The 144179-nt window shown below is 34.6% G+C and overlaps 4 protein-coding genes, 4 long non-coding RNA genes and 6 pseudogenes across 10 annotated transcripts; 7 read left to right on the top strand and 7 right to left on the bottom strand.

The window, feature by feature from the left end:
- Window positions 1-3673: 3673 nt before the first annotated feature.
- LOC120170275 lies at window positions 3674-4880 on the top strand. 2 transcript variants are annotated; one of them, XR_005520755.1, is made up of 4 exons: window positions 3674-3808; window positions 3939-4013; window positions 4641-4704; window positions 4789-4880. It is a non-coding gene; the product is annotated as an uncharacterized LOC120170275 (long non-coding RNA). The 2 variants fall into 2 exon arrangements; XR_005520754.1 differs by lacking the exon at window positions 4789-4880 and having other exon boundaries at window positions 4641-4744.
- A 99-nt stretch (window positions 4881-4979) lies between these two features.
- LOC120170276 lies at window positions 4980-5887 on the top strand. The gene is made up of 3 exons (XR_005520756.1): window positions 4980-5214; window positions 5651-5725; window positions 5832-5887. It is a non-coding gene; the product is annotated as an uncharacterized LOC120170276 (long non-coding RNA).
- Window positions 5888-5939: 52 nt separating this feature from the next.
- On the top strand, window positions 5940-8171 carry LOC120170370 (dihydrolipoyllysine-residue succinyltransferase component of 2-oxoglutarate dehydrogenase complex 1, mitochondrial-like; the record flags this gene model as incomplete). The annotated part of the gene is made up of 6 exons (XM_039178322.1): window positions 5940-6005; window positions 6134-6399; window positions 6767-6862; window positions 7051-7141; window positions 7253-7363; window positions 7869-8171. Coding segments are annotated over 6 exons (918 nt in total), but the record flags the coding sequence as incomplete, so codon positions are not given.
- A 23023-nt stretch (window positions 8172-31194) lies between these two features.
- Window positions 31195-35352, top strand: LOC120170335 (annotated as a pseudogene).
- Window positions 35353-38910: 3558 nt separating this feature from the next.
- LOC120170336 lies at window positions 38911-41466 on the bottom strand. The gene is made up of 4 exons (XR_005520760.1): window positions 41384-41466; window positions 40910-41035; window positions 39435-40278; window positions 38911-39262 (listed from the first exon to the last, which is right to left on the bottom strand). It is a non-coding gene; the product is annotated as an uncharacterized LOC120170336 (long non-coding RNA).
- Window positions 41467-42815: 1349 nt separating this feature from the next.
- LOC120170368 lies at window positions 42816-50277 on the bottom strand (annotated as a pseudogene).
- Window positions 50278-66545: 16268 nt separating this feature from the next.
- Window positions 66546-68280, top strand: LOC120170367 (annotated as a pseudogene).
- A 423-nt stretch (window positions 68281-68703) lies between these two features.
- On the top strand, window positions 68704-79944 carry LOC120170427 (annotated as a pseudogene).
- Window positions 79945-81634: 1690 nt separating this feature from the next.
- LOC120170434 (ABC transporter G family member 26-like) lies at window positions 81635-84436 on the bottom strand. The gene is given in 10 exon segments (XM_039178361.1): window positions 81635-81833; window positions 81836-81944; window positions 82028-82135; window positions 82241-82525; window positions 82600-82884; window positions 82980-83258; window positions 83341-83524; window positions 83588-83743; window positions 83821-84110; window positions 84196-84436. Coding segments are annotated over 10 exon segments (2067 nt in total). The 5' UTR covers window positions 84409-84436; the 3' UTR covers window positions 81635-81675.
- A 1488-nt stretch (window positions 84437-85924) lies between these two features.
- LOC120170318 (protein NOI4-like) lies at window positions 85925-88482 on the bottom strand. The gene is made up of 3 exons (XM_039178282.1): window positions 88398-88482; window positions 86329-86514; window positions 85925-86194 (listed from the first exon to the last, which is right to left on the bottom strand). The coding sequence occupies exons 1-3, from the start codon at window positions 88401-88403 to the stop codon at window positions 86150-86152; spliced, it is 237 nt and encodes a 78-aa protein (XP_039034213.1). The 5' UTR covers window positions 88404-88482; the 3' UTR covers window positions 85925-86149.
- Window positions 88483-90677: 2195 nt separating this feature from the next.
- On the top strand, window positions 90678-107066 carry LOC120170292. Its single transcript, XR_005520757.1, has 3 exons — window positions 90678-90856; window positions 90902-90906; window positions 107055-107066. It is a non-coding gene; the product is annotated as an uncharacterized LOC120170292 (long non-coding RNA).
- Window positions 90713-92821, bottom strand: LOC120170291 (annotated as a pseudogene).
- A 20811-nt stretch (window positions 107067-127877) lies between the features above and the next one.
- LOC120170344 lies at window positions 127878-128989 on the bottom strand (annotated as a pseudogene).
- Window positions 128990-139198: 10209 nt separating this feature from the next.
- On the bottom strand, window positions 139199-141454 carry LOC120170343 (40S ribosomal protein S8-like). Of its 2 annotated transcripts, XM_039178302.1 has the most exons (6): window positions 141323-141454; window positions 141160-141232; window positions 140732-141062; window positions 139570-139739; window positions 139348-139454; window positions 139199-139305 (listed from the first exon to the last, which is right to left on the bottom strand). In XM_039178302.1, the coding sequence occupies exons 1-5, from the start codon at window positions 141324-141326 to the stop codon at window positions 139379-139381; spliced, it is 654 nt and encodes a 217-aa protein (XP_039034233.1). In that variant the 5' UTR covers window positions 141327-141454; the 3' UTR covers window positions 139199-139305; window positions 139348-139378. The 2 variants fall into 2 exon arrangements, with proteins under 2 accessions (XP_039034233.1, XP_039034234.1); XM_039178303.1 differs by lacking the exon at window positions 139199-139305 and having other exon boundaries at window positions 139346-139450; window positions 139567-139739; window positions 141323-141453.
- Between the last annotated feature and the right edge of the window lie 2725 nt (window positions 141455-144179).

The following is a 144179-nucleotide window of genomic DNA, read 5'->3' as shown; positions in this document are numbered from 1 at the left end:
GGATAGCTAAGGTAGTGGACGTAGACTTTGATTGAGAAAGTCGAACCATTCTAATCGCTGTGCAATTACTTTCAATTTTCTGCAAAAGCTTCCACAAAAATTTCAATTGCCAATTCACCCCCTCTTGGCCATTTCGTCGATTGATTAACTCAACAAAATGCATCGAGATATGATGTTCATATAAACATAGCAAACCACCTTCCATTTTATAACTACAAAAATAATAAATTTAATATAAAATTTAATAAAATATTAAATTATTAATTTATTATAATACAGTAAAATATTTATCTTAATAAAATTTGAGCTTTGAGAGAATTTCAGAGGGTTTAGATGTTTGTGTTTGGTTTGTGATTGAATAAAGTGGGGGAGGGGTTACCCAAATTTCCCATAAATGTGGGAGGTGTAAACAGTTGGGATATTAATGGAAGGTGCAGATGGCGATCCGCACCTGTCTTTACGTGACGTCAGCTCGGATAAGGCGCGGATGACCATCCACGCCTTTCATGATGTGGCGCCAGCTCGGACGAAACCCTACAAAGGCGTATATGACAATTTGTGCCTTGTTAGAAATGGTGCTAGATCGGTAAAATTTGGAGAAAGAGTGATAGATAATTATTACTTGTCATGAGAATATTTCCGTAATATGCTATCTGCGTATTTATTCTTAATTTTACGTTTTTTTTTCATAATCAGTTTCTTTAATTTTTTTTATTTTGGTTATTTAAAATTAAATTATAATTTAATAAAATAGTTATATTATATAATATATAATTATTTAAATTTATATATTTTATTAAATTTAGAGGTTATATCTTCATTGTTATTCTTTTGTTAATCATGTCATAAAATTTTTAGAGTTTCTCAAAATCTTCAATCTCTCTAATTCTATATAACTTTATAACAAACGATCATAACACCCTTACGTGATCATCAATACATTATCAATTAAACACATATAAAATATCACGTAAATAACGAGATTGTCTCAGGAAAGACGAATTAATACGACTAATATACGGTTTACCAGATATATTAAAGATATTTGATAAATTCGGTTTAGCGCTACTAGAAATATCGAGTAATATAATGTAATAGGTGGAAATCATGAAGAAATATTAAAAAATTTGGCAACCGACAACTTAGTTTGTCGGTTTGTGTCGATACTTTATAAAAATATTGATCCATAACAATATACGGTAAAAAAACGACAAAACCAGTCTATAAATGACAAAACAGGTAAAGCGCTACCGAATATATTGAAAGTGTCGATACTTTATAAAATGTATCGATCCATAACAATATAACAGGTAAAAAAAGACAAAACCGGTCTATAAATGACAAACATGTAAAACGCTACCGGATATTGAAAGTGTCGATACTTTAAAAATGTATCGATCCATAACAATATAACAGGTAAAAAATGACAAAACCGGTCTATAAATGACAAAACAGGTAAAGCGCTACGGATATATTGAAAGTTTCAATACTTTATAAAAATGTATCGATCCATCACAATATAACAGGTAAAAAAATGACAAATCGGTTTATAAATGACAAAACAGGTAAAGCTACCGGATATGTGATAGTGTCGATATTTTATTATAAGTATCGACACTTTTAGAATTTAAAAGAGAAGAAGTTATAGCGCTAATAAGTGTCGATACTTTATAAAAATGTATCGATCCATAACAATATAACAGGTAAAAATATGACAAAACCGGTCTCGAAATGACAAAACCGGTAAAGAGCTACCAGATATGTTGAAAGTGTCGATACTTTATTATAAGTATCGACACTTTTAAAATTTAAAGAAAAAAAAATTATAGCGCTAATAAAATGTCGATGTTTTATAAAAATGTATCGATCCATAACAATATAACAGGTAAAATGTGACAAATCGGTCTCGAAATAACAAAACCAGTAGTAAAAAAGTGTGTTTGTGTGGTTTTTTTCTAGAATTTTCATTTTTAATACAAAAAGTTGGATATTTTAAACAAAACTCAGTAAAAAAGATCAAAAACTTTGCAGTAACAAAGAATAACATTGGGAAACCCACCATGTTATCAGTTTCTCAAAGAAAAAATAGAAACAGTAAATTTACAATGTAACCGGTAAAATATACTGGTTAATTAGCAAATATGTTTACATTATGTATCGACACTCTTTAAATATGTATCGATATTTTTTTTTTCCCAAAATGAAAGCACACGAGGTGCACGCATAAAGTGTCGATACATTTAAAATTGTATCAATCTCAAAAACACAAAATCGATAATTATAATGTAATAGGTAAATTTGTAATGTTACCGGTTTAAATATACATGTTTAGTTAGAAAATATGCCAATATAACGCTTATTACATTATAATAAGCGCTACTTAATATATTATTATACTTAATAATATTTCCGGTTAAATGATATAACATAACCCGTCTAAATTTTAATCGATTACTTATTTAACAGGTCACGCCGTTTTTTAACCGTTTTTATGCGCCACACAGCAGAACCATAAATAACATTTGTTGACTGTTACTCAACAAATAACTTCTAACATGAAATATTTTAACCAAAAGTTAAAACATTAGAATTAAAATACTAAAAAAAGGAATAAAGTGACCACGCAAACGTTGATGATTAATTTTGTCATCGTGCCAAATATAAAGAAATGAATATTAAGTATATTAAAAAATAATTACTCTATTATTTTAAATGGAGAATATTATCTCTAATCCGAATCTAATATGACCCTAATCCAAATTTTCAAAACTTCCCATTTTTTTATACAATCAAGTCAAAACTCATCAAATCTCGACTTTTAGAGTTTTAAATAAGATGAAATAAATTGTGAGCTACTTAAATTTAATTTGGTTAAAATTTAAATCGAGGTCGAACTCAACTCAAGTTCTTAGCGAGTCGAAATGAGTTATTTAATATCCAACTCGGAAAGCTCTCGAGCAATTCAAAAAATAATATATTAAATTTTTTTTTTTTAAAAATAAATTATTATTAATATTAACATTTATATGTTATATTTTTAAAAATACAATATAAGACTTTAATGTAATTAAAGTTCAGGTTTGAACTCAAGTTTAATCTTGAATCGAGCTCGAGTTTCAATTGAGCTAAGTTTGAGAATGTCTCGAGTTCAAGTTTTTTCAAGCTCAAATCGAGCTTCAATTTTTTTATTTTGAGTCTAGTTTGAAAATTTTAAGTTTACAAGCTTTATAGTCAAGTTTTAATTTTTAATTTAGAGTTCAAGTCGAATTTAATAATTTTAAATTCGTAAATTTTTTAAATTAAATTAAATTTTAAACTTTTTAAATCAAATCGAACTCAATAATACTTAAACTCAATTAAATCGATTTATATCCCTAATAACCATCCCTAATCAAGAGTAAGAAAGAATATTCTCTTTCAATGCAATCAACCAATAAAGCGATGCCAAGTAACAAACTAACCTGAGTTCGCCACGTGAATAGGCATCTTCCCGGGTTCTCTAGTAAGATCAAAATCAAAAATCAAATCCCTACTTATTATTATAATACAAACACATTTCCCTATTCGCTTCGAGTCTCGTTTATTTTTATTTCATTTTTTAAATAAATTGAGTTAAATAACTATTATTAGCAGAAATCTGGTAATATTTTGATTTTTTGAAAAAGAAATTCACGCATTTGATTTTGAATTTAAATTATTGATTTCTATTTCTGTTTTTGATTTTTGATATTGGAAAGAGAAGGGATTGAACAGCCGTGATGTTGGGAGCTTTAAGGAGAAAAGTTCCGATTGGAGCTCATCGGCTTCGGTTAGAGCTCTTATATATATATATATAGAGAGAGAGAGAGAGAGAGAGAGAGAGCGAGAGAGAGAGTTTGTACTCTATTCAACTAAATCACTTGGATTTTATTGAATTTCTTTGTCTTTAATTCTTTCAGGTATTAGGGAAGTCATTGCAAGCAATTCGACCGGGTATTTCAGCATCTAGAGCATCTGCCAATGCTGGAAAAGAGGTAAATAATCAAGTGATAATGAATCGGATTTTGTAGTTCATACTTGTTGATTTTGAATTTTGACTGATCTTGATTCTATTTATTATGTAACTGATAGGAGATGCTGGATTTGTTTAGGCCTTTTTTTCTCAGTAAAACGTTGATATAAAGTAAAAAGATGGTAAAGAAGTGCAAGATCACTTTGCTTTTCAATTTTATTTTATTTTTTATGTTGAAGAACAAGTGGTGAAATTGGAAATGGAATTGCAATTCAAACTTAGTTTTGAATGTAAAAATCATGCATTTTGTGTTAATTTATTAATTATTGTTATGTGTTGCTATTTTCACTTCTGGAAGCAAAGACTAAGCAGTAAAATCCATGGTCCGGTGTTTTCATTTTCTCAAAAATATTTGGACTCCTATGCTCGACACATATTCAAACTTGGTAACAGGTGTATATGAAAAAGCTTTTAAAAATTGAGCTAACTTATTGTACACATATTAGTATCTGACTTTCATCCCCATGTCTGATAATGTAGAGTAAAAGCAGTAATCAAATTGAAACTTTTGTGTTTTTTGATCATTTTGGATTTTTATCATCCATTAGTAAATATTCTCATGAGATATGAATTTCATATGTTTGAATAGATTCTATTTCTTTAGCCTAGAGGAATTGACCATGTCCGTGACTTCTCTCATTTCATTCTCCCGGGTAAAATCTTTTGGGCGGTTTTGTTTTCATGTTGGCAATTTTTTCCCCCCTGATATTGAGTGAATCATTTCATGGTTATTACAGGTTGTTCTGTTGGTTTAACAAAGATCAGGTTAGTTTGTTCTAAACTTTCTAATGTACATAAATGGTAGAAACTCTACCTTTTGGCATTTATCTTTACTCGAAACTCTGGCCATATATGGTTACTACTGGAATAATGTGACGTTTCATGTCTAATTACTATATATATCTTCAATAGAAGGTCCATTTCCATGGAAATTAGTTCTCATTCTTGTTTATCACCTAATTAGAATAGTTAGGGCAATTAGAAAACGAAGTCCATGCTCAAATATGTTTCTGTGTGTGTATATTGAAATTCTTTAAATCAGTTTGCTTCTCCTCAGCACTTCTTTCTGCTAACAACTTTTCTCATATGCAGAGATGTCATTTCTAGCATATCGTCAGACAGTACCCTGCAAAAGTCATGCAGGGCTTTCTCCTCCGGAGATGGTAAGATATTGATTAATGTCCTTAATGATATGTCTTTTTCCAAATTAGCATTTTTCTCTTATTGTTTTCTTTTAAAACGTTATTAATACATGGGCGTGTCATTGTGGTTCAGAATTTGTTTCCTGTGCACTACTTGAGGCAACATTTGAAAAATAAGGAAATAGTTTTAGATCAGAAATTCTTATAAATTTTTCTCTGGAAAAATGTGAAGGCGATAGTATGAATTTTTTTTTTGTTGTAATTTATTTATATAATGGTTTGGAGTAGAAATTCTGCTCTACTGAACCTGCATCTCCTTTTTTCAGCACTTTCAGTGCCTTTCTTAAATTGCATATGTTGACGAACAGGTGTTTGCTTGAAAATAATGGCAAGTTCCTTTTATTTCATTATCATGCTAAATTATTGAAAATTTTGACTCCACAATTTATTTGTGAAGGGGATCTGGTTGTTGCTGCTGTCCCTTTTATGGGAGAATCAATTAGTGATGGCACTTTGGCAACATTCTTGAAAAGTATGTTTTCGATTACTTTAATTTCCATTGATCACTCTACGATACTTGTTTTCATTGTTGTAAGTGCTTCATTGTGGATACATGTGAATTGAATTTTTGGGAGCAGAACCTGGTGATTCGGTAGCAGCTGATGAACCAATTGCTCAAATAGAAACTGATAAGGTACTATTCTTGACCTGTTCTTCTATTGAAAAGATGTGGGTTAATACCCCTAATCAGTGTTTATTTTCATCAGGTAACAATTGATGTGGTCAGTCCTCAAGCTGGTGTGCTACAAGAGGTAATTTATTGACAAATTTGGATCTATGGGTTGAATATGTCTAGCTTGTTGGTCGTTCCTAGATTCCTACCTTCTCATTTCTGGAACTAGGGGAGCGATCTGGGTCCTGAACTATAATTTTTTTCCAGTACGTGGCAAAAGAAGGGGATACTGTGGAACCAGGTACCAAGATTGCTATCATTTCGAAGTCCGCTGAAGGTGTAGCACCTGCTGAAAAGAAATCAGAAAAACCTGCTTCCAAGCAATCTCTTCCAGCTGAAACTGTAAAGGAGGAGAAGCCAAAAGCTAAGGCTGAAGCTTCTCCTGCTGTGGAGAAGCCTAAATCCCCTTCTACACCACCTCCAAAACGAACTGCTACCGAACCTGTACTTCCACCCAAGGAAAGGAAAGAAGAGTAAGGGGTTGTTTGTTTACCTCTTAATGAAATCATTCAGCGCTGAATGCTGAACCGTTCAGCATTCAGCGTTTTTGTTTCGCACCTCTGAATGATTCAGTGCTGACTGATTCAGCAAAACAATGCTGAATGATTCAGCAAAACAGTACATTTTGAATCATTCCAGTTATTAAACAGCATGTCACATTCAGAACCAAATCATTCAGAGCCAACTCATTCAGAGTCTCTGAATCATTCAGCGCTTAATCATTTTGAAGTAAACAAACAACCTATAAGTCTTTCATTTTCTATTTGCATCCAAATTATACTTTCGATGAAATGTTAGACTCATAGAAAAGAATCCTGAATGTCTGACATCATGTAACAGGTTTCCTATGACAAGGCTTAGGAAATGGGTTGCTACACGATTGAAAGATTCCCAAAATACTTTTGCTATGTTAACAACGTTCAATGAAGTTGACATGTGAGTTCATTTCCCCCAAGTATTTTAGCTCTCTGTATCAGGTGTTAGGCATGCAATTTGATTCCCTTTTTCAATACAAATTATCTTTGAATTTGATGAGAGCATTTTATAGAGGCTATGGTGTATTCATGATAAATCTGGCCCCATGGATTTGTTTTCTTTTCTTATTGACTTGCTGCATATTGCAGGACCAACTTGATAAAGCTCCGATCTGATTACAAGGATGCTTTTGTTGAGAAACACGGTGTGAAGTTGGGATTTATGTCTGGATTTGTAAAAGTATGAAATGTTATTTTCTTTAAATGCTCACATACTCATTCATGTCCTGCCTTCACTATAACTTTACTTCCTCTTTTTTCCCTTACCGTTTCCTCTCTGTTATTGTTTCAGGCTGCCGTTGGTGCACTTCAGCATCAGCCTATTGTAAATGCTGTAATCGACAGGGATGATATTATTTATAGGGATTATATAGATATCAGCATTGGTGTTGGTACTCCAAAGGTAATCCTTTTTCTCAACTGTCTTGCTTTAACATTCTTTTCATTTACCAAATTGCAATTTAGCCCTTAAAATAACTTGCTGAAGCCTGGATCATTAGTAGTTCTCTCAACATTCTCTTTGCTAATATTTTAAAAAAAATTATAAAGCTGTGGGTTTACGCATGTAAAACTGTATTGAAACCAAAACTTTCCTTTGCCAAATAAAGGACACTATAGACTTATTCAAGGTTTTTCTTAGGTCGCGACTCTTCATTCTTCTTGAAGTACTCGTCTACAACACTTCTATTGGACCTATATAACGACAGAGACCTTCTAGGACCCTGAATATGTGGAAAAACTTAGAAAAAATGGATGTACCTGTGTGATTGTGTCCTACACATATCCATATCCAAGTACTTAAGATGCTTTATTTATTTCATGGCTAATGAGAAAATGAAATGTCTTAAAAGTATACTAGTCGTTTTTTCATTTTGTTTTGATCTTTGCTCCTTTATCTTCCATGCTAGGGGCTTGTCGTTTCGGTAGTCCGTGATGCTGACAAGATGAATTTTGCTGAAATAGAGAAAACAATCAACGGCCTTGCAAAGAAAGCAACTGAGGGGACCATCTCAATTGATGAAATGGCTGGAGGCTCGTTTACGATATCCAACGGTGGTGTTTATGGTAGTCTGTTGAGTACCCCTATTATCAACCCTCCTCAGGTTTGTGGTTTCAAACTAAACTGTATTCACTTACACATGACTTTTTCCGCATCGGTTGAGGTGTTTGATCACTTCCGAGTTTCTCATTTCTAGCTTTTGCTTGCGAGCAGAATGAAAATCTTACATATAACTAAAAGGTTTTTTTTTTCCGGCTATCTTGGGTATGCACTCAATCGTGTCCCGATCAATGGTTGTTGGAGGTAATGTAGAGCCGAGACCGATGATGTACATTGCACTCACTTATGACCATAGGCTGATTGATGGAAGAGAAACGTTTTCTTCTTGCGACGCATCAAGGACGTTGTCGAAGACCCTCGTAGGCTGTTGCTCAAATGTCTAAAAGAGGCCTAAATAGCATCTGTGTGATAATTCTCATGCACACAAACTATCCGAATAATTTGTCTTTAGTTTTGTAGGGTTTCGCCCCTTAAACGAGTTCTGAAATCGCGGCCGGGCATTGTCGAACTGTATTCGAGTTTTTTTATGTTTTGCAATATGCTCTGTTCTTTCTATTTTTATATCGAGTTGTTTTACAGTTTTGGTGCAGAAAGGGTGGGCGTGGTACCACAGCAGGTTGAATGTAATACCCATAAATCAAAATTTGTGACACTTTAAATGTGAAAATTTAGATTTGGACAGTTTAATTTCTTCTTAGATTAATATCTCTAACTGTTATTAGATTAACATCCCTTACTATTTAGGCTTGGGCATTGCATATGTAGGATATGTAATACCCCAAACATCGATCAGTGACTAAAGTGTAAAGATTTAAAATTTAGTGGTTTAATTTTGAAAATTAAAAATTTAAGGATTGATTTTGAAAATTTTTGTCTAGGACTTATTATCAAAGGTTAAAGAGTGGAAGGACATTATGGTTTTTTAGTGGGAATTAAATTTAAAATTCATTTTAAAGGATTTTTAAGCATGTGAGAAATAGAGGATAAAGGAAAAAGAAAAATCTAGAGAGTGTCTTCATCTTCTCTTTTCTTTTCTACCGTGAGCTTCCCCTTTGTTAAGGTAAGTGATCTAAGTTGGTTATTCTTTCATGTTTGAGTTGGTTCTTAGTGCTTGGGTGGTATAGAAGCTTAAGGAATCTTAAAGATGATTAAAAGCTAAGGGATTGAGGAATTAAGAGTGAATTAATAAAATGGTTTTTAAGGGATTGAATAAGATTGATTAGTATGTAGATTTTTAAAGGCACATTTGACTTGTCAAATGTTGAATAAGGAAATAGAAGTATTAGAAAGGATTGGAAACATGTTTGAAGGTTGGGTATGATTTTTAGTTTTAAGTATGTTATGGAGAAATTTGGATGTTAAAAGGGATTAATGAATATAAGTTGATTGAGATATGTGTTAATGAGTTTGAGGGATTGAATAGAGTTAATGATAAGAGATTTATGTGAAGTTTGAGTAAAATTCGAATTAAAATAGATGAATTCTGGGTAAGGGTATCGGTACTGGAAGAACAATACCGATATTATAAGGTTAAATTGAAAGAAATAGTATGAAAATCGGATGAACAATATCGATATTGATTGAAGTAGTATTGATACTGATGTGGAGGTATCGATACCAAGAGTGAGATATCGATACTATAATTGAAGATGAAATTCCATAATACCAAAATGTTATCGATACTTAAGTGGGTATCGATACCATAGAAGAGAAGTATTGGTACTATAGGAAGAGTTCCGATAATATTCAGTCTGAAATTTAAATTAGGAGTTTTCATTCTATTTCTGTAAGTGCCAATTGGTTATCCGTTAATGGAAATTCAGTATTGATCTTAGACATGTTGATGTGTAGATTTGGATCGAAAGTGTACTAGACAAATCGACGTAGTAAGAGATTGAACGAAAGTAAAAGGATTTCGTTTAGGACTTACATGAGGTAAAGGTGAGTGCAACATATTTATTTTATATTAGATATGAGGAAGGCTTGCGATAAGCCAACCTCGAAAGTTTTCGATCGAAAACAATTTTTTTTATTTTATGCAACATTTTGATGATGTTTTATATAAATTGTATTTATGAAGTACTGCTTTGATTTTTATTAGTATGTGAACTTGTTATATGTGAATGTGTTCTACGTGAAACTGCTCCATGCGAATGTGTTCTATGTGGATAAAAGATACTTGAAATAATGTCATGAAAATAATTATATGGTTAAAGCCCAAAGTATATGTATGAGAATTAGAGGTATAGTTGGCATGCCAAGAGTCGAGGGTTCTACGCGGTCCTTCGGAACAATTCTATGTGGTCATTCGGGATAAATTCTACGCGGTCCTTCAGGACAAGTCTATGTGGCACTTCGGTGTAAATTCTAAGCGGCAGTTTCGACTGCAATTATAGTGCACAATCTCAATGTACTCACATACTTTGAGTTCTCAGCGATATGAGTTGGGCTAAAAAACAAATTGAAATAAATTGAATAATGTGTAACAATATACATTATTTTCATGAAGGGTGTATTGGTTTTTATATGCAATATTTTCTCTGAAATGTTAAGCAAGTATTTTTAAATATTTTATTATGTTCATTATTGCCACACTAAGTCAACGACTTAGCGTGTAAGTGTTTTCACATGTAGGTTCCAAGAGATTCGAGGAGTAAAACTAGGAAAGGACAACATACACTTGAAAAATCATATCAGAACAATTTGAAGTGTAGGTGTTTCTTATTATTATGAAATTTTGTTGGCATGTATCATAAAGGTTTAAATCGTAATGCTCTGATCAGTTTTGTAATCATACTATTCCAAGTTTATGAAATTATATGAAGTATTTATTTCATTGTATTTTATATTTATTTATATTTACTTTTGTACGAGGGTTTCGCCACTAAGATTAAAATAAAAGTTTAAATTTTAAACGGATTTTCAAAGAGTAAAAGTTTTGAAAAGTCAACGTGACACCTTAAATTCGTATCTAGGTCGGATATGTGTTGGGGGTGTTATATGATATGTTTGTATTGTTATTAGATTAATTTCTTCTTTAAATTAATTATCAATTTTGTTAATGATATTCATTCTGAAATTTTGTTTATACTATGAAAAAATTCTATTATTACATGTGCATAATCAAAAAATATTTTTAGATCTATCGTTATTTCTATCATTGCATGTTGTAAAAGTTCCGCTCTTAAACGATCTACCATACATCTACAATGCTCCATTATTGTCACGATATCATATTAAGATAACACTAATTAGTATTCAATACTTGATTCTAATTTTATTCTAATATCGTATGTAGTTAATTATTTTTATAATAATTTTTTAATTCTTAAAAAATAACGATTTTGATAGAATCGTACCCATGAGAGGGCGATTTTATCAAAGAGTATACATTTTGAATTTATTTATTTTTAAATAGTTTTATGTATTTTTCAGAAATATTTCTCTAAGTCAACCGGTCAATAACATAACACAATTGAAGCCCACTTTTTTATAAATTTCTTTATTGCTTTATTAAATCTGTGACATAAACATGGGTTTTGCTTTGCTAATTAGGAAACCTCGGAAACTGCAAAATAGAATGTTAAAGACAGGCACAAAGTTAGTCGAACGCCATTTAATGTTTTGGGTAACTTACGCATTTTGTCATCCACCTATTCATAGTTTTGTTTTAGTCACTAATATTTTTTTAAATCATACCTAACATTACGTTTTGGTTCCGTTTTGGTCACATGCCATTAAAAATAATGGAGATATTGATGTTGTCGGAACCGTCTTTCAGTTGGACCTCAGAATTAGGTTTCGACTTGAATTAAATGGGTTAGAGTCGCCACCGATCACTTTAAAACCATTTAGGTGGATCGGACACCATCTTACCCGATCTACGTTTTATCAGAAATGTGTCGGGTTCGGGACGGTCAAGGAAGGATTAGCACCCTTGAACCTCCCTTTTGGTACCAATTAATTTACCGATTGTCTTTATGGCGAAAATTTAAATTAAATTTAAAAACTCGATTCAAATTACTTACCTTCGATCGATTAAAGTATCCCCTGATGGCCTCGAGGATTTGGTGAAGTCCAACTCATCCTCGTTCTTAACCGTTGTTAAGCATAAGACGGAAGCAATTTTCCTGTGAACAATCATCCCAAACATGATTTTCCATTGACAATGCAGTAGGGGACTCCATTTTTCTGCACAAGATCCTCTTTTTCCTTTTAATACGAACAACCTTAGCCACTTCACAAAACGATGCAAATCCTTCTTCGGTGGCAAGCCCCTCCAATACCAACTATTTTGGACACTTCTCAAACAATGGATTGACAACCTTATCTTGGTTTTTCCTGGCACAACTACCTTTCCACCCTTCGGGGCTATTTCGAACCTCCTGAAGATTTCTCGAGCTTTTTGTGGTTGAAGAAAACTGTTGTTTAGTTCAATGTAAGGATCAATGAAACCAAAATACAGCTCGAATGGATCCCAGTATTGTTGTTGATGATCAACTTGAACTATTTCATCGTTAGTGCACTGGAAATCAGTTTCCCAGTTCGAGTATGAACTTAAAACCATGGTAGCCGTTGGAAGAATAAGAAAGCTACGAAAATGTATAGAGAAACTCATAAAAGTATCGAAAGATTTAGTGGTGAATTGACTTCCCTCTCCATTTTTTCCCACGAAATGCTTCCCCCTAAATATTAAAAATTAAGAGCCTTTTATAACCAAAGAGAGAAGAAGTTAATATTCATGTGGCCCCCTATCTAGATTTCCACTTTCCTTTTGAGAGAAAAAAGGAAGAAAACGTGCACGGTGGGTGGTAATGGTGGGGTAATGGGTTGTTTGTTAGAATGGTGGTTGAACATGGGACCTATAAAAAAAATAAAATAATAAATAATAATAATAATAATATAATATAATATAATAAAATGTTTTTTAGACCCGGACAAAAATAAGTGTCTACAGTTGCCCTTCTTTGCACATTTTTGTGTTAACAAGGAATAGGGAAAAGATGAAAAAAAGACAAACAGTTTTTGTCTGGTCCTCTCAAATATGATTGGGCTTCCTGGAATTGGGACTTTGTCTTCTTCTCGGTTGAAATATTTCGCTTGAAAATTCTTCCAAAAGTAGTTCCTCGCTGTCATCGAGCTGAATGAAATCAAACTCTTCAGTTTTTTGGTGGCAGATAGCTCTTCTCGATTTAAGCTATGCTGCAAATGATGTGCCTTTGAGCTGAGTGTAATCGAACTCGAAGGGCTTTTGGTGGCAGATAACCCTTCTAGCCTTGAGCTATGCTGCAAATGATGTGCCTTGGCAGCTGAGCGTAGTCGAACTCGAATGTTTGGTGTTTCAAGAGAAATATTTTCAAAGGTTTTTTTTGTTTCAAGAGAAACTGTCTCAAGAGAGACAAAACTTTGTTTCAAGGGAAACTGTCTCAAGAGAGACAAAATTTGTTTCAAGAGAAACTGTCTCAAGAGAGACAAAATTTGTTTAAAGAGAAACTGTCTCAAGAGAGACAAAACTTAGTTCCAAAAGAAACTATCTCAAGGGAGACGGAATTTGTTTCAAGGAATACGTATTCAAAGATTTTGCTTCAAGGGAAACTGTCTCAAGAGAGACAAAATTTGTTTCAAGGGAAAATGTCTCAAGATAGACAAAATTTGTTTCAAGAGAAACTGTCTCAAGAGAGACAAAACTTTGTTTTGAGTAAATTAGTCTCAAGCGAGACGACCCCTTGTTTTGAGAGAAACAATCTCAAAGGTGATCGATAATTTTCTTGTTCTTGAAGATGAATGTTGCTGGTGGGTACGATTCCCTTCGTCATGAAGTTGAAACCGCGGATGACCCATTCGTTGTGAAGTTGAGCCTTGAATTGGATATCCTTCTTCGTGAAGTTAAAATCAAATCTAAAGATGAATGTTGCTGGTGAGCATAATTCCCTTCATCGTGAAGTTGAAACCGTGGATGACCCATTCGTTGTGAAGTTGAGCCTTGAATTATATATCCTTCGTTGTGAAGTTGAAATCCAATGTAAGTTACGCTGTTCCGAGGATATCCTTCGTTGTGAAGTTGAAATTGACTTTGAAACTGGAAAGTTTGTTGACAGACACTCCTTCTTTGAGTTGGATATCCTTCGTCGTGAAGTTGAAATCCAATATAGAGATGTATGCTGCTTGTGTGCACGATTCCCTTCGTCGTGAAGTTGAAACTGCGGGTGGCCCCTTCGTCGTGAAGTTGAGCCTGGAATTGGATATCCTTCATCGTGAAGTTGAAATACAAGTAAGTTGTATTGTTTCGAGTCCAATATCCTCCGCTGTGAAGTTGAAATTGGTTCTGAAACTGGGAATCCCCTTCGTCGTGAAGTTGAGCCTCAAATGACACGATATCCTCAATCGTGGAGTTGAAATCATGGACGTGTGGGTGGACATGATTCCCTTCGCCGTGAAGTTGAAACCGTGGATGACCCCTTTATTGTGAAGTTTGGCTGCGAGCTAGATATCATTCGTCGTGAAGTTGAAATATACTCTCAAGCAAATTGTGTCGTTTCGAGTCTAATATCATTCACTATGAAGTTGAAATTGACTCTGAATGAAACTGAAAAGTTGTTTGTTGACAGTCAGTCGCCCCTTCGCTGTGAAGTTGAGCTTGTGTTATCTCGAGTCTAATATCCTTCGCTATGAAGTTAAAATTGACTCTGAATGAAACTAAAAAGTTGTTTGTTGACAGTCAGTCGCCTCTTCGCTGTGAAGTTGATCTTGTATTGTCACGAGTCTAATGTCCTTTGCTATGAAGTTAAAATTGACTCTGAATGAAACTGAAAAGTTGTTTGTTGACAGTCGCCCCTTCGCTGTGAATTTGAGCAACTACCATCAACTTTTGAATGTGATTTTGGATCGAGTGCTTTCGTCTTGAAGTTGAAACTTGACTAAAAAAACTGTAAAAAATTATGTATGCTAAAAATGATGAATATAATACTCTTAGGTATGTCTAAGATGTATGCAACATGAATGAGTTATGTTTTATCTCTTGGATTTGAGTCCCGTGTTTTGTCTGCCAATCTGGTCCTTGGAATCGATCGTGCCCCATTTGCTTCTCGAGCTTTGGCTTTACAGACCTTTCATATTTGAGATTGTCTTGTTTGAAAATGTTTTTCTCATTTCTCGTTTTTGAAGGGAAAAGAATAAAAATGTTGTAAAATATTGCTTCTTTATTGAATCAAATTGTAAACATGAGTTCAAAGTATATCAAATGAATCAATAGCTCTTTTAATGCTTTCAGAGTTATAGCTCTTTGACAAATGTTCAAATGGATGAGTTGACTTTAGGTTGACCTAAAGTTTCATCCATGAAAAGGTCATTTTTTTGTTATTGCAAATTGCTTTTTTTGGCTTGGCATTTTAATTGGATGTGGACAAAATGACGCAACTAGCATAACTAATTACTAGACCTTTTATTTCGGTTTTATGAAATCTCCCATTTGTTCAAGTTTTGTAAGCTCCTCTAGTGAAGATAATGCATAAATATCGGTCTAAAAACTAAATTCTTGAGTGCTCGTGTGAATTTGACTATAACAGGTGTTCCTTAACTCCCTTAGTCCATCATTACCGAAAATTTCTTTCTTAGATAAATTTGATTTAACTTGTCGTTATATGGCTAGCTGAATCCATAAAGCCGAGGCATTTAACCAATTGGTTTAGAGGGAAAGCTTAATATTATAATCACTTTTATCAGGTTAACTGAAGGGTTTATCTCATCACAAAGTCTTCAGCCGAACAATAACAGTGGAGCAAACACCGAATTGTCAAGTGTTCGAGCAATGTCATGGTTCAAACGTAATCTACTCATAAGGCCAGGGCTTTCAAGTTTCCTCTATAACCAATTGCTTTAGTGGAATAGCTCAGTTTTACGGATTTAATTTCTTAAGATTGTCAAGAAGAACTTATTATAGTCTAGGTGTTTTTGAAAGTCAAGAAATCTCATCTTTAGAGTTCAACTTCCAAGCAACTGACCTAAACTAGATTTGCCTACTTGACTATTCCATCTGTGAAGATTATTATCATCACTGAACGTCTTAAATAAAAAAGTATAGTGATGTCATATGCAAAATGATGCCCCATGTTGTTCGCACCTTATGAAAGAAAAATGTTATATTGGTTAATTGCAAGAGCAGGGTACGATGTTTGAGGGTATATTCTGGGTAAGGTCAAAGTCCTTGTTTTAAATCATGTTACTTCGTTAAAGATCTGTAACTTTGAACCATTTAAAGAGTTTCTTAATTCAAATGATATTCAGAATTGCAAGTTTGCAAATGTGATTCGTTGCTTAACATCTTTAAAGTAACATAAATTTCTTTAAAAGTCCTTACAAAACTTGAGAAAAAAATGAAAACACAGATTCAAACAGAATGCCTCAAATGATGAAATGATCTTCCTCACTTGGATGCCCCCAAGTTGTTGAAGTCGATCCAGTTCTGGTTACGCATCTTCTGTACGACTCTCTTGAATGCGTAACAGTTCTCAATAGTATTCCCTGGGACACCGCCATGATATTCACAATGAGCACTCTCATCATACCACTTGGGGTATGGGGGCTTTATGGGTTCCACCGGATATGGTGACACTAGGTGGGTGTCAAGAAGTTGTTGATAGAGTTCCTTGTATGTCATCGGAATAGGGTCAAAATATTCTCTTTCCTTCCTGAGTTCTCTGGAATCTTGTTTAGAAGTACCTGACGGTACAACTGCATTTGATTTTGGGCTTGAGATTGTAACACCTTTATTGACATGTTTGATGTTGTTAATTTCTCCATCTCTCTCCCTCGTAAGAGGTTTCTTACTGGCTTCCCCATCCTTAATCTTGCCCTGCTTTATGGCCGACTCGACCATTTCTCCAACCATAACCAAGTCTGAAAAACTTCCTGATGTGATCGCAACCATGTGTCTGAAGTATGAAGTCTTCAGGGTCTGTACGAAAATTTTTTGGGTTTCCTTTTCATCAAACGGTGGATGAACTTTGTAATACCACAAAAATTTAGATAATGACCAAAATGTAAATTTTGGAAGTTTGATGGCCAAAGTATAAAATTTGGGAAAAAGTTTAGGGAATTAAGTGATAATTTCCTAAAAAGAAATTTATTCCATAAATAGATGGTTTACTCTTGAGAGTGGAGTTTTATAGAAATCATATTGTTTGATTTGGAATTTTAGTAAAGAAAAATTAGAAAGGGTTAAAGCCGATAAGGAATCGGAAATTCGAATCGAATTGGAATGTTACAAAAATTTGAAGGATGTTATAAAATGGTTGGAAATATTATTGTAATATTTTAGATCAGAGAAAGTTGGTTTGGAAATGTGCAATTTTTCAGATTTAACCGAAACAGTGGAATTTAGTGACTAAAACGCAAGTTTTGAAAATTTCAGGGCATTTTCGTTGGTCAAAGTCAAATTAAATTATATTTGACTTTGTAATATCAAATGGCTTGGTTTGATGGCGAATAAAAATATTCATTAAGGGTGTTTTGGTTTTATTCCAAATAAATGAATATTATATTCATTTATAGTGATTCATTTATAGTGGAATATAATTCAAACAAAGATGAAATGCATCCAACATTTCACTCAAATTTGCTATCTTCTTCTCCCGCCAACGTGGTCTTCTCCTAAGGTAAGAACAAAGCTTCAATTCTATTTTCAAGCAATTTCTTTAGGATTATGAGTATGATGAAAATAGAAAATGGTTATTTGCGAAAAACGATATCATTTGATATTAATATTGCATGATAATCTTGCTTGATTCAATTATCCCCAAATCTGGAAATTTGGGTTTATACTATGGTTGTTAACTTGATGATGATTATTGATGATTTTGAGGTTGTAAGAATTGATGAAGAATATAACGATGAGGTTAAAGAAAAACAGTGTAGATTTTGGGAATTACAGTAGGTTCAAAAATTCACCAGAAAATATATAAAAATAATTTGGAGGTTGTTTTTATATATTGTGTTCATATATAGATCTAGTTTTGTTTAAAACAAACGAGGATCAATTTCAAGTTGTATACAAATAGATATGAATTTTTAACTGAGGAAATGTCAGAAAAGTCGGACAGCAGAATTCTGTACAAAACAAATTCTGTTGGTGAACTTTGAAAATTCACCATAAATTGTACAGAATGAATTAGAATGAGTTATTTATATGGATAGATTCGTATTCGAGTCTAGTTTTCAATGGAAAAAACGGAATTAAATTAAAGTGTGTGTAACAATACAGTTTAATGATTCTTTAAAGGTAGTACGAGTTGTCTGAATTCTGGAAAATTAATGGGTTGTTGTGTAAGTGTTATATAATTGATGTACTGTGCTGGAATTGTTGTTTGAGAATTGAAATGAGTGTTAAATGTGAAATTTATTATTTTGGGAAGATTGAAATGATTGGTGATTTAAGTACAACAATTGCATAGTTGGGATACGTAAATGTATTTATGCTTTTGTAAAAGCATTTGAATGGAAATAATTTCAATGTTGGAATTATTGGTATTAAGAATTTAAGTGGTAAAATGGTGAAGACCATTTTGAGTAAATGGGAAAAGTTGGTTCCAATGTTATAAGGAATAATTAAGAGTTAAATATTTTGATAGATGATGAATTTCAAATATAGTATGGAGATATGGTGGAATGTATTTATGTTAGTAAAATACTAACATATGGATTATTATGAATTGATGATTTATACAGATTGTGATTGATTTGTAATCGAAGCAAATCAAATATAAAAGGGCTTATGGTGGACAATAGTGAGGCTTATATATTTTGAAAGACATAAAGTGTCAAGGTGAGTGCAATACATGCATGAAATTATACATGGATATTTTATCATCATAAGGAAGACTTGCGATAAGTCGACCTTGTTTATATCGGCATGATTTTATATCATTTTTATAAATTGACATTGATATGTCAGAGTATGAAACTAAAATGCATTGATCATGAAAAATGTGATATTTTACCATGAATGTTTTCGGGTATGAACTGCCCAATGTTAAATATTGATGATATACTTTGCCATGATGGATCGAATAAAATAGACCATATCCCAAAGTAAGTCATTGAGGGACAGGGTATAGTTGGCATGCCATAGAGTATAGCAGCTGCAGGTTTATATTAGCACTATAGTGTGTAAGGACACTAAGTGCAGGTTTATGTCTGGATTAGCACTATAGCGTAAGCTTAGTGTAGGTGGTGGGCACGACCTTATGTGTATTGTCCGGATTAGCACTATGGCGTAAGCTTAGTGCAGGTTTAGCACTACGGTGTAGGTATTTTACTCGTATACCTAGGGTCCTCAGGGTGTTATATTGGGCTATTGTCTACGGTTTATTGACTATGGATTATGTTTTATTGGTTAATAAATGGTAACCATGCAAATAAGCTTATGAGCTTACGGAATAATGGCAAGTATATTGAAAAAATAATAATAAGCTTATGAGCTTATGGAATTTAAATGGTAAGTATTTTGGTAAAAATAAGCTTATGAGCTTATGGATGAAAGGTAAGAAATTTTATATTATTTTGATCATGGTAAAATATTGAAGATGCTATTAGCATGGTTTTATGGCATTGGATTTGAAATCTAAATTCATGGATGAATTGTATTACACTATATATTGTTTTAATTGCCTCACTAAGTTTATACTTAGCGTGTGATGATTTTACGCGTAGGTAAAAAGCAAAGAATAAGAATAAAGAGTTCAGAACGACATCAAGCATCGAGAGGTATATTTCAATATCAGTAAGACATCCTATTGTGAAATTTGATTTTAGATAGTGGCATGTAATTTGAAAATGATCAATATATTTGTTGAATTAATTTTGGAAATTTTTATAGTGATGAAAGGTTAATTTTTATGAATTTATATGTAAATTTTCGGAAGTTACTGTAGCATGAACAGTAACCACATTTTAAGCAATTTTTTCCAGAATACATTTGGGGTACCGATTCCCCTGCTACAGGGAATCGATTCCCCCACTGTTCACTGTTCACTATTCGGGTACTATTCACTATTCATAATTAAAAATATTTTGAATTAAATTGGTTACAACGAAACGTAATTTTTATGATATGATAATTTTATAATATCATTTACTATTTTAAGAAAATAAATTTTAAATTGCTTTCGAATCGTAAAATGGTTTTAGAAAATACGTGTGACATCCGTAATCTGTATAGGTATAAATATACGGGTTATGGGTGTTACAAACTTGCACAACCAAGTCCCTCCATTTTTGTGCGTATTGCCTGAAAATCTCGTTATGTTTCTTTTCCATGCTTTGTAGCATAACTCGATCTGGCCTTATGTCATTGACATGCCTGTATTGTTCCAGAAATGACTTGGCCAGGTCCTTCCAGGTCTTGATATTTGATCGGCTTAACTGGTTGTACCACCGAATGACTGAGCCCGACAGACTCTCCTGGAAACAATGGATCAGGAGTTGGTCGTTTCCTCCATATCATGTCATCTTTCGGCAGAACATGGTGATGTGAGCAGATGGACAACTATTCCCGTCAAACTTCTCAAATTTCGGGGACTTAAATTTCGGAGAAAGAACCAAGTCCGGGACTAGACTGAGTTCTACGACATCGATCTCATGGTAGTCATGGTCTTCTTTGACTACCTTCATTTAGTCCTCCAATTGTTTGATTTTTTCCTCCATCTTCTTTGCTTTGTCATCTTTGTCCAAATCTGGTATATGGTAACAACCCGGATTGTTCTTAGAGTTAAAATATAGTAGTTTGTATCTCTGCAGTAGATGGGGTTTTTGCTTTTATAGTGAATAAGTTCTCTTGAAGTTCGGGTAAGATTCCAGGTGCGATAATCACATATGGGGTAGGTGACTTAGCTACCCCTTCCGATGAACCTGCCCCAGATGCACTCGCTTGATGTAGACCAGACAACTTGGCCATAATCTGATCGACCAAGGACTCTTGATTTTTCATAATTGTATTCAGAGTACTCAGACTACTCTGGTTTATCTTATCTTCAAGTTCTTTCCGCAATTTGGCCATGTTCTTCTCGATTTTCTCGATTCTTACTTCCATCTTCTTCTTTTTCAAGCGGGTGTTATGCGGATGGGGTGTGTCCAATGCTTGAGGTAGTGTATCCAGTATGTGTTCCTTTTGATGAGACATGCATATATTAGTTAATGCGAATGTAAAGAAAAATAACAAAATGCAAAATATGTCTAGATGCATAATGCATGCAATGTTCGAGGCATTAATCCAAAAATGTGTCTGTTATTAGAAATAATCCTTATTGGGGACAAAAGTGTTTTATCTTTTAAGAGGCAAAAATATTCTGACAGCTTCTGACATGTTGACTAGTCTTCCACCTTCATCAGTCACCGGTTGAATAACCTGTCGAACCGCTCTGGCTTCTCTGGATGAACCGTGCAAATGACGAGTTGTTTTCCCCAAAAAGTCTCGAAGCACTGCACCTCCGGCATTTATCTTTTGTTGAGCCTGTTCCCAACGAATACGTCATTGGAGCCCTTAATTGATAGGAACTATGTGAAGTCCATTTGTCTGATTCTTGAATTCGTCAGCAATGGTCTCCAATTTCAGCTATTGTTTTATCATTGTCATCTTTGAAGTGACTCCTAAGATTAGTGACCTTCATCTTGCCCCTGCAACTTCTGCCAGTCATTTATTCAAAGATAGACTTTCATTGTGCTTGATGTAGACCCGGTTCATTCTGAGTCTTTTATAATGCAGCATAGTGATATACTCTTCAATTGTGGGCACCATGTCTTCTGGATTGAATGTGACACATAGTCGCCTTGTAGATTGTCCTCTGTATTTTCATCTCTTGTATTACAACCCCTTTGTCCATTAATACAGATTATTCATGTTTAACAAACACGTTTTTTGGTGGATTAACACCTCTTTTAAATGATGTGAATGATGAGAACAAAATAAAAGAGAACAAAAAATAAAAAGAGTTAGTGAGGTAAATCAAAACAATAATAAAAATGAAAAATCCTACCCTACATGATATTTACCCCCACATGCTTTAATTCCTACCCGAACATGATCTCTATCTCGCATGCTAATTTCAAACAAATCCTAACCGCATATTTGTCTAGTTCGTATGCTTTGAACAGAAAACAAAGCGGCCTAGGGTTTGTAATGAGGCTTTGGGGTGAGCTGTAATTCCCTGTACTCTCCCGGTTTAGGTTCTAAAAGGGTACTCGAGTTCTCCTTGCTGGTGCCCCCTTGGGCTTGCCAAACCCTTAGTCCTAAGCTCATTACAAGCTTGTGTGGACTAAGTTAAACTTGAGATGATACATTCCCTTATGCCCGCACGGTGAATAAATTCACAAGAAGACATAAGGTATATGAATCTCGAAGGTTACTTGCTAGGCCCGAACAGATAATAAATTCTCACGAAGGCGTCGCTTTCACCCCCAATTAAATAGGGTTCAGAGCTCGGGTATAGAGCCTGAGATAAAACTTTTCAAAAAATCTCTGAAATCATTGAAAAAATGTCAGTACAACTATTTATTTGAAAAATAATCAAAGGTAAATAATTGGAATCAAATAAATAAATTTAAATTTAAATTTAAATTTAAATTTACTATTTTCACATAAAAGACAACCGGAAATTAATTCTGGCTTGACTCACTTACTTGTCCCCAGCAGAGTCGCCAAGCTGTCGCGGTCGTCTTTCGGTTGGGCCCCGAAATTGGGATTTAACTTGAATTAAATGGGTTAGAGTCACCACCGATCACTTTAAAAACATTTAGGTGGATCAGACATCATCTTACCTGATCTACGTTTTACCAGAAATATGTCGGGTTTGGGATTCGGTTACGGTCAAGGAAGGATTAGCACCCTTGAACCGCCCTTCCGGTACCAATTAATTTGTCGATTGTCTTTATGGCAAAAATTTAAATTTAAAAACTCGATTCAAATTACTTACCTTCGATCGATTAAAGTATCCCCTGATGGCCTCGAGGATTTGGTGAAGTCCAACTCATCCTCGTTCTTAACCGTTATTATGCATAAGACGGAAACAATTTTCCTGTGAACAATCATCCCAAACGTGATTTTCCATTGACAATGCAATAGGGAACCTCCATCTTTCTGCACAAGGATCCTCTTTTTCTTTTGAATACGAACAACCTTAGGCCACTTAACAAAACGATGCAAATCCTTCTTCGGTGGCAAAGCCCCTCCAATACCGAACTGTTTTGGACGTTTCTCAAACAACGGGATTGACAACCTTATCTTGGTTTTGGCTGGCACAACTACCTTTCCACCTCTCTTCGGGGCCATTTCGGAACCTCCTGAAGATTTCTCGAGCTTTTTATGGTTGAAGAAAACTGTCGTTTAGTTCAATGTAAGGATCAATGAAACCAAAATGCAGCTCGAATGGATCCCGGTATTGTTGTTGATGATTAGCTTGAATTGTTTCATCGTTAGTGCGCTGGAAATCAGTTTCCCAGTTTGAGTATGAACTTAAAACCATGGCAGCCGTTGGAAGAAGAAGAAAGCTACGGAAATGTATAGAGAAACTCAGAAAAGTATCGAAAGATTCAGTGGTGAATTGACTTCCCTCTCTATTTTTTCCCACGAAATGCTTCCCCCTAAATATTAAAAGCTAAGAGCATTTTATAACCAAAGAGAGAATGAGCTAATATTCACGTGGCCCCCTATCTAGATTTCCACTTTCCTTTTGAGAGAAAAAAAGGAAGAAAACGTGCAAGGTGGGTGGTAATGGTGGGGTAGTGGGTTGTTTGTTGGAATGGTGGGTTGAACATGAGACCTACAAAAAATAAAAATAAAAATATTAATAATAATAATAATAATAAATAAATAATATAATATAATAAAATATTTTTTAGACCCGAACAAAAACGAGTGTCTACAGATGTGTCATCATAAAATAATATCACATCATCATTGAAGAAAATAAAAAAATTGTCATGTAAGTGATTATGGCCTCGTTCATCGTTGGTTTCATTGTGTCTCGTTCTTTGATCCCACAATAATAGTTTGATCTTAAAATGATAACATTATGAAATATTAGATATCTGGTTTTGACAAAAATAAACTTTAGATACCTAAAATAGAAAATAGATATAATTTGAACATTTAATTAAAACTAGAAATAAATAATAAAATAATTACAGTCGCTAAATCCATTGTAACTTAAGTTAAATCATCATATTTTACTGGATTCAATTTTAGACTTCATTTACATATCAAATCTAATAATTCGAATCAAATTAAACCAATTCATTCAGAATAAAAAAGAAAATCACTGCACAAACCTTCAACAATATTTTTATCCATTCCATTTGTGTATTATTAGTGTAAAATAGTAATGGCAAGAGGCATGGAGGCAAGGCTTTGAAATTTGTATAGCTATATAATAATAATAATTAATAGATAATCAGATAGATTCATATATTCACAATTACATCCATAATAACCCATCCAAAACGGCATATTATTGCCGTATCCAAACAAAATTCTCATGCAGCCAGTTCGTGGGTACTCCTTTTTGTTTATTTCTTAGAAAACTTAAATATGATCTATCATTAAAAGTTAGGGTAAAGTACACAAATGGTCCCTTGAGTATAGAGTATTATTTTATTGAGTCTCCCGATTATTAAAAGTTATAAAATGATTATCTGACTATTCAAATGTTCCAAACTTGTCCTTTTTGTTAAAAAAATTGACGACAATCTAAGTTGGGCGTTAACCTACTGGCTGAGATATGTTAAAATCTGATTCCAAAATCTAAAATGATTATCATAACTCAGCAAGTTAATATGCAGCTCAGATGGTCCTCAGTTTTTTTATTGAAAAAGATGAGTTTAAAACATTTGAATAGTTAGGTGACTATTTTGTAACTTTTAATAGTTGAGGAACTCAACAAAACAATGTCATAGAGTCAGATAATCATTTTGTAACTTTTAATATTTAGGAGACTTAACAAACAACATCCTATAATCGGTGATCATTTGTGTACTTTACCTTAATATAGTAGGCTAATTCTTTATTCTTTCCCATGTTATTCTAAGTACATATATTTACTGAAAATTCTACAGTTCACATTGCATACCGCAATGTACCACTAATGTAATATCCCAAATTTAGGATTGGTGGATGAAAAGTAAATTTTGAAAGTCTAGGGACTAAAGTATAAATTTGTAAAAGTTTAAGAACTAAAAATATAAATTTTTAAAAGTTATATTTTGGGTATGTAATTGAGTAGTTCATCCCAAGAATATAATTTTAGTTTGTTTTAGATTTTAGATTTGAAGTTTGTATAAAAGTTTATTAAGTGATAAAGATCGATAAAATATTCGGATAACAGGATCGAATCGAAAGTTTGCAAAAAATTGAAGGAAGGTAGTTTGGGGCTAGAAATATTATATTCATATTTTTAATTAGTGGAATTTGATGTGAATTAATGAAACTTAGAGGAATTTCCATGTTAAAGTGGAATAATAAAATTTAGTAACTAAATTGAACTTTTGAAAAATTAGAAGGGCAAAGGTGGAAATTGATAAATGATATTTTTATATTTATTTAATGTTATGAAAATAGAGATAAAAAGATGGCATGGTGGTAATTACTAAGATTCATTAAGTGTAATTTTGACTTTTGGGCTAAAATGAATTTTAATTCATTTTAAATTGGGTTTTTAAAGAGAGATTTTGCAAGAAAAACTCAAGAAATATCTTCTCTTCTCCAGCAACCTGTCGTGACTCCATAGCCAAGATCGAGAACAAAGAAAGCTAGAATCGCTAAGTAAGGCATTTCTAGATGAGTGCTTTGTTATTATATTTTTATATAATATGACATGAGGAAGACTTGCGGTGAGTCAACCTCAAATGTTTTGAAATAAAAAGATTTTGAATTATGTATGATATACGTTTATAATGTTTTGTTAAATAATTTTTGAATGATTTGGCTTAGTATAAGCCAATCTTGAAAGTTTGATATTGAAATATGATTTGATTTATGTTATGATATTTTCTTAATATTTTCTTGAATGATTTGGAATGATGTCGGGTATGAACTGTCCAATGCATTTTATTTTATATTTTGATATATTCGTATTTAGGATTATTTCGAAGTTAAAATAATACATGAATATGATGGAAAATCCCATTGTATATGTATTGATATATTTTTTGTATGATACTTAATTTTGTTAATATGTAAAAGATTATAATGAGTGAATGATGATTAATATTTGATTATGATGATTTTAGAAAAGACAATTATAAGTGAAAGATAAATGGTTTAAAGAAAAAGCCCATTGTAAATGCATTGAGAATCATAGGTACAAAATTAGAGCATTATTTGTGCATTCAGGAAACTCATAATGTTAATCATTATGTATTCATGATCTATACAGTGATGTTGTTCTACAGTACTTGTATATTCTACGAGGCACTTTGTGTGCACTTCTATAAGGTACTTTGTGTGCATTTTCTATGGGGCACTTTGTGTGCAATTCTACTAGACACTTTGTGTGCAAATTCTACGAGGCACTTTGTGTGCATATTCTACATGGCACATTGATGTTGTGTTCTACAACACTTGTGCATTATAAGTGAATGCTCGTTTGACTCGTATACCTTGCATTCTCAGTAGTTTACATTGGGCTATAAAACGAAAAAAAAATAATATATGTTAAGAAATGAATCAACAAATATACAAGCTACGAAATAAATGGAGTGAGTGCAACATACCATAAAATAAATAAAGTGAGAAGTTTAGCTAAAGTAATATAAGAATGAAATAATTTGTTCAATCTGATATGAAAGTAAAGTTTTATGAAGAACTCTGACTTGACTTAAAACGTTTCATGAAGAATCTTCGAATCATAGATGTTCTTATATTTTATACTTAGGTGATACTTTGATAAATATGTTTTATTACTTCTATTAATTTTTTTTATATTTATATTTATATTATTATTATTATTACTATTATTATTTTATTTACGTTATTAATAATAGAACTTATAGCCTCACTAAGTGTATACTTAACGTTGATGATTTTCACACGTAGGAAAAGATGAGCATTCGGAGTAAGGAGCTAGGTCCAACATCAACCTTTGAAGATCAGATCCACTCTAGAATCAATGTGTCATATTTTTAAACATTGGTAGTACTAGTTGGCATGTATACTAAATGGTTATGATACCTAAAAGTAGTTGCGTTCCAATTTGGTTTATTTAGATGGTACATAATATTACTGATTATGAATAATGGTTTGCTGATTAGTATTTAGATAAGTGAATTTAATTATCATTGAATTGAAATATTTTAAGATCTTAGCCAATAATTGAATTAATTTAGAAAAAAATTTACTGATTATCAAATAAGAATTGTAATGAAAGAATTATGTAACATCCTGGACTCGTATGCGGTAATGTATAAGGGAAATGAGTGTTACAAATAAAGCGACGTACCAAAACGTACCACAAGTAAATATATCCTTATTATGTAAATATTAAAAAATATACAAATTTATTTAAAATTAATCATTTATTAAAATTAATTATAATTTAACTTATATAACTTAAAAATATTAATTCTAAACAAATTAAATTACTTAAATTAATTATTATTTAAAATATATATAATTTAATTATAATTCAATTAAAATTACAATTAAATTTTAATAAATGATTAATTTTAAATAAATCCTTATAATTATAGTTCTATTAAAATTATAATTTTAACATTTACATAAGGCTTAATACCCAAATTATACCCTTTTTTCCGAATAGTTGCCTATAGTATTTTTGGTCCATTCAGGTGCCAAACATTAAAAACGTTACCACTTTAGGTGTTTAGGCCATCAATGACGTTAATTTTATACGTTAAGTGACAGGTGTCACAATCAGATAATAAAAAATAAATAAAATTGTTTTTTTTTTCAAAAAGAAAACACAAATTTTTTTAAAATAACCCCAAAACTTTGAAAACATTCATTTCAACCCCTAAACCCACTCCACCTATCGCCCGCCTCCGTCGACGAAGCTCCACCCAACCTCATCTCTCCCGGCGACCAAAATCCCTATGAAATCTTGATTGATTGACGGCGAATTGACGTTTTATACCCTGCGAACCTTAGGATGAAAATCGCGATCCCAAGCGATTCCGACAACCAATCTACAACAAATACGACAACATATAACTAGGATGATGACATGAACTACGTCGGCGGTGTTGGTCGTAGCCGGAAAGGGCGATAACGATGAGTTAGTGTTAGGATTTGAGAATTTTAGGGATTTTGATACATTTTAATAATTTAAAAGAAACTAAGGTTTTTTATAAATATAATAATATTTTAATTTTTTAAAAAAAAAATTCAAAATTACCATATTGTGATATGTGTTGTTTAACGGAGAAAACTAACGGTCGTTACGTCCTGTACACCTAAAGTGGTCACGTTTGTAACGTTAGGCACTTGGATGGTCCAAAAAATATTATAGGCACCTATTCGGGTAAAAGATACAATTTGGGCACTTATTTGGGTATTAAGCCTTTACATAATAAGTTATTTAAAATTAATCATTTATTAAAATTTAATTATAATTTTAATATAATTAAATTATAATATTTTTAAAATAATAATTAATTTAAGTAATTTAATTTGTTTAGAATTAGAATTTTTAAGTTATATAAGTTAGAATCAGCTATCAGCATCAATCATTGTTGGCGACCACCTTAACTCGTTGGAAAACCAACTGCTACAACATCCAGCGCTTCCGTTTGTCGTTGCCCAGTATTCGATTGTCCCAAAGGAGAATCTTTGTCGTTTGTTTCATCCGTTTGTTTTTCCTTTTTTACGCACTGTGACCTTCGAAGAATTATCCCTTATTATCGTCCATCCCAGCCAAATGAACCATTTTAAATAAAACACAAATAATGGGGTTGGAATGTAATTTTACCATTAATGAAAAGATAACTAGAGAGTTAAGTGTGATGAACTTCCACGCGGCGACGGTTGCAAACAAACGAGAACCAACAATCGTGACTGATCTGGCTAAGATGGATGACATTCGGTGATGATTCTTTGAAGGTCACCGTACGTAACTGAAAAGGAAAAAATAGACGACGAGCAACGTAAAAGGCAGAGCTTCTCATTCGAAACAACCGACTGTTGGACGACGATGAACTGGGCGACGAAAAACGAAAGCGGTCGATGTTGTAGCGGTTAGTTTTTTGGCAAGTTAAGGTGATCGCCGACAGTGACTAATGCTGATGGCCGATTCTATCTTATATAACTTAACAATCCTAATTTAAACATTAAATTACTTAAATTAATTATTATTTTTAATAAAAAAAAATTTAATTATGATTCTATTAAAATTATAATTAAATTTAAATAAATGATTAATTTTAAATAAATCCTTATACTTTTTAATATTTGCATAATAAGGATAAATTTGCTTGTGATATATTTCTATATGTCGCTTTAGTGGTACATTTTGGTATGCGACGTGCGCTGTAGACTTATTTACAATTTAATTTTAATATATATTTTGTTATTATTTATTTTACATTATTTTATGTTTGTCCTCATTTATAAAGGGAAAAAATTAAGGAGCATGTGCCACGTGGCAACATTAAAGAAGCATTTATAACATCTTCATTCTTCTAAGGCTGCAGGTAAAAGTGTTAGTCACATAGTTAATTAAGAATTAAATCAAATAAAACAAAGGATAAAGTATAGTAATGGTCACTGAACTTTTCTAAAGCTTTCATTTAAGTCCTCCAACTTTTAAAACTTACAAACTGTCCTCTAACATTTAGTCCATTTACAATATGGTCCCCGACGTTACATTATCATTAGTATGTTTGCAATATGTTCACTAAACTTTTTAGGCACTTGCATTTAGGTCCCCTAACTTTTAAAACTTACAACACAGTCCTCAATTTCATTCTAAACCCTAAACTCCTTTTCAATCTCAAATTTCTTTTTTCGCTTCTCTCTTCTCATTTCCAGCGTAACTTTTCAGTCGGGGATATATGAGAAATTCTAATCTTAGTAATATTTGTCAACTCTACATTTTTAACCCCATTTTTTTCTCACATGCATTTCATCGAACATGTGTTTCACCTGAGATGACCTATATCTAACATTACACCTTGAATTATTGATGGTCTCGATAGTCCCTTGGTCGACTTCTCTCAATGAATCCTTATTCAAGTCAACACCTCCACATAATTCAAAGTTAGATTAGAATTTTCCATGCATACCCGATTGAAAAGTTATGTTGGAAATGAGAAGAGAGAAGTGAAAAAGAAAATTCGAGATCAAAAAGGAATTTGGGGTTTATAATGAAATTAAGGAATGTGTTATAAGTTTTAAAAGTTAGGAGACCTAAATGTAAGCGCCTGAAAAGTTAAGTGGCCATATTGCAAACGTACTAATGGCAATGTAACGTCGGGGATCATATTGCAAATAGACTAAATGTTGGAGGATTGTATTGCAAGTTTCTAAAGTTAGGGGGACCTAAATAAAAGATTTAGAAAAGTTCAGTGACCATTACTATACTTTACCCTATAACAAATTATTGTCTAATTAAGGCAAAATAATCTAATGTCCAGGCGGCTGAGCTGGCTCCTAGATCAACGAAGCCGAGAAAGAGAGAGGTGGGGCCCATTTTAGTCAATTTCTATTCTGTTCCAAAACTGAAAACAACTCAACCTTTATCCCTCTGGCTCCACTCCAAAAACAAGCATAATTACTAATTAATTAACTGCTAATTATAATTAATTAAATCAGGGGGGGGAACGTGCACAACTTGTTCTTTTTGAGCATTTCTTTTAATTAATTAAATTGATTAATTAATTTCTTCTTCTTTTTTTCATTTGTTCAAAGGAATCTTTCCATTCATTTATTGGTCCACCACCATTGCCAATATCATCTCCTTCTTCCTCTTCATTTTCTTACAAAAAAAAAACAATTCACATAATTAATAATTTTAATATTACAGTTTCTGCAAATTCATCTGTTTCTTTTTGTAGTTTTCTCCATGTAAGAAAATCATTAATCATTATATCATTTCAATTTAGACTAAACAAAACAAATTTCAACCCAGATTTTCTTTCTTCCTTTTCAACACCAAGAAAAGGTGAATAAATGTTTTTATTTCCTTGACCCTTTTGTTTCTTTTCAAAATCCCTTCAAGAAAGCTGGGTTTTCATTTGTATTGAAGAGAGAAGAATTGTTCTTCCTGCTGCTCATCATGGTTCTGTCTTCATTGGCTTTCACTCCTTAATCAATCAGGTAATCATTATGAAACTCAAATTTTGTGTTTGGTATTGTTTATGATCCATGTTTTTGCTTCAAATCTTACAAACATTTGATACTATTTTTGTTTTTGTTTTATCTTAACCCTGGTATGATTCAAATTCCTTTATCGTTAGATCTTAGTGGGGAACATCAATTCAAAGAACTGTGTTTGTTTTTGAATTTGGTTACTTTTTCAAATTCGGGATTTTTTTGTTTGTCTAATTTAGGGTTCTTATGTTAAAAAAAAGCAAAAAGGGGTAAAAACATGAACAAAATGGAATCATTTCCTTTTGGTTTTGTTTGTGAAATGGTAAAAGGCATAGACGCATGCATGTATGCATGTATGCATGTATGTATGTATGTTAAAAAAAAGCAAAAAGGGGTAAAAACATGAACAAAATGGAATCATTTCCTTTTGGTTTTGTTTGTGAAATGGTAAAAGGCATAGATGCATGCATAGCATGTATGCATGTATGCATGTATGCATGTATGCATGTATGCGTGCATGTATGTATGCGTGCATGTATGTATGCGTGCATGTATGTATGCGTGCATGTATGTATGCGTGCGTGCATGTATGTATGCGTGCATGTATGTATGCGTGCGTGCATGTATGCGTGCGTGCATGTATGTATGCGTGCATGTATGTATGCGTGCGTGCATGTATGCGTGCGTGCATGCATGCGTGCGTGCATGCATGCGTGCGTGCATGCATGCGTGCGTGCATGCGTGCGTGCGTGCATGCGTGCGTGCGTGCATGCGTGCGTGCATGCATGTATGCGTGCATGTATGTATGTATGTGTGCGTGCATGTATGCGTGCGTGCATGTATGCGTGCGTGCATGTATGCGTGCGTGCATGTATGCGTGCGTGCATGTATGCGTGCGTGCATGTATGCGTGCGTGCATGTATGCGTGCGTGCATGTATGCGTGCGTGCATGTATGCGTGCGTGCATGTATGCGTGTGTGCATGTATGCGTGTATGCATGTATGCGTGTATGCATGTATGCGTGTATGCATGTATGTATGTATGTATGTATGTAGTTATGTATGTATGTTGGGAAAGCTAAGGAGTGAATGTAAAGCTTTCACTTTCATTTTCTTTTTACTATTGCAGGCAAAAGAAGAAAAAAAACCCAGATATGTAGATGTTTGGTTGAATTGGAAGATTCTAATTTTTACTTAATTTTGCTTTTGGTTCAAGGGTTTCATCTCTGCTATTGATCTGGGACAAACTACTGCGATTTTGCTTACGAAAGATATTCCCTGTTGGTGTTCATCATCTATTGTCTTTGTTGTTGATCTTTCAGGAATTCATTCCTCTGCATTCCTAAACGAATCGACTTCGAGCCGAGGCTAGGAATTATCATGGCTGGTATTGATGATAATGTTTCTATTATCGGCGATTGGATACCTCCTGCTCTGAGTCCGAGGACGTATTTAACAGCTATGTTAGGTGATGATGTTGGCTCTAAACCAGCCTCTAAAGCTCCTGCGGAAAACAAAACCGAGGGACTCTTTATGGGATCTCGACAGACGATGACAGCCGAGACTAGTAACAAAAAGGATGTTAACAATGGTGGTGGACCATCGAATGAGTCGGATTCGATGTTTGAGCAAAAATCGAGCTCACGGGGAGGTCTGGTGGAAAGGATGGCAGCCAGAGCTGGATTTAATGCTCCGAGATTGAATACTGAAAGCATCCGGTCTGCCGATCCTTCACTTAACCCTGACATTCGTTCTCCTTACTTGACAATACCTCCTGGTATTAGCCCGACAACATTGTTAGAATCTCCGGTTTTTGTTTCGAATTCGTTGGTTAGTTTGCTTAACTTGAACATTTTAGTAACACGATATTTCTTGTTTTCCGGATGCAGAGTTACATTCCCGAACAATATTTTATATACTCTTTCTTTTGTTTGTTGAAGTTCTGTTTCATATGAATTTCTCGTTTTATCGCTGCAGGCACAGCCATCCCCGACTACCGGAAAATTCCCTTTCATTCCTAATGTTAATGATGGGAGCTGCAACCATGAGTCTCATGATAAAAGCGAAGATAACTATTTTGAAGACATCAATGCATCGTTCACATTCAAGCCTGTTGCGAAATCAAATTCTTCTTTTTTCCTTGGTGCAATGAGTAAAGTAAGTAAGCTGCTGGAATGCACGATGTTATTCACATTCCTTCCCACTTCTATAGTTACTCGTATTCTAAATGCTGGAAGTTACTCCAATGAATTAGAACTCGGAACGGAGTATTATTAAATTTTCCTTCTGAATGCAGGTTAATCCGGCCAGTCTTCCTCGGCAGTCCTTTCCTAACACTGAATCTTCGATTCAGTCTGAGCGTTCTCATGCATCTCAAAGTGTAGACCCGAGGAAACTCCACCCACAAAACGGCAACATGTTCAGCCTTCAGGCAGATTTCTCTCGATCATCAACTGAAAAGGATTCTGGGAGTAATAACTCTGCAGATCAAAGGGTCTTTGATCCTGTGGGAGTGTTGAACATTCACAGCCTCTTGATGAGCCACAGGATGAAGAAGGAGATCAAAGAGTTAGCGGAGAGGTCGGTGGTGTGCCTCTGAGGCTGGATATAATGGCGAAAATACGGACAAAAACAAGTAAAAGGAAGTGAGTATCCTCATAGTTATTATAAGTGCCGCATCCAACCTGTCAAGTTAAGAAGAAAGTGGAACCTTCTCATGAAGGTCACATAACGGAGATCATATACAAGGGAACTCATAACCATCTCAAGCCTCCACCCATCCACCGGTTGTCCATTGGATCGTCCAACCTACAAAGTGACATGCAACTCGAGCTCCCTGAACAAACTGGCCTTCAAAATGGTATGGATGGTGATCTGTTTGGGCAATGCAGAAAAGGGAACGGTTGCTCTCCTGAGGATTGGACGCATGACCGCTTGAGATGACCATCATCTGCAACGATATCTCCTGAGAATGGCAATGGACAGGCCCCAATACTATCACATTGAAGCCGTGATGCAGTGACGTATCATCTACCTTCTCTAATGATGAAGATGAAGATGATCGAGGCACTCATGGCAGTCTCATATTAGGTTACGATGGTGAAGGAGATGAATCCGAGTCAAAGAGAAGGTTCATCTTACCAGACAACCAGTGAGATTGATATCCTGGATGATGGATATCGGTGGCGCAGTATGGCCAGAAGGTTGTGAAAGGAAATCCAAATCCAAGGTTTTTTTTTCTCCTTTCAGTCATTGTTCGATATAGCAGTTTACTGTATCGACTGCAAATATAATGCAGAACATCATTCTCCATTGTTTTGATCCAGGAGTTACTACAAATGCACTATCGCTGGCTGCACAGTGAGAAGCACGTCGAGGGCGTCACGAGAGTCACACGACCTTAAATCAGTAATTATACCTATGAGGAAAGCATAATCATGATGTTCCGGCCGCTCGGAATAGCGGTCATGCCAATTCCGCTACTTCCAACCCAGCAACTGCCATGGCTTCTTCCATCCAACCATGCACAGGCCGGAGCCATCACAACTTCATAACAGCGTGGTTAGACCGACATCATCGGTCCATTCACCCTACCCGGAAGGCAACAACTAGGTCCTTCTCCCGGTTCTCATTGGAATGAATCAACCAGGTCAGCTAATTTTGCAATGGCCGGGTTGGGACCTGGCCAACCGAAGCTTCCGGTTCTGCCCGTCCATCCGTATGCCTCGCCAGAGTAACGAAATCGGTTTCAGGTTCCCGAAAGGAGAAACGAAGATGGAGCCGATGTCCGAAAACTGGTTTGGATCTATCCAACAACACATCAGTATACGGCAACTAATGAGTAGGCTGCCTCTTGGACCACAGATGTAAAATTCTCTTTTCAGTTCGAAGAAAAAAAAAGAAGAAGTTCATATATAAACGAGCATTTCACCTGTGCTCGTTCGTTCTTACATTATTATCTTAATTATTGGTGACTCGAAAACGCAAGTCAAATCATTATGAAATGCACTTGTATTTTTCCTCCTACTTGCACCCCAAACCTATCATAAACATAATCACGACTTACTTACACAAACAATTAATTATGCTTATTAAAACATGTACTCCCTGTACACGTGATGCATTTGCTCAATATAAAGAATCATACATCACTTCTTAATTAAGTGTCCCTAATTGAGTGATATCGATAATTAAAGGGAGTGTTCTTTCTTGAGGTTATGAGTTTGAGTAGTTGCATTATGCAAATTGTGTAGTTGTCAATGATTAAGAAAAATTATAAACAGATATTACCTTATAATCACTCCAAACTACTAAAAGAAAATCAAATATCCATCATGCATCATATATTAGTATTCTAACTACCATCAATCATGATCACATATATATTGTTTTACTTGAGGATATGTATGGTGAGTTTTGGTCTACTTGATTCAACCTGAATGTTATATACCCTTGTTTCATATGACATAAGCAATGTGAATAAGTCTCACCTTGACGTGGTACGACACATCTTGAGGTATGTTTAAGGCACCATTAATTTTGATATTTTATACAAGAAAACAAATGAATGTCAGGTAACTGGATATTGTGATGCTAACTACGCTGGAGACTATGATACGCGACGGTCGACAACAAGGTATGTTTTTAGTCTTGGATCATGAGCAATATCATGGAGTAGTAAGAGATAACTAACAATATCATTATCAAGCACCGAAGCAGTATATCGATCCACAACATCATTGGCACAAAAAAGTACTTGGTTGAAACAACTAATGGGAGATCTTCATCAATCAACAGATTATAGAAATAGAAGTGCAAGAATGATTACTTAGTTAATTTTTTCATGCAAGTACAAAACATATAGAAATAGAAGAGGATTCTATTTTTCATGCAAGGACAAAACATATAGAAATGCACTATCACTATGTTTGCTAGAACGTCCTTGAAGGGGAGATTAAAGTGGTGCCAACAAAGAGAGATGACATGACATAGTTGCAATATGTCATATAATAGCTATACCTGAAATTTATTAAGATTTAATGGGTAAAATTTAATTAATTTTTTAAGGGTTAATTAAGTGCAAGAATGATTCTTAGTTAATTTTCTCTCTCAAAAGATTGAAGGCTTCGGGCACCATAAATACTTTTCCCCTCCATAAAGAGAGTGCCAAATTGCTTAGACAAAATCGACTCCGAATTCGCAAGCATGGGTTTACACGTTGCGATGGTTGTGCACAAATCCGACTCGGTCTTTATTAAGCTAAGTTGGATCAGGGACAAACACAATACTATTAGAATTCAAAAATTTTAATTAATGAATTGAACATCCAACCTTTTGATTTGGAGTAATTTCGATCTCTGTTGTGTTAATTGTAATAAATCGATGTATAAATGAATGAAGCTTGAACTAATAAAACTGCATTCATATTTGTTTATTTACTTTTAAAGATATTCATGTTTAGCCTAGGAGTGTTCAAATAACCGAATTAATTCGGTTAACCGACCGAACCAAATTAGTTCAGTTAATTCGGTTCGGTTACCGAATTAGTTCGGTCGGTTAACGGTTAAGAAAATTTTTAGAATTTGATTAACGGTTAATTCGGTTCGAATTCGGTTAATTAACCGAAATTAAATTTTAAATATTAAATATATTATATATAACATATGGGCTCAGCCCAAACCATTTAAAACTCAATTAATAATTTAAGATCTAATAAATTTTAAACCTAAATCAATATTAATTAATTAAAAAATTATATAAAATTTTTATTTTATAATTATATATTATTTAAATTAATTGTAAACTGTTTTTTAATTAAAAAATATTAATATATTATATATAACATATGGGCTAAGCCCAAACATTTAAAACCCAATAATAATTTAAGATCCAATAACTTTTAAACCTAAATCAATATTAATTAATTAAAAAAATTATCTGAAATTTATTTATAATATATATTATTTAAATCAATTATAAACTTTTTTTAATTAAAAAACATTTAATTTTTATATAAATTAGAAAATTTAAAAAAAAATTCGGTTAATTCAAAAATTAACCGAATTTTATTCGGTTCGGTTAATATGTTTGAAAAAAATTCGGTTCGGTTAACGGTTAAAGAAAAAAAAGTTTGATTAATTCAGTTCGGTTCGGTTTTAACTGAATAAACAGCCCTAGTTTAGCCCGTATTTATTTAAATTTTTAATATTATATATGTATCCGTTCATTTAGTGTTTGCGAACATATTTATTTAATATTTACGAATATGTTCGTTTAACATTCACAAACATATTTGTTTAATATATATATATATATATATATATATATATACTCGCGGACATGTTTATTTAACATCCATAAACATATTTATTTATATATTTAAAAATTAAACAAACCCAATTAAATAAATCTTACATAACATCCACAACAAAAATAAAATACAATCTTTAAGATCCAAATTTTATCTATCGACAGAAACTCTGCCGTGGATCGCGACCCGTGGTCACGATAGTTATTATCTCGGCTTTAAAACGGAAAATATCGATGTCGACCTTGCCAGTACTATGAAAAAATTGTTCGGTGGTTAAAGAAAAAATTTTTTTCAGTTCGGTTCGGTTTTAACTGAATAAACAGTAGTTTAGCCCGTATTTATTTAAATTTTAATATTATATATGTATTTAGTGTTTGCGAACATATTTATTTAATATTTACGAATATGTTCGTTTAACATTCACAAACATATTTATTTATATATTATATATATATACTCGCGGACATGTTTATTTAACATCCATAAACATTTATTTATAATTTAAAAATTAACAAACCCAATTAAATAAATCTTACATAACATCCACAAAAAAATAAAATACAATCTTTAAGATCCAAATTTTATCTATCGACAGAAACTCTGCCGTGGATCGCGACCGTGGTCACGATAGTTATTTATCTCGGCTTTAAAACGGAAAATATCGATGTCGACCTTGCCAGTACGTCCTGGATTTTAACTGCATCAGACCGCCGTATACGGCCCGATACAAGCATGATAAGAACCATCTGTCTCCAGCGTATGATAATTAGTTTCGCTGTTGAAATGGATTTAGATAATAAGGGTATGAATGAAATATATTTGAAAAACTAGGATTTAAAATTCGATTTTATTTATTGTATTGTATACGTATAAATTAATTAATTTTATTTTAACAAAATATATCTAAAAATACACGAATCAACTTATCAAAGAATTGTCAGATGATTGAAAGTATTTGGAATATAAATTTTTTAAGAATTTTAAATTTATTTTTCATAAATTAGAATTAATCATCAATATTATTATGTTCTCTCTCAAATTATATTTATTTTAAATTTTCTCTTTTATGGAAGGGAATGTCTTAGAAAATGTAAATAATTCTAATTTTACAGATTATTATCCCTGATATTAAAACTAAATATTTCATAACCAGAGCTATAATGTTATGTATGTCCCATTTGGGGTTATATGATTTGGGTTAGAGTCGTCAAAATATGTCGAATGACATTCAAATAGACAAATACGAAGAGAAAATACATGAATAACACGGATATACGAAATATCGGATTTATATATCTATAACCCTAAACAATTTCAACTAGTAATTTTAAGTAAAACTTCATTTGGTGAAAAGGAAAATACCCTTACCAGACACCTTTTGAGCTATTAAAACACCACCACTTGATCAAACATATCCAGACACTAGTATTACTATTATTTAGTAATAGGATCAAAACCTGGCATCCTGGGACCGAGTCAAACCTTAATTCATGCAATTTCTGAGTCCATGAGCGAGCAGTGCTCTCGTATTTGGCTCTATCGGTCTTGTACATGTGAGCGATCTCGGGTACCAGCGGGTCATCGGGATTTGGATCTGTGAGAAGTGAGCAAATCGACAGAAGCACCTACAAATGTTTCCGAGAACAAAGCTCCTTAACAAATGCATCGAGATATATCATAAATTCATAAGTAGTAATAATATTCCTCGGCTTCATTCGGGGATGAATTGTATTTGATGATAAAAAGGCTATCAGTTTATGATTCAGGCAGAGTTCACAAACGGGGGATTGCATTTACCTTGGATATGGTAAGGGCAGGGCTCCACTGCCTTCAGAATGTCGAGACAGATACTTCCGTTGCTGTTGATGTTAGGAGGAAACCTTTGTTTGGAAAGAAACCTAAACTTGCAGACGTATTAACGGAACACCCTGTTTTTACTATGTAGTATATATGTATATATGCCAACTTCAGTAACAAAACAGAGGTACATGGATTAGATCACAGAAACGGATCATCAACATAAACAAAAAGCTTTTGCTGATACAGGCTCAAGGCATTCATATAAACTCCCTAGCGGACCAGAGTTTCGGACACAAAATCAAACGGGGTCAGAACATGGAAACCATTTAAAATGTCCATTTTCTAGCATACCAACAAAATTCTTATGCTTTCAAGCGTTACTCTTCTTTTCTTTCTACTTCCTGTTCAATAAAACTGTTAACTCAGAAAGGGTTTAAATCTCTCTGAATGTGATTATAACAATGTATTGACTTTTAGCACAAACAACCCACACAAAAATGATGTTGATGTTTCATACATACACACACACATACATCCATGTAATAAAACAAATCAGCAACTATTTTTAATACCTTGAGAGGTTTGAATGGATAGTCTGGGGGAAGTGAATTGCAATAAGAAAGAATCCTCCGTCCACACCAAAATGATGTTGATGTTTCATACATACATACACACACATGCATGTAATAAAACAGATCAACAACTATTTTTAATACCTTGGGAGGCTTGAATGGATAATCTGGGGGAAGTGAATTGCAATAAGAAAGAGTCCTCCAGCAAAGGACTGTCTGCTGGGCCCATGATTGTGCTTGCCAGTGGAACATATCATCACCAACAGGGCCTGTATACATGCAAGCATTATTTTAATGAAACAAACATTAAATTAAATATCATGAAAAGGTACAATCTGACCCTGTTCTCTATTCTACAAACTATTGATAGGGGTTTTATATATATTATTAAAAAAAAACCTTCTGTATCTGAGAACAACCAGTTGCCAACTTCACGGAGAAACAAACTAAAACTGAAAGCTTAAACCACTATATATATATTGAAGGTAAAGTCTTTGTACTCTTTTTATAATTGGAATTTAGTAGTTCTACTTTTATTTCAAGGAATTTAGTCATATACTTTTCAAAATTAAAAATTCAAGTTCAATTGTTAACACTGAGTCACTGCTAAGATTCTTCGGTTAAATTCAAGTCCATTAACGGCAGGATTTTAAAGGTATTAAAAATTGATCTTGAAGTATATTTTAACATACATTGAATTATCTACAGAATTGAAATCCGCAGCGGAATTTCTATTAAACAATCAAAGAACAGACAGGGTGAAGCACTACTAAGCATATAACTTGCAGGAACGTGAAGAGTAACCACTGGATTCCATTGATTCCAGAAAATCCAGTATTGATTGAAAAGTGAAAGAAAGAAAATCGAATCAGTCCAGAAAACAAAAGGAAAATAACAAACCAGCACTGCAAGATACAGGAGGATCCTTCTGGAGATCCTTCAATTCCTTGTTAATCCGCTTCGAAGCCATGCGATTCAATAAAACTCACTCAAGTCTCGATCAAACAATAACAACGGATGTTAAAACTGCAGCGAAAATCAAATCAAATTGAAATAATATAATCAAAATCTAAACCATCAACATAACAGTAAAAACAAGCGGTGATGCGGCGGCAAGTCAATCAAGTGTGGAGGCATTGAATTAAATGTAAAAAAAGTAAATTAAACAAAAGAGAAAGGAGAAAACACCGATCCAACGTAATCATATTAAAAACAACAACAAAACTTTTAAAATAACGAAGCAAATGATAGTAAATTAGTTGAAATTAATATCAGAACAAAATAAGAAAATCAGTTTTTATTAAAATTGTTGAAAATAAATGAAATAGATTACAGATAAGAAGTATGAATCTAATCAAATGGGGAGAGATGAACCTTGAGCTTGGCCTTTGGGTTTAGGCGTGTAGCAGCAGAAGAACAATGCTTTTTTTTTTTGGTGCTTTGGAATTTGGATTTGGTGGTTTTATTAATTAATTATTTAGAATAAAATTCAAATTAAGTGATAATACTGCAGAAAGGTTGTTGATGATTCTCTGCACGTGGCACGTTTTAGTCTCTAAATTATAAAAGATTTTATATAAAAGATTTTTTTATTAAACTAATATACGATTACAATGTATATATATTTTAATAATTTCGATGAATGCCTAATTATTTTTACAGTCATTGGTACTCTAATTATCTTTAGGACAACAATATTAAGACATAGTTTTTTTTTTACTTCAATTTTTTAATCCATATTAAGACATAATATTATTATTTGGATAAATTACACAATAGTCTCTCGATTATAGAATGTTATTTTATTGAATCTTCTAATTATCAAAAATTATAAAAGTTATCCGACTATAGCGTATTTTTTTATTGAGTCATTTAACTATTAAAATTTATAAAATAATCATTCGACTATTCATAAGTTCTAATCTCATCCTTTTTCGTTAAAAATTGACGATCTGAATTTGACGTTAACTTATTTAAGATATAAATATAAGAATTTGTTTGAATTATATTTTGTAGATCCGTTCTATGTTTACATGATATCGCTGAGCCAGTGTTTAAAACATTATGTCGTTGAGTCAGTGCTTGAAAGTACCGATGACATCAGTATATACATGGAAATATATTTTATCATATTCCAGTCAGCATGTTGACATTCAGCTTAGAAAACCATTAATTTTTAACAAAAATGATTAGTGGATTATAAATAATCAATTAATCATTTTGTAACTTTTAATAGTTAAGAGATTTAATAAAACAATGTTACATAGTTTGGGACTATTTGTATTCTTTACTCTATTATTTTTATATTAATTTTTGTTGTTATTAATATCATTAAAAGTAGTTAACACAACGTATATTAGAAGTGCTATGTTACTTTCAATTAAAAGTAAAAGAGATAAAATAATAATATTTCTATATAATTAATCAATTAATAAATCATATAGTGATAAAAAATGATATGATTTAATAACTAAATCATAATTTAAACTTTAGTATATATATATCAGAAAAAATAATTTTTTGAATTGTTGAATTTTAAAAATTTAAAGTTTATTTTTTTTTTTAAAAAAGAGTGAACTATTTTTCTAATAATATTTTTAAAGAATTTACATGAACATCTAAATTAATTAATTTTATATATAATATATATATATATATATATAATATATATAAATTAATAATCTATAATTGATTCCTTAAGTAGGATTGCTGAAACCCTAAATATCATATTGACATCATAATAAAAGTCAAGTATTGATAACAAAATATCTATGGAAAACAAAAACAACCCCCATCTGTCCTGTAAATCAAGAGGGTCCTATTCCTCCTTACATGAAAATCAACCAGAAACTTGTACAAAATTAAACCCAAAATCTTTTTTCATGTTTCCATCATTTACATGTCATTAAAACATAGTTGATGACATAGATGAGAGCGCGGATACTAGCGTGTCGGCACCCGTAAGCAATGGCGAGCTACTTATTTCGTGCACTCTCTTGCAGACTTCCTGAAAGATTGGTCGTACGTGCACCGCAATCATTTGGTCGCCCGGGTTGATAGCTGTGGCCACATCTACCATCCATGCAAGTTTTTCGGGGTGTGTCCTTGTTGATGTCGCATGCCAACTGCTGCAAGAGCGAGAGCAGCACTCCTTGGCTCAAAGGAAAAGGATTGGTTGACAGAATCGTCCGTAGATCGACCTAGTATGAAGAAAAAGAACGGTTTCTTATAATGCAAAGACTTCAACCAGAATTTCAAGTGAAAATTCGAGACACTTTAGATTTCATATAGGCTTACCTGTGAACAAACCCAAGCAACAATAGAGAGGTCACTTCTTTGCAGGGCAATTGTGAACGCTTCTTCATATTTGCCCTCCGATAATAATTTTGATAGCTCTTTCGTTGGATCCATGGGCACAACTACCTGAGGCACGGATAGAAATTCATTTAAGAAGTGATACTTAACAGCCAGATTTGACTCTGGCGATTCACGTTAAATGGAGCATTAGTTTCTAGTGGTGAAATCGAAGAAAATGGGCAAAACAAACATACCTTGTCATGCAGAGAACCTAAAGGTCCATTGCTGAGTTGGGAAGACAATGAAGTTGCAGCATTAGCGTTAGCTCCAGCAGCTGCAAGGGCTAAAATTTTCCTTTGTCCTTCAGCAAATTCCCCACTTAAGGTTTTAGCAATCGATGACGCAGAATTTATGGCATCCTGCAATCAGGAGAGATTACAAAGGAGAAAATGACACAATAATACTTTCAAAATAATGCACACATCGAACGAGAGTTCTATAGCAACAAATAGTATTGCATGCTCTAATGAATATTATTATACATCAAATTGCCAAAAAAAACCATCACACACCAACAATAATTCTTAGTTTCAGCATCTAACGCTCCAAATGTCATAAATCTTGGAAAAGAAACGAACTACCAGTCTTTGAGTGAAATAGTAAGTAAATAAGACACCGGAAATATACCCTTAACGTGGTTGCCAAAGAAGAATTTGCAGAGTCCAATTGCTGCTGAGCAGCATTCGTATGCTCAGCCATCCCTTTTTGAAATGCAGCATCTACTTGCTCAAACAAGGCTTTGCATGAAACCTCAAAGGCCGGGACCACTAAAGCTTCCACACTAGTCCTCAAAGCCTCCTACAACCAGAAATAGCCAGGAGCATGCAGAATGACAATAATTCGATCTTATAACAAGAGAATGAAAATATCCTTCTTGAGCTATCACCAAGTGTAGTGAACTTTTGCATACCTGGAGGGCTGCTTGCCAGAAGTTTTGAAACTGCGCTTGAATTTGTCTGGCAACTATAGCGTCGAGTTTGAATTAACAGATTTTTCTAGCTGATTCACTGCTTTATCTCCTACCCTCTCTGTTACACAAAGGACTAGTTAGATTCCACAAAGACAGCTTTCTAGGAAAAGAACTAGATTTTCAGAAGTCTAACCTGGAAAGACTCATTGATTGCTGAAGTTACAGTTTTCTCTATAGTTGGAGTAATGGTACGCACTACAGCTGGTCCAACTCCAGCCAACTCCTTCTTGATTACTTTGTCCAACATTACTGCCAAATCCTTGTTCATAAAATTGGTGATCAGGCCCGTCATCTGCTGTGTATGTTCTCGCAGCAGCTTCTCGTTTTTTGTGTTCTCTTCTTGGAAACGAGCCAATAGAGCATCGGTGTTGGCCTTAAGGGCTTTCTCAATGCTCTGTCCAAGAGCAGCCTCTAGCCTTTTGCCTTCTCTTGTAACGGGGATGTTCACAATATTTGACATTTGTTTCTGCATTTCCTTTGTGTAGTAATTAGCTGCGAAAATGATTGAAATCACAGTCAATAAACCATCTACAGTGCAGCAAAAATCTTTAAACCACATTTATTTAGAAAAGCAAGATAAAATAATGCTAAGCAAAATATATATAAGGAATAATATGTAAAAACGTGGTAATCATTTGGAGTTACCTAGGTGAACTTTTACATAAATGACTAAAGGAACGATTTATGGTACGATCAATGATTGTAACTATTAACACATAGAAGGGATGTGCATACAACACAGATGCATACATGTGTAACCAATTTATATATGGTTGTCCCTTGTTCCCATATGTAATGGGGTAAGAGGGAGGTAAGATAGTAGGCTGCCCCAACACTAGGTTGAGAGCAGCTTTCGTAGAAAACCTCCGAATTATGAAATGCCCTCCGTGGGACTCGATCCCACGACCTCAAGGATAAAAACCTTGTGCTCTACCAACTGAGCTGGATAGTCATCTCCTAACCAATTTATATATATATATATATATATATATATATATTTGTTTCTGTCCGTAGCAATCACCTGATTAAGCATATCTTGCATAGCCGCAATTTGAGGAAATGCAGCAGCCGCTGAGGGGATATCAGAATTTGCTCCTGGTTCAATGGAAGAATCTGCAGAATTGAAAGCACTTGAAGAAGGAGAAGAGTGAGCAGATGCCTGAGAACTTTTCCCTTTATTCTTTTTCCCTTTTCCACCTGGTGCCGGTGATTGTTGATATGTAGAAGGCATCGCTGATTCTGAGACCTTTCCAGACAGATCTTTCATGGAATCATTGTTTTCTTCCTCGCCAACATTAGGCTTCACATTCGACCCTGATGCACCAACACCATCTGCTTGCCTAGATTCGACAACGTAAGCATCCCTTGACATTGCAGAGCTCTCCCTCGACAACTGAATACCGAGATCTGAAGCCTGAGAGCAAAAGAATTTCTCTCTATTTTCAAAATTCCGATTTTCGGAGTTTCCGTAGGAACCAAATTCATTGTTCTGAGATGATCTCGTTTCACCCACCACTTTTACCTCCAACTCAGCATTGCGGTGCATCATTACTGACACCCACATCTTGAATATGTAACTCGCCTTCACCTTCCCCTCATTGACTTTAGTAGTTTCAGAAGATGTTGCGGCCATTAATATCTCGGGCGGGCTTGAGGATATCTCACTGCTCTTAAATTTTCAGAGTACTAACTCGTTTACTTGGTTTGGGAAACTGAAGTATAAAGCGGAACTCAGAAGGTTATTTCCAGATGGATCAAAAGAATCCATAGCCTTCAGTGTTGGCAGCATCATGTGAAATGCTTGAATCTGACTTCTCTAAGCCAATATTTTCCGGTGGTGGTGGGATGCACTGGCATAATTCCAAAGCATATGCTGGATAGCCTGTGTCTGAACACAATATATTTTAACAGTATGTTCATCAGGAGGATCACTGTCCCAGTAAACTTAATACAGGCATTGTGACAGTGAACTCGGCTATGTATCCATGCGTGATGCAGCTGGACAAGAACCATATTCTATGTGGACAGCATATATAGCATTTCTTTAGCATTGCAAGTAAGAAAAGGCCAGCTTGAGATAATGCAACAACTTGGTTGAAGAAAGCGTCTCCATTTGGGGTTCAGTAGAGCTCTTCAATTCAAATGTTTGGGTGCAAGTCCATTTTTCAGTATGCTTGGAAGTAGCAACCTCTTCACTGCTGAAGTCCAAACTTGATTTCTTGATTTAGGCCCCCCTGGGAAAAATTATCAAAAAAATAAGATATGACAAATCAGATATATGGATATTCGTCAGAATAACAAACACTCTCACATATAAAAGTAAATCATAAACACGGTCCTTAAATTAAAAATATAACAAAATAAATAAATAAAAAGTCCATTTAAAATAGACTAAAGTCAAAAGGTAAATGCACAGACTACTATGTCATATGAACCAGATCATACGGATTGAAAAACTATGAACTTTATATGAACAAGTCAATGACTAACAAATAGGCAGAAAATGATGCAGTGTTGCAAACACACAAACACACAGAGAGAACATGGAAATTACCCCTGTCATGAGTATAATATGATCAGGTCGGTGAGGTGCAGTTAAGAATGTAGCCGAATAACAGGTCGGCCATCATGTGGTCTCATCACTGTTAGTGGCACTGCCTTGCGGTCATCCCATATCTTTATCTGTTGCATAACATAACCTAGTAAGTACATAATCCTTGACATAACCACATTTATCCAGGTATTCAACAAAATTTCAGCACAAACAACAAGAAACCTAGATAGTTCCATGACTGCACCACAACAGAATACAGAGAAACCACATAGATTCCACACATCAATGTAACAAAATGATAACAGAAAATACAAACCGTGCCATCAGTAGAAGAAGAAACTAAACGGGTAATCATCCATTGACATAGAAACATCAGTAACTTCTCCATCATGTTTACCAACCAACTGAATCCCATCGATCAACTTGTTAATAGGACATTGGAGAGGTGAAGGTGCATTACTTGAGTAGACTTCATTCTTCCCAACTTTCATAGTATCAATTCTCAGAATGTGTTTTCCAATTGCAGCCACCAAAACTTCCTGAAAAATGAGATTGCAACACCGTTGGCAACAAAAAACAGTAATAATAACCCTCTAAATATGGATGAACATTAAAAAAAAGTCACATTACTTGTTTGTGACGGTGCCAACAAACTCGCGGATGTACATATTCATCATCGCCTAATATCTGAACAGCAATAACTATCTTCCCTGTAATCTGGGCTTATCCTCCTCATCTGGACTTCAGATATCTTCCAAACAAATACCCTTCCTCTAGACTCGCACTGCAGAAAAACGTATTAACATGAAGCAAAAAAGCGAAAACAAAAAAAGTGTGAAATTACCAATTAAAGAAAGATAAATACCTAGCCAAAGATGAACATCCTCAGCAAAGAAAGCCATGTCTGTGATCCTCTGAGATAAAAGAAAAATATCATTTCGGTTTGGGGAATTTAGCTCGGGGGTTGGTTTTGGAATGTTCAATTGAGAAGGAATTTGAATGACTGGGAATATGAGCAATGGACAAATTTAATGGTTGTCATTTCGGTCTTCTCTATTTCTGGTGATTCTGCTGATGGGCTGATTTGGAAGGGCTCTGGAGATGGGGTTTTCTCTGTTAAATCTTGTGCTAATTTATGTTATTCAGGGAGTTCAGATTCGAAAGAAGCTAATTTTTGGAAGACTGTTGTTTGGAGGGGCCTGCTACCTCCAAGAGTGGAGACTTTTCTATGGCAATTGATTTTGCAGAAACTGCCAGTGAAGACAGCTTTGGTTAAACGAGGAGTAAAGGGCATAGATGATATGTTATGTCCTTTATGTAAGTTAATGGAAGAGTCCCGCTCCCATTTATTCTTTTCTTGTTCGGTTGTTTGGTCAATATAGAACAAGTTCATGTGCTACTGGAATATCCAGTCTGTTTTTCAAGTGGATGCTAAAAGTTTTCTTCTAGCCTGGGCAGAATTGAGGTCTAACTCTCTCATATGGTCTTTTATTCCTGGAGTGGTTCTATGGACAATATGGAAAACTAGGAATTCTATTGTGTTTGAAGGAGGGAAGCTAGATCGAGCTGAGATTTTCTTTTTAGCAAGGTTCAGGCTTGCTTCATGGTTTTTAGCAAAAAATTCTCAGATTTCTATCTCTAAGGATTGTCTTATTACTGATCCTTCCTTAGGGGATTCTTGCTTACCATATTCTAATCGGATTTTATCAAAGTTTCCGTGGTCCCCTCCTCCCAAGGGCTTTATTAAACTTAATGTGGATGCTGCTACTACTAGTGATTGGAATAGGAGTGGTTTAGGTGGTGTTCTTAAAGACGTATCTGGTTCGATCCTAGTATCTTTCAATGAGCCTGCTGGTCCAGGGCCTCCTACATTGATGGAATTGAAAGCTATCCTAAAGGGTATGGTTTTCTATGAATCTATTCGACATAGATATAAGGAACGTTTGATTATCGAGAGTGATAGTAGGGTGGCTGTCTACTGGGTTAAGGACGCTGTTCTATGTCCTGATGTTTATGTTCATATTGTTAAAGATATTATTCAAAACTCAGAGATTGTGAAGGCGTTATTAGATGGGTTAATAGGACTGCCAACCTAGAGGCAGATGCCTTAGCTAAGGCTGGTATTGGTTAATCCTCATGTTATTTTTAAAAGGATGTTTCCTTTTGGGTTTTTTATCTCCTTAAGGGAGTTAGGTGATGTATTCCTATGTTGATATTGTTGTTAATGAAATCCTAGGCACTCTTTTCCTACTTCCGCTGATTAAGAAACTATTTTTCAAGTTCCTTAAATCAGGAAGGGTTTTTTTAATGAGGCCTAATATTCTTATAAAAAAGAAAAAGAAAAATATCATTTGGACAAATAAACAATCATAACCATCCAAAAAGCATTACTTATGCATCCAAAGCTTGTCATTCCAGAACTCAAAATGCACATTTATTCTATGAACTATTCTATTACCATGAAGCTCTGAACTATTCTATTACAAACATTCATTTCAATCCAATATAGAACTAAAAACTAAAAATGAAGAGTTAATAAAGTTAAAGAGATAAACCTGCGTGTGCCCACGAAACAAAGACCTCAATGCAGTGTTTAAATTAAGAATCCTAATACTGCCTCCTTTCAAACCATAACAAATATAAGACTTATTAACAGCAATCTGCCTTCCCAACACCAGCTGAGGATCAGACCCATACTTCGTAATCGGAGTGACCTCAAGCTGAGGCTGAACCTCGCCTGACAGCCTCGTATCGACATCATAGGCCACATGAGCGCCCGATAACCGCCTTCCTCTAGGCAATTTACAACTCTGCACCCTCGAAGGCCCCACATTGGGACTCCCGGACCCCAAAATCCGAGCGTGGGGCGGTGGCTGCAGCTTGGGGGGCTGCTTTGAGGGGGAAATCAGGGTTTTGAGGGGACGAGTTGATCAGGGCGAGAATTTGGTTGCCGGCATTGTAAGGGCTGAGAGGAGGGGAAGGGAAAGAAAGGGATTTGCATCTTGGTAATTCGAACGCGTTGGGGACGAAGGGGGCATGTAGAATTGGTGATACTGTGGGTGAAAGAAAGGAGGAGAAGATGTGGGATACGGTGATGGGAAGGATTTTGCGGTTGAGTTGAATTCGATGGGTTCGGAACTGTGGGTTTGAAGAAGCTCTGCACATCAAATGGGATGGCTTGATTTGGGTTCCCTGTCGAAGCCATCGCACATGGAAGATAAAAAAACAGAAGAAATCAAACGATCTTTGGAGAGGTTATATGATTTTTTTACAAGAAAAAAAAATCTGGGTATTTGTTTCCTGTGGCAGAAATGAAGGATCAAAGAATTTCTTTTGAGATAAACAGCACTCGAAGAAGAAGAAATCTGAAAAATTGGAAAGTGAAGATGTTTAAAGATTTGGCCTTTGGGTGCAATGAGAGATTTCTAGGAAAGGTTATTGAAATGATTTTTGGAGCTTTTAACTTTAAAAAAAACACCAAATTCAATTCCTTTTCATCTTTTGGGTATAACTAGAAAGAATTAAAATCCAAGAAAGAAATCCAGATTTAGAGATTTTGGAGGGAATGCATACATAATATATGTGATTAAATTTCATTAATGATCACTGAACTCTAAATGAGATACAATCACATGTCAACACCTTATTCATCTATCAAAAATAAGTTTGAATCAGATTGAATACAAATACTTCAAAATTATATATAGGATAAATATCTATTTTGTCACTATTTATTCTTGTGTTTCTATTTTGATCTCTTACTTTTTTTTTAAAACAAATACAGTTAATGTTATGTTCATTTCTATTTTGATCATCTGTCTTTAAGTTCAATCGTTGAATTAACATAAATAATGATGTTATATGATATAATAACAGTTTTAGTCTCTAAAATTTATATCATATTTAATATTAATTTAAATTTAATAAATATCTAATATTTTAAAATTTTATCAATTAGATTTTACTTTTGTTTCAAAGATAGTTTCGTTGTTATAAAAAATCGCATGGGCATGGAACTAGGGATAGTCATGGACCCGAATTCGACGGATTTTGATTTGATTCGATCGATTTTTTAGAGGTTGTGCTCGGGTCGGGTTCAGATTTAAGATAAAAAAACCTGACCCAAGAAAAACATATATTTTTACCTTTATATTCATGGGTAATTACGTTAATGCCTCTCTATATATTATTTTTTAATTAAACTCATGTTTTTATTGAATAAAAATAATATTTTTTTAATAAATATATTATTTCAAATCGGATCAAATAAGATTTAGATTTTATCTCAAAAATCAGATCGAACCTTACCCATGCCCATCCCAACATGGAACCAAGGGCAAAACAATCTACCAAATGGTCTCAACAATCTGGGAAGACGAATCAAATTTTAACTAGAACTTTTATTCGAAAGGGAACAAAATCAATTCAAATCAAGTTTTAACAGAACTAAAGCAAATAAAAAATTCAAAAGGAATAAAAGTAAAGTAGGGTTGATGGATTTGTATATCACTCGAGGAACAAATTGATAAAATTTTAAAATATTGAAAATTTATTATATTATTTTAAATTATGATCAAAATGATATAACATATAAGATTTATGGGTTAAAACTATAAGTACATCATGTCGCATCATCATTTTCGTTAAGTCAACAATCAAATCTAATGTTGATGACCAAAATAAGAACAAATGAAACGTTACATATAATTTCTAAAAAATAATTGAGTGACGATAACAAAAATGCGAGAATATGAGGATGACCAGATAGTTTACCCAAAAATTTAATACTTAATTATTGCTTTCAAATTATATATTTATTATATAATTGATAAAATATTATTTAAATCAATAATAATAAAATTTATAACATAAATTAAATATATTAATTTTATAAACAAATATAATGTAAATAACGTTAAATTAATAAATAATAATAATAAAACGAGCATATGTTATATTTTATACTAAACTAAACATACCATTTTCATTTTTAACTTTTTAAAATTTTTCATTATGGGTACTTGTAATTTTAAAAATCATTTCAAAATTTTGGTGATTTTCCCAAAAAAATCACCCTAGGGACTTTTATTTTCATGTTAGGCACCGTTCAGATTATATTTCCCGATCTAACACCCTTTGCAGAAAGGCGCGCCCCCTTATAACGCGTGCCACGTGGGGTAAGACGCACCCCCTGAAACGTGCCTTATGCTGAGTTGGATACATGTGGCTAAAGCGCGGCCCCTGGGGCGTGCCTTACGCCACGTAGGGCTATAGCGCGGGGCAGGGGCCGCGCCTTACCTTTAATTCTGACACGCGTCAGAAAGGCGTGCCCCCTGTAGCGCACCTTAGCTTTAATTACTCAACTACCCCGACCGTTCACACCTCATCCCTCCCTATAAATACCCCCATTCTCAATCATTTTCTTCACACCAAATCATCTCAATTTCTTCACACCAAATCCTCTCAACTTCTCTCAAATACTCTTATATTCTCTTATAACTGTTTAAGGTATATTTTATCATATTTAGTATTTTGTTAGTAATTTATTTAAATTTAAATTTTTTAATATTTTATTTAATTAATTTTTTTGTAGATATAAAATGGAAGGCGGTCTACTTCGCTTGGATGGAAATTATATATCTCGACATTTTGTTGATACGATAACATTTTAACATTTTAATATAATTTAAATCATTAGTAATAATTTATTTATTTAATGCATGATTATTAGTTTAAGAATTAATTTTTGTAATTATTTATATTTTAGGAGAGGGGTTGTATATTAGATCATTTTATTAGGAACCTTAAGTTAGCGATACCTACCTGTGTCTGGCCGTATTTAGCAGAGGCTGGATTCGATCACAAAGGTAGATATGAAGGTCACTGTAAGATAGAATAAGACCTTATTTCTGTCTTAGTGGAGCGGTGGAGGCCGGAGACCCACACATTTCATCTTCCGTGCGGAGAGTGCACGATTACACTTGAGGATGTTTCTATGCACCTGGGACTTTCGGTGGATGGATATGTGATATCAGGGATGACGCACGGTTCCTAGACTGCTTTGTGCTGGGATTATCTAGGACGTGTCCCGGAAAGTTTTAACGGTGGTCGGATACCGTTAAATTGGTTATATGCCAATTTTCGGGAGTTGAGCGAGGACGCTTCTTGTTGAAAATATTTTTGTGTTTCAATATAACAAATTAAGTTTAAATGAATTTTAAGATTTTACAAATGATTTTCTAAGTATATTCGATTTAATTAATCGAATATCAAATTATTACTTCAAGTCTTTCAAGTTCAAATTCTAACCTTACTAAATGTGTAAAATTGTGTTTTATACTTAAACTATTTTTGAAACAATTTTCATAAAGTATTTTGAACCAAAATCAAGCCTAAAATCAATTTATCAAAGTGATGCACCGATGCACCAATCCATGCATCGATGCACCATGAATTAAATTGACCATCGATGCACTGAGGATTTTATGAAAACATCGAATGCATTTGATGCATTGATGCACCAGCCATGCATCGATGCACTCTGGCTATTTTGAAACATCGAATGCACTTGATGCATCGATGCACTCTTAGTGCACCGATGCACTAGGGGTTCAACGGTCAAAATATTTGAATTTTACGCTAATGCACCGATGCACCATGGGTATGCATCGATGCACTGACGCTCCCAACTGCTTTAATTAATTTTTTTCATACTTAAACGGCTCTATTAACTCCACTAAGCATCCCCAACGATCAGAATCATTTGAAGGTGTATTTAAACAAGCTTAGAAGCCATTGATCAATAACAAGAAACAACAATCAACAAGAATCAAGAGATAATCAAAGAGAAAGCATCAAACCTCAAGTTTGAGCATTTCAAGCCTATTTTTCATTCAATATTCATTTTGCTTTCAAGAACACTACTTGTACTCAATTGTATTCATTTTTCAGTGTTTTTTTCTTTGTTCTAGAATTGTGCAAACAATCTACCTTGTAAGTTTGCAAATTTGTAATCTTCTCTTTGAGAAAGAGTGTTCTCAAGAATTGGGGTATATTATTGAGGGAGTTGTAAGGTTATCTCTTTGGCCTCAAAAGAAAGAACAAATTAGAGAATTTGTTGGAAAATCCTTAGTGTGGATAGCTAAGGTAGTGGACGTAGACTTTGATTGAGAAAGTCGAACCACTCTAAATCGATGTGCAATTACTTTCAATTTTCTACAAAAACTTCCACCAAAATTTTAATTGCCAATTCACCCCCCTCTTGGCCGATTCCGTCGATCGATTAACTCAATACCTCTGATGATGAAGTTAAAATATATACACGGGCATGCATACTGCAGGTGATAGGAGGTTTGTTGATGCTGGACAAATCGCATAACCAAGTTCACTATATGTGGTTGCGATATATTGGCGACTTTCATCTGGTCGGATCACTCAGTTAGGGCTCGGTAGTTTTGGCTTTCATGTATAGGGAGATGTGTCGAGCGACTGACTACAGGAAAAATGCTATCGGAGGAAATCTCTTTCTGCTACAGTCTTGGGCATGGTATCGATTGCCCTTTTTATGTCCCGTTGTGAAGAACCCATTTGTATTTTCGCTACTATTGAGGTAATTATAAAACTGATTTCGTATATTAATCATTTTATACAGTGTATAATAATTTTTTCCTTGAATAGGTGGTCTACTGATAGGAAAATTCATCACAAGCTACCTGATGATTTAGAAAAAAATAGGGTGCTAATCGATCAGAAGACTGGCACACAGGTATGCATTTTAATGTTTAAAAATCGATTTTAGATTATAGTTATATAATTAGATTATTATTTTGATATATATATATATATTTGTTTTAGTTTGAATGGGTGTCATATTCTAATGATGATGTGAGGATGTTGATCCCACTTGAGTTGAGGGGCCCATCAGATGTTTTGATGGCGATGATCCCTTTGATATGTTATACGATCGTCGAGTGGCACTCCACTGATCGCGTGCTCTGGCAATTTGGTTGTTTTCAACCAATTCCAGAAGCATCTCGCAATATGGACGAGTTGCATAGCACAGATCGACGTGGCAAGTCGGATACAGATTGGCTGGTGAAGCATCATGCGTGGGTCGTGCTGTGGGAGGATCGACATCGGCTACTTCCCCATAGAGAGCTTATTTATGATGACCTCTTGATAGTTGCTGATGATTATTATGAGTGGTTCAACAGTAACGGGAAACTGTTTCTGCTTTCCAAGGCTGCACGAGGGCAGACCTTTCAGCGACATCGACAGATACGTTCACCGTCATAGCACCATCGTCCCCCGACTCGTGGATAGAGAGCAGGTACTTTCGATTCATCCTTAGCTGCACCAGCAAGACCTTCATAGCAGTCACCGTCTGCAGCGACTTACATACCGCAACCATATATGATGTCACTGTCATCTGGTTTTATAACCCAGCCGCCGCCACCGTCACAGAGATATATGACCCCTCCTGGAGGATATTATGGGTCTATGTTTGCAGATCCAACTTGAGGTTCATATATTGGTTATTTGGCGGGTGCAGCCTCATCACCCATGGCCGTCGCGCAGACATCTCATGTACAGTTTTTTTGAAAAAATATATATATTTGTTTTAGTTTGAATGGGTGTCATTCTAATGATGATGTGAGGATGTTGATCCCACTTGAGTTGAGGGGCCCATCAGATGTTTGGATGGCGATGATCCCTTTGATCTGTTATGCGATCGTCGAGTGGCACTCCACTGATCGCGTGCTCTGGCAATTTGGTTGCTTTCAACCAATTCCAGAAGCAACCTCGCAATATGGACGAGTTGCATAGCACAGATCGACGTGGCAAGTTGGATACAGATTGGCTGGTGAAGCAGCATGCGGGGTCGTGCTGTGGGAGGATCGACATCGGCTACTTCCCCATAGAGAGCTTATTTATGATGACCTCTTGATAGTTGCTGATGATTATTATGAGTGGTTCAAACAGTAACGGGAAATCGTTTCTGCTTTCCAAGGCTGCACGAGGGCAGACTTTCAGCGACATCGACATATACGTTCACCGTTCATAGCACATCGCCCCGACTCGTGGACGGAGAGCAGATGCTTTCGGATTCATCCTTAGCTGCACCAGCAGGACCTTCATAGCGTCACCGTCTGCAGCGACTTACTATCGCAACCATATATGATATCACTGTCATGGTTTTATAACCCAGCCGCGCCACCGTCACAGAGATATATAACCCCACCTGGAGGATATTATGGGTCTATGTTTGCAGATCAACTTGAGGTTCATATTGGTTTTGGGTGCAGCCTCATCACCCATGGCCGACGCAAACATCTCATGTACAGTTTTCACACAACGCGAGTCTGGGTTTTATGAGTTTTCGCGTCCGTTTTCGCGTCGGGCACATGACATACACATTTTCATGTCATGGAGGGTTCGACTATGGATGAACAGATTATGGATATTGTAATTTCTTTACAGCCATCATCGCTATTCTTTGCTTGAAAACTCCATGCCTAAAGATAACTCACCATTATTTATTGATGAGTAATATCCATAGTCATCGAGATGAGGCATATTCGCAAATTTTGGCCTGTACATTGCACCATAATCAGCTTCAGACATGTGTGCTGGAGGGTCAGTTTGTGCCACATTTAAGGGAATTTCATCTACATCATCATCATCATCGGAGTTGAATTACGGTGATTCTGGCTAAATGAATAGTCCAGTCTCAGCACCATCCACACCAGGCTCACGAAGCGGTTCTTCTGGTGGAGATGATGGTTTTCCATGCTCTCCACATTTAGGTCGAAGAACCTACTACTTATATTGCTTCCCTTGAACTAGAAAGCATATCAACATTGAGATCGAAAAAGCTCGCAGTCGATGCTCTCCCTGGAGCTTGAAGTCATCGAGTCAAATGGAAATGCACAGATTGTTGCGTCGATGACATCACCATATTAAGGTCAAAGAAATTTGCATGAATGTCTTCCTCTTGAATTGTACACGATGTTGCCATATGGATTGTCGTGGACCCACCTCGGTACTATCGTAAGGAGTTACTGATGAATGTCTCCCGAATGAAGTTGATGTGACGGCACCATGATGTGGATTTCCCATTATGGCATTAAAATCATTACACATTACTGTAGTGGGCTGTCAGCTTGATCAACTTGTTCAGCCACCCATAGTGGGAGCTTAATGACTGACCCCGACTAGCACGCACTTGAACAAACTTTGCATACATCTGATATCGTCGTCTAATAATTACTTTGAGAATCATCCATCATTTCAACATCATCATTATTCGATAGTTCGAACGCTGTATAAGTTAATGACAACAATGATGTTGGAAATCTGTACTGGAACGACGACATTCTTCTACTACTTCCAACATGAACCTTCCTCGAAATCTTCGTTATCAGCTCCTCAAGAGTTATATTTCTCTTGAATGATATTTTAACACTCATTGATACGAAAACAACGTCGGTTTCATCTTCTCGTATTTCTCTATCATAATAAACAATAGTTGAAAGTCACAATTCTTAGAGTTTAAAAGTGCGACAATATTATATCTGCAAAAAACAACTGAAACAAACCTAATTAATAAATAATATATGAACGAAAATATAACACAATAAATTTTTTACACATAAACATAAATAATTTAAATAATATAATTTTATATTATACATGCACCGCAAAAATATTTCGACGTATGCTCCCGCTTTCCAATTTTACAAACACATAAATTAATTGAAAACAATTAGTATAATTTTTTTTCAAATAATCATATAATTATAAAAAAATATTATAACAAAATTACCTTATAACGAAGATCAAATGACTCTGAATCAAATATAAGAGGATTGTCGGGTTTATTTACTGCTTGAAAAGATTGTTGTATTAATTTCTCGGTTGAGAGGGAGATGCGAGAGAGTTCACGGGGGGAGGGGTTATTTATAGCGGAGAGACGATGCTTAAAGACCGAGAAGTGCGGGTAAATTATGCAAGGCGCGGTCCCTGCAGCGCGCCTTGCATTATGCATGTGTGATAATTGAAAGGCGCGGCCCCTGCCCCACGCTATAGCCCTATGTGGCGTAAGGCGCGCCCCAGGGGTTGCGTTTTAACCACGTGTATCCAAAAACATAAGACGCGCTTCAGGGGACGCGCCTTCTGTAAAGGGTGTTAGATCGGGAAATATAGTATGAACGGTGCCTGACAGGGAAATAAAGGTCCTAGGGTTAGTTTTTTTGGGAAAATCACCCAAATTTTACAACATAAATATTATCTAATCAACAATATTTTAATTTTCCTCTTTAAATTCTCTGTTTTCTCTTAAAGGTATAATTTTGAAAATTATTGTTTTAATCATATATTTTCATTTTTTATAAGTTGGTTGGTTCAAAATTTACTTTATTTTTAAAACACTAATATTTGTTTTTGCTCTTCTGGAGCCTTGACTAATCTGGACCAACCCTCGTTGTACACTTGGCTTCGGTAGGTGATTTCCTAGTAGAGATTTTCTACATACAGAAGGACTCGAACTTGATACTTTACTTAAGCGACATCAAGCTACTTACCACTTGAACCAACAACTATTAATTTAAAACAATAATGCTTAATTCCTTAAAATTTATCAGTTTACTAATAAGGGTATTTAAAAAATTATTTTAATTCATATTTATTTTTTATCTTAAAATAAAAAAACAGAGTTAAATCATCATGAAATTAAGACATATTTACTAAAATTATCATATCTTTATAAAGATTTTATTTAAAATCGTTACAACTTCGTGAAGACTTCATAAAGCACTATAAAAACATCTCAAATCGTTAAATAAAAATTCAAATATCATATTTTCCATATTTTCATGAACATCATTGCTCTAATTTACAGAAATTATTAGTTTTTTAATAGTTTGAAGTGATTATAAGATGATATTTATTTACAAGTTTTACTTTATCATTACTCTAGAATTTAGGACTTCTAGAAAAAAACAACACTTTTTATTCACTAAACCCTTCAATAAGTTGAAATTTATTTCATAGATAGGAGTGTAAATGAATAGAGCATTCGGTGAACTGTTCGTTTATGTTCATTTGTTAAGCTAAATAAATGAGTATGAATTTTTTTATATTTATTTACTAAACGAATGAACATGAACAGAGGTGTGTTGGTTCATTTATGTTCACGAACAAGCTCATTTATCGACTCGTTCATTTATGTTTACGAAAGCTCGTTTATTCGGTTCTCCTTTTTATTTTATTTTATTTACATTTAAATATCGATGAAGGTAGAGACTAACTGCACATCTCGAAATCCGGGTCAGAAAATAAAAATTTATGTAATTTGGGGATCAATTTAGGAGAATTTAAAAGTTCAAGGATTAATTATATATTTCAGTATTGGATTAAATTGTAATTTTGGAATGAGTGAAGGGCATTATGATAATTTTAGCTTAAAAGATATTTTTCTTCCCCTTATTAAGAGTGAACATGTGGGATTAGAAGAGTTATCTAGAATTCTTCTTTTCCTTTCTTTTTCCCGTGTACTAAAGCTCAAGCCTCAAAGGTGAGTTTTAATTTTGATGGTTAATTCTTGAATGTTTAAGTTGGGTTTTATTCTTTGAGTGTTATATAAGCTTAAGGAAAGCTTATATAAGCTTAAAATATAAGAAGAGAAAATTAGAAAGGAATTTGATCAGGGGTTTAGAAATGATTCTTGATATAAAGAGGTTTTTGAAGTTTTATTGATGAATTTGACTTATCACCAACCTAATTAAGGAATATGAAGTGTTAGAATTGGATTATAACGTGTTGAATTTGAGTATGATTCTTGAATGCTATGTGGATGATTGGATTTTAAGTTAAAGATGTATTGAAGTATTAATTAGTTTAAGTTGGTGTATGTGAGCTAAGGATATGAAAGGGGTGAAATATGACACAATTAAACTAGAATGAAGTGATTTTCGTGCTTAAAATTGATTTATGGGCAAGGGTGTATCGGTACCCATTCAACAGGTACCAACACCTCAAGAGTAAATTCAGGAAGATATTCAAAGGGTACCGATACCTTAAGGAGTGTATCGATACCCCCTTGAAAAGAATAATTTCGAATGTAATTTGTGTATCGATACATAAGCAGTGTATCGATACCTCAGTAAAGAATGTATCGATACCTTATAGTGTGTACCGATACACTTCAAAGGGAAAATAGAAATAGATTTTTCCTTTAGTCTAAGAAATGAAAGATTAGAGTATATTAATTGGAATACTGATATGTATCAATACATGATTGTGCAGACATTGATCGAAAGTAATGTTCGGATAGGTTGGCAGAGTAAGATACGCAAGAAATAATAAGAGCTTAAGAGTGTTCATTGAGACCGGGTGAGTACATGATATTAAGTGTACGTGATGTTTAGGGAATTAAGACTTGCGATGAGTCTAATTCCGATAATAGATGACATAAGTACAAGAATACAAGCATGGTGTGATATTATGTTTATTAGTACCAGAGCATAATCATGTAGTGATATGGTACTAGAGTAGATGAATAAATACATATGTCTAATTGTGAATGCATCTTTATATGTGAACCATGTAAATGCATGTATGTGTGATAATAGTTAGTGATCATTAGAGATAAATAAATGATAAAAGATATGTGAAAGTGATATGACTTATATGTGTTTTTATTAGAATGTTACATGATATGTTATGTAGGTTAAATGAATTTTGTGAATATATGTCAGTGCAATCATCTATGTTAAAGGTTATAATTGAATTATGTGATGATATAAGAAATAATATGAATTATATATGAGAATATATATATGTTATGAGATAAGACCTATGACTATGAGCTATGTGAAAAAGAATGCAAGTAAAGGTGAAAAGCTATGTGATACGTGAATGTGAATTACATGGAAATATGCTATGTAAAAGTAAACTATGTGCCTATATGAAGATTTGAAATGATATAAAGATAATGCCATGTCATGTGTTATGAGAGCTATAGGTATAGTTGGCATGCCAAGAGTCGAGGGTTCTACGTGGTCCTAAGGGACATATGTGTTCTATGTGGTCCTTCGGGACATAGTGGTTCTACGGGACAAATTATACGCGCCCCTAGTGGGATTTATACGAACTGTGGTGACAACATATGTGCACAAACTCTATGTACTCACTTACCTTAAGCTCTCAAAGAGTGCATGGGCTTTAAAGATGATAAATAAATTGTTATGATATATATGTTCTTTGTGAAATGGTATTTGTGTTATATGACATGTATAAATGATAAGTTCATAATCATATGATAATATGAATGAGGATATAATAATAAGTACATATGTGTATCTGTGATACGAGATGATATGATTGTGTGATATGACAATAATATTTATTCATGTATTGTTGTGTTTTGGATTTTATATTATATGTTTATGTCAAATGTATGCTCATATGATAGAAGTGAATTACTGAAAAGGAAATAAGTAATAATAAACATGTTAATGATGGGTTCAATAGGTATATAAATATGATGTGTATTACATGATGTTCATGCATTTGTTAGTTTACTTATGTATTTACATGTCTCAGTAAGTCTATGACTTAGCGTGTAAGTGTCTTACACGTATGTATTGGTAAGCAAGAGGATAAGCTTAGTACCAGCAAAATAGCATATCTCCACTCGAAGATCAGATCATAAATATTTTGTAAAGTATATTCTGTTATGTAAAGTAGTATGTTGGCATGTAAACAAAGTTATTAAGAATGTACGCTCTGATGGAGTTTGATAATGTTTTGAACATGATTATGTAAATATTAACTTTGTAGAATGGAAGTTTTAAATTTTTCTATGGTTTTTATAAAAGTACATGTTTTGACTAGTCAATGTGACACATCAGATTCGTATTTGGGTCGGATACGGCTGGGGTGTTACACTAACTGAACACATGATAAAAGTTGAATTAAATTGTGGCTTTTAGGAGTTTAAGCATTAGTGATGTAATTTTATCATTTTTATTTAGCTTGCAAATGAAAGGGTAAAACTAAAAATTGAATATATAAATGAACGCCAAACAAACAAAATGAACTTTAAACGAGCATGTTCGTGAATGCTAAATAAATATTTCGTGAACATAAACGAACTGTTGGATTTTTGTAAGCTCGAATCGACAACCGGAATGGTTTGCAAAGAGGGGTTGGAACGGTTTTGTTTTTAAGGAGTAAGGAGATTGAAAGATAGAGAATTGCACAGCGATTTATAGTGGTTCAACTTCTCAACCAAAGTCTACGTCCACTACCTTAGCTCCTCACCAAGGATTTTCCAACAAATTCACTAATTTGTTATTTCTTTTGAGGACAAAGAGATACCTTACAACTCCCTAGTTTTTCCGGGCTAAACTAGAACATTTCCCCTTTACAAAGGATAAGAAATGTAAACAAGAAACCTCTCTAAGGTAGGTGTTTACAAGAATTAAGCTCACAAGAACAAAATATTTATAAGAGAAAGATGAATTAAGAATAAAAAACTCTTCTTGTGTTTGATTGCTTGGATAGTTGTTCTCTGACTTCTTCAAGTATCCTTAGCTTGTATTTATAGCTTGGAATGTGTTGATGTCGTATATAACCGTCGAGGATGTTTTGGAGCCGTTTGGGGATGATTTTTCTACTCAAAAAGGCTGCCCATAACATGGTGCATTGGTGCACTATCAAGGTGCATCGATACCCTTCATTAAATTCAAATAAACTAGCCGTTGCAGCCTTGGTGCATGGATGCACAGCAAGGTGCATCGATGCACTAATTGCATTCGAAATGGAGTGCATGGATGCACTACATGGTGCATCGATGCACTATTGCAGGTGCATGGATGCACTGTAGGGTGCATGGATGCACTGCAGGGGTACATGGATGCACTTTGACACCCTTTAGCATTTTTGCTCAAATTCGAATTTAATGGACTTTGATGTATTTTTGAAACCTTTTTAAAACTTTGAATAAATTCAATCAAGTCCAAAAACATTTTGCCTTTAAATTTTTTATATCGAAACATAATTCAACAATCTCCCCCTTTTTTATATTACAAAACATTTGAAATTTTTTTTTTGGCAAAACTCCCCCTTAATAAAATGTTTAATGAAAAATATACCAATTGTTAACAAAATGATATCAATTGTTACCAATTGTTTGAAAATATATGAAAATGTTAAGCTCCCCCTTTTTCTTTAGAAATTGAATTTTTCAAACCAAACTTCTCTCCCTTTTTGTTATATAAAAAATAATTCAATCTTTGAAGTTCACAATAACTTTGGAAAGTAAGTAGTAAATTTGTCATTTTAAAATTTATTTGAAAAATCAAAGCTCCCCCTCAATAAATGCATTCCAAATAAAATTTAGCTTTAAGAACTTGACACTTAAACAAAATTGAATTTCAATAAAGAATAAAAAATGTTAGTAGTACATGAAATTCAATATATCTAAGTCTAAAATACTTTATGCAATATTAAGTATTGAAATTAAGTGCATATGCATAAAGTTTTCCAAAAAAATGTTATGCATTTGAAAATTTTGATATCAATTGTTAGAGAGATATCATTTTCATTTAAATCACATGCATAAACATTTAAATTTAGGTCAAAAATTTAAAATTTGTAAAATCAAAGTTTTTGAAAAATTGATATCAATTGTTAGAGATATCATTTGCATTAAAACCAATTTTGACTAAAATTTTATTATGGTGAACTAAAAATAAAAAAATCATTAAAAATTTAAAATGTTCATCATAACCATTTTTTAACATACATGCATAATCATTTAAAATCAAAACTCATGCATGCATAAATCCTATGAGCACCAAATAACTAAAATTAAAAACATTAAGCTTAGAGGTTACCCATTCCTTTTCATGTGTGGCTGGAGCATCTTGAATATCATCATTTTCATCATCATTGCTCCCACACACCTACAAGATACATTTAAATAGATTTTGGTATCCAAATTGCTTTGGATCCTTGAACGTTAGTTTCAATGCCCCTTGTTCATTTCGAGACCATACTTGTCTAATTTTAAAACGTTTTCCTTTCTTCAAATGACAAGTATGTTCCTTATGACCATGATAATAACAATGTGAACATATTGTCATTATTGAACTAGATGAATTATTTAAAATGATCTCTTTTTCTTTTGTTAAACATTCAAGCTTAACTTTCAAATCGAAATTTTCTTTTTCAATACTTTCAAATTTCATTTTTGAAAGTTCTAAATCCTTCTTCAAGATTTCATTTTGATTTTCAAAATCCATTTTCATTTCTAGAAGAAGTTTGTTTAATTTGAAAATTTCTTTTTCAAAGTTTTCAGATTTTATTTTTGAAAGCTCTAACTCCTTTCTCAACATTTCATTTTGATTTTCCAAGTCTGTTTTAGCTTTCAAAAGAAGATCATTTTTAGCAATAAATTTAGAAATCAGATTTTTATATTTGGAGTTCATGGTCTCAAACTCCGAAAATAATTCATCATAGGCATCTTGTAACTCATTAAAAGAACGTAAATTTAATTTATTTGAGTTTGAAGATACCTTTGGCTCCGTTAGAGCTAATAGAGACATCACCGAAATTTTCTCTTATTTCTCGTCTCTATAGATTTCCTCGAGCTTATTCCAAAGCTCCTTGGCACTTGAACATGAAGAAACTCCTTCATAGATTTCAGGACCAAATGCACACAACACCATGTGCATGGCCTTCGCATTAAGTTGAGCTTTCTTCAGTTCTTTGTCACTCCACTTCTTCTCCTTCTTCTTTGGAGAATAATATCCATTCTCGATAATCTTCCATGTATCAAGATCATTGGATTGGATGAATACCTTCATTGATTTCTTCCAATGATGATAGTTGACTCCATTAAAGTATGGAGGCATATCCGTTGGTAGGGAGTCTTCCATGTGGAACAAGTCGAAGGTGGAAGTCATCTTCTCGGTTGTGTTGGGAATTGGTATAGCTTCTTCGAGGATCATCTAAAGGTGGTTAAACCTTCTTAACGAGTTAAGCTCTGATGCCAATTGTTGGGATTTTTGTAAGCTCGAATCGATAATCGGAACTGTTTGCAAAGAGTGGTCGGAACGGTTTTGTGTTTAGGAAGTAAGGAGATTGAAAGATAGAGAATTGCACAGCGATTTATAGTGGTTCGACTTTCTCAACCAAAGTCTACGTTCACTACCTTAGCTCCTCACCAAGGATTTTCCAACAAATTCACTAATTTGTTATTTCTTTTGAGGACAAAGAGATAACCTTACAACTCCCTAGTTTTTCCGGGCTAAACTAGAACCTTTCCCCTTTACAAAATGATAAGAAATGTAAACAAGAAAACCTCTCTAAGGCAGTTGTTTACAAGAATTAAGCTCACAAGAACAAAATATTTACAAGAGAAATATGAAATAAGAATGAAAAACTCTTCTCTTGTGTTTGATTGCTTGGATAGTTGTTCTCTGACTTCTTCAAGTGTCCTTAGCTTGTATTTATAGCTTAGAATGTGTTTGATGTCGTATATAACCGTTGGAGATGTTTTGGAGCCGTTTGGGGATGATTTTTCTACTCAAAAAGGCTGCCCATAACATGGTGCATCGATGCACTATCAATGTGCATCGATACTCCTTCATTAAATTCAAATAAACTAGCCGTTGCAGCTTGGTGCATGGATGCACTAATTACATTCGAAATGGAGTGCATGAATGCACTACATGGTGCATCGATGAACTAGTGGCAGGTGCATGGATGCACTGCCGGGGTGCATGGATGCACTGCCGGGGTGCATGGATGCACTGCAGGGGTGCATGGATGCACTGCAGGGGTACATGTATACACTTTGACACCCTTTAGCATTTTTGCTCAAATCCGAATTTAATGGACTTTGATTTATTTTTGAAATCTTTTTAAAACTTTGAATAAATTCAATTCAAGTCCAAAAACATTTTGCCTTTAAATTTGTTATATCGAAACATAATTCAACACGAACACGTTCACGAACATGTTTGCAAACAATAAATAAACAAATATGAATACCTTAAAAAATAAATAAACAAATACGAACATAATTTTATTCGTTCAAGCTCGATCATTTAGGGGAAGTCTCATGTGCGACAGCTTTAATATACGACTAAAGAAAGATGTTACTGGTTTTGTTATTATTTTTTTAACATTTCTGGTAAAAAAAAAATTACCTAAAACATTATTATTTCTATCGATTTTGTTATTATTGAACGTTTTTCCGATTTTGTTAACATATATGGTAAAACGCTACCTAAAATATTATTTTTTTCTACTTGTTTTGTTATTATTGGACACTTTACCGGAAATGTTAAAAAATATTAATATTTTAGATAGAAATAATAATGTTTTAGATAATTTTTTTACTGAAAATATTAAAAAAATAAGAGCAAACTACACGAAAGACCACCAAACTATGATCAATAATTAATTTGACCATTAAACTTTTTCTAAATCAGTCAGATTACTAAACTTTTTAAGTGAATCAATCACATCATGATCCGTTAAAAAAATAATGACGTGACTATTCAATAAACTTATTGTTTCCGGGTTGGACACACTGCCGCATAAGAAAATATATTTGTTTCTCAGAATCTCTCTAAATCTCTAACGCTCTCAATTTCCCTTCGATAATCACGAGGAAGACGCCAAAGCAACAATCTCCAACTCGAGTCAGACGAACCCATTTTCTCAAACTTGGTCAAAGTTTCTCAAACAACCCCTTTCCCAGCCTTGGGCGAATCCCTTTACTGCTTCGTTTCTCTCCGTTTCTTCTTCTTTCAACGCGTTCATCGAGTCCACGGCCAACGGCACGTATTTGGGATGGAACAAAGCTCCGGAGGTTATGATCGACGGCGGTGGAGAAGCTGAGGCTTTGGGAAATACAGACAAAGTGACCACCGTGGTTCTTTTGGGGTGGCTTGGGGCTACGAACAAACATTTGAATAAATACGTTGAATGGTATAATTCAAGAGGAATCCATGTTGTTACTTTTCTTGTTGAACTCAAGGATTTGTTGTGCTTGGATCCGGTTTCAATGCTTGACCGACGTATAGCTGAATTGGCAAATGGGTTGGCCACTTGGGGTTCAGAGAAAGAAGAAGATGATCGTGAAAGGTGCTTCATTTTCCATACTTTTAGCACCACTGGCTGGCTTGTGTAAGTAATTTCTTATGACTGAAAATGGCTTTGGTTTTGAAATTTTGCGTATGGGAAAGTAAAATCTGGCATTATTGGGCTATTCTGTGCAGATATGGTTCAGTGATTGAGCGTTTTCAGAGAAGAGAAGGGTTGAAAGAGATTATTGAAGGAGTAATTTTTGATTCAGGATAAGCTGACCCTTTAAATTCCAAGTGTTTTTAACTATGTTTCTTTAGCTGACATTAGAATGTGTATTGGTAGGAATACTTTAGATTATGATCGAAGTTAATGACATCAAGTTGTTTGATTGTGAGCTTTAATGAAATGTTTTTATCTGTTTTCTCTGATGCTTTCTTAATATATTGATCAGTGTTTGTCTCTATGGTTAAATTTCTTTACCTCACTTGCTATTGTACACAAGTTTAGGTTCATTTCGTTAAATAATCATCCTCGAGATTGAAAACTCCGGCCTTTAGATCAACTCGAATGGGAAAAGAAGTGGTGATTCGCATATCCACTTCAACTTTGCAGGTCTGGCAGCTGGTTTTGCTGTTGCTATACTGAAGAAAACGACTCAAAAAATGGATCCGAAAATGGAGTGACTGATTGGAAACCACAGAAAGAGGAACCGGAGATGGTTGAAACTGTAGTGCTAGCTTCCTTGGAGAAGTTCTTTAATTCCCTTCTAAATATGCCGGAAGTGGAGAGGTCAGTTTTCCCTTTATGTTTATTCGTTCTCTCCGTGTATGATTAAACATTGTGGTTGCGATAAACAACTGATTGAGGCCATCTATTACTTGTTCCTCCTACTGCATAAAGTTTAGGGCGGTCTTGAATGAGGCCTTGGAGCACCATCCGCACTGTCCGCAGCTATATCTTTATAGCGCAGCTGATAAGGTTGTACTGTATAAATCCGTCGAGTTGTGCATTAACGAGATGAGCAACAAAAGGGATAAAAGTATTCTCCTTGAACTTCGGCACGTCTCCTCTTGTCGATCACTACAGGAATTTCCTCAACTTATATTCATCAGAGCTTCATAGGTTCCAGAAAGAATGTTTTCCACCTTCTAAACAAGAATGAACCATTTCTTAGTAGTTCAATCCACTTGTTCCAATCCCATGTTTCTTCCGAAATAAACAGTTTGATTTTCAGACGAGGGTCATGAAAATGGTTTGAAACCGAATGAGTTTTGTGTAAATAAACGAGGGTAATGAAAATGGTTTGAAACCGAATGGGTTGTGTGAAAAAACCCATGTGTCTCCTCAACTAGCATTAATAATAATATAAAAATCTTTGGTGTATGTCGTTATTAGTTTATAACAGTCACGTTAGATGTGTCGTTATTTTTTTAACGAAAAATAATCTAATTGAATCAATTAAATATATTAAAACTGCTTCACGGTAAAAATTTCCCGATCATTTATACTCGTATGATCATATATAAAATGGAAAAAGCAATATATGTCCCTAATAGGTAGAATCTAGAAACCCTAATAGGTCTCCTCTAAAAAATCTCCTTAACTCGCGGGTTCAAAGCAGTGCCCTACTCTTTTTTCATTTGCATTCGATACCCAAAGCTCATAACTTTCGAAATTGACGTTTTTTTTCTTCTTTTTGATCGGTAGCTTAGAGTTCTTCCATCAATGGCGGATTCAGAGACGTTTGCTTTTCAAGCGGAGATCAACCAGCTTCTCAGCTTGATTATCAACACCTGCTACAGTAACAAAGAGATCTTTCTTCGTGAGCTCATTAGCAACGCCTCCGGCGTAAGTCCACTTTCTCTTCCATTCATGTCTAAAGACTGATAATTTTTATTTTTTTAATATAATTTCTTTTTAATACGTTAGTTAATGGATCTGAACTGTCATGATTTGATGTTCATGGGTTTTGCTTAATTGTTTTCGTGATAGAAATTTTAGGGTTCATATGAAAGCTTAATGAATGCTGCACGGTTCTAGTTTGAATTTGTGCTCTTTCTTGGATTTATGAGTGTAAAAGAGTGAACAATAATCATTTCTTGAATCTAATGTGTTTAATATATTGCAAATTAATGGGCATTTATGTGTTATTAGTAATTGTTTTGATGTTGAACCTATTTTCTGTAGGCTTTGGACAAGATTAGATTTGAGAGCTTGACAGACAAGAGCAAACTCGTTGCTCAGCCGGAGCTTTTCATCCATATTGTTCCAGACAAGACTAGCAGCACCCTGTCGATCATCGACAGTGGTATTGGGATGACAAAGGCTGGTAATTGTGCTTAGTTGTGCATTCAAAATTAAGATTTTGGAGTTAAATGGGCTTTTAATGTGACGATATTGCTGCTGTTTAGATTTGGTGACCAATCTTGGTACAATTGCAAGGTCTGGGACCAAGGAATTCATGGAGGCATTGGCTGCTGGTGCTGATGTTAGTATGATCGGTCAATTTGGTGTCGGTTTCTACTCTGCGTACCTGGTTGCCGAGAAGGTGATTGTTACCACAAAGCACAACGATGATGAGCAGTATGTATGGGAGTCCCAAGATGGTGGATCATTCACTGTCACCAGGGATACCTCTGGGGAGAACCTTGACAGGGGTACTAAGATTACACTTTTCTTGAAAGAGGACCAGCTTGAGTACCTCGAGGAGCGACGTCTCAAAGACTTGATTAAGAAGCACTCTGAATTCATTAGCTATCCTATTTCTCTCTGGATTGAGAAGACTACAGAGGAGATTTCTGATGACGAAGATGAGGAGGAGAAAAAAGGATGAAGAAGGGAAAGTTGAGGATGTTGATGAGGAGAAGAAGAAAGAAGAGAAGAAAAAGAAGAAGATTAAGGAGGTCTCACATGAATGGTCTTTGGTGAGCAAACAGAAGCCAATTTGGATGAGAAAGCCCGAAGAGATTACCAAGGAAGAATATGCTGCCTTCTACAAAAGCCTTACAAATGATTGGGAAGAGCATTTGGCTGTCAAACACTTTTCAGTTGAGGGGCAACTCGAGTTCAAGGCTGTCCTCTTTGTTCCCAAACGAGCTCCTTTTGATCTCTTTGACACGAGGAAGAAGCCCAACAACATCAAGTTGTATGTCAGGCGTGTCTTTATCATGGACAACTGTGAGGAGTTGATTCCTGAGTTTCTCAGCTTTGTGAAGGGTATTGTTGACTCAGAGGACCTTCCTCTCAACATCTCTCGAGAAATGTTGCAGCAGAACAAGATCTTGAAGGTGATCCGCAAGAACCTGGTGAAGAAGTGCATTGAGCTCTTCTTTGAAATAGCTGAGAACAAGGAAGATTACAACAAGTTTTACGAGGCCTTCTCGAAGAACCTCAAGCTTGGTATTCATGAGGACTCTCAGAACAGGACTAAGATAGCTGAACTGCTGCGATACCACTCCACCAAGAGCGGTGATGAGATGACCAGCTTGAAGGACTATGTGACCAGAATGAAGGAGGGTCAGAATGATAAATATTATATAACCGGTGAGAGTAAAAGGTTGTTGAGAACTCCCCCTTGAGAAGCTGAAGAAGAAGGGCTATGAGGTCCTTTACATGGTTAATGCTATCGATGAGTATGCTGTTGGACAGCTGAAAGAATTCGAGGGAAAGAAGCTTGTGTCTGCTACCAAGGAAGGTTTGAAACTCGATGAGAGTGAGGATGAGAAGCAAAAGAAGGAAGCTTTGAAGGAGAAGTTTGAGGGTCCGTGCAAGGTTATCAAGGATGTTTTGGGTGATAAGGTGGAGAAGGTTGTGGTTTCCGACTGTGTGGTTGATTCTCCTTGCTGTTTAGTGACTGGTGAGTATGGTTGGACTGCCAACATGGAGAGGATCATGTGGTTGATTCTCCTTGCTGTTTAGTGACTGGTGAGTATGGTTGGACTGCCAACATGGAGAGGATCATGAAGGCACAAGCTTTGAGGGATAACAGCATGGCTGGGTACATGTCCAGCAAGAAGACGATGGAGATCAATCCCGAGAACCCAATAATGGAGGAGCTGAGAAAGAGGTCTGATGCAGACAATAATGACAAATCCGTCAAGGACCTTGTCCTCCTCTTCGAGCAGCTCTCCTGACTTCCGGGTTCAGCCTTGATGATCCTAACACCTTTGGCAACAGAATCCACAGGATGCTTAAACTAGGTCTGAGCATCGATGAGGATGCAGGTGAAGCTGAAGCTGATGCTGAAGGCAGCAAGATGGAAGAAGTCGACTAAGCTTTAACGTATTTGACTCACCTTCAAGTTTAATGTTTACTGATTTACGTTTTGTTTGAATGCCTCCGTTTAGTGGTTTTGTTAGTAATTTTGGAGAGAAGTTTAGACCCTTGAATGAGGACTGCTATTTGTTCCTGGGATAATTGATATTTTCAACCAGTGCCTTATCTTTTGAGCTTGCACGCATTGCTTCTGGTACTGTAAGTGATCTCCTTGTTCCTAAACCAGGATGTCTAAAATTAGTTCTGCATATTTCTGGACGGATTTTCCAATATATCTTAACCAACTTGATTTTCATGATTCTGTACTGTCAACACATCATTACACTGTTGATTTCGCCCGCCACATTCTGTAGCTTAAACAACTTCCGTAATTGCAAGATTATAGAACTACTTTAGAGTCGTATAAGCAGCTGCTAGCGATGGCAACTTATCCGAATTCGACCTGTTCCTCTACCCTGATAGGATGGGATCGGGGTTATTTTTTAAAAATTCTGAGTTGGATCGGATTAAATTTTATAAAGAATGACATCGAATTAGATCAGATTTAACTCAAGATAATAATATGATATTGTCTTTTTATATTTGTGTTGGACCAAATTTATGTTTTATAATAAAATTTAAGATAAATTTTGAGTCTAATAAAACTGTGTTAAATTTAAGTCTAATTCGAATTGAATAAATATGTTTTTTTCAAATTGACTAAAAACTTATTTCGACTTATTGTCATCTCTACTTGCTACTCAATAGTTCCAAATATTTTAACTTGATTTGCCTAAAAGTTCAACCTTATTTTGATGGTCTCAAATGGAGAGGTTAAAATTGTCACACCCCAAATTTCTAAGATAAAATTTATTTAAGGACCAAAACAGGTAGTTTTGAAAGATTCTTACCGTAGTGCGCTTGAAACCCGATCGAAATTGTCGCCCATCGTCACTCTGTTGTCGATTGCCAATTTGAGTGAGTTTCGATTTTTTTTTCGGTTGATTTAAATTGTTTTGGGTTGAATATTGAGATGTTGTGGATTAATTTTGGTTCATTGAAGCTGTTGGAGTACTTGGCCGTCGTCCCCGACCCTGTCGTCGTTGCCACACATCGCCGCATGCATGTGGGGCTCCTCCCCAGCCTTAGAACATCCTAGAACCGGTTCGAGTTGACTTGAATCGGTCTGAGTCAACTAGGACTGAACCGAGTCAATCCGAATCGGCTTGAGATAACCCAAACCGGTCTAACTCGTTGACCTTGACCCAAACCGTTGACTTTGATATGACCGTTGACATGTCGTTGACCGTTGACTTTAACTAGTTTGCCTGTTAACTTTGAGCAAAAAGTCAAAATTTTCGAAAAATCATATTTTATATTTTTCGACGTCTTGAGTTTGAATCCGAAGTCCGTTTGCCAAATTCAAACTCGATAAGTTGTTTTTCGATATTTTTTTCTCCCAATTCAATACATATTTTCACATTTAAGTTCCATTTCTAATGTAATTGGTTTGACCATGTATCCGAGACATTATAGGACGTGGAATTAAAGTTCGAGGGTGATCATCAAATGGAGTTTAATGGGTTAACCGATGTGGCTCAAAAATCGAGGTAATACTTCACTACTCTATGCATGCTTTATGGTACATGTTGGTGATTTGTTAATGCATGATTGAAGTTATTGGTCAATTACATAGAATTAATTATTGATGGGCTCAAATTAAATATGGTATAAAGATAATAAATACAATAAGACTCAATTGACTCGTGTAAGGAACTAGAAGATCAATAAGAGATAAATATAAGTTCAGTGATTTAATTTGTAAATCAATTAATATAAGGACTTGTAAATTATGATTAATCTCGTTAAAGGCTAAATTACCGAGAGTACTTTACATGTTTGAATTACTTGAAATGACTATATTATATGATAAAGTTGAACTAAATGAGAGTTATTGGGATTTTCGAAGATCAAATTGGACAATTGAAAATTGTGCACGATGGGTGAATTTGCAAATATTGTTTAGGGAGTAAGGATAAAGAAAATATAAAAAAATTGGCACAACGATTTATAGTGGTTTGACTTCTCAACTAAGTCTACCTCTACTACCTTAGTTCCTCACTAAGGATTTTCCAACAAATCCACTAATTTGTTCTTTCTTTTTCAAGGACAAAGAGATAACCTTTACAAACTCCCTAGCTTTTAACAGACTTAGCTAGAACCAAAACCCCTTTACAAGGAAAAAGATATAAACAAAGAACACCTCTAAAAAGGAAGATGTTTATAAAGAATTAAAGCTCACAATAACAAAATATTTACAAGAGAATAAGAATAAAGAGTGAAAAGTTCTTCTCTTGTGTTTGATTGTTTGAATAGTGTTCTAACTCTTCTTCAAGTGTCTTGAACTTATATTTATATGTTGAAATGAGTTTGTGGCCGTTTCTAGCTATTGAGAGTGATTTGGAGCCGTTGAGGTTGTTTTCTCTACAAAATAAAACTGCTCAGTACAGAGGGTATCGGTACTCTTATAGGGAGCATCGATACTACCTTTTTTATTTTTAAATAAAACTAGATGTTACTAGCCGTTGGGCCTGATAGTATCGATACTAAGACTATGGTATCGATATTAATACGTAAAGTAGTATCGGTACCCCTTTGGATATCAGTACTATTTTTGCATTCTGGAATTTGAGCAATGCTGACAGTATTAATACTTCCCTTATCTTTGGTATCAATATCATATGAACAATATCGATACTGTTCATGAGGTATCGATACTGTAAGAACAATATCGGTACTTCTTGTCCAGAAAAGCATTTTGTGCTCAATTTCAAGTTAAATGGACTTTGAATTATTTTTGAAAACTTTGAATAAATTCAATTCAAGTCAAAAAACATTTTGCCATAAATTGTTATATCAAAACATGTTCAACAGAAGTATTGTACTTATCCGAATTATTGAAAAGATCGAATTACTCTGGAAACTCTGAAATAAGCGGGATAAACTTGAATACTAAATAACCTAAGTACCCTCAATGACATAGAATTAAGTGGATGACTAGGATAAGTCTGAAAACACTAATGAAATTATATGTTGTACTGTCCATAATGATTATAAACCACAACTAAAGCAAGCCGATATTTCTTGATACCGTTGCAATACTGAAATGAAATAAATACCATTTGAATACATGTTTGTCTCCCTAAGATCCATTCAACGATGATTCTGAAGATGATCAGTTCAACTAGAGCAATCAATATTAAGAAGTGAATAATGGTGAATTACCTCAATCTAAATGATTGACAAGTATCACAGTATTGAGATTGGTTAGTTTAATTTGACTCGAAGTCCTGATAATTCGATATAAATCCTAAATTCTATAAATGGTTGTTTTACTCTCCTTGGGTTAAATTACTAATAATTCTTCGAGATACCAAAATGTCTAAAATGTCTCTGATTGTCTGAATAATGGAATCACTCTTGTCATATCTGAAATCTCAAGCAACACTGATGTAAAAGATTCTGAATACCTTTCTGATTACTTAGTGCCTTGGAAAAACATTTGAATACTATGATCTTGATAAATCACTTCTTGAGTGACTGATGAATCCGCCAGCTATCAAACTTCCTTTTTATAAGGATATCGTTTCTAAAATTCAATCAGTTTACAGAAGTTTCTTGTTTCCCTCGCTTGATAATTGCTAAGTACCTCCAAAAAATAATTGGATCCTATAGTGTGTTCCTTATGTGCCATACAATTGTTTTACTTGTTTTAGAATGTGATTTTCTGAAATTTCAAATTTATTGAAGTATTGATTTACTGTTTATGAACTATGACTACATGATATGCATTCTTTAGTTATTATTTTTACTGATAAATAAATATGTCTAAACTCTGATTTCCTACTACCACTGGTTACTATCTGAAAAAATTTTTTTCTTTAGGGTACTATGGGATCTAGTATGAAGTCTCTGCAGGTTCAGTTCTGATCAAATTGGTAATTCCTTCTATATGTTCAGCACCATTAGCTGATAATTCCTTATTGCAGGTTCAGTTATGATCAAGCTTGTAACTCCTTATATAGGTTCAACACTGATCAGCTGGTAATTCCTTATGGACCTAAGACGACCCTTGGGTGGACTCTTGGACCCAATGGACCTAGTGGTAAGACCTTATGGACTTTAAGGTACTCCCTTAGGGTGACTTCTCTGCTATGTGCATTGGGTAAGTCCTTGTGTCCTTGAGGGCATACCCCTCAGGTGGGCACCTACGCTTCGGTTAGGGTAAAACCTTATGGACCTAAGGTGCTCCCTTAAGTTGACACCTACGCCCAATGGGCCTAGGGTAAGTCTTTATGTATGTAGTTCTGCGGAACTGCATATCGGTGTTCAATTGGTGGGTATTGCTGTAGTTTTAAAATAAGTTTTAAACTACTAATATTTTTAAAGGATCTGTACATTTTCTCTGTTTTATTGGAACACACTAGACTCCCCAATTTAATCTTTTGAACCTGTCTCTATCTGAATACTTCATTCAGACCGTAAATTCCTATTTGTAACTGAGGACTTAGCTAATGGAATCTGAATTCAACGCTAGAATCTGATGATGACTATCGCTCTAAGAAATTTATGCTTTACCTTATACCCAATGACCTATTGCATTCTTCTTGTAGTCGTGTATTACTGAGCTTTCCAAACTCACTTTGTTACTTACCATTTCAGGTTAAAGAGTTTAATCATGTGCTTTTACCGACATCAGTAAAGGAGTTCATCTGCGTTGTTTGCGAAGTACGATGCATGTACTTAGGGAGGGGCATGTAGGTTGTATTATGTTTTTATATTATAGTTTGAAACTTGTTTTACTACCGGATATTGGAGGATTTTATTTTAACATATATAAATGATTTTCTGAACTCGTATTTTATCTATAAATTATTTTACGATTTTAAATAGATTAACAAAAATTTTAATTTTTTCTTAGATTTTTACTGTGGGTTGCTCCAGTGACACTTTAAATCAAATTGGGTCACCCGCATCGGTCTGAGAGTGTTAAAAAAATCATTATAGGATGGAATTTTAAGATTTAGATTTGATGAGAGTATTATAGGGTAAGATGATAATTGAGACATATTTTAGGGGTTGAATTATTTATTAAGCGTTACATATTCTAACAAGTGATATCTTATGGTTCATAATAATACAAAAATTATTGATGCATCAAACATAAATTTATTCAGTATTTACCTTTGTAATTTTTTATTACTCTAAGGTGGTTATAAGATAATACATGTTCGAAAGACTCAATCCTTCAAGAATGAATACTTAAATACCTCTACAAACATCGGGTTTGAACTCAGAATCTCTAAGGACATGAATGAATCGATAGGGGGTGGGTGGGGACGGTTACCCCCTAAAATTTTTAAATTCTTATATAATTTATATATTTGTTTTATATTTCATTTTGAAAATTTATTTTTATCCCTAAAATTTTATAAGTTATCTCTCATAACATAAAATCATACGTTCGTCACTTTAATCGGTGAGGTTGTTTGGTTCATACTTGTAATTTAAAGTTACTAAAATGTCATTGATTTAAATTTAAAAAAATGAAGAGTATAAGAATTCAAGACATAATTAGACCTAAAAGGAAAAGAACTAAAAAGGAAAAGAAAATTCATATAAAAAAGCAAATGAAATGGCGAAGAAAAGTATAAAGTATGAACGAGTGGCTCCCGCAATCACAAAACTCCCTATTTTTTATTTTCTAAAAATAATTAATAGAAGGATCTAGAAACCCTAATGAACTTCCTCATATAAGCTCTCCTTGTACCCACACTCGTAGCGGTGCCTGATCTTAGTTTCATCTTCTTCTCCCCTCATTTTGAACTTCCTTGGTATTTCATCTTTGAATCGGGAGTTTAGAGGTTGTTCATCGATGGCGGATACAGAGACGTTTGCTTTCCAAGCCGAGATCAATCAGCTTCTCAGCTTGATAATCAACACTTTCTACAGCAACAAGGAGATATTTCTTCGTGAGCTCATCAGCAACTCCTCTGATGTAAGTCTTCACCTTCTATGGATCTGCCTTTTTTAATAATTCCGTTCGGGTTCATAATTCGATGGATCTGATTTCTTTTCTGATTTGATGTTGATTTGATGCTTAATACGTAATGATCTGTTCTGTGGTTGTTCTTTTTGATTCGCATATTGCTTTTGTTAGCTCAAGGTTTTTATGTTTAGAATGAAATGATGGATTTCATAGGTGTGAAAGTTGGATGAAATTGAAGATCTTTGATCTTTCTTGCTGGGAATTAGTCTTGTTTTTCAAAATTTAAATTAAAACTGCTTGTTTGTCGAAAAAATTGCGTTCATTTATGTGTTTATGAATGCAAAAGAATGATACTGTGAATAATGTGTTTGATATAATGACCATTTGGGCGTAGTTAGCGTATGCTATAATTTTAAAACCTTTTTCTTGTAGGCTTTGGACAAGATTAGATTTGAGAGCTTGACCGACAAGAGCAAGCTCGATGCTCAGTCGGAGCTTTTCATCCATATTGTTCCAGACAAGACTAATAATACCCTGTCGATCATCGACAGTGGTATCGGCATGACTAAAGCTGGTAAGTAGTTTTAATTTTTAATTTTTTAATTTTTGCTTCTTTAATTATTGTGTATTTAAATTGGCTCAAAATTTGACTACATCACTGTTTATATCTAGATTTGGTGAACAATCTTGGTACCATTGCGAGATCCGGGACCAAGGAATTCATGGAGGCATTGGCTGCTGGTGCAGATGTTAGTATGATTGGACAATTCGGTGTTGGTTTCTACTCTGCGTACTTGGTTGCTGAGAAGGTGATCGTTACTGCAAAACACAATAACGATGAACAGTATGTGTGGGAGTCTCAAGCCGGTGGGTCGTTCACCGTAACCAGGGATACCTCTGGGGAGAACCTTGGCAGGGGTACGAAGATTACTCTTTTTTTGAAAGAGGACCAGCTTGAGTACCTCGAGGAGCGCCGCCTCAAGGACTTGATTAAGAAGCACTCTGAATTCATTAGCTATCCCATTTCCCTCTGGACCGAGAAGACTATCGAGAAAGAGATATCTGATGATGAAGATGAAGAGGAGAAGAAGGATGAAGAAGGGAAAGTCGAGGATGTTGATGAGGAGAAGAAGGAAGAGAAGAAAAAGAAGAAGATTAAGGAGGTCTCGCATGAATGGTCATTGGTGAACAAACAGAAGCCAATTTGGATGAGAAAGCCCGAAGAGATTACCAAGGAAGAATATGCTTCCTTCTACAAAAGCCTTACAAATGATTGGGAAGAGCATTTGGCTGTCAAACACTTTTCAGTTGAGGGGCAACTCGAGTTCAAGGCTGTCCTCTTTGTTCCCAAACGAGCTCCTTTTGATCTCTTTGACACGAGGAAGAAGCCCAACAACATCAAGTTGTATGTTAGACGTGTCTTTATCATGGACAACTGTGAGGAGTTAATTCCTGAGTTTCTCAGCTTTGTAAAGGGTATTGTTGATTCTGAGGACCTCCCTCTCAACATCTCCAGAGAAATGTTGCAGCAGAACAAGATCTTGAAGGTTATCCGCAAGAACCTGGTGAAGAAGTGCATTGAGCTCTTCTTTGAAATAGCTGAGAACAAGGAAGATTACAACAAGTTCTACGAGGCCTTCTCGAAGAACCTCAAGCTTGGTATCCATGAGGACTCTCAGAACAGGACTAAGATTGCTGAACTGCTGCGATACCACTCCACCAAGAGCGGTGATGAGATGACCAGCTTGAAGGACTACGTGACCAGAATGAAGGAGGGTCAGAGTGATATATATTATATTACCGGTGAGAGTAAAAAGGCTGTTGAGAACTCCCCCTTCCTTGAGAAGCTGAAGAAGAAGGGCTATGAGGTCCTTTACATGGTTGATGCTATCGATGAGTATGCTGTTGGACAGCTGAAAGAATTCGAGGGAAAGAAGCTTGTGTCTGCTACCAAGGAAGGTTTGAAACTCGATGAGAGTGAGGATGAGAAGCAAAAGAAGGAAGCTTTGAAGGAAAAGTTTGAGGGTCTGTGCAAGGTTATCAAGGATGTTTTGGGTGACAAGGTGGAGAAGGTTGTGGTTTCCGACCGTGTGGTTGATTCTCCATGCTGTTTAGTGACTGGTGAGTATGGTTGGACTGCCAACATGGAGAGAATCATGAAGGCCCAGGCTTTGAGGGATAACGGCATGGCTGGCTACATGTCCAGCAAGAAGACGATGGAGATCAACCCTGAGAACCCCATCATGGAAGAGCTGAGAAAGAGAGCTGATGCAGACAAGAACGACAAATCCGTCAAGGACCTTGTCCTCCTCCTCTTTGAGACCGCTCTCCTTACCTCTGGGTTCAGCCTTGATGACCCCAACACCTTTGGCAACAGAATCCACAGGATGCTCAAACTCGGCCTGAGCATCGATGAGGATGCAGGCGAAGCTGACGCCGATGCTGACATGCCTCCATTGGAGGATGCCGATGCTGAAGGAAGCAAGATGGAGGAAGTTGACTAAGCCTTCTTATACGAACTCAGTGGTTCTATTTTATTTTTGAACGATCCTTTAGCCTGCCCTTTACATTTTCATTTTGCTTGGTGCCTCCTCATGGAGGCTTTGCTAGTTATCTGGAGAAATGATAAATGCTGTCTTTTTTTTCTTCTGGGAATTTCAACAGTCTTTATTGCTGTATCGTTCTACTTTGTTTTGACTGGTAGGCTAGGATTCTGAATTTTGATTGCATATTGAATTACTGTCCAAAACAATGTCCTTAAACTATAATCCTCATTTTAAATTTCCTTAAACTATGTTCTCATTCTATTTGTGATTAAATTTTTGAACATCTATTTTCATTCGTGAACTATGACTTTCTTTTTAAATTGGTCTTTAAAATTTTGAATATTTCAATTTCATTTTTGAATTCATTCATTTCAATCATAGTTTAACCTGGAATTTTTATTTTTTCAAACATATAATAATATTACTTGATCTAATGATTTTATTAACAAAGGATGATAATAATATAAACATATGGTTTGGATGAATTTGAAATGTATAAAAGGTTTGGGGATTGAATGTTTAGGGATGAAATTAAAATGTTTAAAAGTTTTAGTATTAATTTAGAAAGATAATTATAATTGAGGGATTAAATTAGAATATTTAAAAAATTTAAGGACTAATTTAAAATAAGGATTATACTTTGAGAACATGTGTGCAATTAACTCAATCAAAATTTGATGACAACTAGAGTTGAGTATATGGGCTAAGGCCCGTGGGCTACCGTGGCCCGTGCGAGTTTCGGACTCAAAAATAAAACTAGTTTAAATTGCGGGCTTATTAGCCCGAACCGTTAAATCTGTGGATTTAATGGATATACCCGCAGGTAGCCTGTTTAAGTTAATTATTATTTTTTAATTTATTTATGTTTTACGGAAGACAATTCACGTTTAGTTCAATTCACGTTTTGTGTGCATTTTAGCCATAATTCAATTCACGTTTTATGTGCACTGAAATCTGAAGCCCAATTCACATTTTAATTTGATGATATACAATTTTAAAGTTTAAACATATTAATTATACCTATGGTAACGTAATATGATAACATAAGCAAAAAAAATTTCATCTTTTTATATACATATTTAATATTTATAATTAATACCATCAATATATATATAAATAAGTCATAAAACGTTTATTATACTCCAATAATTAATCATAAAAAAAACTATATACATATATTTTAAAAAAATCAAAGTATTAAACCATGTATAATAATAATTAAAAAAGGTAAAGTAATATAATATGTAAATATGCAAATAATATATAAACTTTAGACAGTAATAAAAAACATACATAAAATTGGAGTGTAAAATTAAAATAATAAATTATATTTGAGGATTGTATTGCATTAATTTAAAAGTGGGTAGAGCACTTACACGATTAACACATTAAAATTTGTCATGATTGCTCTAAATCCCTAAAATACATTATTTTATGTGACTTATATTATATATACGTCATTATAAAATTTTAAGAATCAGTCTCATTTTTTTTATTTCCCTACTCCACTGTTACTCTCTATCTCCCCAACTTCTCTTTTTTTTCCACTTAAACAGCAAACGGGTAAGCCCGTTTAGTCCGCTAGTTAAATGACAGACTACGGGCCTTAGAATTCAAGACCATTTATGATTACATTTTAAACCGTTCCGTTTAAACCTGCCCTTCAAAACCCGCGGGCTATGTATACCCAGCTATAATGACAACATTATATTAAAAAGCTTTGCACAGGCATGGAATTCGTAAGGTAACAGGAACGGAGTGATCAAAGCCCATCGGAACTTTTTTTTTCTGTCTTTTGTTACATATATTTCTCAGCAATGTTGATTCTGCTCAAATATTACATGAACTAATTCTCTTGCGCAGGCAAACGTAAGCACACAACCGGTAGCCAAGCGCCATGGCGAGTAAAATCCATACTTCTTGCAGGCCTCCGTCGAGGTTAACCGTGTCGAACGAAGGCGAATCTTGCAGATTCTGACAGCCGCTGGGCTTTGACATTCATACAATTGGTCTCCAGAGTATTGCACTTTCACCAGAAGCCTGAAGCCATAGTACATAAACGATAAGTACTTCATCCAGCGCATGAATTTCGGTATATGCTGCAAAACAGAACAACTTTCTTTAGTTAACTCATCCGATCCGATGAAGAATTGAAAGCAATTTCCATTGTAGTTTCAAGTACCTGGACGTAGTAACCTCCTGTTAGAAGAAACAACATCAACACCAGAGACGCCATCATCCCGGCCCTTTTAATGCTCAAAACCGCAGCTCCGAATAGCTCTCCTGCTCCCTAGTTTTTTGTTCATTTGTGAAGTTGGAAGATCGCATTAGTCGAAGAAGAGCATTCTAGTCTTAAAAGCAAAGAACGTCGTAGATCCGAAATTGCTCGACTTACTTGGCTTATAATAGCTATCAGTAAGATGGTAAACAATGTGAGGAAGAAGCAAACGACTGTTCTCTTGAAACCAGCCATGAAGTAGACGATCAACATGAATGATGTAGGATACAGAACATGTGCCACCATGTCACACAGAGTGCTGCAAACATAGTATACACTTAACCTGTACATGTCGGCTTTCCGTTCTTTCACCAAATAGACTTTTTCGAAAGGGAAAACGTATACCGCTCCGAAAATCGACGAAGACGTCCAAAAAATGCAGATGTAGAATAGCAGACCAATCTGAAAATAGAAGAGTCATCCATTTGATGTAATCGGGAGTCGAGGATTTGTAAAATAAGTTTGGAAAACTTTACTTGATCCCTCAATTGAGCCTCGGTTGCAGCACTGGATTTCCACCATAGAAGACCCAGCAAGACTGCAACTCCTAGTGATTGTAGTAATCTCAGCTTATCGAAGTAATCCCGTCGTCTCTCTCGAAAGGTCCTCTTCATTATTATCATGAACTGCTCCCACCAAGTTATTGTCCAGTCCTTCTTTACTTGAATAGCCATTCGAAGATGTTGCGGCGCCTTGGTACTTCGGTGATTCTCTTCCTTTTCCTTTGGCTCCAAATGAGTTTTATACTTGAGTTGAAGATACTGATATAATGTGAAGAAAAATATGTTTTGAGAGGGAGATGATCATAAGAAGAAAGGGATTAAATATCCACTCCATTGTCAAAAAGAGTTTATACTTTGATTACAGCCTTGTCGGACTCGGCCGTTCCTTGAGATGCCACTAGATCTTGAGGCAGAGTTATGTCATGAACTTGGCCGGTCGCTAAATCGAGCAAGAACTCGGCCGGATTCATTGCTATTTCCGGGATGAATCGCAGCGACGAAAAATACTCCATGCAGTCTCTTGCCTTCCCAGAGTAAATAGGGTAGCCTTCTGATATCAGCAGAAGTTTATCAAACATATGAAACATTCGGCTCGACGGCTGGTGAATCGTTGTGATTACAGTTCTCCCTGCCTGTATATCATCAACCACAATTCTTACTCATTTTCTATGTAGGAATTGTGCAGTTTGTACATGTTTTGGTCAATTAGGATACCTTTGCAACTCCTTGAAGAATATGAATAAGTTTATTGGCTGAGGTGGAATCGAGACCGGAAGTTGGTTCGTCAAGCAACAACAATGACGGATCAACGAGAATTTCATAACCGATGCTAGTTCTTTTCCTTTCTCCTCCGGATATCCCTTTGACCAATCCTCCCCCTATTCTCGTGTGACGACATCTGCGGTTATCACAACAGTTAGAGTAAAAGGTAAATCCCTATGTGGTTCATATTTGTTCATACCTTTCAAGGCCTAACTCCTTCATAATCATCTCCACTTTTGCATACTTTTGTTGCAGGCTCATGTCACTAGGAAGTCTCAGAAATGCCGAAAAAACTAAGGTTTCTTCGACCGTTAGTTGAGGGAGCAGTATATCGTCCTGTGTCACGAATCCAATCCTGCAAGAGAAACAGAACATTCGAAATCGTTTGAACGGCGGAGAAAAGAAAAAAGCTTCGATAAAAACTGGCCTAACCTTCGTTTAAGAGCCGGACTGTAAGGAATGTCGTTGTACGTTATGTTTCCTTTAACATTATCTGTCAATCTGCCACCTATTATCTTTAACAAGGTTGTTTTGCCACTACCAGAAGGACCCATCAAAGCAAGGATTTCACCGGGGCCAGTGCTGCCCGTTACGCCTTTAAGGATCTCCTTGTATTTATCATGTTCCAAGTTCAGTTGCGAGGCTAACTTCGACATCACCGCTCTCACCGGGTTGATCGAGGCAGGTTGATGACTTCGAACCTTGTATTCAACATCTTCAAACTTCGTTTACGAAACCGGGATCAGATCAAAAGTTAATACAGATAAACATCAAACAAATCGAAGAAAACCCGGGAAATTAAACTACCTTAAGAAATATGGGGAGAGGCTGATCTTTATCAGCGTACACGGTGTAGTCCTCGATATTGATCTCAGAATACCGGTTTCTAAGGTAAGCCTGTGACATGAACTCGATGTTATGACCGAAACCATTGCTACCTGCAATCTGCATAGACCCCATCCTTGGAGGCGACAACGGAATCGGTATGTCCTCGATCTCACCCTCTTTTCGAGTTTCCATAATCGAAAGACAAAAAAATCCCAAGAGAACCTTAACTAGAGTAGTTGTTCTATGTAAATAGGTAGAGAAAATGAAGTGAATCAACTGTGATGAACCAAAGGCTTGCCTATATATTGAGGGGAAGGGTCTTGGCTGGTAGACCACATGCTTTCCATTCTATGCATGCCTGCCCTCGTTTTAATGAAGTACTTTTTTTAATAAATATATTAACTATATAACAGCATGAACATGCCAAGAATATGAATTGCTTTGGGGTTTTATTTATCTTTATTTTTTTAATTTATTCAATCTAGATTATATTCACGGCCGAACATAGATCATAAAACGGACATGGAAGATATGGGGAAGAAAAGCCTAGACCTATTGCTTTGTTTGTGTTTCTATGCCTTAGCTGATGGCATATATGTATTATCCTGATTCATTTCTCTCCGGGAATTTGGGCAACAGCCACCAGACCAGAACCGGGGCGAGCAAATCAGTCAGAAATAACCAGTTCATCTGCAGGTAGTTGCTGTAGTTTGTGAACATTCTCAGTGGACCTACAACACCTCAAATGATCGAAGCACTGTAAAAATACATCATCACCAGGGCATATCTAGGACTCCCCTTGGGCAATAAAGCAGGTTCATGTCTGTGCTCGATGATCGGTAGTAACCAACCAGTTGCTGCACATAAACAATCATGCTTAGAGACTTTGAATCTGTAATGCTATTTCTTCGAGAATGATCTTACCATGTTCGTTGTGGCTTGAATAATCCCGACAGGTAAGGTGAAAATAGTGTTCTCGCCCAGGCGAGGAGAACTCCCCACCATGGAAGCCGAAACTTCACAAGTGAAGATGGAAATGGCCACCATCGAAATTCAGATGACATGAAACACCATTGAGGGACTGTTTCATAGTTCATGTCATCACCAACCTTGTATGCACCTGTAAAACTATCTTGCACTGCACATTTTGTCTTTCTCCACATTCTCCATATTGTTCTATTTATATCAAACAAAGAATTAATTTTATGATGAAAGACGAGGAGAACCGAGAAAACTTTTCCATGTTTAGAGACGCTTCCCGTTGCATAGGCCGGCATGAGAAATGCTAGCAGTGAGAGCAGGCAAATGCTTTTGGATTCAGGATTCTGGTGATGCTGTAAATCTGACCCCGGCGAACATAGAAAAACAACATCCAGCAGAATAACATGCTGCGTATGAAAGAGCCGATGCCAATGCTGCTTAGGCCTGATCCTATCTGCTGACAGGTGATCAATTCATATTTATGTTTTTTTTTCATTTTGCTCTTGAATAATTTGACTAGTGGCAATGAGATCCATCAAAAAAGTTCGAGTTCTCATTCATGTTTTCAGCATTTTTCTCTTGAATTACTCGAATTTGAATGCGAATGTCAGATGCAATTATTTTACAAAGTTTTTCATGTAATTGAAGCAATCCTAGAAGATCATATTGCAATATCCAAAAGCCAGACACAAGTGTCCGAACACGAATACTTCAATAAAAATGAAGATACCGAGCAACATAGCCGATCACTCTATTAAAGAAAGAAAATGTCATACAAAAAGCGTTACAGCTTATAACAAAGGGAAGGTAAACAACAAGAAGAAATAACTCTGCTTCTAATAATGACCCACCAAATCAGTACATATAGATACAGTAGATCCTATCTGTTTAAGAATATATGGTGGAGTACAATAAACATGCTTGTGGAAGCTCTAATACAGACAGGATTCCATTACGGTTCTGCAGCCGGGGTTCGAATGCAGCAAAACCATTTTTTCTGAAAGAAAAAACAGCACATCAGGAGAGATCTAATGCATCCATCGAAGCAACATCCAAAGAATTGGTTATCAACACCATCTAATGCTTGCATTCAGATGGCGAGAGCAACATAAGTTGTTAAAGATTACTTACAGGTCGAGGTTTGCTGGAATCCACTCTGGACTTAACAGCAGGATCAGCCTTTTCTGGTGACTCGGGTTTGCCACCAGTTTTCTTCTCGTCCCTTGCCTTGTTAAAGATCACAGTGAATCCCTCAGCTGATGCAGGATCATTGACGTCCCATTCACCAAATTTTGGCAATGGGCGGCCCTTCTCCTCCTGTTGGGCAAATGGAAAAGCTTATCTTGAAACAAGATAAAAAAATGAATCTTCCTAAAAGTCAAACTTGAATTGATGTAAACTAGCAATCAAAACAATATCCAATCATGGAAATTTAAGCATTCATCGCATCCGTCAAAATAAACATTGTGATAGACCCCATAAAGAACTCTAGTAGCTACAGTTTGGAATGCTATTAAGACCAAGCGAAGACAATGACATGGCACAAATTTTACATTCCTCGTAGCCCCACCATTGCGTGGATGGCAATCCTTGGTAAACATCCGACCAAAGACCGCCTTCTTCGATGAGGATTAATCATTGAAGAGGTATGCCCCTTCTGCAATCTAGAACAAGAATCAAAGGGACTGTGTCTTCTTACTTGAAGGTATTCTAATGGTGTGAGGTGTTAAAACTTTTCCAGATAAAACGAAGAGTGCGCAATCGGGCTGAAGAATTATCATGGGCAATCAACCACATATGCAGCAATGCTTTGATCACCAGTATCTTGCACATTTCTTGGAGCGCTTTCATCTCTTTTCTGTGGAAGGGAAGGAACAATAGGGTCTCCCAAAATTCAGCTACTCAAATCAGTTGAGTTCTTCGACAGATTAGTTAGACAATAGCAATGAGCCATTGAGAGCATTCAACCTTGGCAAAGTTAAGGCTAATAGTGTTAATCTCGCCCCATTATGTTTGCTTGATAGTTTAGGTATGTATTTTTGTAAAACTTTGTAGCAGTTGATCTACTTTTTGGATAGAATTAAACAACACTCCAACAGAAACAACTCCGATTACTCGGTGCCAATCAATCGAATATGAACAGATCGATACAAAATATTCATTTGCTTCAGAATATAAACAAGAGCCATTTACAAATTAAAATATCAAATACTACACAAGTAACAACGCCCTCTACACACTCCTAAGAAAAATCTAATTTTCTTCATATATCAAACTATATTGACTCTTGGTATGTTCTGAAAAGAAGCTTATCATTGTTGATGTAAAACTAGGGGAAGGTAGGTTTGGTGGTGTTTGAAGTAAAGATTCGAACTTGGCTCCCTTCTCTCAAAGGCAGAGAGGTACTCTTCTTTATACTCTACATCCCTAATGCTGCAAGGCGCCAGTGGATTGGCGTATGGTCAAGAGTGGGGTTAGGCCGGCTTAGAGTCTGTTGTGTTAGTTCTCTGTCATACATCCTACTTGGCCAGGGAGGGTGGCTAGGTAGACTAAGCTATCTTGTGTGTCTTGTGCTGGGCGGTGTTCCGATGCGGGTTTCCGCCGAACGTTTGAGCCTGCCGAGGGTGTACTAATGGGCCAGTACAACAATCACAATCCTAACTTTTCAATGACCAGGAACTACATTTCCACACAATTAATGGTACATCAATTAAACCTTCTTAATTCCAATTAGGACCAAGATTCTAAAACAATGCCAAAACAATCACCCATTTGCTAATGAATCCCATTAGAATCAATACCAACTATCCCTCTAGAAAAAACTTAACCATAAATCATGTTATGAACTTATTATACAATAAATTGCTCAGATGGTAGTTAATCAGTTAAATAAAAAAAATCTCAAAGCCAGCTTCAAGTAAACTCATCAAAGAAAAAAAATAACAAAATGAAAAGGTTAAAAATCCCAACCATGAAGATGATACTTGCCCCAAAGAAGAAACTTTGATCAGCAAAAAAAATCAGAAGAATTGTAAAAGAGTAGGAAACCAGAATAAAAAACCCAGAAAGATATGAACGAAAACACACAAAAGCTTAAATCCACAAAAAAGAAGAAAGAAATCATATCAAATAACGAAGTTAAACCTTCATTTTTAACAAATTTAAACAGAAAATCAAAGGAATCAGTAAAGATTACATACCGACATGAATTATAGAGAGAAGAGCTTTAAAAGAGATAAAAGAGATAAATGGAGTGTTTTTCTTAGAGAAAAAAATTGGAAGAAGTGAGATGAAGAAATGTGAACTGAAAGAGAAGAAAATATGGAGCTTTGAGCCTTTGATGTTTGAAAGGAAATAGTGGGTTTGAAAAAACAGCGGTTAGCGTATGAATTTCGCAACATTAATTAGGTTAAACAATAGCATTAGTCATCAAACTTTAATTTTTGTATTGATTTCATCATCTAACTTTGAAACAATTTTAATTTTATCATTAAACTTTTGACGTCGTTAAAAAAATTAAACCATTAAATCATCGACGGTGTGATAAAATGATCATTTTTTTTTATTTTTCTATAAGAAATCATTAACTCCTCTCACGGTTGTAGCGATTTGCACGACACTGGTCGTTATCTACGTTGAGATAGATACCAAAATATTTTCATTCCACTAATCTTTCTTCGTCTAAGATTATTTTTCTACAAAATTCACTAGATTTTACGAAAAATCATCTAAAGACATTTTAATGTTATGACTCCTCCAATAATTATTCAATAAGACTAATTTCGAGATATGTTGTTTATTTTCTTTGAAAAATCTCATTTTTTTTCTATCAAACATCCTAAATCCCTCAAATATTAAAAATCTCTAAATCCCCTAAAATAATATTTTTTAGTTTAATTTTATGAATTTTAAAAATATATTAAGAAAATATAAACTCATAAATTAATAAAATATGATGACAGAACTTTATTTGTGTTCAGACTAATCGCAAAAGACATTAAAAATATTGTTATATTGATAATTAAAAAATGTGAAAAAAATCTAAATTTGATGAATAAGATAATAGAATTAAATAAAAAATTATTATTTTTACTTGCACATCAACCTACAAGTGTTATGACATCAAAATAAATATTGTCAAAATTAAGTGGTAACATGAAGCTTTTTAAAGTTTAGGGAGAATTTTGATGCAAAAGTTAAAGTTTAGTGCTTAACGTTGTAGTTTATCCTATTAATTAAAATTATTTTTAAATGGACCAATGGACGGGCAAAATGATCTGGCAAACGGCGTCGAGGTAAAGTGGACAAGTGATTTGCTGGCACTGTTTTGAAATTAGGAGTTGTAAGTTGCGAGGATTAGTTTACTTTTTTAAATATAATAAAAAAGCATTAATATTTTATTAAATAAAGAAAAAGTATCTAAACTATATAAAATAATATTTATAAAAAGAAAAAAATAATTATATGAAAAAAAAACCATTCAAGTGCATAAACTAATAATCTAAATAAATAAAAACGTAGTGAAATCTTTAAACCCTATTTAAAAAGTTTTCTCTCGTTGTTGCTATTGTTATGTGATGATATTAATTTTAATGTGGTAGTTAATTGTTGATTTTTATTGTTTTTGAGCTTATTTATTAATCGTTTAATCACTTTTTGTTTAATTTTTTAGGGTTAGATTTGTCATCGTTTTGACTGATCAAGATGACATTTATTTGTTATAATATTGATATTCTCTGTTTTAGACCATTTGGTTGGATTTAAATACACGAGTTGCATTCGAATATAGTTTTTTAAACCCTACACCACAACTCTTTTTTATGATTATCGATAGTCTTTCAATAATTCGATCACATAGGTAGTTCATTTGTCATTATAGTCAAATCTTTTCATATTTATCTTTATTTTTTTTAAATGATTGTGGATACTTAAACTTTATTTTTTTTTCTCAAAACTATACATAACCTTTAGTTTAAGGTTTGGTGTTGACGTAATGTCACCTCATCATTCATTGAAAAATGACACGCCAACATAAAAACTAAATTAAACGTTTTACATAATTTAAAAAAATAAAGTTTATCAACAAAATCGAAACAAAAGCAATAATTTAAATATTAAATATTATTCATAATCCAAAGAACAGACCAGCACAACAGTTGAACAAGTCTAGACAAAGCAAAAGCAAACCATAAGCAAAACAAAGAAGCAGGATGAACGTTGACAGAAACAGCAGACTCAAGAACGCTCAATTCCAGAATATATATAACACTCATCAGAAAACTCGAGAAAGATTGTGGATGTCGATGACAGTTCATTTAAATGATTAGTCGAAATCGAAATTTTTCGAATAAATTGCGAGTACAAATATGCCATTAAAACACAAAATGAAGCACAAGCAACCTTACTATTGTTTCTGTTTAACCATACCATTGAAAACATTAAGCAAGAAAGAACATAACCCTAAACTATGATGGATGGGTACTTAATATCATGTTTATCTGTTTATTCAGATTTCATTTGCTTGCCTTTTTCAGTTCATCTTGTTCATTTGAACTGACCGAATGGATCGAAGTTGTTTGTCGAAGCCTGCGGATATGATCCGGCGGCGGCACCAGTAGCATCTCGATTGTATCCACCCGCAAAGGAATTGGCAGCGGTGGTCTGCTGGCATCTAAAAACCCCTGGCGAAATCCCACCGGGAAAGGCGGGGTGTTAAAGGGTGGCATCGTCGTCATCGGTGCATGGCCGTCGATCATCCCACGCTTCAAGATAGGTCCGGAACGGAGTGAAGTCCTGACGTTCTCGGCCTCCCTGTAACGGTTCAAGAAAACAGTGAGCAGCTCGATGTATTCGTCAAAACCCAACTTTCCGATGGCCCAAAGAACGTCCTCGGCGGTGATGGTCTTGCGCTGCTCACGTTGGCAACGCTCGTTGGCTTCGCCGGTGATGAAACTGATGAACTCGGAGACGCATTCTTGGATGGTTTCTTTGGCGCCGTCGGAGATTTTGGCGTGGGGAGGAAGCATGCGGCGCATGATGCGGTTGACGTTGGCTATCGGCATGAATTGATCCTGTTCGCGCACCTCCGGTAGCGTGGGGTTGGATTTGTTGGTGGTTTTGTGGATGGTGTTGCTCCTGCCATTGTTGCCGTTGGAGTTCGAATTCGAAGAGTCCCCATTCCGAAAGATACTCGAACCTTAAGAATAGAGAAACAAAATAATAACTTCATTTTTGTTAATTATTTTTATAAATAAATATATTTAAAAAATGTCATTGGAATATAAAAAAAAAAATACCTATATACCAAATAAATTAAGATAAAATACACGAGAAACCATTAAATTATATTTAAATAATTATTTATTTTAATCACTACTTTTCAAATTTTACAAAATCACCATTAAATTTATCAAAACTTTGTACTAATTATAACGTAACAATTAGTGACGAATCAAAACATATTTGTGAAGCTGAATAAATATGTTAATAACACAAAACTTTTATATGGAATGGGCACAAAAAAAATTTCAGGTGGACACAATCAACAAAATAAATAATAAATTAAAGAAAATATGGTGCCACCCTAAATTTGTTGTATATTCGTTTAGTCAAAATAATATTTTTATAACAATTTAATAAATTTTTATAATTTTCAAAATTCAATAATCAAAACAATCATTTGAACATAATTTTACAATACCTATACATAATATCCTATAAATTTCATTAAATCTTAAAAATATTTAAATATTATCAACAATGTGAATATAGAAAATATTAAAATTAAAAATCTAAAAAAATCTCAAAATAATAATTGGTTACCTTTATAAGTTTCTCTCGTTAAGATCTCATTAATTAATAATTACACGTGGCAAATCCTAAGTGTGTCAGTCCAAGTAGGCAAGAGTTATTAGTTAGGTCCCACTTTTGGAGAAAGGCCCAATGAGATCATGAAAATTGGCCCCACCTTTTACTGTTTAGATTCTTTGTTGGGAGTCCCAAAGTCAAACCCTTTTCCTCAAGTCTCAATCCACAGGCTTTGACCTTTTCTTCTTTTTAATAAAAATATTATATATTAAATTAATTAATATATTTTTGAAATTGATATATATATATATTATATTGTTTATTGAAAAATAATTAATATATATTTGGTAGTTTCAAATTTCAAATATTATATTTATATGTTTATTTAATATAATTAATTTAAAAAAGAAAAATATGTTTGATTATTATATTAGTGATTGTGAGTATGTGTTGATTAATAAAATTCTAAAAAGATATTACTTGTAATCACTCCAAACTATTAAAAAAATTAAAAATCTATTTAATCATGATAACATAAATATAAAAATGAAAATAAAGATTTACTATGAATGATGAAACAAGTTTGCGTGCAAAAAGAAACGAAGAGAGTAACGTTAAATCCAACAACAAAAATTAAAATCTCATTATTTTTTTAAATACTCTTCATGCATGTAATGGATGAAAAAAATATTTGTTCAGTTGTATTTTTTATATAAATATATTTGAAAAATAAAATAAAACTGGAGTTGGAGGGTACTTTACCAGAACTTGATTTTGCAAGCTTGTGAAAACGATTAAATCCATCACCATGTTCCATTGATCTAGTCTCTTCAAACAATTAAAATAAAAAATATATTTAAAATATTTTTGGTGTTGAAGGACTTGAGTCCTTCGAAAGGGCACTTTGAATATCTAGCTTGTGGGGGGGGGGGGGGTTATAGTGCCCCAACACACTCAACTTCACTGGCAAAACCGGCGTTGCTAACGATGGAACTCATTATTGCCGGTCACACCCATCTCATTGGACACTCCCCAATTCCCCTCTACCGGGATTTGCAGGTGGGCGGTGGCCCCTAAAATATCATTTATAATTCATTATGGGATAAGATTATGAATGTTGAAAAAAAAAAGTAATAAGGAGAATCCAGTTCATCCCTCTAATATTAGGTAATATTTTAAAAGTATTAAAAATATATAATGTAAGATTAAATGATGTATCCATTAAAAATATGTAATACATTTATATTTTAACTCATTATGATGAGCATTTTCCCGATATATCACATTTTCCATTTATTTTTCCCTGTCAGGTACCCTTCAGACTATTTTTCTTGATCTAACACCCTTTGCAGTAAAACGCGCCCCCTGCACAGCTTTACTTTGATCTAACGCACTGGGGTAAGGCGCCCCCTAAAGCGCGCCTTATGCTGATTGGGATACACGTGTGTAAGGCGCGGGGCAGGGGCCGTGCTTTACCTGCAAATCTAACACACGTCAGAAAGGATCCCCTGCGGCGCGCCTTAGGTTTAATTACATACCTACCTCGACGTTCACACCCCCTCCCTCCCTATAAATACCCTCATCCTCAATCACTTTCATCACACCAAATCCTCTCAACTTCTCTCAACCTCTCTCAAATACTATATTGGTATATTTTATTATATTTAATATTTTGTATTTAATTTATTTAAGTATTTAAATTATTTAATATTGTATTTAATTAATTTTTTTTGCATATATAAAATGGAAAGTGGTATGCTTCGCTCGGATAGAAATCATATATCTCGACATTTTGCTGATACGGAAAATTTTAACGTTTTAATTTAATTTAAATTATTAGTAATAATTTATTTAATGCATGATTATTAGTTTAAAAATTAATTTTTGGAATTATTTATATTTTAGGAGAGAGACCGTATATTATATCCTTTTATTAGGAACCTTAAGTTAGTGATACATGGTCGTGCCATACTGTATTTAGTAGAGGTTGGATTCGGTCACATAGGTAGATATGAGGGTCACTGTAAGATAGAACCAGACCTTATTGCTGCCTTAGTGGAGCGGTGGAGGCCGGAGACCCACACATTCCATCTTCCGTGCGGAGAGTGCACGATTACACTTGAGGATGTTTTTATGCATCTGGGGCTTCCGGTGGATGTAGATGTGATATCGGGGATAACGCACGGTTCATGGACTGCTTTGTGCCAGGATTATCTAGGACGTGTCCCGGAAAGTTTTAACGATGGTCGGATACCGTTAAATTGGTTAGATGCCAATTTTCGGGAGTTGAGCGAGGACGCCTCTGATGATGAAGTTAAAATGTATGCACGAGCATGCATAATGCAGCTGATAGGAGGGTTCCTGATGCCGGACAAATTGCGTAACCAAGTTCAATGTATGTGGTTGCGATATCTTGGCGACTTTCATCTGGCTGGATCACTCAGTTGTGGCTCGGCAGTTTTGGCTTTCCTGTATAGGGAGATGTGTCGTGCGATTGACTACAGAAAAAATGGTATCGGCGAATGTCTCATGCTGCTGCAATCTTGGGTGTGGTATCGATTGCCCTTATTATGTCCAATTGTCAAGAATTCATTCGTATTTCCACTACTGTTGAGGTAATTATAAAACTGATTTCGTATATTAATCATTTTATATAGTGTATAATAAAAAAATTCCTTGAATAGGTGGTCTTCTGATAGGAAAAATGATGCAGGGGGATTCAAGACAGATGATGCTGAGCTGTCAGATTGCACCTTGATGGCGCTGAGATACCATGAGTTGGCAGATCAGCGCAAAGGCGGGAGTTGATTGTGATATGTTACTCATTGGGGCCGTTTTGAGTGTGTTTCAGTCTTTTGGCCATAACTTTGGCTACAGGTGTCGGAATCGCGCATAAGACCCCAATTCAGAAAGCCCCTTTCAACGCGCACGCTGTCCATATTGAGCCGTTTTCCTCCGAATCTCTAGTTTAATTTATTTTTTACTATTTATGGTAATATTTCGCTTGTCAGTTAGGAAGTCATTTTAAATTCGATTTGGGCCAGATTTTTTGCAGATTGCTTAATTTATTTCGAATTTCAATTTAGAGTGATTTATGAGATTTTGCTATTTTTGGCAAAATTCGGATAAAGATAATTTTTGGCTATAACAGTCCGGCTTGTGGACTGATTTTTGCATTGTTTGATTTTACCCTAGAGACTTTTTCTCTAGTTTTTGGGCAAATTTTCTCTTGTGAATCATCTGTTGGAACTAGCCTGCAGGATAATCTCTATTCTGTCTGGCGTCAAAAATATCATCAAGAGCTACATGATGATTTAGAAAAAATCAGGGTGATAATCGATCAGAAGGCTGGCACACAGGTATGCCTTTTAATGTTTAAAAATCGATTTTAGATTATAGTTGTATAATTATATTATTATTTTGATAAAAATTATATATATTTGTTTTAGTTTGAATGTGCCATATTCTAATGATGATGTGAGATGGTGATCCTACATGAGTTGAGGGGCCCATTAGATGTTTGGATGGCGATGGTGTTGAAAACATTTTGATGTTTCGATATAATAAATTAAGTTTAAATGAATTTTAAGATTTTATAAATGATTTTCTAAGTATATTCGATTCAATTAATCGATTATCAAATTATTATTCCAAATCTTTCAAGATCAATTTTAAACCTTACTAAATGTGTAAAATTGTGTTTTATACTTAATATATCTTTGAAACAACTTTCACAGGCATGCACCGATGCATCAAACTATGCATCGATGCACTGATGATTTAATTGAACATCGAATGCATTTGATGCATCAATGCACATATCATGCATCGATGCACTCAGGGTTTTATAAAAACATCGAATTCATTTGATGCATCGATGCACATACCATGCATCGATGCACTCATGCTTTTTCAAAACATCGAATGCATTTTATGCATCGGTGCACCGATGCACTGAGAGTCCAACGGTCAAAATATTTGAATTTTACACTTGATGCACCGATGCGCCTAGGGTATGCATCGATGCATGAGATGCTCCCAACTGATTTTATTAATTGTTTTCACACTTAAACGGCTCTATTGACTCCACTAATGATCCCTAACATTCAGAAGTGATTCAAGGTGTATTTAAGCAAGCTTAGAAGCCATTGATAAAAAACAAGAAATATCAAGCAACTAGAATCAAGAGAGAAATCAAAGAGAAATCATCAAACCTCAAGTGTGAGCATTTCAAGCCTATTTTTCATTCAATATTCATTTTGCTTTCAAGAACACTTATTGTGCTCAATTGTATTCAATCTTGAGTGTTCTTTTCTTTGTTCTAGAATTGTGCAAACAATCTACCTTGTGAGGATTTCCATAAGTTTGCAAATTTGTATTGTTCTCTTTGGGAGAGAGTGTTCTCAAGAATTTGGGGTATAATTCTTGAGGGTTTGTAGGGTTACTCTTTGTCCTCAAAAGAAAGACAAATTAGTGAATTTGTGGAAAATCCTTAGTGTGGATAGCTAAGGTAGTGGACGTAGACTTTGGTTGAGAAAGTCGAACCACTCTAAATTGCTGTGCAAATTTCTTTCAATTTTCTGCAAAAGCTTCCACTAAAATTTTAATTGCCAATTCACCCCCTTCTTGGCCATATTCGTCAATCGATTAACTCAACAATTGGTATCAGAGCGTAACTCATTTGAAGGTTTAATCTCTCTTGAGTCGATTCGTGAAGAGTTACATTGATAATCAAAGTCATCAATGGCCTCTACTTTAAACTTCGACTCCGGTCTCGATTCAATGCCTGTCAACAAGCCTCCTTTCTTCAATGGGCTAACTATGCCTATTGGAAAAATAGAATGATGTACTTCATTCAAGCAAGTGACATGGGAGCATGAAATGTCGTAGAAGAACGATACTTCAAGCCTCTCACTCATACAAAATTATGGAGTGAAGGAGAGAAAAAAATGTTCCAGCTCAACTCCAAAGCCATCCATATTATATTTTGTGCTCTTGGACCAGATGAATACGGAAGAGTTACATCTTGTACAACCGCCAAAGAAATATGGGACAAACTTCAAGTCACTCATGAACGTACCGATGAGGTAAAGAAATCTAAAATTAGTATTCTAACGCATAGCTATGAAAATTTCAGGATGAAACCAAATGAAGATATCAAAGCTATGACGGATGGATTCTCAACGATTGTCAATTGTCTCAAATCATATGGAAAGATCATTTCAAATGAAAAGCTTGTGAGGAGGTTAGTCTACTCCCTCCCAAAATCGTGGCAATCAAAGAAGACGGCAATCATCGAGTCTAAGGATCTAACGTCCTTAACTCTTGAAGAGCTAATCGGTTCACTCCTCACTCATGAAATGATGCTTGAATATGAGGTGAACCTTGATAAGATTGAAGAGACACCAAAGGGGAAGGAGAATAAGAAAAACATTGGAGTTGCTATCAAATCCAAAAAAAATGAGAGTGATTCGAATGAATATGACGATGACGAGGAAATGTCATTGTTTGCCAAACGGTTCAGAAAAATGATGAGACCTTACCGAGGAAGAAAATTTAAACGAAATGAAGGCCTAAAAAATGAACCAAAAGAGAATGACCCGATCATTTGCTATGAATGCAAAAAGCCGAGGCATGTCAAATATGATTGCCCACAATTAAAGAGAAAGGGTCAATCAAAGAATAAGCACAAGGCTCATGTGGCTCCATGGAGTTGAAGAATGTACCGATGAAGAGGAACAAGAAGTAGCAAACTTGTGCTTGATGGCATTCGGGGAAGATTCTAAGGTAACCTCTAACTCATCTGATTTTGATGATTTATCCTATGATGAGTTATTAGAGGAATATAATGGGTTGGCTTTGATTATGAGAAATTGTTTTTAAAATATAAAAATGATGTTTCAAAATTGAAAAATGAAAATAAACTCATATCCAAAACCAACAACGATCTTGAAAGTAAAATCAAAGATTTGCAAATCAAACTAGAAGAGTTTGAAAAGAAAAATTTGGATTTGCAAAATTTACTTTCAAAGGTCAATGATGATCATCAAAAGAAAATTGATGATCTTAAAACTTCTTTTGATAAAGTTGAAACAAAACGTTTTGAAAATGGAGAAAATTCAAAATCCAACTTTGTTAGAAAAAGTTTTAAAAACTACAATCATAGAGGTCCCCAAAAAACCTTTAATGGAAAAATTGTTAGAAGTATATGGGTTCCTAAAGAACTCATTACTACTAAATATAAGGATATCCTATACAAATGGATACCTAAGGGGACTAGGATTTTGGAAACTAATGAATATGGACCCAAAAGAATTTGAGTACCAAAAATTAGAAATTAATCTATGTTTGTAGGAAAATGAGCATTGCTACAAGGCACGGGAAACAATCCAAATTCATGGTACCTTGATAGTGGATGCTCAAGACACATGACCGGAGACAAAAACCGATTATTGAGCTTAACGCCAAAAATAGAGGAGAAGTGACTTTTGGTGATGACTCAAATGGTCACATTGAATGTATTAGTACTATTGGTAATACCTCTTCTATACAAATTAAGAATGTTTTATATGCGAATGGATTAAAGCATCATCTATTGAGTATTAGTCAATTTTGTGATAAGGGATTCAATGTCATGTTTGATATTAATGGTTGTAAAGTCATTGACATTGCATCTAATCAGATTATGCTTGTTGGTCATAGAATAGAAACATATACATGGTGCATTTAGATTCTATTGATATGACTAATTTGTGCCTAGTTGCTAAGGATGAACATGATAGTTGGTTATGGCATAGGAGACTAGGACATGCTAGTATGAGTGTTTTGCAATGGCTAATTCAAGGTGATTTAGTTCGAGGGTTGCCTAAGCTTAAATTTGATAATGATAAAATCTGTGATGCTTGTGCTAAAGGAAAACAAAAGTGAGTTTCTTTTAAATCCATTAATGACATATCAACTAGTAGAGTATTACAATTGATCCATATAGATCTTTTTGGGCAAACTAGGACTACTAGCTTGGGTGGAAAACAATATGCATTTATCTTGGTAGATGACTATTCTAGATATACTTGGGTTCTATTCTTAAGTACTAAAGATGAAGCATTATAAAAATTCATCACGTTTTCAAAAGTAATCCAACGATAAAGGTTACTTTATAACTAGTGTTAGGAGTGATCATGGCACTGAATTTGAAAATCTTGAATTTACTGAGTTTTGTAATTCTAATGGTATTAGTCACAATTTTTCAGCACCTAGAACCCCTCAACAAAATAGAGTTGTTGAGAGGAAAAATCAAACTTTAGAAGAAATGGCTAGAACCATGCTTTGTGAAAACAATTTGCCAAAGTATTTTTGGGCGGAAGCCACAAATACCGCTTGTTATGTTATAAATCGAGTAATGATTAGGCCTATTTTAAAGAAAACTCCATATGAAATTTTCAAAAATAAAAAGCCTAACATTAGTTATTTTCATCCTTTTGGATGTAAATGTTTTGTTTTAAACAACGGTAAAGAAAACCTTGGCAAATTTGATGCTAAAAGTGATGAAGGAATTTTTCTGGGTTATTCCTTAAATTCTAAAGCTTATCGAGTATTTAATAAAAGAACTTTAGTTGTAGAAGAGTATATACACGTTGTTTTCGATGATAATCCCATTCCGAGGAAGGATTCTTGTGTGAATGATGATGTAGGTATTATAAATACAAATGAAGTTAGACATGACGCTGAAGAACCATCATCAAATGAAGAAACAAAAGATGAGGTAACTCATGATCCTTTTGAGAATCCAACCATTGAAGAAAGGGAAGTATCTTATCCAAGAGAGTTCAACTATGTCAAGAATGGTGAGATTATAGGTGATCCATCCAAAGAGGTAATAACTCGATCTTCTCTTAGAAATATTTGTAATTATGTTGCATTTATTTCATGAATAGAGCCTAAGAATATTAAAGAAGCATTAAAAGATGAACATTGTATTATGGCTATGCAAGAAGAATTAAATCAATTTGAGAGAAGTAAAGTATGGACATTAGTTGAAAGGCCTAGTAATAAATCTATTGTAGGTACTAGATGGGTATTTAGGAATAAGCTTGATGAGAGTGGTAATATAGTGAGAAATAAGGCTAGACTTGTTGCTCAAGGGTATACTCAAGAAGAGGGCATAGACTATGATGAAATATACGCTCCCGTAGCTAAGATGGAAGCAATTAGAATGTTATTAGCATTTGTATGTTTTCATGAATTTAAATTATATCAAATGGATGTTAAAAGTGCATTTTTAAATGGTTTTATAAAGGAAGAAGTGTATGTGGAACAACCTCCAGGTTTTGAAGATTCAAAATTTCTGGATCATGTTCTTAGATTGACAAAAGCGCTTTATGGTTTAAAACAAGCTCCTAGAGCTTGGTATGAAAGATTGTCAAACTTTTTAATTGAAAAAGGTTTTTCAAAAGGGAAGGTTGACACTACATTGTTTTTAAAGCATAAAGGTAAAGATTTATTAGTAGTTCAAATTTATGTTGATGATAATATTTGGTTCTACTAATGATGTTCTTTGCCAAGAATTTTCTAAGCTAATGCAAAGTGAGTTTGAGATGAGCATGATAGGGGAGCTCTCATTTTTCTTGGGATTCCAAATCAAGCAAAGAAAAGATGGCATCTTCATCAATCAAGCTAAGTACGTCAAAGATATGCTCAAGAAGTTTGGACTGGAAAATGGCAAACCTCATGACACTCCAATGAGCTCTTCAACAAAGCTTGACTTAGATGAAGGAGGTAAATGTGTAGATGTTAAATTATATAGGTCAATGATTGGCTCTTTGCTTTATCTAACTGCAAGTAGACCGACATTATGTTTAGTGTTTGCTTATGTGCTAGATTTCAATCATGTCATAAGGAATCACATTTACTAGCTGTTAAAAGAATCTTTAGATACCTTAAGGACACTCATAGTTTAGGACTTTGGTATCCTAGAGACTCTAGCTTTAGCTTGCATGCCTTTTCTGATGCGATTATGGAGGATGCAAATTAGATAGGAAAAGCACCTCCGTACTTGCCAATTCCTTGGAAATATGCTGATTTCTTGGTTTTCAAAGAAACAAAATTGTGTTGCATTATCTACCACTGAAGCCGAATACATTTCAGCTGGTAGTTGTTGTGCATAAGTTTTATGGATGAAACCAACAATTTTTATATTATAGAATTGAAGTTGGTACCATTCCTATCAAGTGTGACAATACTAGTGCTATTTGTCTCACTAAAAATCCCATCCAACACTCTAGAACTAAGCACATTGAAATAAGACATCACTTCATTAGAGATCATGTCACTAAGGAAGATGTAGTTCTAGAATTTGTTGATACTTTGCACCAATTAGCAGATATCTTTACAAAACCTTTAGACAAGGAAAGATTTTGGACACTTAGGATAGAATTAGGTTTGACCAACCTATCTTCACTTAGTGTTTAAAATAATTTTAGCACTTTTAAGACTAAATGAAAAATGCTTATAATAGTAATTTTTGATTGCATTCATTGCTATTAGTTAGGGGGAGTTTATGATTCTTGATGAAAATTAACTTTATGTTCAGATATAGTTTAAAGATTAATTTGATTGTTTGAACATGATTAATTTTCAATATATGAGTTGCCAATACCACTAGAGCTAATTAATTTAGCATTTTGAGTTTTTAAACCAGATTTTTGGATATTTTTTGTGCTTCATGCACCGATGCACTTAACAATGCATCGATGCATCCCTTTGAATGTGCATCGATTCATCATGTTGATGCACCGATGCATGCCTTGAATGTGCATCGATGCACGGGGTCATGCATCGATGCATCCATCGGGTTTTGGGTTAAAATGCCTCATTTTCTTTATTTTTCTCAAAACCTAAAATCTATTCTCTCTGTCGTTCATCCCTCTCTCTCTAAATCCTTCTCTTGCTAAAAAAATCAACGATTTTTCATCGGAATCTTCAAGCTTTTCAACGTGCAAACCTGCTTCAATCATTAAATCGTGCAAAACAACTACTCATCCCTCTCAATCCGAATTTTCAAGGTATTTTTCTAAAAAAACTTCTATTTTACAAATTTTTGATTTTAGAACTAGTTTTAATTAGTTCTAGAATGTACATTATGTCAGGCATTGATTGTTTGTTGGTTCTAAACTAGATTTTACTACTAATTTTGTCAAAAACAAACAAATTTTCAAGAATTTTCTTTGAATTTCGAAATTAAAAAAAATGATTTCAAAAATTAGTAATATTTTTGATTTAATTGTTTTGTTTTCATGAAAACTATATTATGATTATCAAATATTATTTTTAAATAGTTTTCAAAACATGCCCATTAGGATATGGTTTAGAGAACCTTGAATTATTGAGGACTCATTTGAGTTTTGGGATTGATTATGCATACATGTGTTTCAAATTGCAGGTGATATTCCTTATTCCGATTTCCTTTAATCATGTCTAATCCCAAACACCCTAGAACTTCATCTAGTCGTTCTCGTTCAAACCAACCGCCAAATCCGTTCCTCCTCCACCAACTAGTCTATTAGGATCTTGTTTTAACATGCCTGAGCGTCATAGAGACGAACTGTACTCTAGGTACAAAAATTCTTTCCAATCCTATAGAATCGGGAAGAATGTATTCCCTCACTTCAAGCCATGATAGATATTGATTTTGAATACCTTTCTATTCTTCAATCTTGGAAGTTTGATAATTTGTTGAGTCTTCAACCTGTCGTTTTCCATCAATTAGTCTGCATTTTCTATTCTAATGCGGTCTGTATTCAAAACGAAACTCAATGTGGAACTATAGGAATTAGATCCTATCTTCTAGGACAATATATTCTTGTTGATTCCACAACTATAGCTTCAAAATTTAGGTTAGATGATGATGGTGTTTATGATGAAAAAGAAACTGTGGAATATCCATATCTCCCAAACGCTAGTGTTAGTACCCTCTGATCTCATCACGATCGTTTTCTCACTTAATGATCTCGTGGTGGTTTCGACCATCCGCGGGTAGGTACTCCACTCTTCGGGCTAGGGATTTATGGTAGATGTATTGTATTAAGAATAAGATCAAAATAAATCTTCCACAAATTATCTTTAGTGTGTTAGTCGATACCGTAAACATTATCCCATCCAAACACGTTGAAACACTAGTTTATGGTTGTCTTCTTAGCAATCTTTTTTATCAAACTCGGTTTGGATATCTCTCTTGACAATCCTATTCCTCTCCAAAACCCAATCAATCTCACATCTTTGAAGAAAGCGGATTGGAAACAAGAAGCGGTAACCGGTCAATGGGTTTTTAGACCCGGCAAACAAACTCCGAGAGCTAGTTCCTCACGAACTGCTCCTAGCTCCTCTCGTGCTCCTCCTCCTCTGGCTCCAGCTGATGATGATGATCATGAATTTCAACAGCTTATGCAAGACATCGATGATCACGTACCCGATGACGAGCCTGCACCAGAACCAGCTACACAAGAGGATCAAATACCTCCATATTTTCAATCGTTCTTGGAGACATTTGATCTACAATATGCTTCCATCGAATCACACCTGACTGCTACTCACGAAGCAGTAAATTAACGCTTAGACACATTGGAAGCTCGACAGATGGAGTTTCAAAGGGATATGCTTGCACGCATGAATACTCTCTCGCTTGAGATTCAAGCCCGTTTTCCTCTGCCTCCTCCTGATCCTTCTATGGACGAGTAGATTTTTTTTGGATTGTTAAAACATTTTGGATTTCTTTCTTTGGTTGTTGGATGTTTGTTTGATGGATATTTGAAATTTTATTTCATATATATTTTGGTTTGTTTCAATATATGCATCATTTACTTTTTAGTTGAAGTATGACCAATTTACAATTTCACATTTTATTATGAATATTGATTATGAAACTAATGACTAATCTCTCTTTTGATTGTGATCTTAGCAGCTTAAGCTATATATACATATATTCTTAATCAATTGGCTATATTTTTGATATGAAGCTTTTTGATTTAACAAAAAGAGGGAGAAATGTTAAGTGTTAATATGTTTTAAAGGGGAAAAGTGTTATAGTAAGGGGGAGTAATTTTTCAAAATTGATTTCAAATTTTAGAAAATCTTAAAATAACACAAATGTTTTGTTATATCAAAAGGGGGAGATTGTTGAAAACATTTTGATGTTTCGATATAACAAATTAAGTTTAAATGAATTTTAAGATTTTACAAATGATTTTCTAAGTATATTCGATTCAATTAATCGAATATCAAATTATTACTCCAAATCTTTCAAGATCAATTTTAAACCTTACTAAATGTGTAAAATTGTGTTTTATACTTAATATATCTTTGAAACAACTTTCACAGGCATGCACCGATGCATCAAACTATGCATCATGCACCGATGATTTAATTGAACATCGAATGCATTTGATGCATCGATGTACATACCATGCATCGATGCACTCAGGGTTTTATAAAAACATCGAATGCATTTGATGCATCGATGCACATACCATGCATCGATGCACTCAGGCTTTTTCAAAACATCGAATGCATTTTATGCATCGATGCACTCTTAGTGCACCGATGCAATGAGAGTCTAACGATCAAAATATTTGAATTTTACACTTGATGCACCGATGCACCTAGGGTATGCATTGATGCATGAGACGCTCCCAACTGATTTTATTAATTGTTTTCACACTTAAACGGCTCTATTGACTCCACTAATCATCCCCAATGTTCAGAAGTAATTCAAGCTGTATTTAAGCAAGCTTAGAAGCCATTGATCAAAAATAAGAAATATCAAGCAACTAGAATCAAGAGAGAAATCAAAGAGAAAGCATCAAACCTCAAGTTTGAGCATTTCAAGCCTATTTTTCATTCAATATTCATTTTGATTTCAAGAACACTTATTGTGCTCAATTGTATTCATTCTTGAGTGTTCTTTTCTTTGTTCTAGAATTGTGCAAACAATCTACCTTGTGAGGATTTCCTTGTAAGTTTGCAAATTTGTATTGTTCTCTTTGGGAGAGAGTGTTCTCAATAATTTGGGGTATAATTCTTGAGGGTTTGTAAGGTTACTCTTTGTCCTCAAAAGAAAGACAAATTAGTGAATTTGTGGAAAATCCTTAGTGTGGATAGCTAATGTAGTGGACGTAGACTTTTGTTGAGAAAGTCGAATCACTCTAAATGCTGTGCAAATTTCTTTCAATTTTCTGCAAAAGCTTCCACCAAAATTTTAATTGCCAATTCACCCCCTCTTGGCTATATTCATCAATCGATTAACTCAACAGATGGTCCCTTTGATCTATTATACGATCGTCGAGTGGCACTCTACTGATCGCGTGCTCTGGCAATTTGGTTGTTTTCAACCAATTCCGGAAGCACCTCACAATATGGACGAGTTGTATAGAACAGATAGACGCGGCAAGACCGATACAGATTGGCTGGTGAGGCATCACGAGTGGGTCGTGCTATGGGAGGATGGACATCAGCGTCTTCCCCGTAGAGAGCCCATTTTTACTGACCTCTTGATGGTTGCTGACAGTTATTACGAGTGGTTCAATAGTAACGAAAAACTGTTTCTGCTTTCTGATGATGCACGAGGGCGGACCTTTCAGCGACGTCGATAGAGACGTTCACTGACATAATACCATCTCCCCCGACTCGTGGACGGAGAGCAGGTGCTTCCGGTTCATCCTCAACTACACCAGCAGGACCTTCACAGCAGCCACCATCTACATCGACTTACCTTCTGCAACCATATGTGATGCTGCCATTGCCGTTCCTTACCCGATGCCGCCGCCACCATTACTTGGTTTTATGACCCCGCCGCCGCCACCGTCATAGAGTTTTATGACCCCTCATGAGGATATTATGGGTCTATGTTTGCAGATCCTACTTGGGATTCATATGTTGGATATTTGGCGGGTGCAGTCTCATCACATATGGCCGCAACACAGACACCTCATGTACAGTTTTCACACTCGACGATGTCTGGGTTTTATTAGTTTTCACAGGCCGGTGGGATAGTCAGTCATACACCTCCAGGGTCCTTATTCTATGAGGTGCTTCATCGTCATCAGTTCCTCTTCAACAAAATGTAGTTGCTCAGGAAGACGACGACGACAACGACGACGATGACGACGACGACGACGGCGATGATGGTGATGATGATGACAGCGAGTGTCACAACCAGTGATACGAAGAAATCCTCCTCGAGACCGACAATCACCGTCTTACGGAACACATTCGCGTCGCAGACATCGATAGATTTTGTTTTTTTTTATATTTGTATTTAATTGTTTATTGGATTTTTTATTGTATTTTTTTAATTATTTATCATTTAATATTTACTTTTTTTCGTTAATGTGGTTGGATTTATTTTAATTTATTTTGTTAAATTGTTATACAGTTTTATTAATGTATTTTGGTTAATTTTGTTTATTACCATTTAATATCAATTATTGTTATTTGGTTATAATTTACCATTTAATATTTTTTTGTAAGTTTGTTGTATTTAAAATTATGTTCAAATACCAAATTGTTATTAGTTTGATAAAATTTAATAATTGTGTTCTCAAATTTTCTTCAGTTTATCACTTATTATCTCTTTTATTATAATCACATATAACGCTAACGTTGAATCTCGTTTTCTTGTATCATTTTTTACTGTTCATCAACGGTTATCGAATGACTTTAACTTTAAGTAAATGCAAATTAAAGTACAAGAATTATTATTTGATAAACAACTACATCATGTCATCATCAATTGTTACTTGATGACAACAGAAGTGGACATGTTTTTCTAGTGTGTCATGGGTTTCTACAATGCCCACATCTTCTGTCTTGTCTAGATCTTTCTCGAATATCCAAATCGCAATGAATTCGATTGGATTTTGGACGACCACGCTCCCTTAATAAACTTGGATTTGGTACAATCGAAAGCCAATCCTGAACCTCATCAGGGTCTTTGTCATTACCTATGGGGGAAACTCAAATTCGTATACCTTATAAACTTCAGATAGTAGGTATACGAGATCCACAAAACGGTTATAGTCTTGACGCTTATGCGAGCAAGCTGCTATCACATAAGAGCATGGATACTTCAGAGCTTGAAAAAACTCGTAGTCGCATGTTCTGTCCCGTAGATTTACTCTTAACGACACAACTTCAATCCCTTGAAGAGGTCGCGACAACTCTGTGACACGAAACATTTCATGCCTTATAGAGAAGTCAGATACAGATATTCCATTTGATGCAACAATTTTTTTCTGTAGATCTGCAACTAATCTAGGGTGATAGACATGACCTCCTTGCATCCAGGTTTGAGCTTGTTCCCCGAGCTTCGCAAAAAGCGCCCCCAAACGAAAATATGTAGTTTTTATCAAAGTCGCTATAGCTAAGTGACGTGCACCCTTTAAGGTTGAATTGATTGCCTCAACCAAGTTGGTCGTCATGTGTCCATATCGATATTCACCATCATATGCGTCCGTCCACATTTCTTTATCGATGAGGCTGATGTAATCGTATCCTTCCTCGTTCTTCGCCGTAAATCTTGAAGCATTGATTCAAACGTTCGAGGAAGTAGTTCGTAACCTGATAAAAAAATGTATAACTTACTAACTTGCTTTCTTTGCAAAATTAAAATGATCGAAAGAAAACAAACTGCATCAGTTTCACTTACCCATGCACACAATTAATTGATGCTCATCATTCTTCTTGTACCTTCCATGGTAGTTCGCAATAATGTGTCGGAGACAATGCCTATGTTGGACAAAGGATGGTTGCCATATTGGACCCAAAGACTCCATTGCTGGTTTGATCCCAGCTCCGCGATCTGAAATGACACAGATTTTTTCCTTCGTGATAACATGCGCATGTAAGTTTTGGAGGAAAAAACCCCAAGAATTTGTATATTCTCCTTCAACAAAAGTAAAAGAAACTGGAAGAATGTTGCGATTGCCATCTTGGATAACTACTAATAATAAAACTTGCTTGTATTTTTCATACAAGAAAGTCCTGTCGATCTGGACCATAGGCTTGTAGTATTTGACAACATTAATGCACTGTAGGTAAGTCCAAAAAATCCGATAGAATTGGCATCAATCACGTAGAACTCGATCATTATGGTATGCATAGGAGGTTTCGAAATCCACAATTATCCCAAGATTCAACGTCCGCACCAGCCTAAACCAACCTGGAAGTTCGTTGTAAGATGCATCACATTCGCCATGAAGTTTAACAATAGCATTTTGTTTTGCCAACCAAGTTTTTTTTATAGGAGACATTGTACCCATACTGCGATTGTATAGCTGAAATAAACACTGCAACAGCTATATGAGAGCTTGCTTTTACCATGGGCATGATGGCTTGGCATATCACTTCAGAGTCCAAGTTAGGTGATCTTGGTTGACCCCTCCAGCACAACATGTGTGAGGACCGTTGTATACTGTTAGTTCTCATCTGTTGTTTTTTGTGTATTCCTCTTCGATACGCGAACCATCCAATTGCATCCGTTTTCGCGTCGGGCACAGTAGCATACATATTTTTCGGTCGTGGAACGGTCGACTTTGGACTGAACAGAATTACGGATATTGTAATTTTTGATAGCCATCATCGTTTTTTCTTTGCTTGAAAACTTCATGCCTAAAGATAACTCACCATTATTTATTGATGAGTAATATTCATAGTCACCGAGATGAGGCATATCCGTAAATTCTGGCCCGTACAATTCACCATAATCAGCTTCATACATGTGTGAAGGAGTGTCAGTTTGTACCACATTTCCTGGAACTTCATCTACATCATCATCATCGGAGTTGAATTGCGGTGATTATGGGTGAATGAATAGTCTAGTCTCAGCACCATCTGCACCAGGCTCACGAAGCGGTTCTTTTAGTAGCTATCCACATTTAGGTCGAAGAACCTACTACTTGCACGTCTTCCCCTTGAACTAGAAGGCATATCGACATTGAGATTGAAAAAGCTCGCAATCGAATACCTCCCCCTGGAGCTTGAAGCCATCATGTCAAATGGATAGTGCACATATTGTTGCGTCGATGGCATCTCCATATTAATGTCAAAGGGATTTGCAGGTGAATGCTTTCCCCTTGAACTGCACACTAAGTTGTCATACGGATTGTTCGTCGACCCACCTCGGTACATATCGTAAGGAGTTGCGGATTAATGTCTCTCCATTATGGCATTAAAATCATTACACATTATTGTTCGTCAGGCTGTCAACTTGATCAACTTGTTCAGCCAGCCCATAGTGGGAGCTTAATGACTGATCCCGAGCAGCACGCACTTGAACAAAATTTGCATACATCTCAATATCGGCGTCAGAATAATTACTTTGATATTCAACCATCACTTCAACATCATCATTGTTCGAAAGTTCGAACGCTGTATAAGTTAATGGAAACAATGATATTGGAAATCTGTATTGCAACGACGACGTTCTTCTACTACTTCAACATAAACCTTCATCGAAATCTTCGTTATCAGCTCCTCAAGAGTTATGTTTCTCTAGAATGATATTTTAACACGCTCATTTGATACGAAAACAATTCAGTTTCATCTTCTCGAATTTTACCATCATAATAAACAATAGCTGAAAGTCGCGTCATTCTTTGAGTTTAAAAGTGCGACATTATTATATCTGCAAAAAAACAACTGAAACAAACCTGATTAAATAAATAATATATGAACGAAAATATAACATAATAAATTTTTTACACATAAACGTATAATTTTTTTTTCAAATAATCATAATAAACAATAAATATAATAAAAAAATTATAACAAAATGACCTTATAAAGAAAAATCGCACGAACTTCTGAATCAAATATGATAAGATTGTCGGAATTATTGACTCGTTGACGAAATTGTTGTATTAATTTATAAGTTGAGAGGGGAGATGTGAGGAGTTTACCGGGGGAGAATGGTATTTATAGCCGAGAAAAGTAGCTATAAATATACAAGGCGCGATACCTGCACCGCTCCTTATATAATTGTATCAGTTAAAGCTAAGGCGCGACCCCTGCCCCGCGCTATATATAATTGAATTAAAGTAAGACGCGGCCCCTGACCCGCGCTATTACCCTACGTGGCGTAAGGCACGCCCCAGGGGCCGCGCTTTACACACGTGTAACCCACATCAGCATAAGGCGTGCTCCAGGGGGTGCGCCTTGCCCCACATGGCGCCAGATCAGCGTAAAACGTGCTGCAGGGGTGCGCCTTACTGCAAAAGGTGTTAAATCGGGAAAAATAGTCTGAAGGGTGCTTGACAGTGAAAAATAAATGGAAAATATGATATATCGGGAAAAACACCCAATATGATGTAAGATTTAAAAAAGGGAGATTTAGTGTTAAAATATAATCTTGGTTTGATTACACTAAGAGATGGCAATGAGTCAAATTGGGTTAGGTTTTTTGGTCAACTCAATCCGACCCAAAAATATATTACCTTTTATTCAATTTGATTCAAAAAAATAAATACACTCAATCCGAATTGGACCTAATCCGATCTTTTAAAGTATAAATCTGACCTGGTCTAATCCGAAATAAATTAAGGAGCTATTAAAAAAACTACAAAAAGGGGATATTATATCAAATGTCCATAAATTTATATGAAAAATTACTCTATTATCCTCAGATCGAGTTGAGTCAAAAGTTTTTCACCCTCAACCCAACTCGATCCCGACCTAATTTTTTTTTAAAAATCCAACCCTATCAAATTGGATTGAGTCAAAACCCATCGATTTCGAATTAAATTCTCATTACTAAAATTATCTTTTAATTGTAATCTTATATGATAAGTAAAACGTGATCGTTTACCTAATTGCATAACTTTTAATTTCGGTATAGAAGGAAAAATTCCATCCAATATTTTTATTCTGATATTAATTTAGTGTTATTGTTATTGATAGAGAATATATCTGAAAACTCTACATTTTGATTGAAAATAGTGGTTTAAATTTTACATCCTATTCTATAGATCTCTGTTATTAGAATCATGGGTAATTATTTTTAAATGGTTAATAAAAGAATGGAATATATTTAGTTTATGTTTAATAATAAAATATATAAATAATAGGATCTTTGTTTCGGAAAAGCTTCCCCGTGTTTGATATGGCAGCATTCTGCCTAGTTTTCTTAGTCATGTTCTTAACATGCTGCATCATCAACATTCTGAAGACATCATCCTCCATAACAAATATCAGAAGCAGCCGTAACCTAAGGCCCCAGTGGGTTCGGGTCGAGACGATAAAGTTCGTGTAGGCACGGATACTATGTCATGCAGGCACTTATGAGGAACCTCGAAGGATCATCTTCGATCACGATACAGTAGTAAACTCAGGGCTTGTTTGGTAGGAAGAGTAAGTGAATATAATAACACATTAATGTAGATCAACCATTGAACTGTTTTCTTACGCCGTTTTTCTTCTTTGTTTCCTACCAAAGTGTAGACGACTCCTGTCCTGATAAGTTAGACAAGACCATTGACGGAAGAGGATATGGTATCTGAATCACAGACCATGCACAGCCATACATAATGTAAATATTTTAATCATATATTATATCTATAGACATGATTGCTTACCTTCAAGATGTGCCATAGTGATGAAGGGATTTGTTGGATGGAGCACTGCACCCTCGCAATACGACGGGCTTATTGACGACGCATAAGGTTCAACATCGTGAAACAGTCTCTAATAACTATAAACTACATCACAGCAAAATCATGCTTATGGATCATAATGATATTTTCCTAGATGAAAAGAATATGCAAACCACAAGTGCTTCTGACTTCTTCGGCCGATGCACGGTCTGGAGAAGTGTAGGTAGCATTCACCTACATCTACCTGCAGCAGTGTGTGAAAAGAGGTAGGGAAGTATGCAATTCGTAGAATTACGAACCCGACAATCAAGCCAAGGGAATATCTTCGTAACACAACAATTCTTCAGACAAGGCAAGTTTCTCTATGCTAGTACGAACACCATACTTTCTATTTAGGCCTATGTCACTTTTAGGGTGAAAATGTCTGATATCTTCATAGCATTAGAAAACATTTCTTCAAAGGAGGCAAGTTTCTCTACCCAATTGTAGCTATACTAAGTACTAACACTGTCAATTCTATTTGGACGTATGTTACTCGGACTTGGATGTGTCAGATATGAATATATGTTTGATAAGAGTTCTTGGGTGCTAGTACTGGATACTGGTATGCATCCAATACAGTTATGTGTTCAATTTATTCTCTGTTTTCCCTTGTACTTGAAGGATCCTCGAAGGTCATATCCCTATACTCATGTACGAGCATGTGTCAGACATGGGTGTTGGATAAGAATACTTCAAAAAAGAAATGAAGAGTTGGACTCGGTGCAACAGAGCTCTAAGTTGCGAAATAGGCCACAGGTACTAATATCTACCAGCCAAATTTCTACCTTTTCCATACAATTTTAGCTTCCTCAAATTTAGAATGGTTTTTTTGATAATTTTTGGATTTAATTTTCTAACATCTAAAAAATGTCAAAGCAGGACATGAATGACAAAAGGATGTATAACTAGGTATATGACAAGGTCAAATTGGCCCCTGTCCCCCTGTCAGGATAAAAATAAATAAAGTAGGGGCAGGGATATCTTAATATATTACAAATCGGTGCTCAACATTCTGACAAAAGGTACAAAGTTATTCCAATTTTCAACCCTAAATATGCTATCTGAAAAAAGTAAATGATCTTACTACTTCTGCTTGGGGATTGTAACAGTTGGAACGGATTTTCCATAGTCCAGTCTGCGAGAATTTAAGAGCAAGAAAGCAAATATGAGTTATTCTAGTAAAGAAAATACTGGCAAAAGAAAGTTCAAAGGAACCGGGGAAAGAAAAGGAGTAAAGTAGATAACGATGTAGACTAAGAACCCGAGAGTTAAAAGCTATCACAAATAACGTAGTACCAGAAAAACAATTAAATCACCGAATCTTATTATTAAGCTAAAGGTAGACAAGAGTGAGTTAAGATGGAATTATATTTACCTTGTCAAGTTGTTCCGTTGTATTTCTTCCAATCAAGTTAACTATCCTTTTCTTGAAACAGACTGCATCTACATTGAAAGCCACAAGGTCAACGAAATTAGGTTTTGGTAAAAGAGAAACAACTTCAATGTAAACTTAATTATAACATGCAAGCAGATGTTTGTTCGGCCAAATTGGCCCATTAGGGCAACCGGATAATTAAATTAGCCCATTAGTGCATCCAAACAATTAATTTGGGATATACGACAATTTGAACAGTTCTCATGGAACGAGTTCCATGTGATATGATTTTTTTAATGGGCCATGTCAGGTGGGCCTCACACCCGGATAAAAAAAATTCTCTAGGGGCTCGTCACCCCGGCGTGACGAGCCCCAATAAAAAATATTTTTTTGTAATTTTTTAAAAGAAAAATAAAAAAAATTATTATGGAATTTGAGCAATTCTGGTAGTATCGATACTACCTTGTAAGTATCGATACTTCCACTACCTTTGGTACCGGTACTGTAATACCACAAATTTTGTCTAGTGACTAAAATGTAAGTTTTGAAAGTTTACTGGCTAAAGTATAAAGTTTGAAAAGTGTAGGGACCGAAATTATATTTTTTAAAAGTTATATATTTTAGCCTGTAAATGAACAGATTGGATTAAAACAGAGATTTTAGTGGGAATCATATTTTTAGTACGAGAATTTTCTTAAAAGTTATAAAGCAGTAAAGTTCGGTATTGAAATCGAATATTCAGATTGAATTAGAATTTTACGAAAATTTGAAGGATGTTATAAAATGGTTGGAAATATTATTTATATATTTTAGAAAAGTGAAATTTAACATAAATTAATGGAATTAAGGTCGATTTTTCATGTTAAGCCAAATTTTTGGAATTAGGTGACTAAATTGTAATTTTCAAAAATTGCAACGACAAACATGAAAAATCATAATTAAGATATTTTTCATGAATATGATGAGGTAGAGGATGATGTCATAGAGTGACAAAGTTGTAGTCATGGAGTTTCATTAATGGTAAAAATGGAATTTCCTATTAAATTGAATAAAAAATTCAATAATAATGATATTTAGCCATGTGTAATGATTAATTAACATCAGAATTTTCAAGAAACGTTGAGCATTTTCAGAAACAACTCTCCAAGGGGGCTGAAAGTTTAAAGTGTTCAAGGTAAGAATTTTTAGTTTGATTTTTGGTTCATTTTTTAGAATTTTAAGTTAGGTTATTAAGGATAAAATAACCTACATGAAATTTCTTTCATTTGGCATAAAAATCTTCATGTTTCATGATAAAGTTGGTAAGATATTGATGAAGGGGAAGTGTGATTTTTATGATTAAAGATTAATTCTTGATATTAGAAGTGTTGTAAGAATTGATAAGGATGCAAATTAATGAAAACAATTTAGATTTTCGAATATGGCAATGAGTTTGAAAATTCACCAGAAATTCTATAAAAATTATTTGGAGTTTATTTTTATATTGTGTTTGTATATCAATCTAGTTTTGTTTAAAATAAACGGGGATGAATTTCAAGGTGTATACAAAAAGATATGAATTTTTAACCGATGAAAGGTCAGAAAAACGGGCAGCAGATTCTGTACAAAACAGATTATGTCGGTCAACTTTGAAAATTCACTATAAATTTTAAAGAATGAATTAGAAGGATTTCTTTATATGGATAGATTTGTATTCGAGTCTAGTTTTCAACGGAAAAAACGGAATTGAATTCCAATGTGTATATCAATACAAAATACTGATTCTTTAAAGGTAGTGCAAGTTGTCTGAATATGAAAAATTTAGAATTTAAGTTGAAATGGATTAGAAGATGAAGAGTAATGTTTAAATGTTTGAGTATATTTTTGAATGCTTGGAATTGAAGTTAAATGGAAATGGACCATTTTGAATAAATTAGAAATGTTGAGAAGAAATCTAAAAGAATTCATTTTATTGGTTAGACAGTGGAATTCGAAAGGTTCCAAAACCTTGTGAACTTGTTGCAAGTTCTTAAATGTAGAAATATTATTTGAGTAAATTATTGAATGCTGGAAAATTTATTAGTATGTTGAATTCTAAATTAAATATTGAGTTGAGGTTGAATTACAAATTTATAAAGTTAAGTGTTGAAAATCGAAAGTTTAAGAAAGTTTGGGTTGAAATTTATAATGTATTGAATATTGAAGAATTGATTTGAGTATTTTATTCAAGTGCTGAAATTTTAGTAATTAATGTGTAATTATCATAATAGTGAAGGACCGTTATGAATTACAGGAAAAGTTGAGTTGAATTCTTGAAAAAATTTAAAATTGTGGTTTGATTTTATAATTGGTAAAAGTTGAAGAATCATGTTGGAAATAATTATTTATGGAATTGAATAAGTGTTTCGATAAGTTTGAAGTTATAATGGAGTTGTGAGTTTGGTTGATATCGATTTAGTTATCGATTTTATTTTATAGATTTTCAAATGTTAAAATGAGTTTATATTATTACGATACTAATATGTAGTTCGAACAATTTTTATGTTATAATTTGGTATTGTCAGACTACGATAAATCTAGCAATCCGAACGATTCGAAAGGAAAAAGCTCGTGACTAGGATTATTATATACAAGTTCTGTAGCGAGGCAAAGGTGAGTGCGGTTTATTTATTTAATTATTATGATTGAGGACGACTTGCGATAAGTCAACCTCACCTTGTTTATTTCAAAGATATGAATTATGTTTTGATTATAGAATTATATCCATAATATTTTTAATAAGTTTTATGATTGATTTTGGGTATGAACTGCCCATGTCACATTTTACGAATGTGAATTAAATATATTTCTGATTCTGATATGATTTTTATCAAATGATTACGAAATGAACTAAAAAGCCCATTGTATGTTATATGGAGAGTCAAAGGTACAATTGATATGCCATGGGGTGGAGTGATTATATGTTCTAATTCTGATATATTGTGGTGTACCGGAATATACACTAGTATATATATATATATTCTGATATGAATGCACTTTGTGTGCATGTTGTTATTTTCGATGTGCTGTGTGTGCTTATTTGTTCTGACTCTGATGATCTGAGATCTGTATTACGCACACTCGTCTGACTCACGTACCTTATATTCTCTTAAAATATACTTTGGGCTATAAAAATGAAATAAGAAAGTTCTGAAAAGTGTCTTATTACAAAAGAATATGGACTGATTATTCTGTCTGATCTAATTTATTATGATTTTGTGAAAATTATCATATAATTCTTTTCAGGTTTCTGATAAAGTTCAGCATGAAATATCCGGTTTGAACATTCTGAAAATTCAGTCTTCTTTATTTTTAATAATTTTATATATTTTTTGATGTTTTATTTATTTGTTCTCACCTTTAGTATTATTGCCTTACTAAGTTATACTTAGCGCGTGATGATTTTCATTCTTAGGGTCTAATTGAGATACATATTTATGAGGAGCCTTCCAAGCATCATGTATAGATCATCTATAATACCAGTATCAATCTGCTTTATCCGTTTTGACTAAATGGTTGGTAATAGTAAATTATGACTATTTAATTTGACTAAATTAGCTTATCAGTATTCTAATATGCCTAAATTATATAATAAATTAAATAGTATGTATTTAAATGGTATGAAAATTCAAGTAGATAAAAATAGTTGATAAAAAGTTAAAACCATGAATATTTAAAAAAAATAAGTAACTGTGAATAGTAATTATTAGTCAATTTGATGTGATATCTATGTCTTGTATTCTTTGATGTTTACAGGTTATGAGTGTTACATTTATTGGTATCAGAGCTATAGGTTTAGCCGATTCTCGACCTAAACTGAGCCTATGTTATTTAGAAATATGTACATGCCATTAGGATGTTGAAATTACTGATATGGTATGGTATGATGATTTTATTTATGATGTTGCTCCTTACTGACGTAAATTTGTGATGGTACTTATATGTCGGTTCGGAAAGCATAAGACAATCCACTGAACAAGAGGGAATAGTAACGAGGTAGAGTAGGTACCTCAACAATAGGGAACACAGACACATTAGGGAGTGTTGGCTCCAGATTTGGAAACGTTTTATAAGCTTTAGGGGCTATCATGGCTCGATATCAGCTAGCTACAACACCTCCCATTCCTATGCCTCCACTTTCTTCTCAAGTTCCGAGAATATCGATTCCGAAATAATCAAAAAGTTTAAGAGCTGAAGAATTTAAAGGCGAAGCAAACTAAGGCCCATTAGTGGCAGATATGTGGTTAAATTATGTGAAAAATAATGTTGGATAATCTTCACTGTTCTGACAATGAAAGATTGAATGGAGTAATTTCACTGTTACGAGGACAAGTTCGTATATGGTGGACGAACGTGACAACACGTGTTCCTTCATATCAGATAACTTGGTGATTTTTCCTAGAAGTATTTTAGAATAAATATATCAGTGAGTCGTTTATTACCCAGATGAAGCATGATTTCTTTAATTTGATTCAGGGTGGTAAATCAGTATACGAGTATAAATGTGAGTTTAATAAACTTGCTCGATATACCTCATAGATGGTTCCCTCTGAAAGAGACATATGTAAGAAATTTATTCGAGGTCTCTGTCCCAGATTCAGAAAACTTCTGTTGGTTGCGAACTTGACCACTTTTCAGGGAGTGGTGAATAAAGCAAAAGATTTGAAAATGGCGCAAAATGAGAGTTATATTATAGAACGAAGATGATAAACTAAAATATCAGAAGCGTCATCCTTATTTTAGTCTAAAAGAGGTCGAGGTTTTGATTATCGGTACTAAAATAAATTTGAAAGTAGTATTTTTATCTTTATGATGAGCATGTATTTGTTTTTGATTGATCAGGGTTCTGTATTCCTATATTAGTTCAGAATTAGCTAAAAATAAGAATATTTCGTTAGAACCCATCAATAGTGATTGATAGCTGTAAATCAATTGGGTCATAGTGCTAGAGTTACACGGATTAGTAGAAATTGTCTAATAAAGATTCAAGGGGTTGTATTCCCGACGAATCTTTTGGAGTTATAGTTTGACAAGTTTGAGATTATATTAGGCATAGATTGGTCATCTCGGCATTATGGTTGGGATTGATTATCGCATGAAGCGATTATTTATAAAAGATGTAAAAGGTACCGAGATAATAGTAATAGGAAAAAAAGCGAAATCTTTACCCAATGTGATATTATCAGTTATGACAACAAAAATTATGGAAAAAATGTTGTACAACTTTCTTAGCAAGTGATTGATACCTGAACATTTGAAATTCACTTGGAGTATATTTTGATAGTTCGATAATTTCCATATGTATTTCCTGATGAATTACCTGAATTATCTCTTGATCGAGAAGTATAGTTTAAAATTGATAATTTCAGGAAACTTTAGGAGCTACTTGATCGAGGTTTTATTAGATCAAGTGTATCTCCGTGGAGTGCATCGGTATTTTTTGTTAAAAAGAAAGATAGATCGATGCGATTATGTATAGATTCTTGCAAACCGAATAAAGTGATGGTAAAAAAATAAATACCCTATTCTGAGGATCGATGATAGTTTGATTAGCTCAAGGGTGCTTAAGTATCTTCTAAGATCGATCTTGGATTAGGGTATCACTAGTTAAAGATAAAATAGTAAGATTTTCCAAGACGACTTTCAGAACCTGATAAGGTCATTATGAGTTTGTTTTGATGCCATTTGGACTAACCAATACTCTAGTAGCATTTATGGAATTAATGAATCGGGTGTTTTAGCCATATTTGGATCAATTTTTGGTCGTGTTCATTGATGATATTTTGGTGTACTCTAAGAATAAGGAAGAGCACGACACACATCTCCGTATCGTACTTCAGATGTTACGAGATAAAAAGTTATATGCTAAATTATCAAATGTGAATTTTGGTTGTCAGAGGTTGAGTTTTTTTAGCCACGTGATTTCAACAGAAGGAATTAGAATAGATTCTAAGAAAGTGAAAGCGATAGTGGAGTGGAAACCTCCGCAAAATGTTTTAGAAGTCCAAAGTTTCTTGGGGTTAGCTGGATATTATTGGAGATATATGAATAATTTTTCAATAATTGCATCTCCACTTACTAAGTTACTCCTAAAGGATGTACCATTTGTCTAGACTGAAAGTGTCAAGAAAACTTTGATATACTTAAAAAGATTCTGACAGAGGCCTCAATATTAGTGCAACCAGAGTCAGGAAATGATTATGTGATCTACAGTGATGCGTTCCATAATGGTTTGGGATGTGTTCTAATGCAAGAAGGTAAAGTGGTAGCCTATGCTTCAAGGCAATTAAAGGAACAAAAATGGAATTGTCCGACAGGTGATTTGGAGCTAGCGTCTGTAGTGTTTGCTCTAAAGATATGTCGCCACTATTTATATGGTGAGCGATGCTACATTTATACAGATCATAAGAGTTTAAAATATTTGCTCACTCAGAAAGAATTAAATCTAAGGCAAAGAAGATAGATTGAGTTTCTTAAAATTATGATGTTATTATTGATTATCATTCAGGGAAGGCTAATATGGTAGCTGATGCACTTAGCCAAAAACCTTTGCTACTATGAAAGTGTTAGATGCATAACTATCAATAAAAAAAATGGTGTGGTAATTGTAGAATTGAGATTGAGACCTGCCCTATTGAATCGAATTAAGGATCTATAGAATAATGATAAAAAGTGTTTAGATAGAATGAAACAAGCGAAGAAAAGAGAAATGAAAGATTTGAAATTAAGTCTAATGGATGTTTATATTATCGGAATCAAAATTGCATACCATATGAAGAAGAACTAAAGAAATATCTTCTTTCTGAAGCTCATTATAGTCTTTTTGACTATGTTTCTAGGAGGAATAAAATGTATCAAGATTTGAAGAGTCGATATTTGTGGGTAGATATGAAAAAGTTATCACTGAGTTTGTTTCTAAATGTCTAACCTGTCAGCAGGTAAAAGTAGAACACCAAGTGCCTTCGGGGTTGTTACAACCTATCTCCATTCCTCAGTGGAAATGGGAACGAGTTACTATGGATTTTGTAATAGGTTTACCTTTGACATCCAATAAGAAAGATTCGATCTGGGTGATAGTGGATAGATTAACAAAGACAACACACTTTATCTCAGTTCGAGAATATTATTCTATGAACAAGTATGCCGAGTTATATATCAAAGAAATAGTACAACTTCATGGAGTACCCATTTCAATAGTTTTAGACAAAGATCCTAGAGATTCACTTCGAGATTTTGGAAGTCTTTGCATGAGGCATTGGAAACTCGATTAAGTTTCAGTAAAACTTATCATCCTAAGACAGATGGTCAGTCTAAGCAAACTATTCAGATACTTGAAGACATGCTAAGTGTGTGTTATTAATTTCAAAGGATCATGGGAAAAATATTTACCTTTAGAAGAATTCCCTTATAACAACAAATATCAATCAAGTATCAAAATGGCTACTTTTAAAGCATTATATGGAAGAAAATGACGATCGCCACTGAATTAGTATGAACTAAAAGATTGAGATGTAATTGGTCTAGATTTGATTAAGGAGGTAGAATACAAAGTGAAGGTGATCCAAGATAATCTCAAGGTAGCAGTTGATAGACATAAATCTTATGTTGATTTAAAAAGAAAAGAGATTGAATATCAAGTAGGTGATAAGATATTTCTTAAGGTGTCTCCATGGAAAAAGATTCTGAGATTTGGACGGAAAAGGAAACTGAGTACAAGATTTATCGGGACATACAAGATTGTAAAGAGAGTTGGACCAATAGCTTATTAGTTGGTGTTACCTCCATAGATGAATAAGATGCATAATGTATTTCATGTATCGATGCTTCGAAGGTATCGATCAGATCCTTCACATGTAATTACACCGAAGGAAATTGAGATTCAGCCAGATTTATCATACGAGGATGAGACAGTAATGATTCTAGCACATGGAGTTAAAGAATTAAGAAATAAGATGATACACTGGTAAAAGTTCTATGACAGAGCCATAAAGTTGAGGAATCAACTTGACAACGAGAATGAAACATGAAGAAAAAGTTTCCTCGTCTATTTAATTCAGATATGTAGATACGTAGAGAAAATTCGAGGACGAATTTTATTTAAGGGGGAGGAATTGTAATACCCCAAATTTTGTCTAGTGACTAAAATGTAAGTTTTGAAAGTTTAGTAGCTAAAGTATAAACTTTGAAAAGTATAGGGACCGAAATTGTAATTTTTTTAAAAGTTATATATTTTAGCCTGTAAATGAACAGATTGGATTAAAATAGAGATTTTAGTGGGAATCATATTTTTAGTACGGGAATTTTGTTAAAAGCTATAAAGTAGTAAAGTTCAGTATTGAAATCAAATATTCGGATTGAATTGGAATTTTATGAAAATTTGAAGGATGTTATAAAATGGTTGGAAATATTATTTATATATTTTAGAAAAGTGAAATTTAACATGAATTAATGGAATTAAGGTCGATTTTCCATGTTAAGCCAAAATTTTGAAATTAGGTGACTAAATTACAATTTTCAAAAATTGCAATGACAAACATGAAAAATCAGAATTATGATATTTTTTATGGATATGATGAGGTAGGGGATGATGTCATAGAGTGGCAAATTTGTAGTTATGGAGTTTCATTAATGGCAAAAATGGATTTTCCTATTAAATTGAATAAAAATTCAATAATAATGATATTTAGACGTGTACTGACTAATTAACATCAAAATTTTCAAGAAACGTTGAGCATTTTCAGCAGCAACTCTCCAAGGGGGCTGAAAGTTTCAAGTGTTCAAGGTAAGAATTTTTAGTTTGATTTTTGGTCCATTTTTACTAGAATTTTAAGTTGGGTTATTAAGGATAAAATAACCTACATGAAATTCTCTTTCATTTGGCATAAAAATCTTCATGTTTCATGCTCAAGTTGGTAAGATATTGATGAAGAGGAAGTGTGATTTTTATGATTAAATATTGATTCTTGATATTAGAAGTGTTGTAAGAATTGATGAAGAACCTAAGGATGCAAATTAATGAAAACAATTTAGATTTTCGAATATGGCAGTGAGTTTGAAAATTCACCAGAAATTTTATAAAAATTATTTGGAGGTTATTTTTATATTGTGTTCGTATATCAATCTAGTTTTGTTTAAAACAAATGGGGATCAATTTCAAGGTGTATACAAAAAGATATGAATTTTTAACCAAGAAAATGTCAGAAAAACGGGCAGCAGATTCTGTACAAAAAGATTATGTCGGCCAACTTTGAAAATTCACTATAAATTGTACATAATGAATTAGAAGGAGTTCTTTATATGGATAGATTTGTATTCGAGTATAGTTTTCAACGAAGAAACAAAATTAAATTCCAGTGTGTATATCAATAATGAATATTGATTCTTTAAAGGTAGTGCAAGTTGTATGAATATGGAAATTTTAGAATTTAAGTTTAAATGGATTAGAAGATGAAGAGTAATGTTTAAATGTTTGAGTATATTTTTGGATGCTTGGAATTGAAGTTAAATGGCAAGAGACTATTTTGAATAAATTGGAAATGTTGAGAAGAATTCTAAAAGAATTCATTTTATTGGTTAGATGGTGGAATTCGAAAGGTTCAAAAACCTTGTGAACTTGTTGCAAGTTCTTAAATGTAGAAGTATTATTTGAGTAAATTATTGAATGCTGGAAAATTTATAAGTATGTTGAATTTTGAATTAAATTTTGAGTTGTAGTTGAATTACAAATTTATAAAGTTAAGTGTTGAAAATCGAAAGTTTAGGAAAGTTTGGGTTGAAATTTATAATGTATTGAATATTGAAGAATTGATTTGAGTATTTTATTCAAGTGCTGGAATTTTAGTAATTAATGTATAATTATCATAATGGTCAAGGACCATTATGAATTAAAGGAAAAGTTGAGTTGAATTCTAAAAAGAATTTAAAATATGTGGTTTGATTTTATAATTGGTAAAAGTTGAAGAATCATGTTGGGAATAATTATTTATGGAATTGAATAAGTGCTTCGATAAGTTTGAAGTTATAATGGAGTTGTGAGTTTGGTTGATATCGATTTTATTTTATAGATTTTAAAATGTTAAAATGAGTTTATATTAGTACGATACTAATATGTAGTTCGAACAATTTTTATGTTATAATTTGGTATTGTCAGACTACGATAAATCTAGCAATCTGAACGATTCGAAAGGAAAGGAAAAAGCTCGTGACTAGAATTATTATATACAAGTTCTATAGCGAGGCAAATGTGAGTGCAGTTTATTTATTTAATTATTATGATTGAGGACAACCTGCGATAAGTCAACCTTACCTTGTTTATTTCAAAGATATGAATTATGTTTTGAATATGGAATTATATCCATAATATTTTTAATAAGTTTTATGATTGATTTTGGGTATGAACTGCCCATGTCACATTTTACGAATGTGAATTAAATATATTTCTGATTCTGATATGATTTTTATCAAATGATTACGAAATGAACTAAAAAGCCCACTGTATGTTATATGGAGAGTCAAAGGTACAATTGACATGCCATGGGGTGGAGTGATTATATGTTCTAATTCTGATATATTGTGGTGTACCGGAGTGTACACTAGTACATATATATTCTGATATGAATGCACTTTGTGTGCATATTGTTATTTCAGATGTGATAGCACTGTGTGTGCTTATCTGTTCCGACTCTGATGATTTGAGATTTGTATTGCGCACACTCGTCTGACTCACATATCTTATATTCTCTTAAAATATACTTTGGGCTATAAAAATAAAATAAGAAAATTCTAAAATGTGTCTGATTACAAAAGAATATGGACTGATTATTCTGTCTGATCTAATTTATTATGATTTTGTGAAAATTATCAGGTTTCTGCTAAAGTTCAGCATGAAATATCCGGTTTGAACATTCTGAACATTCAGTCTGCTTTATTTTTAATAATTTTATATATGTTTCGATATTTTATTTATTTGTTCTCACCTTTAGTATTACAGCCTCACTAAGTTATACTTAGCGCGTGATAATTTTCAAAGGGAGGTCTGATTTAGATACTGACGTTTTATGAGGAGCCTTCCAAACATCATGTGCAGATCATCTATAATACCAATATCAGTAAGACATCTTTGAATTTTCTTTTGACTAGTAGTGGCATGTATATTTATGTTATCAGTCTGCTTTATCAGTTTTGACTAAATGGTTGGTAATAGTAAATTAGGACTCTTTAATTTGACTAAATTAGCTTATCAGTATTTTAATATGCCTAAAATTATATAGTAAATAAAATAGTATGTTTTTAAATAACATGAAAATTCAAGTAGATAAAAATAGTTGATAAAAAGTTGAAACTAGGAATGTTTAAAAAAATTAAGTAATTGTGAATAATAATTGTTAGTTAGTTTGATGTGACATTTATGGCTCGTATTATTTGATGTTTACGGGTTATGGGTGTCACAGGTACCCAAAGGGGTACCAGTACAATTTTTATATTCTGGAATTTGAGCAATGCTAGTAGTATCGATACTACCTTGTGAGTATCGGTACTTCTATTACCTTTGGTATTAGTATTCCTTTGGGTATCGGTACCATTTTTGCATTCTGGAATTTGAGCAATGATGGTAGTATCGATACTTCTGATACATTTGGTATCGGCACCATATAAACAGTATCGATACTACATGTACAAAAACATATTTTGTGCTCAATTCCAAGTAAAATAAACTTTGAATTAATTTTGAAAATTTTGAAATCCTTGAACAAATTAAATTCAAGTCCAAAAACATTATGTCTTAATTGTTATATCAAAATAAAGTTCAACATTTTGTAAGGCTTATTTTAGCGCCCAACATGATATTTTGGAAGATGTGGACAATATTTTCTGTTATGACCTTCACCTCTGCAGTGACCACAAAGTTTTGGTTGACCTAGCTCTCTTTAAGGATCATCCATATCGGTATAAATTCGGCTAGATTCAGGTCGACCCCGTAACTTCCTACCCAATCGAGGATTTGACAATTATTCCTTAGAAATTGTGCATGTATGCCAGTATGCTTTATTTAAGAGGTACTTGAAGTCACAATTGTAAATGTTGCGCATGGTGTGCAGGCTATAACAATTATCATCATAAAAGTATGAGTCAATATTGATGTGCATACATGCAGCAACAGCGTGAGCGCATGGGAACCTAAAAGCTTGAAATCAACCATAATCACACCATCTTCTATTCAGATTACCAGTGTATGTTGTAGAATTATCTCCCTCATGTGGTCGAACTAGAGCTTGGACAACGAAATCATAATCAAGTCTGGCAAAATTGTGGACAAACATTGATGTCGCATGCGTTTGATTCTTTTGCATTGCCTTCTCTAAATTTGGAGTCCGATTTCTCCCATCGCTGATCATGCCATCAATTTGTGCACTTTTGTCTGCCCATACTTTACCCAACCTAAAGTAAGTCTCCCTAACAATACTTTCTATCAGGAGATGTTGAGTCCCTTTCAGCACTGAGTTGATACATTCAGCAAGGTTGGTAGTCATATGGCCGTAACGTCGACCATCAACATCATATGCTTGTGACCATCTCTCCCTTGGTATTTCAACTGCGAACTCATACACATCATCTCCATATCTTATCAAATTTTCAAGACGTGCACAGAAGTTTGGTTGGAGTAAAGCATACCCTATAAAATAATAACTTAAATGTTACTAAAAAACATTAATGAAGCAGAAATAATTAATGAAAAATGCTAAGGTACTTACCCATGTTAATAATCTCCTTTTTAATCTTTTTCTGCTTAAACTTCGTGATTGCATTTGACGCTATATGATGTATACAATATGTAGGATATGCGTTAGGTGGTGTCCTTCTATTTTCGGGTCTAGTAATTGTGCTTAACAACCCAGACGACTGATCTAAGATCATGTAAACCCCTTCTTGATTGACAATATGATAACGCAAGTTAGAGAGAAAGAAATTCCAAGTTTCCTCGATTCATTTTTAACAATGGAGAAAGCAATAGGGAAAATATTTTTGTCTCCATCTTGTGCAACGACTATCATCAGACGTGTTTGTAGAGCCCATACAGAAAAGTGCCATCGACTTGAATCATTTGTTTGCAAAATCTAAATCATTTGATAGCTGGCTTAAACGCCCAGAAAAAGCCACCAAAAATTCTCTTCCGGGGGATAACGTCTCCCTCAAGCGTGACTGCAGGATGAGTATAGTACCTAACAATGGTTCCAGGGATGAAAAATTACATTGCTTGCAGCAGACGTGGTAGCTCATTATATGAATGATCACAATCACCATACAACAAGGTCATTGCTTTCCATTTAGCCATCTATGCCTTGTAATAAGTCAGAATATAACCAAATGTATTCCGAATGGATGCCACTAACATAGAAACAGGCACTCTTAGATTTTTTTCCACTAATAGCTTCACATAAGAGCATATGACATCTGAATCTAAATGTCTGTGGTCTTGTGTCAAGGAGGTCATTATACATGCATACTCTGCATTGAACCTTGTGGCTTCCCACAACATCTTCCGTTGTAGGTATGATACTCGTATCCTCCATTTACATGCAACATCATGGTGTGTACACCTTTCGAAATAAGTTTTTTGATCCGACTCCACGACATAGAATTAAAGATGAGCTTTGATACAGTACTCCTTGATTGCTAGTTGTGCCTCTTTTTTTGTTTCAAACTGAGACCTAATAGCCAACTCAGATGACCGCTCGTCTGAAGAACCCTAGTGAGCAGCACATAACTCTGGCATATAAAAAATTTCAGGATTCCACATAGCATCGAAGTTAATGTCATGCATTGCAACTACATGATGATACCGAGGCAAATCATGGTGAGGCATTTGAAGTTAATGGTATGTCCTTGCCCAAACATTTGGAGCAGTCTGCAATCCTTTACATCGTGAAACAGTTGCCTCCCATACATCCGCCTCAACATCCAAACCTTGTCCCTCTGAAACAGCCTCAACAATATCGGACTCATCAACTAATGTTGTGTCGTCATCGTCTACCAACGGAACAATGTCTTCATCATCCTCGCTAAATTCAACAAGGCTTTCACCGAACCGTCCAACAAGATTCTCATCACCATAACTTCCATGTGGTTGAGAAAGTTGTGCTTCTTCTGTTCTTCGAGCTGCTACTGATGACGTCGGAATATCAGTTGCATTCGTTGTTTCGACGCACATCTCCACCATATTATTATCTGATGATTGATGAAGTCCAACCATAACAGCAACATCGTCATCATCATCAAGCTGAATTTTTCCATAAGTCATTGGATTTGAGGAGATTAGGTGCCGATAACTTAAACATGAAACAGAAGCTCCAAGTTTTCTCTGAATTTTTTGCTTCATTTGGCGATGTCATACATCTACAGGAAACATCATATTGATCGACCTATCTGACTTAAACAGAACACCAACATCAGTTTGTAGAATCCGCCATTATAATGGACAACTGTAAAGAATTTGTTATTCATTATTTGAAATGTTTTTGGTTAGATGAAAGGAGTTTTTTGCGTAGGAGATTGAAGATGAAAGGAGTGTCTAAAGTAACAGATTGAAGATGATGTGCACAACTTAAAGGGAAGACATATTTTTTCCCATTGGAACTCGTCGCACCGGCGTGACGAGCTTCTTGGAGATAATTTTTTTTAAAAAAAGTTACAAAAAAATTGTTTTTTATTGGGTGTGGGGCCCACTTGACACGGCCCATTAAAAAATTATATCCCATGGCGTGACGAGTTCCATGGGAACTGTTCAAATTGTCGTAGATTATTTCAAATATAATTCGATAACACTCGAATCCATGAATTATTCCTTCATCCCTGATGCACTTCAATGGAGTCGAGGCCTAGTTCATCACTGTCTAGTGAAAAGCTAGGATGCATACAACTTTAGGGGAATTCCATTATAGGATGGACCGGATTAAATATATTAAAAACAGTAAATGGATTTTGTTCCAATCAAAACAGAAAATGTTAATTAATAAATGTTTTACCCGCAGCCGAGAATAGGTATCATCCACATGGTGGTCCAGGTCATCCTGCACAGAGGAAGCACGGGTTAATGAATAGTTTATGGATGATGAATCAAACCTTGCAAAGCATTTGTTTTAAAGAAATATGATGAAAAAGACCATAGCAGAAACAAACAGAAAACATACAATGAGTCGGGTTTGCAGACCAATTCATTGACCGCCAATGCAATATGCTTCGTACTTAGTACCGTTTCCTCCAACTTCTCAAGATCCTCATCTTGCTCTACTCAAAAAAGACAAGTTCATAAGTCTGAGGAAACTAATCCATTTTACAAGCTAACACAAATAACTTGCCTTTCATGATTTGTCGTTGAAGACCAACAGGGCCGGAATTATCCAAACCAACTGTTCTACTCATGGCATCTGGCTTAATTTCCGGCCCCAGCAAGCTATCTCTATTAGCAAAGTTTGACATGTTGAATGCAGAAGCCTGGTTTGCTTTTGATCTTAAATTTGCACCCATGTTCTTGTGACGATTCATCTCCTTCTCTGTTCTGTAACCAAAAACACAAGACATCAACTAGTAGTAACATACTTCACTCTGCAAGCAAACACCAAAAGTACCGTATTCATAAATAGTCCCATATGATCAAGCCTCAGTTCAGTCCTATATGCACCTCGATTGAGATGACTTACAAGGGCTTCCCGGCCGGTCTAGACAAAAGAGACTGCAATCCATCAAGTCTAGTCCCTAAATCGTAATCTTCCTTCTTATAGCCGATGCATGTCGCTTAGTTTCAGGTCCCGTCGCAGGCAAGGAACTCCTTTCAAATATCATCTGCAATTTTTACTGCTTCATTATATTCTTTTATCCACGGGTCTGAAGAAGATGCCATTGACCTTAGACAGATAAAAATCAAGTCAAAATCTCATCTAAATGGCCCCAAAAAATACATAAGATCTGCACGCTTGAATCCGGCATTTAGAATATTGAAGAACATATAAGAGCTCACTGAAGTTGCAAAAACTAACCAAATCTTTATGAACTTGTAGGAACTGCCTTTCGGTGGGCCCGAAATTGAGTTTCGACTTAAAAAAATAGGTTAGGAGTCGCTACCGATCATTTATTTTAAACAAATGAGTTGATCGGATACCCTATTTCTTACCTGATCTGCGTTTTACCAGTGATATTTCGGATTAGGGACTCGGTTACAGTTAAGGAAGGGTTAGCACCCTTGAACTGCCCTTTCGGTACTACGTAATTTCAGTTGTCTTTAATTAAGAAAGTTGTAATTTTAAATTGAAAGGTAAAATAACGATCAAATTACTTACCTTAGACTAATTTAAATTGTACCCTTAAAAACTCGAGAAAAATGTTAGACAGAAAGTAGAATCGCATTAGATTAAATGAAAAATACACTATAATAAAAGAAATAGAAAACATAAAACCTAAGGACTAGCTAAGAATAGAAGAAAAAAAATAAAATGAATAAAATGATGATAATGACGAGAATAGAATAATAAACTAAATAATGATAGAACAAAATAAATTCAATAAGCCACAAAAATGAAAACAAAGGACAAAAAGTAATTGAATAAAAGAAAAAGAAATAATAACAATAATAGAAAACGTATTGTTAACAAAGAAAAAAAATAAAAGGGTAAAAAAAGAAAAAAATAGATATATTAAATAGAAATAAAACATATCTATACATATTAAAAATAATAATTAATATTAAAAAGTAAATATCCATATATACATGTAAAAATAATATTAAATAAAATGAAAAAATAAAATAGAAAAAACAACAACAAATAAATAAATAAATAAGGTATATTAAAAACAAAATTGTTATATTAAATAAATAAATCAAATAATAATAATTAAAATATAAAAATAGGGGACTAAATCGAAAGTACCATAAATTAATGGCCAAATTACAATGACTTCGAAGCAAAAATCGGATCTTGGGGGTAAAATAAGTATAAGGAAAATACGGGGGACCAAAGAGCAGTTTACCCATTTTTTAGCAAACACGCGAGTCTAACATGGAAATGGATCGGGCCACGGGTCAATTTAATAGGTTATATAAAACCCAAACATTTCTTTAATTCTCATTTCCTCTCTTCTTCATAACAAAACGCCCCCCTTTTTATAATTTCCTCTCCAATGTTCTTCAATTATGAAGAACAAATGACAGTTTTCCAGAAATTGGCGGTTGCGCCGCCTCGCCATCGCCGTTCATCGACGGTAAAATTTGATTTTTTTTTCTCGAAAGCTTTTCGAATTGCCTCTTCAAAAATCAAAACTATTTTTAAAAATCATCCAGGAAAAACATAGATCTAGGAAAAAGGTTTCGAAAAAAACGAAAGGCCTCCCTTTTGTTCATCGGCCGAAGTTTTGTTGATTTATTTCGAGCAAAGAGCGACACAAACAACACACATGCAAGCGTTGATCTACGGAACCAAAGGTAAAAAAAATTATCTTGCTTTTATTTCTCCATTTCCGAATGCTTACAAGACTTCCTTTGTATTTTCTCGTGCCTTTTTCGTAGTGATATTGTGTGTGATTTTTTGCCTCTAGTAATCTCTTTGATCTTGTGTAAATTCGTAGTATCTTGTTACATGAATTTATAGTAGAAGCAAAACCTATTCTAGGAATTTCATTTCGAATGAAACACTGATGTTTGCGTCGTTGGTGTGTTGGTGCTGACCGAGATCCTTGCGCCAGAAGATGTGGGCTTGACAAGAGACGAGTGGCCGTGAAACTCGGACATGGGTGAGGGTTGTTGACCGAAGGATTCGGCTGTGGGACTCTTGGACGTCTGCTGTTGACCATGCGACGCTGGGGAGGGATGCTAGGGTTCTAAAAACCCTAACTTACTGGGTCACGTGTTATTGGGTCTCTGTTGGGCTGCTGAATCTTGTAAACAGGCTACTGGATTTGTTTGTAATGGCTTTGGGCCTGAAATAATAATATATACATATATTATAATTTGTTATATAATTATATATATGTGTATATTATAATTTAAGCGGACAAATTATAACGTCTTCAAAACTTATATTGGGAAAAAAAGGATAGACATGAAGAAAATTCCAAAAAATTAAGGAATCAAATTATTGGAAAAGAATCCAAAATTTATTAATCCACTTAACCCCAATTGTAAAAAGAAAAGAACGCTAGGAAATTTATTTGAAAACCTATCAATACAATTCCATTTTGTAATGGAATTAAAGAAATTCCTATATCCCAGAATGCAGAATTCAATTAAAAAGACATCGGTATTAGAAATAACTTACAAAGAAGAAGAATGAAAACTGAACGACCTGTATTGATCAAACCTCTAAAAGAATAAGCGAAAACCCAGACAGGGCAAAACTCTTAGCCTTTGAAGATCCGTGGGAAGTGATCAATACGTCGAATTTGATCGATATTTTTAATCATTGGATTATAGAATTTGGGGAACGGCGCCGAGGAGGCTGAGCTGTTTGTTTTATAAATAAAAATTTAAATAATCTTATCCTTTAAACAACGAATTTTTTAATTTTTGCGTCGCTTTATTCTCAATTCTTTGTTTAACTTTATTTTTTAATTGAAGGCAAAAGCCATGGAATTAAGAATTTACAAATTTGCGGTGTGTTGGTGGTGTGGGGTGTGTTGGGGGCTACAATATCTCTAGAAGCGGTAGCTTGCAAACCAAAGAGGAATCTGGAAGAGCTCGTAGTTTGGCAATGCCATCTGCAAGCATATTAGCTTCCCGGGGAATCCAAATAACATCAGCGACCCAACATCTTTGCCGGCGGTTGTGAATGGCTCTTATCAGGGAGAAGGGGTGCAGCCGGGCATCGTCTAAATTAATGAGAGCAACAGTCTCGGAATTATCTGATTGAACCTGCAGTAGTGTAAATCCTTTAGACCAGGCAACTTGAAGACCAATGAGAATAGCCCACAGCTCTGCCTGACGAATGTTGGTGATGCTACAAAACCCAACATGCCAATTGCCTTCACAATCTCTAATGACACCTCCAACTGCAGCAGCGTTCGTGGGAGAAGAGATTGAAGCGTCAACATTAAGGGAGAACCATCCATGAAAGGGCCGTTGCCATTGAATGAGAGTTTGAACTTTTCCATAGGTGCCAGGCCATGGATGGAAATGCAAAACGCCAAGGGGCACCGATGGAGGTAAAAATGCGGAGGCTGGTAATGTTCATTTGTAACAAGTTATTCAAATCATGAGAGAGAAAAATGGCAGTACGTAGGGGGGGTGATTTTCTTCCAGAATGTTCGAGCTAGAGGGCAATCTCTTAAGACATGAATTGTGGTTTCCTCAGGAGCACCACATTCCGGGCATGAAGAGTCAGCAGTAAAACTACTTCTAGCACGTTCGAAGTTTGTCATGAGCTTATTTCGATAGGCAATCCATAAAAATAAACGAACTCTCTGGTTCCAAATAGGGAGCTTAATGTCCCAACCAGTTCAATTAATTTGGAATAAGCCGACTTAACACTGAAATGTTGGTTTAGACCCCATCTCCAAATGCAAGAAACGGTGATGTCACAGCTGGATGGGGGTTTAATTCCCAAAATATGAGGGATGGCAGTAGGTGTGAATAATGCCGAGAGAGATTCAATGTTCCATAAACGAATACTATTACCATCACCAATGGACCATGCTATTTTTGCCGAAGAGTCTCCCAAATGTTAGCGAGCCCACGCCAAAGCGGTGAACAATTTGGCCGAGCAATTTGGGAAGGAAAAATTTCAAACACCTTATATTTTACCCGAAGAAGGGAGATCCGATAGGAGCTGCGATCAGTCACTAAAGCATGCCCCAATTTCATCATGAAAGCCATGTTGTGTTCATGCGTTTTGTGTATTCCAAGACCACCACTGTCAATAGGTTGGCATATGGAATCCCAAATAACAAGGGAGGGTTTATGAGCTGTAGAATTGGAACCCCAAACGAATCGACGGATGAGAGTTTCAATGTTACTGCGAACTTTTTTTTGGGAGAACACAAGTTTGCATGAAGTAGATCGAGATAGGGATAGCGGCTAAAACTGCTTTGGCGAGGGTGATTCGGCCGGCGAGCAAGAGGGTTTGAGCAGACCAACCATTTAGCTTAGCTCGCATTTTATCAATAATAATAGTCAGAATACTTAATGCGTTTGTTGATAACAGGAACCTCAAGGTAATTACCCAGAGAATCAACAATTTGAAAGCCAAGCTTTGCGCTAATAGAAGATTTCATATCAACAGTGGTGCAAGGTGAGAAATAAATCTGAGTTTTCCTTTTACTAACCTTGTGACCAGAAAATTTGTCAAACTCTGAAAGAGTACGGTCAATGTCATCAGCCTGTTCCATAGTAGCTTTGGCATAAATTATGAGGTCGTCGGAAAAAGAGAGATGAGAGATCGCCGAGCCCTGCCAAGATAGGAGGAAGGGACACCAAGCTTCCGACTCAACAGCAGAATCAATAAATTGGCAAAGCCTCTCCATCTCTAAGACGAATAGATGAGGGGAGAGGGGGTCACCTTGCCTCACATCGCGCTCAGGCTTGAAAGGAGTTGTGTAGTCACTATTCCATTGAATCATCATAGAAGAAGATGTGAGACAACGCATGATGAAACGAGTAATTCCCGACGGAAATCCAACATAAAGAAGAGTCTCATCGATGAAGTCCCAACGGATACGATCGAACGCTTTCTCCTTGTCCACCTTAATTACCATCCATCCAGACTTGTTCTTAGAGGAGCGCATGGAGTGAACAACTTCCTGATTTATTATAATATTTTCAGTGATAGAGTGTCCAGAGATAAAGCTTGTCTGATTCGGCTTAATGAGAAGTGGCATGATTGGCTTCAAACGTCGAACAATCACTTTGGTGAGGAGCTTGTATATAACCGAACACAAACTAATGGACTTGAAGTCGGAGAAAAATTCTGGCGTCTCGACCTTTGGGATGAGAACCAGGATCGTTTTGTTAAGATTAGAGTCAAGGTCACCACCAACAAGAACATCTCTAATAGTCCGGCAGACAGCACTTCCAACAATGTGCCATTGAGATTGGAAGAATTGAGCGTGAAAACCATCATAACCAGGAGCTTTGAGTGGCGACATATCAAAACGGGCACCTCGATTCTCATCATCAGAGGGAATATCATCAAGAGAAGAAAGCATAGAGGACGGAATATTGGGGAATCTTTTCGGAGCCATGAAGGTGCCGTGGGGAATAGTATCAAGAGCAAAGATTCCATGAAAGAAGCGAATTGCCTCATCTCTTAAAACATCATTGTCTTGACACCAACAGCCATCAGCTAGCTTGAGGGTTGTGATTTGGAGTTTCTTTTTATGGATTTGAGCTTTACGGTGAAAATACTCTGTCTTTCGATCACCAAGGGTAATCCAGTCAGACCTGGATCTTTGCTTCCATAATTGTTATTCCTCATCGAGGAGGTGTTCAAGATCAATGAGAAGATCGGATTCAAGGGCGATAAGGCGGGAAGAGTTTCTTCGAGAAAGAGCCTTTTGAACACCTCTAACTCTAGCCATGACTACGTTTCTTTGTACCGATGTATCCATAGACAGTTTTATTCCAGACATCGGCAGCTGAAGAAAAAGAGTGGAGGGTCTCGGACAACTTTGGAGAGGGAACCCAGTTATCACTGACCATCCGAGAGAAATCCTCATGGTTTAACCAACCAGAAAAGTACCGAAAATTAGAAGGGGAGTTACGTTTGCCATAGCTACCAACCTGAAGGAGTAGGGTCGATGATACGATCGCATGCGTAACAAATGAATAACTGAGGAATCAGGATAAGCAGCATCCCACAGGCTATTGCAGAGAACATGATCAAGCCCGGCGTGAGCAATGCCTCTAGACCAAGGAAGCACGGGGACGGCAAACTTGTGCCGTTTCACGTACCCGATACGTCTCCGGAACGGGACGACACGGGAACGGCTGGGGTACGTACCAGGGACGTGCCACGGTGGCAGGGTACGGCTGAGCGACGCCGGGGACATTTCATCGAGTCCTGGGGACGTTTCGGGGACGGCATGTGACTTTCACATGATTTTCGTCATTTTACAATAAAAAAAACAAGAAAAGCATAACCTAATTGGAGGTATAAAGCAACAGATAGAATTTATAAATATTTTTTGTTTCGTTTTCACTTTAACAGCATGCGTGTTCTGAAGGTATAAAGCTACGGATAAAATTTATAATATTCACGACTCACGAGCCTGAAAAAGGGTTGCTCACCACACTATTGCGTATTAAAGAACTGAACGATGGAGCATATATATAATTATAAATATGTGTGTATGTATTGGAACTATCCAGATTCTATTTTTTGTAACTTTTGATGCAATGTCTTGTATAACTTCAAGGTTACACGACTACTCATTAAAAGCACTGTGAGTGCGTCATAGATAAAAAAATGGCCTTCAGAACACGCATGGTTATATGTATTTCAACTTCAGAGATACAATCTTTACAAAGTCTAATATTAGACATATTATACATAGATTCACGTGGCTTTATATGTGTTCCCCGTTAGCATTTAAGTCCACATATTATTATTTAATACATAAATTATATAAAATAAATTTTACATGAGTTATTTAATAGTAGTTTATATGTAACTTATATTCACATATCTTTTCGCCTTTTATATTTACATGTTTTGTTTTTAATTACATTCAATTGATGCATGATATTTAAACTCATTTAATTTTTTTATGTAAACAGGTTAATTTAGTATAAATATGGCACATTATTTATGATTTTTTTATATATATTTATAATTTTAAAATTATTTTATATGACGTACCTTTGCCGTCCATGTACCTGTAATTTTCAAAATTGCTGTTTCCCGACCCCGTCATCCCCGTATCCGTGCAACATAGCTCTAGACCAGGTAAAAGAGGGTCCCTGGAAAGCCATGTCCTGAAGACCACTGTCAAAAACGAAGTCAATGAAATCTTTGCTAGATTTGGTCGAGGTAGCGCAGCCCATACGGTCTGAGGAGTGGAGGGTCGCATTAAAGTCCCCCAAGACAATCCAAGGCGAAGACACGGAAGTAGCAATGGAGCGGAGATGATACCAGAGAGAATGACGCTTTGTGGCATTAGGACTCCCATAAACAATAGTAGCTAAGAATATTAACCCGGAATGATTCATACCAGCACAAACAAATGCCTCCCGAGAATCCCGCCGCTTCAACGCTATGAGAATAGTGAAAGCCCAAGGAGGAAATAATGGAATCAGCTTTAGCGCCACTAATCCGTGGCTCGACAAAAGTGACCAAATCCGGACGATTGTCACGCAAAAACTGCTTAGCAACAGTGAGGAATTTCGGGTGTCCACGTTCCTGGACATTCCAGCAAAAGAATTTAGATTCATAAACATAAAAATAATGCGAGTGGAGAGAACAAACCAAAGCTCATTCGAGCATAGCCGTTGCCTGCTCTCCATTATCGTAGTCAAGAGCTGCAGCACGGCTCTCTTCCAAAACCAAACCGTGCTCGTCAGTATTAATTGTCAGGTCATTAGAGACCAAAGCATCTTGCATGGAGATATCGGGGGGGTCGCCCAGCGTACCAGCAGTTTGGGAATGGTGGATATTCGGATTGGAGTTTTCCGATATTATGACTGTTGTATGCTTGGTTCGATCCAAAACAGAAGAATTCTGAGCTGGGACTTGTTTCCGCTGATTTTCACTGGACATGCGAGATTTGAGAACCTGGGTTGTGGTTGTAATCTTGGCAATGGTGAAAGGTTTTCGGGCAGGCACTTGAACAAAAATACTAGGATGTTGGTCCCTGACGAGGCTCCTTTACCTTCAATGGAGATTTTCACATGTGAAGCAGGCAGGTTGGTTTGATGAGGTACTCGTTTGGAGCGAACTGGCTCTTGGTGCCTCGGAGAATCGAGATTATCATCGGGGAGATCATAAATAGGATTAAAACGGGACCCATTAACAATATGCTCAGTTTTATTAGGGGGTTGATCCGTGGGAGAACGAGAGGTTCTACGCGGCCTTAGTTCGACCATCATCCAAGGCCCATAAGAAATCTCCTCGGGTGGTGTTTGGGGTTTAGAAGCATTGCTGGTTGGGTTCTGGTCAACATTCTGGTTCATGGTGGTTGACGAACAAGCTTCAGAGTTGTGTCCATATTTCCCACAGGTAAAACAAATGTATGGCAGAGATTCATATTCAACTAGTTACACTCTATTGTTAATGAGAATCTTGAAGATCAAAGGTTTGTTTAGGTTCAGAGAGATGGCCATTCTCGCAAACCTGCCCCAGCGACCGCTATCAGTCTGATAATCTATTCGGACGATACGGCCAATACACTCACCAATTTCAGTGATCAGACTCCTTCTGTAAAGAGTTACGGGAAGACCAGGGAGATAGATCACGCGGTAACCTTGCTGGGATGTGGTTGTGACGTGGAGAAGTCTGGCGACCATGGTTCAACTGTTAAGTAGTGACCGAACACAGTCCAGGAACCTTCAGCTAAGTTTTCAGGTAATCAGAACGTAACGAGAAAGTAGTCATTCTCGATATCCATTAGCTTGATCGGTTGGGATGGTTCCATAAGTCGTAAATCTTGTTGCGAAGTGTATTATAATCAATTCTGCGCCCAAGTAGTTTGACCACGATTGTCTGGTCAAAACTTTTTCCTGATAAAGTTTGGATACGGTCAGAGAAGTTGATGGAGATCATACCGTTCACCAGTCCTCTCGTAACATCACCTTCTTGTAATTCAAAATCTTCCTCCTCTATGATTTCATCGTCTTCAGGAATGGAATAAGTTTTGTCACCCATAAGGGTATCCTTGTAGGAGACCGGTGATGGCTTTGGAAGGGGGTCGGAAGCATTAACCTTATCGCAAGCAGGAGGTAAGGGAAAGATATGAGAATCCATTATACCAGGGTGATCAGTGGAAGAGATGGGGTTTTCATGCTGGGCGGGGTCCATGGCAATGTCAGCCGAGGAGGGGGAAGAACCACCCCCATCAGGAGGCTCCTCGCTATGGTGACGGGGTTTTGGATGTGTGCTCCTCTGCTACAATCAAAGTTGCGCCAGCGGCCGTGGAGAGCATGAACATTCTAGGGATTTTTTTTTTAAACTAGAAATGATTCCTATTTTAATCTTTAACTTAAGTATCTTTTAAATAAATAAAAAATATTTTATTTCATTAAAATATTATATCCTTTGAATTTTGTTTTAAAACCGTCTTTAATTTATGTTCTTAACTAAATATTATAATATATCCTTCGAAATATTATCTCATATGCAATTAAGTTTAAAAATGAGCTTAGGGAAAAATTATCCCTTTAGCTTATATCTCATACTTATATTTCAATTAAATTCTTAATTATTTTTGTAGATTAATTGATGCCTCATATCAGTATTTTTCACATTTCAAAAATTTTATCGACTTTTAATAATTTTAAACATTTAAAGAAATTAGGATAAGTATACAACATGATAGTATTTAAAAAATAAAATTTAACAATCAAAATGTTTAATGGAATAAAATTTTCAATTCAAGAGTTCAATAGGATATAAAAATATTCAAGAATTTAATTGATCTTTTTAAAAGTTAAAGAACTTCAAGAACACATAACCTTCAAAAATATGATGATAAAATATCAAAAATATCCCTAATATTTGATTAAATAGTCATTTCAACGTTACAACCATTTGTTAGCAAATTATTTATATTCCAATATAGTGAATTTTTTACCACAAAAGTAAAATATTAAGGGCTAAAATGTTCCCAAAAAAGTCTGCAATTTTTCGATCTAGCATTAGAAGTAAATGAAACATTAAGAGTCAAAAAGCTACCTAAAAAATAGGGATCAACATGATCATTTTAGCAAACATTGGGGGTTTAATTTTAGCAAACATGCTTTTTTACAACATTGATAGTCTAGTCTTTGTGCACATCATGGGCATGCATGCATAGTTGCCATGAAAAACACCATATGAATCAATAGTAGCAACCTACCTCATTTTCAACATATATCTAACAAGTTGGTCATTATAACAAAAAATAATCAAAAATGGTGAAGGCCTGCAGATTAATCAGAGAGCCACATATACCAATCAAAATGGCCTGCTGCATTTATAATGTTCCAACATCATCGAACTTCAACACGAAAACATTGTCGACGCATTCAAACTAAAAGTTCAAAACATAATCTTAAATGTTCCAAAAAGGTAATAGTAAGGTGAAAAAGGAGATTCCGATGTGTAAGACGAAAACTCACATAACGAAATATTTAGGCAGCCCCCTTCCCCTTCTTCCTCTGGATCTTCTTCGAGTAGAATTCCAACTCTTTGCCTTCCAAGATATACCTGTCGAAACCATTTAGTATCGTATTAGAACAAGAATGATAATTGTTACAATTGTGAAAATAACAGAGATGTGAAAAGTGAGAAGGGAGAGAGAACTTTCAAGACAATGACATACCCATCACAACGGCCGCACTGACCAGGCCTTGAAGAGATACAAGCCAACAAACGACCACTTGCAAATTGATCCTCAATATGTGGGTCAAGCTTGCGATCCTGTTGACGTTTTTCCAGCTTCCTCATAACATGGTTGCTCTTCTTCGTTTCTTCAGTGCCGGTTTCACCTTCCTACAAACAGCAACACTTCATTATGCTTATGCAACTGATATACCTATGCAAGCATGAAAAAAATCTATGTTGCTTTGACAGTTAATTCCCTTTGATGTATCAGTGGTCAGTACATATCCAGCAGACACAAGTATGGAGGTCCAAATCTCTAGATATATAACAAAAGTTTGGCATATCAACATTGAACACATCCTTGTATCAAATACTTACCTCCGATTCCTACAATAAGATATATAAATAATCTTTCATATATATATATATATATATATATAGTTGTTGTACCCCGCTAAAGATCCTCAGCACACACCATCCTCTCACTTCACAATTACTGGAGGACCCATAGCATGACCTAAATCTTCGGAGGCAAAGAGAACCTCTCGGGAGGAATGATTCCAAAGAACTAAATCTTGGGAGACTGTGACAAGCTGATATGACCCTTGACAAGCCCTCGTGATCGACGAAGGTCAAAATAAATAATCAACTGGCCACATCAGCTTAACCTACCTATCATATCAGTCTAGGAATAACTAATATAGACCTACATCTGACACAAACACTAAGAATTAATATATAAACTCCTATAATGAGTAGAAGAGGGCTTCTGGATTTTTGGTTCACTATCTTTCCTGCATAACCAACTCTTTTATACTGACCGACCACCTATCTGCGGCTCTCTGCCCACAGCCCAAACCAGAAGGGGTGAACTGCCATTAGCAAACACAACCAACCTTGTTCCATCAACAATAGTCATATGCACATACAGTTCAAAAAGTGAGGGTAAATCAGTAGCAACAAGTAGAACCACAGAAAAAAAAATGATTGATTGCAGGAAAATGAGAAAGAGAAACTAAAATCAGCTACTTACTAACAAACTACACCACTAATGTGGACAAAATCAAGGTTCAATTTCCATACAACACAGCACAAACCATAGGAGCCGATTTATGTAAGTATTACTTATGTGAACAATTCGTAAACAATAATCACCCTACCTCTCCTTCTTTCTTGACCGCTGCTGTTTTCTTCTTGCGACCGATTTCAACACCATAGTGTTGGAGATACCACTGCTTGAACGGGGCAGCATCAACTTGAACAATAGCACTCTTGACCAGAGTTTGGGTACGAACCAACTCATTGTTGGATGCATTGTAAACCACATCCAAAACTCTGGTCTTACGAGTCACGGACTCACTTCCCCATGAGTAGTTCCCAGTGTCGAGTCTCAGAGCACGCCATTTCACATTTCCTCCACGAACCCTAATCCTCCTGACTGTCTTGTTGCTCGACAGCTTCGTGTTTGCTGGTTGCCTTCCGAGCTCATACCTTCAAAGATAAACCAACAAGAAATTAGAAAAACATAGTAATTGAAAACAAAAATAATGAAACAACACAATAGACAAATAAAGGGTTTGCATATTACTTTCTCTTCTTCCTCCATGCCTTCTTTTTACCACCAGTGGCACGCCTCTTGTGCATCGAATCACGAGATATACCTGCAAAGAAAATGAAATTGAACTCATTAAGCAGAAAAAATTACATGATTTAGAAGGATTAATGACGAATTAGAGGAATCATAGAAATACCCATTTTGGCTGAGGGAAATGTTCAAGCCTTCTTTGTTCTGTGTTGAGGCAAATCCCAGAAGAGAATGAAGCTAGGTTTTGAGTTGGAGCACGGCAGCCATAGGCGGATATTTGAAGCTTTGCTACATACAAAAACCCTAGCTATTTGAAATTACATTTGTACCCTAATTGGATTTGGTTTATGGTAGGGCAGATTAGTCATTGAATACATTATCTCTTTGAGGCCCAATAAAAAGTGTTGGGGTTCTTTATTTAAGCTTGGATTTGAAATTTATAAATTGAAATGCTAAATTTATTAAATTATTTAAAATTAAAATTAAAATTTTAAATATATAAATATAAATATAAATATAAAATATATTATTATTATTAGTCACATCATCGAATTTAGTATTCATTTAATAATAAACAATTTAATTGATAATATTATAGAATAATAATAACCTAATCGATGATTTTTTTATTTAGTGATCAAAATAAAATTGATCATACAATTTAATAATTAAATAAATAATTTACTCCTAAATTTTTTTATGTGGTTTATTTTATAGGGGATAAGTGATCAGTTAATTTTTTTAATTTTAAATAATTTTGAATATCTATTTTTAATAATATGTAATTATTACAATATAATATCTATTCATAATATTGTTTCACACACCTTATAATATTTTAAACGAAAAAAATTATAATAATACTTTTGATATATTTTTATTAGAAAATTAAAATTTCCATAATAATATTTTATTCCATAATAATCAATATTTTGATCAAATTTAGCTTTAGATTAAAAGATGGAAGCGGATAAGAACAAAGATAACACTCAACTTTTTTGATATTGAATACTCATACATTTGACATTTCTAGTATTCGACCTTTAGGAATAACAATAATTTTTTTATCATCAAGGTCACCAATCGTACTATTATATAATATTTTAAACTATTTAAATTTGAAATAATTGTTTTTATATAATAAAAATAATAATTATAATTAAATATAAAATAAAATTCTATTCAATTTGAATATTTAATAATTAACATAAAATGGCAATGAGATATGAAAGCTAGCAACACATCATGGGAGGTTAAAAACATGATTTAAAACACAAAAAGGTAAACTACACGGATAATCATTCAATTATGGCTAAAAATTATTTTTGACCACCGATGTTTCAATCTGATCAAACAGACCACCTAACTATTTAAATGTTTCAATCAAGCCACATGTCGTTAACATTTAACGAACTAGGTGATGTGGCAGCTAAAATATTTTGGTATAATTATACAATTGGTCCCTTTTATTTATATATTCTTTCAATTTAGTTACAATTTAATAAATTAAAATAAATTTAACCCACAAATCAGAGATGACATGTTTCATTATATGATTGGAAGATTAAATTTATTTTAATTTAATATATTTATTTTTACCAATTAGAATGTGATACGTGTCACCTTAGGTTTGAAAGAAAATAAACCCAGGCTTAAATAGGAGGCCAAGGGGAATGGTAGGAACAAAACCACTAAGCCAAGGCAACCATTTAGTAAATTTTGTACAACAAATAATACATATCTTGTATTGTAAATGTTTTACTCAAAATTAATAATATTTATATATCTTAAATTTTAAAATTATCTTTTAATTTTGTTTTAACTTATCAAATATTTTTATTTTTGTCTTAATTTTTTAAATATTTTTTATATATATATATATATATATTATCTTTATAATCACTTAAAAATTTTTTTTAAATATCATAATTTGAAATATATTTAAATATCTTATTATTAGTTTAATATAAAAATATATATTTTACTCTTATTTTAACTTCAAAATATATTTTATTATTATTTTAACTTTAAAAAATGTTTCTAAAATATCTTAACTTAAATGAAATTTTATTCATAAGTTAAAAAATATTTTGAAGTTAATATATTATAATATATTTTTATAACTTAATAATAATAAACTATATTTTTAATTTAAAATAAAATATATTTTAAATTAAGATAAGAATAAAATATATATTTTTATATTAAATTAATAATAAAATGTATAAATATATTTCAAGTTAAAGATATTTAAAAAATATTTTTAAGTGATGATAAAGATAAAATATATATATTTTTATATTAAATTAATAATAAAATATTTAAATATATTTCAAGTTAAAATATTTTTAAGCGATGATAAATATAATATATATATATATATTATTATATTAAAATAAAAATATATATTTAATAAGTTAAAACAAAAAATAATTTTAAAATTTAAGATATATAAAATATTATTAATTTTGAGTAAATCATTTACATACTAAGATACAAGATATATATAATTTGTTGTCCAAAAATTACCAAATGCTTGCCTTGGCTCCTACTATTTCGTCCAAGGGTTTTGTGTTCGATTCCCCCTACCTGCATCATCGTTAGTTTATTTTCTTTCAACTGAGGGTGACACTGATCCTCTTATTAGTAAATTTATTAAATTAAAATCAAATTAAAATACATTTAGTCCTCCAATCAAATGATGACACATGTCATGACAAGTGTCACCAATGACACATGTCATCTCCTTATTCATGGGTTAAATTTATTTTAATTTATTAAATTTAGACCAAATTGAAAGAATATATAAATAAAATGACCAATTGTATAATTATATTAAAATATTTTAATTGCAACGTTGGTTTATTTTCTTTCAACCAAAGGGTGACACATGTCACCCTCTGATTGGTGAAAATAAATATATTAAATTAAAAATGAATTAATATACATTTAGTTCTCCAATTAAAAGATGACACGTATCATGACAGGTGTCACCAATGACACATGACATCGCCTGATTCGTA

This window comes from Hibiscus syriacus, unplaced genomic scaffold (genome assembly GCF_006381635.1).
Source record: "Hibiscus syriacus cultivar Baekdansim isolate YM2019G1 unplaced genomic scaffold, ASM638163v2 tig00111779_pilon, whole genome shotgun sequence".
NCBI classification, from domain to species: Eukaryota; Viridiplantae; Streptophyta; class Magnoliopsida; order Malvales; family Malvaceae; genus Hibiscus; species Hibiscus syriacus.
This window is presented reverse-complemented; position numbering and strand designations above follow the sequence as displayed.

Coding starts and splice junctions, on each gene's coding strand:
- LOC120170343 (XM_039178302.1), bottom strand. Junction 141,063..141,159: donor GCATGGAGGAAGAAGAGAAA/GTAATATGCAAA, acceptor TTATCTTTGAAG/GTATGAGCTCGGAAGGCAAC. Junction 139,455..139,569: donor CAGTGCGGCCGTTGTGATGG/GTATGTCATTGT, acceptor TGGTTTCGACAG/GTATATCTTGGAAGGCAAAG.
- LOC120170318 (XM_039178282.1), bottom strand. Junction 86,195..86,328: donor ATTCCAGCAAACCTCGACCT/GTAAGTAATCTT, acceptor TTTTTCTTTCAG/AAAAAATGGTTTTGCTGCAT.